At 41.0% G+C, this 128,056-nt stretch overlaps 6 protein-coding genes across 8 annotated transcripts; 5 read left to right on the top strand and 1 right to left on the bottom strand.

The window, feature by feature from the left end:
- Positions 1 to 10,040: 10,040 nt before the first annotated feature.
- On the top strand, positions 10,041 to 14,334 carry nkx2.3 (NK2 homeobox 3). The gene is made up of 2 exons (XM_037781449.1): positions 10,041 to 10,686; positions 12,893 to 14,334. Exons 1-2 carry the CDS (start codon positions 10,317 to 10,319, stop codon positions 13,543 to 13,545), a joined length of 1,023 nt encoding a protein of 340 aa, XP_037637377.1. The 5' UTR covers positions 10,041 to 10,316; the 3' UTR covers positions 13,546 to 14,334.
- A 4,481-nt stretch (positions 14,335 to 18,815) lies between these two features.
- On the top strand, positions 18,816 to 21,499 carry nkx3.3 (NK3 homeobox 3). The gene is made up of 2 exons (XM_037781320.1): positions 18,816 to 19,288; positions 20,489 to 21,499. Exons 1-2 carry the CDS (start codon positions 19,003 to 19,005, stop codon positions 21,019 to 21,021), a joined length of 819 nt encoding a protein of 272 aa, XP_037637248.1. The 5' UTR covers positions 18,816 to 19,002; the 3' UTR covers positions 21,022 to 21,499.
- A 20,029-nt stretch (positions 21,500 to 41,528) lies between these two features.
- slc25a28 (solute carrier family 25 member 28) lies at positions 41,529 to 50,797 on the bottom strand. Its single transcript, XM_037782488.1, has 4 exons — positions 50,240 to 50,797; positions 45,646 to 45,874; positions 44,063 to 44,119; positions 41,529 to 43,608 (listed from the first exon to the last, which is right to left on the bottom strand). The coding sequence occupies exons 1-4, from the start codon at positions 50,588 to 50,590 to the stop codon at positions 43,040 to 43,042; spliced, it is 1,206 nt and encodes a 401-aa protein (XP_037638416.1). The 5' UTR covers positions 50,591 to 50,797; the 3' UTR covers positions 41,529 to 43,039.
- A 6,714-nt stretch (positions 50,798 to 57,511) lies between these two features.
- On the top strand, positions 57,512 to 68,173 carry pyroxd2 (pyridine nucleotide-disulphide oxidoreductase domain 2). Of its 2 annotated transcripts, XM_037783412.1 has the most exons (16): positions 57,515 to 57,876; positions 58,227 to 58,246; positions 58,425 to 58,518; positions 59,339 to 59,412; positions 59,530 to 59,685; positions 59,923 to 60,076; positions 60,186 to 60,247; positions 60,333 to 60,430; positions 61,217 to 61,358; positions 61,457 to 61,591; positions 61,670 to 61,742; positions 64,451 to 64,604; positions 66,549 to 66,700; positions 66,791 to 66,897; positions 67,255 to 67,375; positions 67,656 to 68,173. In XM_037783412.1, exons 1-16 carry the CDS (start codon positions 57,747 to 57,749, stop codon positions 67,727 to 67,729), a joined length of 1,746 nt encoding a protein of 581 aa, XP_037639340.1. In that variant the 5' UTR covers positions 57,515 to 57,746; the 3' UTR covers positions 67,730 to 68,173. The 2 variants fall into 2 exon arrangements, 1 of the variants encoding a protein (XP_037639340.1); XR_005208673.1 differs by lacking the exon at positions 66,791 to 66,897 and having other exon boundaries at positions 57,512 to 57,876; positions 66,549 to 66,716.
- A 1,822-nt stretch (positions 68,174 to 69,995) lies between these two features.
- On the top strand, positions 69,996 to 79,584 carry zgc:123010 (uncharacterized protein LOC641500 homolog). Of its 2 annotated transcripts, none has more exons than XM_037782955.1 (16): positions 69,996 to 70,224; positions 72,891 to 72,970; positions 73,059 to 73,139; positions 73,271 to 73,327; positions 73,408 to 73,569; positions 73,747 to 73,860; positions 74,435 to 74,480; positions 74,690 to 74,780; positions 74,879 to 75,020; positions 75,134 to 75,238; positions 75,434 to 75,527; positions 75,675 to 75,708; positions 75,896 to 75,973; positions 76,157 to 76,259; positions 76,352 to 76,473; positions 77,347 to 79,584. In XM_037782955.1, exons 1-16 carry the CDS (start codon positions 70,167 to 70,169, stop codon positions 77,480 to 77,482), a joined length of 1,503 nt encoding a protein of 500 aa, XP_037638883.1. In that variant the 5' UTR covers positions 69,996 to 70,166; the 3' UTR covers positions 77,483 to 79,584. The 2 variants fall into 2 exon arrangements, with proteins under 2 accessions (XP_037638883.1, XP_037638882.1); XM_037782954.1 differs by having other exon boundaries at positions 74,687 to 74,780.
- Positions 79,585 to 83,902: 4,318 nt separating this feature from the next.
- On the top strand, positions 83,903 to 115,685 carry loxl4 (lysyl oxidase-like 4). The gene is made up of 15 exons (XM_037783306.1): positions 83,903 to 83,971; positions 85,086 to 85,427; positions 87,168 to 87,463; positions 87,549 to 87,763; positions 97,286 to 97,324; positions 98,677 to 98,890; positions 98,983 to 99,160; positions 104,618 to 104,772; positions 104,852 to 105,019; positions 105,439 to 105,604; positions 106,556 to 106,799; positions 107,831 to 107,946; positions 108,274 to 108,410; positions 111,729 to 111,840; positions 112,955 to 115,685. The coding sequence occupies exons 2-15, from the start codon at positions 85,106 to 85,108 to the stop codon at positions 113,023 to 113,025; spliced, it is 2,433 nt and encodes an 810-aa protein (XP_037639234.1). The 5' UTR covers positions 83,903 to 83,971; positions 85,086 to 85,105; the 3' UTR covers positions 113,026 to 115,685.
- Positions 115,686 to 128,056: the final 12,371 nt, after the last annotated feature.

The following is a 128,056-nucleotide window of genomic DNA, read 5'->3' as shown; positions in this document are numbered from 1 at the left end:
TGTCTTCCATTTTATAGGTAAAATAACAGATTAAAATGACTCAGACAATATCTGCCAGACAGTGCCAGCTCTGTCTCAGAGGCTGTATGTCCCATTATAAACGTCAATTTTTTGAACCCCAACTGAACAGACAGCTGTTACGCTCGGGCTCGACACTGTTTGAGTAAGTGCATGTAAGGGATGTCTAAATGAGTATGTGCAAGCATCTTCATCTGTCCTGTCCTGAGGGCCTCGGCTGAGCTGTGGTGTAAACACGCCGGCTCCTCTGTGCTCTCCCCGCAGCTGTCTGCAGGAGCTGAAGTGGTTGATAAATGAGGGCCACTCCAGCCTGCTCTCTCCTACCGGGATCGGGACGCTGTTGGAAAGCTTTTTGGCTACACTGGAGGCAGGAGTTGGCCTGTTTTGAGGCCTCAGTGCTGGCTTTTAATGTTTCTGTCTGGTAAAGAAGGGGCCACTGCATTGTTTGACCTAGTTTGTGTAGTTAAACTCAGTCATGGTGGAACACATTCAGACAGTACCATCTTCTAATAAGGGTTATAATAATAAAATATGCATTGATGCATTGTTAAAGATTGAAATACTGAACTGAATATAAAAGTAGTTCAAATTAGCTCCACTCCCACCAGCTACAACATTAAAATGCTGCTTACATGTCAATGCATCAGTAATAATAACTCTCTAATGTGATATACATAGTCATATCACACTCTGGAAGGGCCATTCTGTATAAAAAATACTTTTACTGTTGATACTTAGTCCGTGCTTGCGCTTACACTGTCGATGAATAGGCTGTTGCATGGTCCAACCAAGCTAGTGTACTTAATAGGGATGCACCAATACCCAGCCCTAGTAAATGAAGCTGCCCAAATGCTGGGCCAAATGACTCCTTGTAATGTGAAGCAGGTCACTCATAGTGACGAATGCGCTGAGAACTATCAACCAACTCTGCAGTTCCCCTCAGCTTTGCGAGTGTTTTGGCATCTTTCAGCTCATTGTTTTGGTTTTATATGGCCCGCAACTTTACTGTCTGGGTTCAGTCTCACCGCTATCATTACCTCTTCTGCACCAAACAGTAGACAGTTACAGCAGCGAGTAGTCGGTGAACACAGTGGAGCATATAGTAGCTAAAGAGGCTGATAATGTTTTCTCTGTAGTTGGTGGAGACCGGCAGAACAAAGAAAGTGAGTAAATATTGGATTAGCAGTTGTCAGCTGAGCAGAAAATACAACAGCCAATGAGTGCTTATGTTGCTCCGTGTTTACTGGATGTGTTAATAGGCAAATGTTTGTACTGTTACGAGGTGATAATACACCAATCTTTACATCTTGTTCCCTTTTCTCCCAATTGAACAAAACATGAATACTGCTTAGTGTTGTCACAATACTGGAATTTCTAACTTTTCTAACAATACCTTGAATATTGATATTCAATACCATTTTCGATACCATGGGGGAAAACTGACAAAACATTGAGGGCATAACATTTTAGATCTTTATTAAAACGTAAGTACTAAATAGCGGTGTGTGTGTCAACTCACTGTCAGAGAGAAGAGAGAGCAGAAAGTGCAGCCAAAAAAATGCAGAAAATTAGTATTGAAACCGTTTGTGGAAAACATCAATGGTACTAAATCATTAATTAAAGGACCAGTGTGTAACAATTAGGGGGATCTATTGGCAGAAATGGAAGATACTATCAATATGTATGTTTTCTTTAGTGTATTATAACCTGATAATAAGAATCGTTGTGTTTTCGTTACCTTAGAACGAGCCGTTGTTATCTACATAGGGAGAGGGTCCTCTCCACAGAGTACGTCATGTTGCACCGCCATGTTTCTACAGTAGCCCAGAACAGACAAAAAACAAACCAAGTTAACTTGGGCCAGCTTGGGCCGGAGTCAATATCATTACTCGCTCCCTTCGCCGCTACTCTTTTTCTCTTGCTTCACCACTCACTTTCCACGTACACACACACACACACACACACACTCTACGCACTGGCTCTGCTCCAAATGACTCGCATCGGCTACCGTAGCTCTCCAACACGCTTGGCACACGGGAGAGGCTTCAGTTGGTTGCAGTCTCCTGACCTCAACGCTAGGTACCGCCAGATGCAACACACTGGACCTTTAAGGCTTTACAGCTCAGTAATACACTATTAATAAGGTCAACTTGTTTAGGTTGTTAATGTTAATAAACTGACCTTGATCCAGATGCTCTGAAGCTTTGTTATGGTGTGGTCTTCCTGATGAACTAAAGAGCTAAAAAGACAAAACAAGTGATGCTTTTCAAGGATATACACTGGCCAGATATATTTCTCAATGTGGTAACCCAAAAGTGGCTTATTTCTGATTATAAAATCATGAATAGATTATTTATAAACCATTAATAAAGCATCACTTAGTGTATACTTAACAAACGTGGTTCAAGTAATCCTATTACCGGTTATCACAGAACACAGAGTTACTATTTCCCCCTCCTGTTTTGTACCAGATGTTACTCACTTTCCCCATACCTGGTACCACCCCCATTCATCTACTCGCTTCACTTTGACAGTAGATGTTTTCATTCTTTCCGACCAGGTGAGGGTGTCTCGTATGTTAGCTATCACTGTCAGCCCTGCAATTATGGGATTTGAGCTCCCAGAACAAGGCTCGGGGGCCCAGGGCAGGGTTTGGTGTGTGCGTAGCGGGGAGGCCCTGGGACCACGGTCTGCACTGTGATGTGAAGTGTGATTCAGAGCACGGAGTGACAGCAGCAGTCTCTGGCAAGACAGTGCCCACAGGGGGAGTGTGTCACATCTAGATCAATGAATGTAGTCAGACAAACATTCACAGGCACCTTCTCTGCAATTCCTTGACATTGATATGTGGAACATTTATTTTGGCACCCGGCAACGTAATGCAAGTATGACCAAAAAAAAAAGACAAGGTTTCTTTTATCACTGTGTTTTCATTTTACACGCATTGTTGCTGTAGGACGCTGACACTAAAACACACAAAGGCACACATTCAGGCACAAGACAGTCACATTCCAGCTGCGGTATCACTGAAACACAAACAGGAGCGTGTGCACACACACACACTGCAGCGCATTCCTAGGGGGACGTTGCAGCGTTGCTCACATGTTGCGATGGCCTCTGTTTCTCTGGGTCAGAGAACCGTGGTGAGTGACCACCTTTTTAGCTTCCCGCCTTGTTTGTTTTCCGAAGACAGTGTCATCAATTCTCTAACAAGGGACTAGACACAGCAACAACAGAGAGCACAGGACCTCCCTGTTGCTCCCAGTGTAGGCCAATGACTGATGGAGCATGCATGCAATAACACACATCGGTGCTCTGTGCGTCTGACTACATTCCGACTAGTGTGCTTGTGTGTATGTCTGTGCAAGTTTGTGTGTACGTACACGGCCTTGTGTGCTCCATTTGATGTCATGACATGATTATTTTGTCCCTGGTGCATGCACATATTTTCACTTTGATCTCTATGTACATCTGACATACTGTACAGTATGTACCAGCGTGACAGAAGTGTACATTGGATTAGTTTATTCAAATGAGATTCTAATTTAGTTTTCCAGATAAACATTAATTCATTTGTAAAATGCTAATCCTCAGACATCCCATCGGTAATACATCTTTGCTATTTACTTTTTACAACTGCAACAACATGAATGTCACAGTCGCAACCACATTGTTTCCACAGCTTAAAAAAAACAAAAAAGTAAAGCTGTTTAATTTTTGTTTAGACTCACTGGGACAATACACCATCTGATGTGTTTTGTAATGGTGGGAATCACCAGAAGCCCCACGATACAATCTTATTGTGATTTTAAACATTTTGCGATATGCTGGGTATTGTGTAAAGAGATATTGCGATTTATTAATTATGCAGTTTAACATCTGTTTATCTAATAAGACACAGTTTTCACTCTGTTCATCTCAGCGTTTTCATTCACATATCTTGAGGTCAGAGGTCAAGAGACACTTTTGAAAATGGTCATGCCAGTTTTTCCTCGCCAAAATTTAGCGTAACGTTGGAGCGTTATTTAGCATTCTTCCTAACAAGCTAACATCACATGGTCATCAATTCCTTTGGTTTTCTAGTTCCATATGACACCAGTATCTTCACTCTAGCTTTAAGAATGAGCCCGCTACAACCTCTGAAAAACAGAATAGCGGCCGAACCCACCAGCGGGCCGCCAGATTGTTAAGAGGTCTAAAGGTTAAATAGTTTTTATAATAAAAGTTCTATACTTGACCACCATGTATCGATACAATATTGCCACACAAAATATCGTGATACTATGCTGTACCAATTTTTCTCCCCACCCCAAGAAATCCTGACAATGTCAATACATGTGCCACTCACAATAAAGTACCACAATAAAGTGATAGTTCATTATGGGAAATATGCATATTTGCTTTCTTGCCTGGAGTTGGATGAGAAGATTAATACCACTCTCCTAACCGGCTACTGGCATGTACTGTACAGGTAGCCTTATATTTACCATACAGACATGAGAGTAGCAAGCTTCTCATCTAACAATTGGCAAGAAAGCAGATTGATCAGCATGTTTCCCAAAATGTCAAACAATAATAATAATTAGGGCTGCAACTCACGATTATTTTCATTATCAATTAATCTGCTGATGATTTTCTGGATTAATAGATTGGTCTATAAAATGTCAGAAAATAGTGAAAAATGTCCATCCCAGTTTCTCAAAGTCCAAGATGATGTTTTAAATGTGTTGTTTTGTCAGTCCAAAACCCAAAGATATTCAGTTTAATAGGATATAAAACAGAGAAAAGCAGTAAGTCTCCAAATTTGAGAGGCTGAAAACAGCATTTTCATGAAAAATTACTTTAACGATAGTTGCCGATCATTTTTCTGTCAATTGACTAATCGTTGCAGCTCTAATAATAATAAACTTAATTCATGCAACACTTTTCATAAACAAAGTTCAAACAAACTGTTATATTTGACTTTGATTATTATTATTGATAATGTCTATAAAGGTCTGCCGATGTGCTCGTGACTCACTGCTTCTCACTGCTATGGCCTTTACCCTATAAGGCTGGGTGGGACCTCCAACACAAGGTCTACAGTGTGCTATTCTAATTGATTGATGTTGTCTTTTGGCCAACTCAGGCTCTCCAGACCTCAGCTTAATACAAATATGCATGCAAAGAAACAAAGACAGGAAGTGGAAGACTCACGTCTGAATTTTTACCCTGACTGCGTATTTTCTCTCTGCATTAAAGCCACAAAAATGATAATAGGTGACAAAAAAAACAAACGTATGATCTCTAACGATGTGATATTTTATTAATCCACATGGGGAGATCATCATGGAGGGATTTCATTCTCCCATTCAGAGACTGAAACTGCATTGCTTGGCGTTTTATACAGTAATTGTTTACAGAAATTGAACTGTATTCATATGGAGTTTTGCCAAAACAAACTTGTCATTTTGATACAGATACCACCATGGTTGCTGGAGAGAATCAGTAGCATTTTTTTTCAAGTATGTTTACCGCTTGAGGCCAGGATGCACGCATGCTTTTATATTTTACAACATTGTCTTTCCCAAGAGAGACATTACAGCCTGAGCTAATTAGAGAGAATCCCTCAAGTAGCTAGCTGAACTTGATTCAACCTTTTGATATTTTTGATATTTTTTCCAATGCCAAATAGGACAGAACATACAAGGAACTAGAGGGAAGGCCACACATCAGTTCAACCCGCCTCCCTGCGGCGTCGTTATCTACATGGCAGCACAGAGGATAAGCATATTTAGGTTGCATGTTTCCTCCCAAACTGCATTCCCAACACCGTAGATCACAGACATTACAGCCCTTACATCCCCCTGTTAGCGCTCGTATATACAAACACACACCTGCTGGGGCAAGGCCGTCTGGGAGAGAATTACAGCTGGCTAATTTATGAGACCCAAGGGAGGCCAAAGGGCAGGGGGACCCAAACTGGCCTGACCTCACTTCCTCCTTTCATGGTCTCCAAGTTAGACCCTTGTACACAGAACGGGGCTTTGGTTTCTCAAACACATCACGCTCTCACGCTCTAATTGGGGTATCTTTTCCCAAACCTGGTTAACACAATGAGCCCAGAGGGACTGTCGCAACATGCAAGTCAGCTATAGCACCTTATAGGCCCACCATTGTGGACTATTTGGCCCTTTCGGAGCCGAAGGTAAGTGGGTGAGAGCAGGGTTTCGCTAAAAAATCTGGCCCCAGGCTCGCCCTCTGGCCTCCTCATTTCCTCCAGTTAGAAGTTGCTTGTCATCCGTCACTCGCGTTCAGGCAGCGGCACAATAGCCCAGTCTGGGTCCTGGCTACCGACACCATCACGTGGGCCGCTGATAAGACTCACCTTCCGGGACCCAGGAGAGCTGAGCAATTTCACTGACACACAACAGTTTGGTCCTATGCCATTCTCTTACGGATGACCGTGAAATAAAAAGGAAAAAAAAGGAAAGTTCATTATGAGCTACTTGAGGCGAGCACACTCTGCAGTGTAGTTGTGCTTTCTTCTATATTTTCAAGGTCCTTTATGACTTCCATCTTGCAGCACGCTCTCCTAATGCAAAATGCTGGGGAAAAGCTCTCAACATGGAACAACAGATCGTGCAGACACACTTGAGCTACTCTATTCTCTTAATGCAACAATCTATTGCTGTTATTGGCTTACTGTAAGACAAATGGATAGTCCTACTTCAGTTCCTCATCACACATCCAGGCTGTACAACAGTAACACCTGTAAACAACCAGCTCCTTTTGTAGAAAGATGTTAAGTGCTCCTCTACAAAGCTTTGTTAAGTCATAATAACACACATACACTACAAGAGGCCTGTACATGCACAGTGTACCCACAGACGCTGGAGGTGTTGATGCTTTCTTTACGCAGAGTTTACAAAACCATCAGATACCAATCGCCTCTCGGCTTTACAGGAGCAGAGGGGCCACAAGGGGGGAAAGATAATTGCAGTCATTACCAAGTCGTCAAACTTTCATTTCTGTGTTTGGGGATCTGCTGTCTTTAGGGAACATTCAACCCCTACATCTCCAAGACCTGAATCCTCGCTGTGGGCCTGCAAACCACCACTGATATGACTGTACACCTGCCACTCTGCAGGGAAGACACTGCTTCAACAGGTTAGCCTGCCAGTGATATGGAGAAAAGGGAGGAGGAGGGGGGACAAGAAGAAACATGTTGAGCACTGCCTGGCAAGCCATCAACTTTAAAGAACTCACCAGAAAGTCAATTGTGAGGAATGATTGAAATTTTCCTGGTACAGGGAGGCGGGAAAGTAGATCTTTATTTAGTTATTGTTTGGTTTTGTGCCCAACAAACTGATGTTCAGCTGCTCCTTCAGCAGTCTATCCGTGCTGCCTGACTGACCTCTGCTGTGGGCCCTGACCTTGCCCAGCTTATCACGATGCTTCTGAGATGAAGATGATGTATTGGAGAGTCGCATTCAGCTCCTTGACACCCTCTGTGGGAGTCTGGGTTTTGTTACAGGCAGGAAACAGACTCTTCCGCTCCGTAAACACGCTTCTCTGCTTGGCCACTTTTTGGGGCTGCCGGTGGCACGCGAAGACAAACTAATGGTGGTCAGCTGAGGTCTCGCGAGGTGCGCGTGCGTGGGTGTTTAGGGTTGGGAAGCTAATTGCGCCATTAGCGCGTGAAGGCAGCGTCTGTGACCTGTGACGCTTTGGCTGCACCGACTACTCTCTTAATGCTCTCTTAAAAACATAATAGACACACTGCAGGGCTTTTTTCTCCTTTCTATTTAACCACCTTAGTCTTTTTAATTTGCACATAAACATCTCATTTTGTCGTCGTTCATGAATGCTGAACGGACATTGATTTCTTGTGTTTGGTCTGTTGTCTTTTTGAATCATTGCTCCCAATAAACAGGACTGGGTAAATATTTGGGAAACAAATTGAGCAGATTTACAGCCCTTTTGGAGTATTTAACGAGCCAATGCATTCCACTTAAAGTCCTCATAAATTCCCAGTAACGCGCAAAAAAAACCACTTTCGACATTGTGAAAATCGTCAGCCTTATGAGAAGTTCTTGAGGGAGATTATAATGTAGACTGTTTCAGCAGTTTCCCACAAATTTAACATCCAAAATCTCCTTTTTTTGTTTTTGCTGGAGCTCATTTGGAATAGCTAAAGCCTTGTGTACACTAACGCCTATTTTCTCCGCAGACCTATAATTCCTCGCCCTGCTTCGCCACTTAAAGGGAGCATTTTAAAAGACATAGATCTCCAGGAGAGAGAAAGAAGCTGGCCTAATCTAAACAGCGCCTTGTTGATGGTGAGCGGATGAGATTATGTCGGCATGCTCTCCTTTTCTTTCCACACGGTTTAGCAGCAATGGGCCTTCAGAGCCTGCATGGCGCCTGCACTTGGCCAGAGATAGGCGACCAGGAGGCGACCAGAGGTGTCCAGAGGTGTCCAGTTACAGACTGGCTGCCCTTTGGCACACAGGTACAATTCAAGAGAAATTTAACATTGATTTTTTTTATTCATAATTGTTTTAAATAAAACAAAACTTGTTGGGAATACTGTGAGTCTGCCAACATGAATCTGTGACTCAAAAAAAGGAAAAAGTCCAGAGTGCTCGGAAGTTCAAATCAGTGTGATGAAGGTGCTCTTTGGTACACAAAGGTTAAAAAAAAGGGGGAGTCCAAGGCACTCTTCTGGCAAAAAATATATATAAACCCTTTATTCAATTGGCTATTTCATGATGAAATGCTAAAAACAATTGTGCCTTGGATTTCATCATGAAATAGCCAATTGAATAAAGGGTTTTTATATATTTTGCCAGAAGAGTGCTTTGGACTCCCCCCTTTTATGAATATGATACTCTTGTTACTGGAGTCACACGCCCAATGTAAAGAACATGTTCTGCTTAAACTAAACTTTTTAAAGCAGGTGGCATCATTATTTTTATTTAGAAAAAAAAACATTTTGAAACTTATTGAATTCAAACTATTCTGAAGCGACATTCAAGCTCGCCTTTACTTGTATCAATTGCATGAAACGAATGATAACTATTGGTCAAACTGTCTTGGAACATTTAACCCATGGGTCTTTTTTTTTCCAGAAATACTGACCTAATAAAGTCAAGGGATCGTGGCCAAATGTTGGTAAAAAAAGAATCCTACAACTTTCTAAAATTAAAGCAGACATAAATAAAGCACTACATTTATATTCTGTTCATATCTCCTTGGGGTTGCCAATTCTATCTCATTTCCCACAGTTGCGGCACATTATCTTATCCGTGGACTGCCGAGACAGGAAACGCAGATATGCCTAATCTTAAAAGCACCGTAGTGATGATGGGAAGAGCTGTGATGTTCGTGGGACTATTCAGCAGAGACGAGAGGATAAATAAATGTTACTCAATTACCTCTGTTTACATTACATCTATTTTTATATTTTATACTTCTAGTGTAACACTTCTGTTTATGTGTATTTATTACATCTACTTTACCTGTTTTATTTGCTTTATATAACTGTGTGTGTGTTTTACCTGTTATATGTTTTATCTGCCTCGTTTAGTCTTGTCAAGTATTTGTTTTAAAGCACTGACCAGAAATGGCAACTGTGAATCTCGTTGTATTTAATACAATGACAATAAAGCTTTATATTCCATTCTATTCTATTCTCAAGTTTGCCGGATAAACTCAACCAATTAGGCTACTTACCAAAAGGATTTTCTTTTTTTTTTATGATACAAAATGAAAAGTGCTGCCTTTTCAATTTTATTGTTTTCTGTTGGGAAAACAAAAAGTAATAAAAACTTCCTTACCTTAATCACCTTTAACAGTCTGAGAGGAGTTCACAGTGTTAATATTATTTCATAAATTAGCCATTATGTCTTCCTGACACACACAGAGAGAGAGTGACTGTATCAGTCCCTCCCCTGCTGCAGGACGTCACTGAAAGGGAGAGGACAGCATCTTGGCTGACCCAGCTCTCTTTCTCTCGATAGATAACTGAATCCAGCCAACCAAACAGGATCGACCTCTCTCCTTCTCTCTCACAGCCCTCCAGCCATAGACACACACACAGCCACAGGAGAGAGGGATGTCACAGCTGAAAGAAAACCAGTCCTCCTCCATCGTCTGCATGAAGAACAAGCAGTGCGCGCCCATTCTTCACGCGTACGCACGGGTTATTTACTGCTTTTACGCGCAGTCCGGAGACAAATTGGTCCAATTTTGGGCTTGCTGACTATTTGTTATCTTGTCATTTCTCTCTCTCTGTCTCTCTGTTGGTGGTAATAATGCTCCCCAGCCCGCTCATGACTTCTTCCACCACGCCTTTCTCCGTGAAGGATATTCTGAAGTTGGAGTTGCAGCAACAATCTCAGCAGCAGCAGCTCCAGTTCATCTCCTGCTTCGGTCTCTCACAGCCGGGAGCTTTTCAGAACAAACCCTCCTGCATGTTGGCCGGGAGGGACAGTCCGAGTCCCATCAGCTCCGGGCTGTCGGAGAGCGACGAGAGGATGTCGTACCTCAACAACACACTGACGGTGCAAGACCGGCTGACGGTGCAGGACCGGCTGGTGGAGTCCGGTCAGCCCGGGGAGATGTTCTGCAACCCGGCGCACAACCTCTCTGCAGCAGACCTCCGGCTGGAGGAACCAGACAGCAGTGAGTTCACCTTCTAATGATACATATCTGCAAAACTGAGTGGTGAAGATGATGATAGATGTCGTTGTTATTAGTAATTCTATAAATAGGCTAATATCATGGACAAGATATTCATTTTGTAACAGTTTGGTACTGTCAAACTCTGTATCCACTTCTAAAAAACTTTAGGATAGCATTCCTATAAGTAGAAGGATATAAATATATGTATGTACACATCCGTTTCTGAACGCATGTGTACATTTATACGATCAGGCTTTGGCTTTCAGGGGCTCCCAAACTCTGCTGATTATTTTCTAGATTAATAGTTTGGTCTATAAAATGTCAGAAAATAGTGAAAAATGTCCATCCCAGTTTCTCAAAGTCTCAAAGTGTCTTGTTTTATACAGTCCAAAACCCAAAGATATTCAGTTTAATAGGATATAAAACAGGGAAAAAGCAGTAAGTCTCCAAATTTGAGAGGCTGAAAACAGCATTTTCTGAGATTTTTTTCATGAAAAATTACTTTAACGATGAATCAATTATCAAAATAGTTGGCGATCAATTTTCTGTCAAGTGACTAATCGTTGCAGCTCTAATAATAATAATAATAAACTTAATTCATGCAACACTTTTCTTAAACAAAGTTTAAAAAAACCCAGTTATATTTGACTTTGATTATTATTATTGATAATGTCTGGAATGCACTTCCTATAGAGATACGATCATCTAACTCTGTATCCACTTTTAAAAAACGTTTGAAAACACATTTTTTTAGGATAGCATTCCTATAAGTAGAAGACTGGGTATAAATATATGTATGTATACATCCGTTTCTGGACGCATGTGTACATTTATACACATTTATGTATATATACTGTATATTTGTTTTATCAACTTGTCCTACCATTTTACCACTTCTATTATTATTATTGATATGTTCTGTGATGTTCTGTTTTAGCAGTTACCATATTTGTTTTACTCTATCTGCTTTTATTGTCTGATGTTCTGTTTTAACAGTTACCATATCTTTTACTTTATTTATCTGCTTTTATTGTCTTGTGAAGCACTTTGTAACCTCTGTTTTGAGAAGTGCTATATAAATACATGTATTATTATTATTATTATTATTATTATTATTATTACAGAGGAGTCAATCAGAATCAGAGCTTAATTAAATTTAAATATTTAACTATCTTGCAAAAAAAAACATGTGTCCTATATCGAATTTTCTAAACTGACTTTAATAGATATTGTTGGAGAAATAATTACTGCGAGCTGACAAGCTATCATTTGTTGTTTCATGTATAAATGACTATGAAATGATCACCAAATGAGGAAAAGGTCATCAATGCTGCGCTGGAGTGAGTTTTGGGCTACTAATAATATAAAATCAAATTTAAATTGAAAGTCTATATCGAGCCTGTATCTAAAAATTGCTTATTGCTTTTTTTTGTAATTACAGTATAGGCCTATATGGCATGTGCCACACCTTGCACGATGGACGCGCATTGTTCCTATTCATTAGTCGCTGTGCATAAAGCCTGCAGGCATTTACGTGTTGTTTACATCTGAAGTGATTAGTATTTTTAATAAATAAATCCATATAACAATCCATAGAAAAACATTTCTTAGACGTTGCTTAATTAATGTGCATTTAATAAATGGGCAGAAATCTTATAATAAAAATGTATTTACCTTCAACTTTAATTTCCAAGATATAAACATTGATTATTTATTTTTTTTTAAGTTCATGGACGAATTGACGAATACTTCTCAATCTTTCATTAAGTCCTCTTTGAAACCACGTTTGGATTTATTTCCTATAAATACTTGTAAAAATGTTGGTAAAGCAATTTCCAATCCAGTACAATTTTTATTTTATTTATTCATTTTACTAGGCTATATTTTAATTAATATTTAAATTAATAATAATAATATAATAATAAATTCGACTTATATAGCGCTTTTCAGGGACTCAAACACGCTTAAAATGTCAATATTGTGGGAAATTAATGCAAATTATATGTAATACAATTATATAATCTACACAAAAATTGCTATGAGAAAAACTGTTTTGCTTCAACATTCTCATAAAGTTAAGATTTTGAAACGAATTAATTCATGTGGAAATCAAAGAGGGTGAGATTCAGAAAATCATAGAGTTGGATAAATATGTTTTTAAATCCTGCATAATTAACTTGGATGTAAACGTGTCTTCTCCACGCAGAGAGCTGCGGTGCGTTGCGGGCTGATTGTGAGGATCATCCGGACTCGGAGAAGCCCGCCAAGCAGCAGAGGACCAGGAGGAAACCGCGCGTGCTCTTCTCCCAGACTCAGGTGTTCGAGCTCGAGCGTCGCTTCAAGCAGCAGCGGTACCTGTCCGCTCCGGAGAGAGAGCACCTGGCCAGCTCGCTGAAGCTCACCTCCACTCAGGTCAAGATCTGGTTCCAGAACAGGAGGTACAAATGCAAGAGGCAGCGGCAGGACAAGAGTCTGGAGCTGGCAGGTCACCACCACCACCACCACCATGCACCTGCACCGCCCAGGAGGGTGGCCGTGCCGGTGTTGGTCCGAGACGGCAGGCCTTGTCTGACTGGATCCCAGAACTATAACCCGTCCTACACAGTCGGAGGAGCTCCAAACCCGTACAGCTACAACAGCTACCCGGCCTACAGCTATAACAACTCGGTGTACACCAACACTTACTCCTGTACTTACTCTAGTCTACCTGCTCTGCCGCCCAGCAACACCGCTGCTAATGCTTTTATCAACATGAATTTGGGAAATCTCGGCGCACAGACGCAAAGCCATCAGGCGAGCCACCAAGGACCAGTGGTCACACCGTGCCAGGGAGCTCTGCAGGGCATCCGGGCCTGGTAGCTGGGCTCTTTACGCACGACCACAGACACTTCTTCTTCTTGGATGGACTCGAGCATGTGAACCTGATCTACTAATGCAAGGAAAGCACAATTTAAAACTCTGTGAGTGTGGGCCAGTTGGCTGTAACTCAAGGCAGGCCAGTGAGGAAATCCGAGCCCATTGACTGATAAAAACCATATTCAGTATATGCGCATTTTTCTCTGAGCCAAAATGTTTAGAAAACGTATTAAACCTGCTGAATGTCGCCGCTGAGCAAAAGACTGTGCGTAATGTGGCCTATTGTGGTTCAAAATGGATGTAATGTGCGACAAAAATAAAAGGGAAACTGTAGGACATTTCATACAAAACACATATGAAATGTGTTATATTATTAGCCCATAATGAATTCATTATAGGCCCATTCAATTAGATCCCTAAAATGTATTGCAAGAAAATAACTATTGCTAGATAATGCAATCTTATTAAGTATTATGTTTTTTTTCCCCTCTTCTTTTTTAACAGCTGTGTGATTTGAGTAAATGAGATTGAACGACGTGACCTGTTAAAACGGCCTGTTTTTACGCTCAAGTTACAACGACGAAAAGTATCACTGATGATGAAATTAAATGATGCAAACTTAATGACACACGTGACTATTGTTTTGTGCTTTGTGTGTGTGTGTGTTTGCGTGTAACTACGGAACCTAAACAAATACAGTATCCATTTATGTAGAAATGTACGCTTCTATGCCAAATATGACGTTTCTGATCTCGTTTGGAAGCACGTTGTTATTTGCATTTCAACATTCATGGATGAATCTGGATGGGAAACTCAAATAAATAAATTATTCTGTAAGCATCGTTTCTCATCGTCTCAGATAGTTTCTCAAGTACTTTTTTCCTGTGAGAAAGCTTGTGGTAGACTTTAGTCTGAGACAAGAACCAGAAACAGAGAGAATTCAGGGGCGAGCTAATGTCCGGTCAGGATTCAGAGATGGACATTAACCAGACAGCCAGCAGCATCACAGGGACACACACACAGCAAAGACCCACACAGCCTCCCATCATAAATATGGTTGGATAGTTTTCTCTTCGTTGATGCACTGAAACACTGAAAGATATAATTACCAAATAAAATAAAAAAGACTTTATATGCTACTATACTCCTTATAAAAAACAATAATAATAATAATAATAATAATAATAATAAAAGTGGATTTAAGGCTATAGCTTATCAGTAATTGTATAACAATTCTTATATTATAATCATATAATAGTTACCCACATTTTCACTCTCACACACACGCAAACGCGCGCACACACACACACACACACACACACACACACACACACATCACTTTTTACCCTGTTGCTGAACTGATAACGCACTCATAGGTGTTGGGAAACAAATGCATTAACTCACTTTGGACCCAAAAAGTAAAGTAAAGACTGAACTTCCATCCTCAAATTCTGAAGTTTGTTGACTCAACACCAAGAGACTGTCTGAATGTCTAGTGACAAGAAGCCATTATTATTTTCATTTAGAGAAGAGAAGAGAAGGGAAGAGAAAGTCATTAGTCTATAACAGACTTCAAACTCCTGACACTGCTTGCCTCTGCATTTTGCTCAATGGATGAATATTGTACAGCACATGCATGCTCTCTTCATCTTCACTAAAGTGCACACGCACGCACACACACACACACACACACACACACAGAGAGTTAATTGGAGACGGACTTAAGCAAACACCTTCACCTCCTAGGCATGGCCGAATACGCAGACGCTATTAATGGAGATGAATGGCAACGTAAACAGAGTGTTTGTCTCCTCTCTGATAGTCTCTCTGGCCACTTCCCCCGGCTACTGCACTGCCGGTAGGACACATACCTGGTGTCAGCTCTTAAGTGCTGCACAGTCACTCGTGTAAATAGAGCTGGCGACAGGACGGCGATGCCTGAGGACGCGGCCTCGCCACGGCTGCTCTGACAGGCTGCTCTGCGAAGATCGCTATCAGCTATTCAGCCTCCAAAGATAGCAGCGAGGATCATCGCCGCGCGAGCTATAGGCGTGGAGTTTCCCAAAACAAAGTCTCCAATGGCAACCAACATCTCGAGGAGCTCACAAAGGAACCAGGGCCCAGATATAGAGAGGGACACGTGGAGTAAAGCTGGAGTAAAAGCTCTCCCATCTCCCCGGCAATATTTGCACTATCTGTTTATATCATGTTTATAGCTTTTTTTTTTGTATATTGTACATTGGTAGAATTTTAATTTTTTTATTCTTATTTTATTCTAACGTTTTTATCTATTCTTTTCTTATTATACTGTTTAACTTGCACCAACAAAACCAAAGCAAATTCTTAGTGTATACCTCTTACACCTGGCAATAAACATGATTCTGATTCTGATTCTGATTAGGTGGACCTCCAAGTGTCCTCCGCCAACAGCATCAGATGGACAAGGACACGTTTTTCCAATCAGGACGATATAACCAAATTATACACTGTGTTTTATGACATTAGAATTCAAAATGCCCTTTTCAATTATAGGTGTCTGGTAAAAATATTTAAATAAACTTGGAGTGGTCTAAAGACAGAGGATGTTGTACAGATAAACACCTCTGATGCAAACCTTTGGTTTTGCACTGTATCAATTAAATTGACTTGTAGTCAGTTGATATGTCGCATGCTGTGAGATTTAGTGGATGGATCAACATGCAGAGTTTCGATAAGTGATTTTCTTTTTGGTAAGTGACAATTATGAAAGCGGGATTCAAACTCGAGGCTAAGACTCAGACCTGGTACACGAGCTCTACCAGGTGAACTCTACCAGGTGAGCTCTACCAGGTGAACTCTACCAGGTGAACTCTACCAGGTGAGCTCTACCAGGTGAACTCTACCAGGTGAGCTCTACCAGGTGAGCTCTACCAGGTGAGCTCTACCAGGTGAACTCTACCAGGTGAACTCTACCAGGTGAGCTCTACCAGGTGAGCTCTACCAGGTGAGCTCTACCAGGTGAACTCTACCAGGTGAACTCTACCAGGTGAGCTCTACCAGGTGAGCTCTACCAGGTGAACTCTACCAGCTACCAGGTGAGCTCTACCAGGTGAGCGCAGTTTCCAGTTGGTGAAGACGAGACGTGAGGTTGGAGGAGAGGATTTGGACGCTGGCATGTTGCTTATAACTATGAGTGAAGAAATGGCTATTTATAATCAACTTACATTTTGTAGGTGGGGTGATGATATCTTGTGGTTTGAATCATATATTAATTATCATTTGACTACTACACAGTCTGGTTTGAACACATGAAGTAAGTGTGCCAGAACTTCTCATCCGGACATGTTGTGACACCCTGGAGCCTATTGGCGCTCTGTGGCAAACAGAGAGATGTCTCTGTTTAGTCAGAGGAAGAAAACAAAACAACACGGAGGAGGCAGATCACTGCATCTGTCATCACGTCTCCTCGATGAAGGCAAGGCCTGCTGATTGTGTAATGCGTGCGTGGGGGGGAGAAAGAGAGGGGAGGGGGAGAGAGAGAGAGAGAGAGAGAGAGAGAGAGAGAGAGAGGAGGGGGGTTTGCGTATTTGCCACCTTTTCTCTTTGTAAATGGATGCACCGTGACCACACGGCGGCGCAACTTGCCTGTTTGAGCGACGAGTCTGGAAGTCCTCTCTTACAAAATAAATACTTTATATCTATATAATATTTATGGTCAATCTCAGTTATTCAGTGACATTTCAGTCTGTAGGGTGGATTTATGGAATGGGTTAGGTGATGGGTTGAAGGGGAGCACAAATATAAATCAATTTAAAAAGCTATACAAGAAAGATATTTTTGGGAGGTATATGGTTGAAGAAGAGTTGTGTTAAAGGTTGGTTATATACTTTTTAACTCCGGATGTATTTGTGGGTTGTAAATAAACTTGGGATGCTGTTCATATATTCAACTTAGGATGTAAATAAATCTGGGATAGTTTTTATATTATATTATATTATCATTCTATGATATATGAGTTAATAGAGGAGGAGTGAGAAAGGGGTAGGGTAATATAAGTTTTTCTTCTACCTACTCCTTTTCGGACACTATAACTCTTGTTTTGTTTGTTATTATTTTGTATCTGTTTTTATTTATTATATGTTCGAAATAAAGTCTTTCATTCATTCATTCATTTCTGTCATGGGTTTTGTTAACAAACATTATAGGCATCAAGGTCTCCAAAAAATCAGGGTACTATATTTAAAACATCACAAATGTAATATTAAAAATATCTACAATTATAAAATAGAACAATTGCTAAAATACAAATAATAATGGATTGAGGCAAATAGACATTTTAAATTAGAGTGGTCCTGTCAGAGAACTTTAACATTAAGTGGAATCTATAAAGTCAAAGTTGTATAATAATACTTCATATGTAAAGGTGGGCCTCAGTATTGTGGAAGGATGTAAAACCACGGTCCCTGCACTGAGCTGCGTTTTACGCACGCTTGGCGAACTTTACGCATCAGATTTTCTTGCTACACTTTATGTATCCTCCTGGGAACCGAGTTAAAAAAAAGTGTCTTCCAATTACTTTTTTTGTGATTTCCTTCCTATTTAGGGTTAAAAGAAAATCTTAACAATTTAGGCTTATTAAACTTTAATTTGATTATCCACAGGACTATTTCAGTGTGAAAAGAATAAAAAAAAAATGAACAGATTATGGCTGTAGAGTGATATTAAACCAAGAATACATTCAACTTGATTAAAAAAAACAAACACATGCCATATCACTGCAAGCATATCCTCTTTACAATACACCAGGGGTTGGTAGAGTAGGTCAAGAGAGTAAGAGGATATGCATGTGGACAAAATGTCCACTACAGAGGACACATGTCAATGGGCTGGGTCTCAGGAGGATATAATTAATAGTTGGTAAACACACACTAATAGTTGGTAAATCCACTCTGAGTCACTCGTGTCCATAATATTCACGGTGACTGAAATGACCAACAGGGTCCAATTCTCCTCGTCCCCACTTAAACAGGCTCTGACAAATTTAGCCATATGGAGCTATTATTATAAGGAGCCTTTTTTTAATACCTTGCGTTTTTAACGCAATAAGCTAATAAAAATCACACCTCACCAAAGTGAAATACACTGTCTGCAAAATGAGAGTTGCTCGTCCTCAGTAGAGCTTAGAGAGCAGCATGGAGCTGGGCGGTGCGGACCAGGAGGAGGGACCAGGCAGAGAGAGCAGCCTATCCAAGGTTACCTGGAGCTGCTGCTGACAATATGGTAAAAGACCTGACAGCTCCTGATGCAGGCTGTTCATTAGCACACCGGACTTAGATCACCACAATTAAATCAGAGCAATTAAAGAGCGTGGAGAAAAAGCTCGAACCAGTAAGGACTTTATCTTTCCAGAGGCTGATCTCTTGATGACTCCAAATAAATCGCACGCGAGCGTGAGGAAATATCCGTGCTCTTATTTCAATCATGACATTAAGTTTTTCGTCCTTCTCCATCAAAGACATCCTCACCGGACGTGATGCCCGGGGGAAGCCTGGCACAGAGGAGAACTGCGCACCAAAGCGCAACATCTGCACACCAAAGCGCAACATCTGCACCGGCCAGAGAGACACTTATCTGTCTCATCGAGACGCGGACGAGACACGCATCCACCAGGAGACACTTCCTGCTGATCTCAGTCTGTCTGCTGGGAACCTCCGACCTGATGCCTTCAACGAGGAGTCCACAGGAGAGGAGACTGAGCTCAGAGAAGGTGAGCGGGTTTTTACACTGCAACAAATATGACAATAAATTAACAATCTCTCTCGTGTCCTGCAGTTAGGTTAGACAGAAAAATACAATCTTGCTTTGGAAACAGGATGAATTTGCAAAACCTCAATGTCATGTTCGTCTCATTTTTTTTTTTTTAGATAAAATATAGATTTGATTCACAAAAGATACATTGCATGATGGGATATTTTCATCAGTATTTACAGTGATTGTATTTCTTATTTTTTCCCAATTTAAAAAAAATAAAAAAAATTCTTTGAATAAATCCAAAGATCTCTAGAGATCCCTATGTCAATAGGTTTAAGGTTAAGTAATACCACATATTGTATGTTATGAAAATGCAATTTAATAGCTCAATCATCATTTAGTTTTCAGAGTTTGTTGTCTGAGAAAGGCAGTCAGGCTGTGGGACAGTACTGGAAACCAAAAGCATGTAACCAAAATAGCATCTGAGGGTTTTGTGCGTAAAATGTTCGCCATCTAAAATCCTGATGTATTCCATTTTATCCCCTGACTTTCTGACAGTGTGAAAGCGATATTCTCCCAAATTCCTCACGAGTAGAGGTCAATTTTCGATAAGATTTAGGGGAACCAAATTATGGAGTAGCTTTTCACATCTATCAATAAACTGTTCATCTGTCAAATGTTTCCAAAGTCGCCTAAAGGGTAATCTAATTTAATTGCTGTCTTGTAACTGCTTTTCCCCATGTTGTCCATGTATCTGTTTTTATGTTTTTTTTTTATTTTTTCCCACTCACAATGTTGTTTGGTTATGATTTCCCAGAACTCTTTATAGATATTTAAATCAATATCCTCCTCACAAACACTAACCATACACTTCCACACAACACACACACACACTTGTCTTTTTTTTTATATATATTTACTGTATTGTTATTGTTGTTATTATATATATCTTGTCCTAATTGTTCGTTATCACTATTATATAGTCATATTATTTCTTTATATTAATGTTATCTCTAGGTGGAGGCTTCAGATAAGCCTAGTGTTTTTTTTGCCTCTTCCTGCACTGTATATTATTCATTTTTGTTATGTTGTATAGTCTTAAATTGTGCAAAACAAATAAACAAAATAAAAGAGAGAGGGAAACCCCATATTGTCCAACATCAGAGGCGCTTTACTTGAAGATAAAACCCACTTATTGTCATGGTTATTCCTATAGGTGCTGCAGACCAGCAGCCACACTGCGTGGAGCAGGATAACCGTCAGAAGGAGGATGCGGAGGCCGAGGAGGAGAGATGTCTCCACAGCGGAGAGACGGTCAGCTGTTCGTCCGATGAGCAGCAATGCAGGCCAGGCACGAAGAAGCGCTCCCGGGCGGCCTTCTCTCACGCTCAGATCTACGAGCTGGAGCGCCGCTTCAACACGCAGCGGTATCTGTCCGGTCCGGAGCGGGCCGACCTGGCAGAAGCTCTGAGACTCACAGAGACCCAGGTGAAGATCTGGTTTCAGAACCGGAGGTATAAAACCAAACGGCGCCAGATGGCTGCCGAGCTGGCGGCCTGCAGCTCGCCCAAGAAAGTAGCAGTGAAAGTTCTGGTGATGGACAATCAGAAGCAGTACCATCATCATCATCATCAGGCGAATGGAGTACACCTCCCAGTGACTGTGCCACTGTACCAGCAGGCCTACCAGTACCACCCATACCTGCACTACTACTGCCAGCAGCCCTGGAGCATGAGCAGCATGTCCTGAGGGATGCTCTGAACAGAACAGGACTTATATTGGCAGCTTTCTGTACAGTCAATGGATCAACCTCTCTTGTCAAACTGACTGAGATTGTACAGTTTTGTTTTTTTTTTTTTTTTTTTTGATTAGCTAAATTTAGAAATATTCTGCAAATTTTGTATAATCAAGGAAATTAAAATAATAACATTAAAACATTCAAAGTGTTAAGCTGCAGCAACGATTAGTGTGGGGCATATAAGAGGCATTGCACAGCTCTTTTAAGACTACCAGTTGATTAGATTATAAAGAAATCTTTCAAATTGAATACTGAGATTTGAGTGTGGTTATTATTTTGTAATGATTTACAAGAAAAATAATAATAATTAAAGGCTAAATACTGCTGACTTGTTCAAACCTTTTTCCTGAACTGCCAGGTCATTTTTTCATAATCTTATTTTTCTATTTCGTTTAATATACAATATTAAAAAAGGGAAAAACAGAAAAAGGGGTGAGTTGTGTTTTTACTCTGAGGTCTGACATTATCTGGGAAAGCAGAGAAAGATCTTTTTTATTTTTTTAACACCCTGATTTTATATTTCAGCATTCCCTTGCACTATTGATTTAAAAAAGGAATCAAATAGTGGTACATTAATGTTATAGTGTGCACGGTGGGTCATAAAGGTGTGTTCTGCTATACGCAGAAGACAACAATCCTTTCTCATGTTTCCTTTCTCACACTAAATGTTATCAAGAAGAAAAGTTGTTTCCTCCTTCTCCTTCTTCTGCATAACAAAAAAATAAGTTGGCAATTATTCTGCCTCTAATTTTGCTAAACATTTTTTTCATGCATTGCCTTTTTTTTTAATTAATGGTGGAATGAGTAGTATGCAGTACTACATTTTGAGATATAGGGAGAGGGTATTGCAGTTTTTTTCTAAGTCAAGGGCTGGCTCCAAATTAAATATCAACAATGCTGGGGAGGGTGTTGCATTTAAAAAAAAAAAAATTTTAAGAATTAATACCCCTCCACAGTAATTTTCATACAAACCCTGAATATCTCAATACAAAGAAAAAAAGAGTTTAAAAGTAGCATTTAGTGGGTAATCTAAATGATATCCTACAATTAATCGCACTAAATAAACATTTATGCTTTTAATTTGTTCAATTGCTGCACTTCATATCATTTACAAACTATTTATGTACCAGTGTAAATACATTAAATCAGGTAGTCACTCAATCTGAGGCCTATAGGACGATCTATATGTTGCTTTTTTTACCCCCCTCCTATATGACTGCCAGAAACAGTCTATAAGCGACCAGACGGAGCAGAAAGGAATCCTGAATTTATACAAACCCAACGAGAGAAGGTAGCTTATCTCAACGTGCGAGACTCTGACATTTTTAGTAGGTATTTATTTTCTTTATGGGACATCTTTGTTGATCATGAAACTCAGTATAACACCTGCAAGAACACATTCTTCATATGAGGTTTATGGACCTTTAGTAACCTTTTGAAGAGTGTGTCTGGGTGTCATCATGGAAATATAACTTACTGTAAAAAGTTGCATGCAAAGTTTACTAATTTTAGTATTACACAAAACTGCCAAATTTGACTGACTCAACCGGATGATGTTTAGACAGTGAATATTTGCTGGGGCTTTTTAAAAGATGTGTTTTATATGTAAATAGTCCTGCTGCCTAGGCCTAATCTATATGTGTGCTGCATGAGTCAGAGAGGGTCAATAGACCGTGAAGATGTTGCACCATCCAGACGGGCTGCACAAGACAGCACACATTCATCATACCTTACTGAAAAGACTATACACTCATCCCAAAGATATGTACACAATGGCCATACTCCATAGAAAAATACAAATTCCTAAATGAGGTGGCTAGTGCTTCGACTTTAACTGCTGGTTCTTGCTGCCAAAATTGTGTGGCATTAATGGAGCCTGCAGGCTGCTGAGAAGGGCACGCAGAACACACAGTCTGCTGATGAACTACAGATAAATAGATAAAAGAAGTTTTCTGCGTGGCCAGAAATTTACAAAAATATATTTGAGTTAAGTGATATTTCTTTGACACCACAAGGTAAACTGTGTGCTCATGTACAAAATGTTTGCCAGTATTTGCCTACAGCAAGGAAGTGTCACATCTATATAAGCCTAGCAAATATTATTATTACAACATTACAGAAAACAAAGAACTGTGATGCAAAATAGGTACTTCAACTTCCCTTTTCCCACCACAAGCTGCTTTGGTGAAGAGGATCACCCTGTGCCATACGCGTTGGGCTGGCACCAGCCCAAACCTCATTTATCTCTTCTATCAAAACACCACTTCAAGCTTTCCTAAGTGGTTGACACAACAGGTTTCTGGGAGGGAGGAAGAATACACCTAACACTCATTTGAATGTCCAACTGGAAATCACCGGGGCACCATTAAGTCTAATTATTTTCATTTACACACAGGGTGTGTTGGCTGTTGAAGACTCAGACAACTAAAGGAAAAGGTTGTGGTATTGCATTGTGGCTCTGAGGTATGCCACTTTCTATGCGCTCTGATTAGTCACATTGTGCTGGTGAATAGTAGCTTTAGTCATTGCTGTCTACCGTGACTAGATAAGTTTTCTTTTCTTTTCCTGCACCCAGGGAAGCTGATGTAAATTTCCATAGAGAACAAGTAAGGCACTGAAAAAAGTGAATGACACAAGGGCTAATGGACCTCTTCCCTTGAAGAATAATTCAGATTCATTACAAATTAGGTCTTATTTTCATGTGTTTTGGACATTATTTTGATCAGTTATGATAAAATTATATTCATCAAGTTAATTGCTGAAATCTATAGGAGCATGCTACAATAAAGCCAAATGGGGCAAGAAACACAAAAGGTCAGACAACATTTATAGCTTTATCTGCTTTACATTATTATTTGGTTAGGTTAAGGAAACGATCATGGTTTGGGTTCAAATAAGTACATCAATCCTGGAAGTAATCTCAAGGGTTGTGTCATGTCGTGAAGTGGGCGTGTCTTGTTGTAAAGTGAGTGTGTCGTTTATGGTACGTGTCCACAGCCTCCGTGCTTTCCACGCTCCCCATTCATTGTCTATGTAAGCAGCCGTGCAATGCATTCTGGTAGCGTGGCGTCGCGATTCGAGAGACTAGGCGTCACGACTCCCGCTCCTCATTTGCATAAAGTTGAGGGCTCTTCTACTTTATGTAAATCACGGGCGTCCAACGCGACTCGCCGCCTCTCGAAAACTCCCGAGGATCTTTAAAACTAAACGTTGTTGATCCAAAATAAAGACAGAAATATCAAATGTTTTCAGAAACACATTTCAGTGAACTATTTATGTTAAATAAGAGAAGAAAGTTTTCAAACAAGCCTCCATACTGGTTCCGGTTTGAAAGCTGGGAGCAGCAGCCAACGGCGGGAAAGCGTTCGTCCAATCAGGAGCCGAGTGCCTTGTTTCTAGGGACAGTACAACAAGCGTCCAATGTTGGGAAGCGTCGCGTCCCCTCGTGATAAAAAACGCTCCTGTGGACACGTACCATGAGTCTGTGAGACTACAGATAGATCCTTCTCAATCCACCAGTAAACAGATTTGAAGAAGTAGAAGTTGCGAAACGCAGAAAAAAACAAGACGGTTTGGCCATCTACAATAGAAAAATTGAGAGAAGTCTTCTGGAATTCCTTTCAATTGAGCACGTTTTCATTGTTTTTCATGTCAGCTAATATTGGCCATGTTACATGCTGTCCAGAGACGAAGACAATATAAATATACTGTATATCTGGGAAGACACCGACAGCGGAAACAGCTGATCAGTAATGTGAGTTAAATGTTCGTTACGTCAGAACTTATTTGGACGTTTCATACACCGTTTGTAGCTATACCTATGAAAAGTAATGCACTGTAATTCCTACATATCCCACAAAATCAATTTGTATGTAATCGTGTACCAGGAAGTATAAAGAGCGACAAACGCCGCGTGGGGAGGAGGTCGGGGTGGGTCAAAAAACACCTGACCTTCGGCCAGCAGACCGCTGTTCGTACCCCGTGTGAAACCAGAAGTCAGTGTTGATTCAATTGTCACATACCTTCCGTACTTAAGTCATGCCGCTTCCTGAGTTCTTTTGAAACTAAGAAGTTTTGTTGCCTAAACCTAACCAAGTTGTTTCCTGTGAAGACGGAAGTTTATTTTGAAAAGACTGAACATGTAACGAGCGGAAATTGACGCGTGCATCACGTGTTGCTGGAAATTCATAGGGAAACACACGAAAAATAACAAACAATTTTTCGCAAGATATCATACGAACCATTGTATGAGGTTGTATTGATGCCCATATGCACATCAACTCTTTTTCGACAAAGGTAAAAACATTTTTACGGAAGTTTAATGGTTTGCTTTTCTAACGCGATACTTCGAAATGTGCATAAAAATATGTGAATGGAAACACGGCTAGTGTCTGACAGCGTGTGTTTCTTTCTCCTCCAGACATCTTTGCTACATTCCCCGATCTCAGCAATAGTGTGTTGTTCCAGGCAAGTAGTCCACTGAGCCTTCAAGCATTACTGCATGTATAAATATGTAATGCTCAAGTATGTAAACACTTTGAGTCGTGCTTTATTAGTGTGCCTCCCCATGAATAGGCTCATAAAGCAGAGAGAGAGAGAGAGAATGAAAGGAGCCAGACGGTAGTGCAGAAGAACGTGTTCTTCTGCCTCTCCAGCGCCAGTTAACGCAGCTTAACAAAGCGTTAAAGGGCGGATTTAAATAGCGCTTATTAATGCCAATAGATCCGGTAATTTCCTGTTGTCTTTTTGTTGAAGATTTCTTAGCTGGGAGGAATGCGTTGAGAGGGTGGGGCCGAGTTGAAGTGAGCAACACAGGAATGACTGTCCTCACCTAATCCACGCTTGGCTTGCTTTTAAGATCCACATCTATTGATGGAGAATTCTCACAGGGCTCCTGAGCAGCAATTACACATGCGTTTCCGATGCGCCTATTGTAACAGGAATTATTTTCTCAAGGGCCTTGTTGATTTAAACAATATCATCTTCACATAACTGCTGCTGGCACTGACACTACGACGGGTAACATGAACAGATTTACAGCGAGACTGGGAGAGGCTTCCCTCTTATGATCGGAAACAATTATAACAACCGCTAAATATTTCGCTTTGTGAAAAAGACGGAGCAGTAGTGCGTGTTAATGCGTTGGCCCTCGGCAGACACAGGGGCAGGACTCAGGAAGGAGAGAGGTCATGGTTAATACCTCTGTTTAAAGACAGATCTGCTTCCCTTTGACCTGGTCTCACACACATACACACACACACACACACACACACACACTCATACACACACACCACATCTAATCCCACCCAGAGGACTCTTCAGGCTTGTTCCAGAAACTATTAGCAGATAGCATCAGTGCATGTAGGAATGTAAACATTTACAGTAAAGCTATAAGACATCAACTCCCCCTGGGGACGACACATCCATCACGCCAACCGCATCAGCACTCACTACCCCCCCCTGGTTTCAAAAGCAATTAGATATCACACACCTTTATGCACAATTTGAACCATTTCTATATGATCATTCAGCCCACATTGTTCGGTTTGAAGATGTTGCGCGATCTCGCTACAGTCTACAACGTTGCTGTGGATTTCTATAATATTTTCAGTTAGCAAAGCGAAATCATTTTTATGAAAACTGGTTTACATCTTTTAACAAATCGTATTGTGGCCCAGTGGTCATATATAGTATTGTGCCTGTAAAGAAATGCAGTGATCCCGGGTCTGTGTTTGTCAGAGCAGGAGCAAGGGTCATAGGGGGGATTAGAAAGAATAGAAAGATGAGCCCACCCAGAACTTAAAAAAAACAGGCTTATTTGAAGGAAGAAGTACAGGTCTAGTCCACATGGTGTGTGTGTGTGTGTGTGTGTTTATGTGTGTGCGTCCATTTGGGCTGAGAGTTTGAGTGGAGACAGATTAAGAAACAGCACAAAAGGTACAGCTCACGACGGAGTGGAAAGTAAGACAAAAAAGACACCATACTACCAAACATCCCTTTGCCAAACATCTCTTATCTGTATTTCTTCAACGTATCCTCATATTACAGTTCGTATTATATCTTACGAAAAGGCATTCCTCATTTTTCATGCGTTTTTCTACAAATGTCCAGCAACACGTGACACGTGTCAATATCCGCTCCAGTCTTTACAAAATAAATTTCCGTCTTCACAGGAAACAACTTGGTTAGGTTTAGGCAACAAAACTACTTAGTTTATTTTAGGAATAGATCGTGGTTTGGGTTCAGATAACTAGGGATTCACCAATAGTGATGACAATGGGGTCGATCTATTCAATTAAATTCTATGATTGTATACTATATACATTATAGACTGGAATTTTCATTCCTGTTAAAGTTTGTGTTGCTGCATTACACTTAAATTGTAATTCCTGTTAATAAAAGATGTTTTAAAATAACAATTTAGTGAATTTATATTTATTGATTTGTCACATATTCTTTTACAAAGTTAAGAAAGCAATGTTTAAGTCAAGCCTGATGTTGCCTTACACATAAAACAATAATTCCAGTCACTTGCACAGGGAGGCATACAGCTTATTGATTAAACACTGGTATCGGATTGGTACCCGGTACCGGCCGATACCCAAAGCCCAGGTGTCACTATCGGTATCGGGACTGAAAAAGTCGGATCGGTGCATCCCTAAAAATAATAAGTAAGGAAGTTACGTGACAAAAACTTCTTAGTTAGGTTTAGGAAAAGATTGTGGTTTGGGTTAAAATAACCCTGGAATTGGCGTAATTTACTGTAAGTGCGGAAGTTACGTAAAAAATAAATCAACATTGACTTCTGGTTTAACATGGGGTACGAACACCGGTCTCATGGGATCAAAAGTCCAGTGTATTTTTGACCCACCCATCCACCCCTTCCTCCTCCCTACGCGGCATTTGTCACTCTTTATACTTCCTGGTTCACGATTAGGTGGATTACATACGACTTGATTTCGTAGGATATTGCAGTGTATTACTTTACGTTGGTATAGCTGATATCTTCATTATATGTTTGTATGCACAGTATATATTTTTGCACTATTTTGAAAACTATTGCTATAACATACAGTATATGATGATTATTGAATTTAAACTCTGAAAAATATATGTCAATACTGTAAACATAAAAGGTTGTATGAAGTGTAATGTGTCTGTCTATGCATCTGTAGAAACAGCGTGTCTATCGGCGGTTGAGGGTGAGTATGTGTTGAGCTCCTCTGTCCATAGATGGACAGGAAGTCTTCCAAGCTGCCACATTTCCTTCCTCCGACTCCTCTCCGCTCTCATGTCTCCCACACACATGCTCAGACAGACACACACTCCTCCAGAGCCGGCCGGAGGAATCCAAATGTTTTAATTAGCGGTGATAAGCAGAGACAAGGAGAGCATTGAGCAGCTCTGACACACAGAGAGACGACTCCTATCAGCTGGGCTGATAAAGGAACTACTCAGGCCCACTTACGGCCTCTCAAGCTTCCCCCCTCCTCCTCCTCCTCCCCTCTCCGTAGTCTCCCTCCACACCTCCAACCAGAGGACCTCTCATCCCTGCTGTGAAACAGAGAGTATCCAAAGTCTCTTAAACCTTTCTGTGGCCAGCTAGTTGTCAATTAAAACTAAACTTCCTCTCACCTGCTTCCAGTTTAAATCAAACCTTCCTGTTTTGTTTTCTCTCTTCCATCTGTACAGTAGTTTTACTCATCTGTGCCATGTTTTTCAGCCCCATCATGTTCTACTCTTTAGACCACATCATTAACCGAACAACAAGAGGAATCATTTCACAAGGCTACAAGCAAAAAAAAATGATGTCCTAACCTTGAACCAATGCTCTATCTCCAGAAGTCTGGACAAACACACAGACAAGCAGCGAGTCCACCTGATACACACTGAAGGATACAATGTCAATTGGACAAATCCTCCCTGAAGCTGTTTGCCAGAGAAAATTTTTTTTTGGACATGTGTGTTGATAACAAATTTACAATCTTCACCTGGACTGTCGGCGACTTTGCAGAGCAAAAGATACAATGGATCAAATTAAATTAAAAAAATATCAACATTAATAAAAAAAAAGTGGCTTCATAGTAGGGCTGTCAAAGTTAAGGCGATAACACGTTAACGCAAATTTGTTTTAACTGCACTAATCTCTTTAATGCATTAATGCATTAATGCAATTTTTAAAACTAGAGTGAAGATACTGGCATCATATGAAACTAGAAAACCTAACAAATCCATTGGTACCAACCATGCCATACATTTTGGCGAGGAAAAAATGGCATGGTCATTTTCAAAGGGGTCCCTTGACCTCTGACCTCAAGATAGGTGAATGAAAATGGGTTCTATGGGTACCCACGAGTCTCCCCTTTACAGACATGCCCACTTTATGATAATCACATGCAGTTTGGGGCAAGTTAAGTCAGCACACTGACACACTGACAGCTGTTGATGCCTGTTGGGCTGCAGTTTTCCATGTTATGATTTGAGCATATTTCTTATGCTAAATGCAGTACCTGAGAGGGTTTCTGGACAATATTTGTCATTGTTGGTGTTGTTAATTGATTTCCAATAATAATTATATACATACATTTGCATAAAGCAAACATATTTGCCCACTCCTATGTTGATGAGAGTATTAAATACTTGTCAAATCTCCCTTTAAGGTACATTTTGAACGGATAAAAAACGTGCGATCATTAACTATGGAAAATCATGCAATTAATCTCAATTAAATATTTGAATTGATTGACAGCCCTACTTCATAGATCACTCCTAATAATACCTGTCACTCAAGTTATTTCAGACAAGTGTGTGATGAAAACTTTTGAATTGGTGTGAATGCTTTTCGGTGAATGAATGAATGAATGGCTTGCGGTTTTTCCCCGGACCAGTTTGTGCTGATTAGAGCTCGAAGGCATAGCAGTTAAGCTTATTTGACAGGAAGGGAAGACAGCTTTCTTTTCAAGATCAAGTTCAAAGGGCAGGAGGCCGGTTTCTTCCTCAGTGTCCCTGACTGCACCTGTGTTGCTCCGGCACACACACACACACACACACACACACACACACACACACACACACACGGAAGGAATCTAGTCCCCGCCACTGACAGACAACTTGGTCTCAGGCCATGTGTGTGTACAGCACTGCAAGTGTGTCTTTGTACTTGCACACGTGCTGGATGCGTACTAAGGGTGTGTGTGTGTGTGTGTTAAACTGTGGTTGCAGCTCTCTGAAGTGCCTGTAAGAAGATTTTATGACCTCCCTCACCTTTTAAAGGAATTTGTCACAACATTTGAGACTGAGGGAAGGGCAGAGGAGAGAAAGTGTCGGACACCTGCAGTCATCCGTAACAATGCTGCAGTTCATCAGACCCTGCCAAGGCTTCACTCCCAAAGGCCCAAGGGATGATAAGTGTGTGTGTGTTTTGTGTGCGTGCATGTGTGCCTTTTTCTTTGATCATGAAAGCAGCGAGGCGGCAGAGGATTGGGGATCCCTCCTTTTAGGCAACAAAGGCCGATGAAATATTCCCTCCTCATACACACAGTCCACTAAGCTTTTCTAACTATTTTTTTAGCTTCATCACACTTTGATATTTTCATATGAGCAGATAAAACCAGTTCCCCTGCCAGAGGAGCGTTACCCCCCCTCTCACCCCTTCTCCATATTCCGGCCCATTAGCAATGGCATTTTACTATAAACACTTGGATTTATCGAGGAGCTTTCTATTCAATGCAAGTCTTGCATGTTATTCTTTTATTGCACGAGAAGTGAGAAGGATCCTGTTTCAAACTCACACTCACGCCATATAGCACAACATCTCCATGATATCCTGCGTCTTCTGCAGGCTTCACATCACATATAAATGCTCATAATCAAAACAGATGTTTTCTGTTGCAGCTTTCTCCCACAGAGGAATTGCTATGTGTGTGTGTGCGTGCGTGAGAGAGTGTGTATGTATTAGCGATCATCTTGTATCCTTGATGCTGGTGGGAAGAATTTCTCCTCCCAACTTGTTCTCTTAAGTGATGACAGGAGCCGTATCTCCCCCGCATCCTAATTCTCCACAGTACAGCACTACGGGAGACATTCAAGCCACAACTGGCACACAGTGGGTTGATAATCTTTCTGTTATGTTGGTAGATTGCCCCTCATCCACAACTCACATTTTGCTACGTTTCATAATTCAGTATGACGCTGCCATCTTTGGAGACATGTCAGCGTGAACGCCAAATAAACACATCTTAAAATCTAACCGGGAACCATTTTTCACTAGTGTCTTAATTTGAAAACAGCATGGCCAGACCTTTTTGAGATAATCTAAAAAACGGGCATGAGTAGACAGTGAGGGGGAGATGGGATTACTGACTGGCCAAAGCGGGCAACTGCCCCAGGACCCAGTAGCACCAGATCATCGTAAATTCAGTGCGTAAATCTGCATTCAGCAAAGTGTAGATTTTACTGGCAGAGCTAATGTCAGGTCGCTAACATATAACCGGTTTACAGTGAAGAAATATATAGTCGACATATCTGACCTGACACTTCAAACTTTTTTTTCAATCATATTTCACAAAAACAACACAATATACCTCAAATTACAAAACATTATGCACAAAGCCAGACTAAATGACTAAATAGCCCTGGTTAGGGTTAGGTTAGCATAATCAGATATTTCAGACTCATTCTAAACTGCATGAATTCTAATAACTCTGGAATGCATCGGTTTCTATGTATGCATACATAAATAAAACAAATAACGCCAACATTTACATAATAAGGACTGAGTTAAGTTTAATATAATACCTCGGCCCTCTGAAAGTGTTATTTGTAGCAGTCTGAGAAACTTCTTGTTCACATGATAGATTGCTTTTGTTGAAAGGCCCTACAGATGTTTCCTAGCTACCAATTTACACGTAATTAAAGTAACTAAAGTAACTAAAGGGGCGAAAAAACATTCACTCCCGGTAGCAAGGCAAATTTGCATCTACATATTCACGAGTTCAACTTTGGTGAACTTTCAGTTTGATTATCGCTTCGGCAGGAAGATGCACGTTGCGTCGAAACGTTAGTCTTCTAATAAAGTTGATTTCCTTAAATCTGTGTGCTCCAGTGTGTTTTGGACCTGATCTCTGAAGTTTCGCCTGTCAGCTGTGCAATTAGTTTGTGGTAACATGATTTTGCTAATTTGTTCAGTAACAGCCACTACTAAAATTGCCCTATAGGACGGCTCCTGCATTTTAATCTTTATCCTGAGCCCCTTTCTTGTTTGAGTGTCAAAATTCTGTTTCAATATTCCAGTTGATATTATGTGTACAGAGTGCAAATTATAACCAAACTAAGGGGGTGTCAGGGGCCCACAGCCCATTTTTACCCAGAGGCCCCCTAGTGGATTAGTCCGGCCCTGAGTGAGTGGGAAAAGCCAACATTTCTCAGAAATAAATATCAGATTGCATAAATCCAATTAGCACTTTGCTTGTGGTCAATAATGGAAAAGAAACATGATGAAAATCAGAGATAATATCTCAGTTCATAGTTATCTTGTCTGCAGGTTGCTGCACAGGATCAAGTTTTACAGAACGCCATTAAGAGACAAAATCTAAACAAATTACACCAGCCATAAATGTGTATCATGTTCTTTTATCTGCTAAATTTATGCAACCAAAAAGCTTGTTTGCTCTACTCTCACTGGAGCCTTTCTGCTTCAGTTTCTCCTTTTCTCTTGGCTTCTCTCCTCTCCTCCTCCTCTCAAACCTGCTGTATCTGCCCAGAGTGGGAGAGACTGCAGCAGCCAAAGGGATTACAACAACAGCTCCTTTATCCAGCAGCACCCCCGAGGAGCGTGAGATCACAACCTGTATGTGTCTGTGTGTATCCCAGTGAGTTAGACCAAGAGCCTGTAATCACACCTCATCCATTAGCTGCTGGCAAGGATGGAATAAAGTGGACATTATGGCATAATCCTGTATCACTCTGTAATTCATGCTGAGTGGTCCAGTCATGATTTGGCTTAATATATGGAGAGAGATCTGACAAGAGACGCAACAAAAGGGCCATAAATATGGAGAGTGTAGAGGAAGGCGAGCGACCGAAGGAGAGTTGTTGTCGAGGACCCGAGTCCTTCAGGCGTTCACATTCCTAAGTACCCTTGGAGTGTGTGTTTGTGACCGTGTGTGTGTGTGAAATACACCCGTCCACAGGTGCTTGCTGTAAGGGGCTTTGACCGGAGGCTTGAGTTTCCAAAACATGGGCTTACACCAATACACAAGGGAGTGTATATGCATGTGTTTCTGCCAGCCCTTCATCAACTTGTAAGAGTCTTTTCCACCAGAAAAGATGTATGCAATGTGTGTGTGTGTGCGTGTGTGTGTGTGTGGGTGTGTGTGTGTGTGTGTGTCTGTTTGTTTCTGTCCAAATAAAGTCAGACAAGATGGCCTTGAAATAGCGATAATATTCAATTGAGAAGAGAAAGTGTTCCAGGTTTTGCTTAGAGGGCCACTGATCTGCACACTTGCATGCATAATACACACACACCCACTGGGTAAACACCTCAGGGTCACAATGACTGAGCGTAAAGTTTGGCACTTTGACAGCAATAACTCTATGTCCTCCGTCATGTCAATTTAATTAAAAGTGTCTATTGTTGTGTTTAAAGGGTGTAATTGTTGTAGCAATCATGATTTATCATCATAATGGTAGAGCTCTATTAGCAGACAAGCGGGTTGAAGTGGTTTAAATGAATCATCAAACAAGTATTTACTGTAGGCTACGTATATACAGTAGCTCTACACAGGCAAATCTTTCTCTGTTAAAGGACATTACAGAGAAGTGAGAGAAAGAGGAGAAGGAGGCATACGTTTTCTAGATGTAACTAATTAACAGTTACTCAGGAAATCAAATAAAACTGCTTGGTTAAATACATCTGGCCAAGTTTCCTGCCTCCAACAACTTCACATAAGAAAAAAGGAAATATTTGCAGGAAAATATGGGAGGAACTAAACCCAGAAAATATCTCCAATGCAGACAGCTGAGTGTTCAACAGATGATGGACACAACAGTAAAATGTAAAGTAACAATGACAATGTATATGAGACAGGATTGGCTTGTTTAATAGGAAACCTTTTTTAGACATGGAAAAACGTAAAACAACAACAACCTGGTATTGTCTTGAAACCTTCTGTCTCTTTCTTTTTTATTTTTCATTATTATCCTTTGTGTATATTTGTTTTTGTGATAGTTCTGCTATCTACACGGCTGGCTCCAAATCCCAATTTCGTCTAGGGCACTAAAAGGGCTAGAGCCGGCCCTCGCTATCTATGTATGTCTCTGTATTTATATTTAATAATTTGTCTATGCACTACAAGCCTTGTGAATAAAAACAGTATCAAAACAAAATACATGTTGACCTGGAATAGCCTGGAAAAGCACACGTGTTACTTATGACATAAACTGAGGGCTCAGTTCCAATTAAGTATCCCTGTCACATTACATCATGACACTGGAATTAGCACACTTAAATGGAGAGCAGCCATTATTACTAATAAAAATAATTATCAAATACACCCTGCTATGACTTGCTAAAACATCTATGAGACTCAGAACTAACAAAAGCAGAAAAACAATATTGGATGTTGCCATCTGCAGAAACTATAACACAAAAACTGTATCATCTGCTCACAGTGTAGCACTTTTGAATGTGTTACAGAAAGGAGTGACGGCCACACACATACACACAACAGACTGTCAGAGTTGTGCCTTGATGCCACTTATTTTACGAAGGGAAAGGGAATAGGCATGTTTTAACAGATTGTGCTGAGAGTGTCTCCTACCTGACTTTTCATCCCCCCATGCAACAACTAGGGGAAACACTACAACATTGGTTAAATGGCAAGGACCCTGGACAAAAGACTGAATGAACACCTGAAGCAGAGAATTTCAGCTGTCTGTGAACATCCAACCAAAATCGCACCGTCACATCTGCACCTCACCTCACACCTGGCAACAGGTCAAAGTCATCGAATGAGCGAGGAAGAGCAAGGCAACCACAAGACCATTCTTGAACACACACAGGGGTAATGATCTCCCCACATATACACATATAATGACTCCATTTGTTGATGAAAACAGTGAGATGATGTTGAAAACTCCAGAAAAAAAGCTAGTAAGTGGACCTTTGGACCCCCAAAGTAAAGACCGAACGCCCATCCTCAAATTCTGAATTTTGTTGACTTCAAACTCCTGACACTGCTTGCCTCTGCATTTTGCTCAGACTAATAATGGATGATATTGTACAGCACATGCATGCTCTCTTTATCTTCACTAAAGTGCACACACAAACACACACACACACACACACACACCATTGGTGAAGGCAGAAAATACCATTTAGGCAGGCCTGTGAAATGATCATCCTGCAATCCAAAAATACAACAAAAGATACATGAATAATTCTTTTAGTTAGCAATATTACTACCACATCATAAGCACATACCTGACATAGTAGGCTCTAACATGCACTTGGCAGTAACTGTGACAAGCAGCTCAAAACCAAAGCAAAACTAACCAGGCCTGAACAAACTTTTAAAAAAACCACACCATCAAGCAGTTTAACATCTCACAAGTACACCTTGTACCAGCAGGTTAATTCAATGCCAACACATAGAGACAAACAATAACAATCTCAAGACTTAAGTGCATCTTCAGTGACCTCATCATATTCATTATTAATGACCACAATTATATTATTATATATAAGTAGCTTTTATCCTACCTTGGGTGGCTTCTGGGGGAGACGCTGCACATCTTATCATCACAAGGTGCAGGAGATGAATGTGGAGATGATTTAATAATCCAATTAATCAATCAGCTCGAGGTCCTCAAGACAGGAAAGTCTAATAGTTAGCATTGTAGAAAACAGTCTCTCCACACTGCAAGATGTCATTATACGTTTTCCATTGATACTGATACTATGGATTTATATGCAGGGAAAATACCTTGGTGGCAAAGTAGTCTACATCCACAATGGAAGAACAGTGACATTTCCACATTTTATTTAGTGCTTCAGCTGCTCAGTGACAACATCCAGCTGTTCCTTCTCCTGCTGTTTTAGCTAGCTTCATTTAAGCCAGGTAGCCAAATCCTCGCTTGTTTCCTGTATTATCTTCCTCCTCCATGCTACGGATACTTGCTTTGACATGTTAATTATATAACTTAGTAGCTGCCAAGTTTTTATTTCACTGCAAAGTCGTATTATTTCTGAAGCTGGACTCCTCAAAGCACTGAAAGGACAACAAGGAGCTACCTGCTTACACCGCATACTAACATTTCCATACTACCTGCCAAAGGTCAAAGGTTAACAGCGCCCACACTGATATTGCAGACTTTTTATTGGCTAGCGACATCTCCAGTAAACCAATCATATTCACGATAAAAAAAAAATACAAACAGAAATAGTGGTGGAATGTAACTAAGTACATTTACTCTAGTCCAGGGGTCAGCAACCTTTACTATCAAAAGAGTCATTTCAGGCAAAGAAAAAAAAAATCTGTCTGGAGCTGCAAAACATTTGAGCATTGTGATGAAGGTAACACAGTTTATAGTCTAAGTATATAGTATATAAGTCTTATGCAGTGAGGGCCAAAGTGCAAATGTACTACCGAGTATTAGGGCCACATTGAGGGGAAAAAAATCTGAGATTTACAGAATAAAGTCATAATATTATGAGAATAAAGCCATAACTTTACGAGAAAAAAAGAAAATTACATGTAAAATTACTACTTTATAATATTATGACTTAATTTTCATAATATTACGACTTTATTCTTGAAATCTCAGATTTTTTTTTTTTTCTCAATGTGGCCCTAATACTCCGTCGTACCGTCGTACCATAGACCTACAACAATGATAAATAAAAATGAAAATGTAAACAAAAAACAGTTATTCATTTCCATTTTTTTAAATCCACAAGAGGAGCTAAAGAGCTGCATGTGGATTTTGAGGTAGGCTACTTGTACTGTACTTGAGTATTTTCCATTTTATACTACTTTATTTCTACTTCTACTCCTCTAATCTACATTTATATGATAAACTTACAGTAGTTACTTTGCAGATTCAGATTATTAATACAACATACAAATCAACTGATAAATTATGATGTAATGTTATGGATTAAGGTACCCATCAGTAGATGTAATTAAAATTAGCTCCACCTTTACATCAAAGTGATGTACACATTATGCATCAATAACTATATTGCAGTAACATAATGATTCTGAAATGGGACGTGCTGCATACGTATACCTTTGGTTGGCTTTTAATTAGGCTATATTTTGATGTAATATTTATGTACTTAAAGTGGCAGTAGGCAGTATACTTTTGGCATCATTGGGCAAAAATTCCTTAATAACCTTTCAGCATATTGTAATTCAAGTGTTCTGAAAATTAGACCTCTGCACCTCCTCATGGCTCTGTTTTCAGGCTTTAGAAAATCTAGCCATTGACAGGAGACTTTGAGCAATCACAGGTCATTTCAGAGAGAGAGAGCGTTCCTATCGTCTGTGCTCCGGTCATGTGACAGAACTTCCTTCAACAGATTTCACAGCCTCGTCACAAACTTCACACAAACAAGCAAACTTACAGCTAAACCGTGCACTACAGGATGATTCTGAAAACATTTGAGGCGAGAAATAGGCATTAACGTAACAGAATATTGATTAATATTTGATCAGTGCTGCCTAGTTTGACCGTTTGGTCGGAGTTCGCGAGTGATTGACAGCTGCTCTCATAGACGGCAGATGGACAGCAGACCTCAGATCAGCTCTTACTGCTTGTTTTCTTCCGGTCTGTGAAATCTTGCAGATGCCGTTAGGAGCACCGGAGGACACAGAGGCACATGATTTTTTTCAGGTTACCTGTTTCATGTACTACTATCAGGATATAGCGACCGTTTTTATAAAAATAACTTTATTTGATCATATTTGCTCCAATCTCGCCTACTTCAGCTTTAAGTAAGATGATGATTGCAGGACTTTACTTGTAAAAGAGTATTTTTACACTGTGGTATTATACCTTTTACTTAAGTAAAAGATGTGAGTACTTCTTGACTCACTGCATAGGGGGAAAAATCCTTATTTGATTGGGTAGGCCTGTTGTCAATCTGGCTAGGCTTTGGCTGCATGCCTGACACACACACACACACACACACATGCACACACACATAGAGAGACACTCTTACACAAACAAGGAGAAAGAAAGGGGCAAATGACCAGACTAAATAGTTTACTCCTCTCAGACTGCTTAGATTTGGAGCGGACAGGCTTAGTCTCAGTCTCCCCACACAGACAGACAGACAGACAGAGAAATAAAAAGCAGATGAAACTCACCTTTGAAAGACGTCCAGTTTCCACTGGTTGTCCCTTTGTATCTGCAGCACAGCATTTCTACACACGTCATTTCAACCTGTACCTTTCCTACCCATGTAAAGCCTGTCAGTCAGTCTCTGATGAGTTTCATTACTGGAGACACAGTAGGCAAGCTACAGTAGCATCAGTAGAGGAAAGAGAGAGAGAGACACACACACACACACACACACAAATGCAGCATTCTAACAGCATATGACTATGACAGGCCACACATACTGTACATGCATAGATAATGGGAGAGAGAGCGACAGAGACGGTTCATTAACACTCCCTGTTTGAACAGGTGTCTGCCTGACAAGCCTGGGTGTGAGTGTATGTGTATAGAGGCTGAGGTGGTGGAGCCGTCACTCCTCACCATGATTTGTAAAAGCGTTAAACTTGCTGCTCTGTCCCCGTCTTAACAAGGTTCATCTCCAAAAAACCAAGGCTACTGGTGGTCTGGCACTTCCAAATTTCTGTTTCTATTATTGGGCTGCTAACTTGCGATGTCTTGCGTTTTGGTCTTACTTTTACAATCAGCCCGACTGTCCTTACTGGGTAGCAATGGAACTCCACTCGGACGATAACCTGTCTGTTCTTGCATTGCTTGGATCCTCGCTTCCGCTCCCCTCAATGAAATCTATCGGGAACCCGGTAGTTAAACATTCTTTGAGAATATGGGCTCAATTCAGGAAATACTTTGACTTGGACAGCTTCTCTACTCTAAGCCCCATCGCGTCAAATCATCTTTTCAAACCATCTATTCAGGACCCTGTTTTCCAAGAATGGCACAGGAAAGGTATTGTGCGTTTCAAAGATTTATTTGTAGATAATACTTTGGCATCATTCGAGCAGCTAAGCAAAAAATTCAGTCTTCCTAAGTCCAACTTTTTTAGATATCTACAAGCAAGGCGCTTTGTGCTCTCTCAGTTGTCCGGCTCCTCTGCATCGACAGACACGACAATTGTCAATACGATCCTTTCTTTAAATCCATCACACAAAAGACTTATCTCCACTCTCTATGGCATGATATCAGACTTGAAGCGTGCCCCCATGGACAAGCTCAGAGCAGCATGGGAGGAGGACTTAGGCCTCTCTCTATCACCGGATACATGGAATTCCATACTGAAGCAGGTTAATTCATCCTCTCTATGTGCTCGTCACTGCTTACTTCAGTTTAAAGTGGTGCATAGGGCTCATATCTCAAAAGCCAAACTGTCTCGCATGTATCCTGAGATTAGTCCCAACTGTGACAAGTGCAAAAGCAGTGAAGCCTCCCTTATTCACATGTACTGGTCATGCCCTAGTCTTACAAACTATTGGACGGAGATCTTTCAAACTTTATCTCAGGTGTTAAACGTCAAATTAGAACCAAACCCTCTGGTTGCTCTGTTCGGGGTCACCGGAAGTGAGACGCAATTAACTGCAGAAAAACGACGTACCTTATCCTTTGTTTCCCTTCTGGCTCGGCGAGCAATCCTGCTCAGGTGGAAGGGCGCTGCCCTTCCCACTCACACACAATGGTTGGCGGACATCATGTCTTGCTTAAAGCTTGAGAAAATCAGATACTCGCTTCAATATTCACATGGGAAATTCCTGAAAGCATGGGGCCCTGTTTTAGATACATTCCAGACACTGTAAATACTTGATTACCAAGTGCAGCTTGATTACATCACACGGTATTCAATCATTCATCGCAAGTCATTGGCGTGACAGTTAGCTTCCCATATGGCGTGCTGGCAGTGACTGGGGAGGGATTGTTTTATTGTTTGTATAAATCCTTTGTTTTGACTTGTTTATTTGTTGGCATTGGTGCCAGCTGCTAATAATGTATACTAATACCTGTCATTCTTTTTTGGTTACCGAATAGCGCTGTACCTTTGCTATATACTGCAAAAAAACCCAATAAAAAGATCTTGATTTAAAAAAAAACTTGCTGCTCTGGAACTGGTGTGTCCACTGATTCTGATTAAAGGATTTTGGTGTGTACTCTTTCATATTTCTCCCTGATAGAGCGATGATGTGAACATATCCTATAGGAAGACCTTAAGGGCAGGCACACGTCTGCTTTTTTATTGGAAGACTAATTTTCCATACATAAAACAATCAGTTAATCAGTCCTGTTATGTCATTTTGTACACAAATGAAAATGATAATAATAAAAAACAGGTCTAATGAAGAAAATACATACATACACACATCATTTTTTCTCCCACATTCTAAATTAAAATATGGCGTTGTGGACTCAACGCAGTGACAGATGATGGATGGAAATTCAGAAAATGCATCATATTCCTGTCTACATGGATACTTGGTCATCTGTCAACCTTTCTTTCAGCATGGATCGGGAATTTATGTTCATGACAGTTATGAGTACTTACAGTTTTTGTAAAGAAAATGTATTTAACTCAAACTCTGCTTCTCTAATCATTCACACTTAATGTCTAAAAGCTCCTCTTTCCACTGGAGAAAGAGGTTCTCTTGCACTTTTGACTATGGACACGATAACTAGTCCTGCAGGTTGCAGATGTCATGGCAGGATAGGATAGGTCTTTATTTGTTCGAATTGTCTACCTTTTTAGGCACTAATGTAGTTTATCAATATCCAATCTACCTTTCAGTCCATTTTTTTGCTTTCAAAGTGGTTATCAAAGTTTCCTTTATCACGCAACATTTGCTGAATTCCAAAGCTTCACTCTCCTGGCTGTTTGTACGCAGGCTATGTGTGTCCACAAGTTCAAGTTGTGTTTTCAGTCTTCAGGGTCAAAGTTGAAATCTGCACCTGTGTTCAAGACTAAACAACTGTACCTGCCTTAAACTAAAATAAATACCTGAAAACAAACTCCCCATGTGTTTCTGGTAGTACAGATATGGCTTAGGGCATTGCCTGTGCTTTTCATCCGTCCCGCTCTTTACTTTCTATTCATCGCGGAAAAAAAGACTTAATATCTTTTATACACACCCAGATTATGAAAATAAGGAGTTGTCATTTTGGCAATGGCAAACAGTCCAAATCATCTTCACATAGCAAAGTATTCAGAAACATTTAAAGAGAAGAGGAAGAGGGCTCCCATCATTTATGAGCAGCGAGTAGAGCCCCGCTGCTCCGACTTTATTCAATGAGTGCAATTCAGTGTCGGAAACAATCAGACATCAATCAATAAGAATGATAGCTTCCATTTATGTGTACTCAATGGGGGTACAGATACATATCTTGTGGGATACTGAACTCCTTTTGGGCACAGTACAATGTACACAGCCTTTGTTGTCAAGCACAGATATCGAAACTCAGTAGTTCACAAGCTGATAACAGACTGATAGCTACAGTTAATGCACAGAAATGGCCGTCTTAATGCTGCCCTGGTCTGCTCTGCCAAACACGTACACAAGGCATTAATGGTGAGTATTTGGATGATCCAAGAGTTGATTTTAACACATAAATGGGGTGAAAAAAAATAATGGGAAAGTTTAAAGTTATGTATGTGCTGGAAATAAAATACCATTTAAGGAATCAAAAATATTAAAAATAAATTAAATGCACTCTTCAGATACCCCAGAGCTACTGAATATTTGTCATTTCTGTCCAATTATATCATAGGGAGCAATCTTGACATTTGAAAAAAGGGAAAAAAATATGAAAAATGATTCCTAAGAAAAAAGGGAACCCCAAATTCAGTCTATGGTCTTTTTGTGAAATCATAAAATAAATACTTTTAGAAAACATCTCAAATGACACAATTCAGATCAAGATCCACACAGATGGTGAGAACTCTCAACTTTGAGTTGCCATGTTGGCAAGGTTCCATTACTTTTCTGCAAAAAGGTATCTGGGAACTGATTCATAACAGGAAATGTGTGTAACATCAAAATGTTGTCAGCTAGGATCCGTTTGCTTTTGAGTCTAAACCTGAAATACTTTTAAATTGGATCAAATGAAAGATGTTTTTGATAAAAAGACTGAATGCCTGTGTGTAGCCCAAACTAGAAAGTGAACCTGTCTTGTCTAGGATCACTGTGGAAATAGTCTGTTATGATGTTAAAAAAAAAATAGTTTATTAATTATTATTGCAGAGAGGGGTTTGGATCATGAGTCAGTTATAATTTTCATTTGCAAACTCAAGGCTTGGATGGGTGAAAACAAAAAATCTGGTCCTAGGACAGCAAAGCTCATGAAACTACAAGAGAGTTAACACAGTAACACTACTGCCCTCTGCTGACTACCTTTCCAACTCAAAACTTGTGCGTTCTTGACATTTATCCTCAGCTTGGACAAACGTAGTGGTCACTAGAATGGCTTAAAAAAAAAACAACTCATGATTAACTAGATCTATAATGCCGTGTAAATGTTTTCTTCTAGAGGAGAGAAACAACATAACTCAAACCATAACCTAGTCTTGAAATAGCTTAGCAGAAATATAACAACTCAAACCGTCTTTGAAGAGGTCTTTCTTATCTGCTATGTCTGAAATGAAGGGACAGCTGAGGTGGATTTTAGTCAGATTCTATGTGCGTATTGACTTCATCGTCTCCTCTCGGGGAGGACAGAACAACATTAGAGGAGATTAAACCAAGGAGGTGTCTAGATCTCAGCCTCCATGTGCTGCGATCTCCTCTTGTCGTGCTGGTGCTTGGTGAGTCCGTACTTGAAGAACTCGTAGACCGACCAGCTGATGGCGGTGGAGGGCATCTGGTAGATGATCCTCGCCTGGACTCCCCTGAAGAAGCCCTGCAGGCCGCCCAGCCTGTAAACCGTCCGGAAGGCGTGGGCCAGGCCTGTGATTTGTCTGTGGGCTCCTTGTCCCTGGCCGGGGCCTTGACCAGAAGGAAGGGAGCTGAGGGTGAGGGACTCCTGGGTGTTGAGCAGGGTCTTGCAGACATCCAGGGGCGTGGTGGCTGCGGCCGCGATGGCTCCGGCCAAAGCTCCGGACAACATGTGGGACGAGGGGTTGTACTGTCTGTGGGGGTTGAGCACCTCCTGGAGGTACTCGTAGGTCATGAAATGGAGCGCCTGGAAGGGCACGTTCATGGTGAGCTGGGTGGTGTAGCTGCGGTAAAACGCAGCTGGGCCCTCTTTCTGCCACACGGCGCGTACACAGTCCATCACGCCGCGGTAAGGCGAATTATACATCTGCATGCGCTGCTTCACAACTAGGGACACATGGGTTGATGGAGGAAACAGGCCAAATGTGTCCAGGGTTGGCAGTGCGAAGATGGCAAAGATAGAAAAAGAAAAGGAGAAATTAGTGACTACTGTAAATCTATAAGCACATGGAGTTTCAATAAACACACAGAGAGATGTAGTGTATCACTTTAAAAGCGTCTGCTCAGACAGCTGCACCCCATCCAACAGCTGCACACGAGGACTCTGACCAGTGTCCTTCTACTAACATGTTTGGGCAGGTGGACCAGAGGCAGCTGTGAAAGTCAATATGTGAGGCTGCATGGTTAAGGCCAACGTGTGAAGATGGTTGGCCCAGGCGTGGCACCTGTACGTTTTCTAAACTAAAATGTCTGTGTGGCAAACTTTTGTTTTGAGAGAGAGAAAACGTCTTAAGACTCGTCCTAATTCTGTGGTGAAAGACAAATGAAATGGTGCCCTTACCTTCGGCTGGGTTCATGATTGCATCGTGAAGCAGCGTGGCCACACACCCAGCTGTTCCTGAAACAAATACACCTCGGAAATTACTACACATTGAGATAGTCGTGAAGAATACCGAAGGAAAATAGAGGAGACTGGAATAGAAATGAGAAGGAAAAATAATTTTCACTTGCAACGAGGGCTGTCAAAGTTAACGCGATAACGCTAATTTGTTTTAACATCACTCATTTCTTTAATGCATTAAGGCAACTTGCAATTTTTAGGTTGTAGCGGCTCAGTTTTAAAACTAGAGTGAAGACACTGGTATCCTATGAAACTAGAAAACCTAAGGAATCCGTTGGTACCAACCATGTCATACATAAATAACGCTCCAAACTTGCAATAAATTTAGGTGAGGAAATGCTGGTGTGGCCATTTTCAAAGGGGTCCCTTGACCTCTGACCTCAAGATATGTGAATGAAAATGGGTTCTAGTCTCCCCTTTACAGACATGCCCACTTTACGATAATCACATGCCGTTTTGGGAAAGTTATAGTCAAGTCAGCTGTTGTTGTCTGTTGGGTTGCCATGCTATGATTTGAGCATATTTACTATGCTAAATGCAGTACCTGTGAGGGTTTCTGTACAATATTTGTCATTGTTTTGTGTTGTTAATTGATTTCCAATAATAATTATAATAAAGCAAGCATATTTGCCCACTCCCGTGTTGAGAAGAGTATTAAATACTTGACAAATCTCCCTTTAAATGTGCGATTAATTAGCAACTGATCATGATTAACTATGGACAATTATGTGATTCAATATTTGAATCGATTGACAGCCCTACTTGCAATAGAAAGAACCCTTTTGATCATGTCTCAGCCTTCACTGCCTTACTTAAAAGCTGCAGATGTCAAGCTCAAAACAATATATCATAATAGCAGAAATGGTGCATATTCAGCAAATTGCACAGGTAGTAAACTATAGGGATCAATCCGGACTAAATTCAGGTGGCCAAACCTGAGCAAAGAGAGACACCTAGTGGACGAGGCTGCTCATTGCTCTTTTGAGGGATTTAAACCAAAAACTTTCAGACAGGACCGACAGAGGACAGAGAGCAGATGACATGGGAGAAAGAGGACTTACCCAGCCTCCCACTAAACTGGAAAAGAAGGGAGAGAGAGAGAGAGTAGGGAGAACAAGGAATAAGGAAATGGTTGACATTCACACCAAGGCTTTAAAAATTGAATCTTTGGTTGAATCTCTTTCTATTTTGTAAGCAAGGTGACTTTTCTGAACTTGACCCACATAGGACAGAATGTTTAACTTTCCTAAAAGCCAGCTGACAGCTGATCAGGGCGCTTCCTTACAGTTTAGAACTACAGCTTTGAAAAGGCTCTTTCCAATTTGATGGCCTGTCAGTTTTTTTTTTACAACTGGCCAGGCCATGTCTGCGCTATACACGGATGAGGCTGAGTCAGCAGCTTCATAGAGATCACACTGATGGTGCTTGGCATTAGGGTTCTCAAAGTTAAGATGGCCATACATGATCTGTACATCTACGGTACATAGCACTGTTAATGTGTGCATGTGTTTGTTTTATGGTACCATTAGCCAAATGACTGTTAGCCCCTGGGTGAATGACATCACTTAGAGTCTTTTTGAGTTTCTCATAGCTGGCAAAATAGAGGGCATGGGCAGGTCCCGCCCCAACTGCTGTTGCATTCAGCCCTCTCATTGGCCGCCAGACTCCCTCCGTGGCCACAATTCGGCGAAGAGCGTCCATCACGTTCCTGTAGCGGGCTGCAGGGTCGGGCTGGAGGCTCTGCATGCGCGTCTGGAAAAGAGGAAAAGGTGGAATGTAGCAAAGTCAACAGTGTGCCCTCTTCCCACCAACCAGGGCTAGGCATTAAACCTGCAGTAGGCAGAATATTTTTGGCATCATTGAGCAAAAATTCCATAATAACCTTTCAGCATATTGTAATTCAAGTGCTCTGAGAGAAAACTAGACTTCTGCACCTCCTCATGGCTCTGTTTCTAGCCCGTAACGGGAGACTTTGGCCAATCACAGGTCATTTCAGAGAGCATTCCTATTGGCTGTTAATTCGATGGAGGCAGCTGTCAATCACTCACAAACTCCGATCAAACGGTCAAACTAGGCAGCGCTGATCAAATATGAATCAATATTCTGTTACTGTAATGCCTATTTCTCGCATAAAATGTTTTCAGAAACATCTTGTAGTGTACTGTTTAGCTGTAAAATGAGAAAGTTTGCTCCAGCTGGTGGGCAGTGCTTGGTATTTCCTCAACTGATCTCATCATGGCTGCCGGGTCACAAACTTTCTCATTTTACAGCTAAACAGTACAACAGTACAACATTTGAGGCGAAAAATAGGCATTACAGTAACAGAATATTGATTCATATTTGATCAGCGCTGCCTAGTTTGATCGTTTGATTGGAGTTTGCGAGTGATTGACAGCTGCTCAGAGACGGCAGGCTCCAGCTCGGCTCTGATTGGTTGTTTCCTCCCGTCTGTGAAATCTTGCAGATGCCATTAGGAGCAACAGAGGTCACCGGAGGACACAGAGGCACAGGATGTTTTTCAGATTACCTGTCTCATGCACTACTGTCTGGATATAGTAACTGTTTTATAAAATAATCATACAAAAATAATAATTGCTCCATTCCTACCCACTGCCACTTTAAGTTTAGTAATATGTTCACTGAATTTGATATACAAATATAATGTACTTCATCATGTAAGTCTCACTATGTGTCTGCCTAATATAGCAAAGAACATCACTGCAATGAAAAGAGTCCTGAATAGACTGCAGTGTGAATAAGGGGTCAAATAAGGGAAATTCGACATTGTGTGAGGTGCACATACATAATTGAATAGAAGGAAGCGTGGAGTTACAAGCTCCAAGGTCACAAGGGGACATAAGCTGACTTCCTGTAAGCCTCTTTTCCCACTGACCCTGAAGCACAGCGTCCTCTATTCCTCTTAAAATACACACACACACTGAGATAAATGGTTAGATTATAGAAACATTACCTAAAGGACGAGTGCAAGGGATCAGTGTTTCAGTCACCTGTTATTTGGTATTTAGAGACGGTTGCCTTGGGGGGTCACACTGGGTGAGTGTGTCTGTCTCTGAGGAACTGGCAACGACATAATCTCTGAATACCAAACTTCCAGCTGAATGGACAAACTTCCACCCCACTGCGTATGTGCATGTAGAGCTCTGGCAAAGCATAAACATGGCCTCATGTCACTCTATACTACAGCTGTGGAATGCAGGGCCCAAAGAGAGCTAGCAGACAGTGGTACGACTAAATGCATATGCACATCTCTTTGCAAACAAGACTGTGATTTGAATACTTGCTTCCTCGTTCATTTATACATAGACGTCTTGCATGTAACAGCTATGGGTCCGGTGTGTTTATGGTATGTCTGCACCACATTTAGAAAGCAAACATACATAACACAATGAAAACACTAAATTAGGGCTGATGCAATTGTAATCGACCTCCAAATCATAATTTGAATGCTTTGTTTTTTTTATTATATATTTTTAAGTATGTAATAAGAATTTATAAATCCCAAAATAGCCCAAGATATAAGGAATAATCCCACATTAATCATTATTCATATTCAACATTGATTATTATTAGTTATTCTCAGATGGATATTGCTGTTTGTTGTGTGTAGAGGTGCAGGTACAGTAGAAGTAGCTTTTTGAAGCCCAATAAATGGTATTCGGGATAGCCCTTCACTACGTCAACCACTCTTTGAAGCCAACGCTTAAGACTTCTTGGTTTCTTTCAATGACAAATTCAAAACAATTCAAATTCCAGTCGTGTGCAATGTGCTGTGTGTACACTCTGGCAGACCTAAAAATGCAACACGCTTTTTTAAATCCACAACCAATTACTGGGATTTAGGATACTTTAAGGGCATGATGACAGCCTATTGTAAGCTATAATTACAAAACACTCTCTTAAGTGAAAGGCTTATCGTACAGGAGGAACAGGCTTTCTTTGGTGCAGGTGGAAACCTCTAAATAGGAAACCTTTAAATTAAAAAAAGAATAAGTTAGATACTGTACATCTCAAATATTTTTTCTGCATGTGCAATAGACTTAATTTTGCTGAGTCGCAAAAATTGCCCTAAAGTCTCAGGACTTGCTTGGAAAAGATGCCGAGATGCAATAGCGGTGTAGCGGACACTGTGTACATAACAAGGTTCTGTATACATTGGTCTTCTCCAGGTTCAGGGTGGCAACAGAGTCAGACTACAGGTGGAAGAGACATGGATGTACAGCTTTATCAGTCTGACATGGACAGCTGACTATACTAAGCTCATCGCCACTTGTCCCATCTCTCTAACCCTGCTGTGCCATGTGTTAGACAATGATCACTGCTGCATGGCCCCATCTAGCTGACCTCTTGGAGCAATAGGTCATGCCTCTATATCTATGTTTTAAGTTAAATAAACATGCATGTCAGAGGAGATAAGAACTGTCCCAGTGAGGTTGCACGACTCACAATTGATCAAAAGAACCTTTTGCAAACGATTAGTTACAATATGTGAAGCAGCAGACCTGCTGCCAAACTATAAAACTACCAAAACTGTGTGTTAGGGAAGTAGCAGCAGATGCTCAAATTTTGGACTGGGAAAACCAAATGGCCTCAAAACTGCTGTGTAAAGGGAAAAGGAACTCACAAAATAAGGAATATGGAGGATGTTTTTGAGAAGAGATGGAGTCTAAGAAGGAAAAATATAGTTACATGGGTTAACACGCATGCACATATACATATGCTTGGAGGTGACCTGACGTTAAGGAGGATGCATGTGTGTGCGCCCATGTAAATGATACTATATATTTGCGCCCCCCCTTTTACTTTTTATTAGCTTATTTGTTGATTTAATTTATTATTACTCACATATTTTTGTATTATTTTTTTTTTTTTGTTGTGTTTTTTTTTTTTTTTTTTTAACTCTATTCTTTCTTTTTATCATTATTATTATTATTTCTTTTCTTAATTTTATTTAAATTTTGAATGTTGAAGTTGTTTTCTCTAGTGTACTTAATGAGTTTGTCTATAAGCTCATCTACTTAAAAAAAATGGTTTTAATTATGATTGTTAATTACGAACTATAAATTGCATATATGAAAACAACCTTGAAAAAAGGGAAAAAATAAATTATATTTATTAGTTGTGTAATTCATTTCTGTGTGTGTCTTGTAATAATAGTGGCAGATAAGGACCAGAAACATTCAACCATCTCCTTGTTTGTGTAAACAGAAAGTAAAGATATGGCTTTGGTCTCCCACAACTGTTGTTGCAGCTGGAATTACTAATAAGTTGTTCATCACTCCTTAGCTCATACAATAACTTACACATAACACACATTAATCACTGCTGCATGGCCCCCATATAGCTGACCTCCTGGAGCATGTCCAGCTATGTTTTAAGTTAAATAAACATACATGACAGAGGAGATAAGAACCGTCCCAGTGAGGGTGCATGACTCACATGTGATCAAAAAGACCTTTGATTAGTTACAATATGTGTAGCAAACTATAAAACTACCAAACTGTGTGTGTTAGGGAAGTAGCAGCAGAAGTGTGGACTGGAAGGGCCAAATGGCCTCAAAACTGCAGTGTAATTCATGTCTGTGTGTCTTGTAATAGTAGTGATAGATAAGGACTAGAAACAACAACATGTTTGTGTAAACAGAAAGCAAAGCTATGGTTTTGGTCTCCCACAACTGTTGTTGCAGCTGGAATTACTAATAAGTTGTTCTTCACTCCTTAGCTCATATAATAACTTACACATTAATTAACTGCGTACTAGTATATACTAGTTTTGACAGCACATTGAGGTTACTAGTCTGACATGAAGTGGTCCAAACGGGCTCCTGTACTTGACCCTGCTAAAGGTTGTCATAACTATTAGCCTGCAGCTAACGTTAGTGGCGCTGAATGTCTACTAGCATGCTAACAGGTTAGCTAGTTGGATGTGCAGCGCTAACTGAGCCGCCTGACCTTGTCCTCTCAGCCGACAGCACTGCAGCGTGTTCAGGTTACCAAGCAAGCTAATACGCTATGCTAACAAACACTGCCAGAATAACACACACAGCAGAGCATACTGAAAGCACTGATACGTTCATAGTGAGCCTGTGAGCTGTGCTACCTTGACACAGTCGATGGGGAACATGAGGCAGTGCTCCATGATCCCGGCCACGGCTCCAGCCAACATGTGGGTGCTGGTGGAGGCTCCCTGTGGCAAGCCCTCATAGTCCGGCTCACACTCCTCTGTCTGTGCAGCATCTGGTGCATCTTTGCGGATAAAATCAACAGTCTGCAGCTCCGTTTCTCCTCCGATCCGAGGTGTCAGGCTGCCCACGATACTTTCAGAAACTCCCCAGAACCTGCCCCCCAGCCATCGAACTTCTGCCCCGGCAGATGCACCAGCAACCCCGGGATCACTGCCTGCAGTCTCCGCTGTCATCCGACGCCTCCTCACGAATCCATCTGCTTCCATGAGAAACCAGGTGAAAAAGTCTTTTAGGGCAACGCAGACACGCAGGCGTCTTGTAGGGTGATTTCAGTGCTGGAGTTTCACATTCCCGTTATGCCTACTGCACCATGTCCTCCATACCCGCCTCGATGCTTCCCAGCCAAGGCCGAGCAAAGGGAGGCCGAGGCGGACTAATACACACCGAGCTCCACAGACAGGCCGCGGTGCGGAAGTGAGCTCTGATTGGCTGCTGTAGCCAAGTCCTCCTCACGCTATTGGTTGATAGACATGCCACTCATAGTCGAAGACTTCAAACCCTGTCATGTGGCAGAGTGCATCTGTGGGAGCTATCATACCTACAGGTCATTCTACAAGATGTTTCTTTACATACATTCAGTTTAACTTACTCTTAAGAAATGTGAGTGACCACAGAAAACGGCTTGATATGATTATTTATTTTTTTATTCATCTATTTATAAGATAAGATATTCCTTTATTAGTGGTGCAGCAGGGGAATGTGCAGTGTACAGCAGCAAAGGGGATAGTGCAAAAAACAAGATGCATCAGCTAACACAGTAAAAAAAAAGAGCTAAACAAAGTGTAACAAAATATGAACCATTTAAATAGAAGGAAGTATAAAAATAGGAGCAGTATATACAGTATTGACAATAAACAGACTATTAACAAAATTGCACAAGTGGAAAATTATATTGCACAGTGAGAATGAATGATGTGTTCTTAACCAACTTGACAGTTCACAGCCTCTTCATGTTATTTAGATAGATAGATAGATAGATAGATAGATAGATAGATAGATAGTAACTTTATTGATCCCAGGGAAATTCAAGTTTCCAGCATCACAGTTCCATAGTGCAAAACATGTTAGTAAAAAGGCAGTAAAAAAGTTAGTAGTGCAAAGTACAAAAAAATATACCAGATATAAAAATACAAGGAGATGAAGAAAACTGTTAAAACTGAATATAGTGCAGGGTAACAGCTGTGATACACGACTATTAAAAAAGTGAATATAGTGCAGAAGAGACTGTTAAAAATGAATATAGTGCAGGGTAACTCCAGTAGCTTAATAGATAGATAGATAGATAGATAGATAGATAGATAGATAGATAGATAAATAGATAGTAACTTCATTGATCCTGAGGGAAATTCAAGATTTCAGCATCACAGTTCCATAGTGCAAAACATGTTAGTAAAAAGACAGTAAAAAAGTTAGTAGTACAAAGTACAAAAAAATATACCAGATATAAAAATACAAGTAGATGAAGAAAACTGTTAAAGCTGAATATAGTGCAGGGTAACAGCTGTGATACACAACTATTAAAAAACATAGCATCTGTGAAAGCTATCATACCTACAGGTCACTGCAGGTCATTCTACAAGATATTTCTTTATATACATACAGTTTAACTTACTCTAAAGAAATGTGAGTGACCACAAAAAACAGCTTGATATGATCATTTATTTATTTATGTGTTCTTAACCAACTTGACAAGTCACAGCCTCTTGATGTTATTTACATGTTCACACTCTGTAATTCTTTTATTCTCTATCAGTGATACACAAAGTATTTTAACTGGTTAGCTTTTTGCTTATTTTAGTACTACAAATACTTTTACAGATATATAGTAATCATTTGTTCAGCATATAGATACAGATATTCTGGCCTAGGAAGATTACAAACCATGAACTACACAAAACGACAGGGTGCTTGGACATGGAAACAATATTAATAAGAAGAAGATGGAGATGGCTTGGATATGTATTAAGGAAATTTGATGACATGACAAAAGTGGCATTGTGTTGGACACAAGAGGGAAAACACAAAAGAGGGAGGCCCAAAACAACCTGGAGGCGGACCATCGAAGGAGAGATGAGGACGAGAGGATACAGCTGGAACAGCATTGAGAAGAAAGCAAGCAACAGAGATGAGTGGAGATCCTTAGTCCTTGCCCTATGTGCCACCAGGCGCAACAAGGACTAAGTAAGTAAGTAAGTAATCATTTGTTCAGCGTAAGGAAAATAACTATTCCAGTTTTTGAGCTTCTACCGCAAAGTATTTTATTATCTGTATATGTTTTTATTAAAAGATACAATTTCTGAATTATAAGAAACATAATGTATGAGTATGCCACATCAAGTGGAAAAAAAAAATATATATGTAAATATGTTAATAAACAAACAGCATGTCACGTTTGCACTTTAAAATGTCAGTATCACAATAAAATATTATAATCTGTTTTGGATTAGTGTAGGGCTGCATACTAACAATCATTTCATTATTGATTTACCTGTCAGTGTGTTTTTGATGAAGGGTTTAGTCAATAGTATCTAAGAAAAATATTTTAAAATGCCCATCACAAATGCACTAGCATTTTTGGGGGGGGGGTTTTGAATCTTTTTTCCAAATTTCTTGGCAGTTAATTTTCTGTCAATGAAATAATAGATTAACATACAAATTGTTTCAACTCTAGATCAGTTCACAATATATTAAACAGACTACGATTTCTCCACCCTACGCTGACTTTTTATTCAGGAAACATGACACTGTCAATTCTTCAAAGTCTGTGTCTTTCTATATCTGCTACATTTGTAATGTATTTATGTATTTTATTGTATTGTATCGTATTGTGTTGTATTGTGCTGTACGGTGTTGCTTGCTGAAGCACTGTATTGGTAATATTTCTAATTTGTAATAACCTGCCCAGGGACTACAGTCAAAAAATTAGCTCTTTAGCTAATTCTGGCACATTGAGGTAGAAACTGAAAAGTTGATTAACGTGCACTTTCCCTGGTAAATGCATAAATAAAATTCCCCCCTGAGCCAAATGACACCTTGACTATAAAAGCAGAGTTGAGGTGTCTTGGCACAACTTCACCTACTTCCAAGGTGCCTGGAGAAGGGTAAAAGGCTGAAGAGGTCAGCAACACTTGTAGTATATAGAACAACTTTATTGTAAGACCTACTTGTTTTGGCTTGTGGCCTTTATCAGGGTCAGATGACCCCGACTTCCTTCAGACTTCCCCCTGACTAACAATGTACCTACTAATCATGGGACACAATAGATGTTCTCAGTGTAGGAGGGCACTCACACATGTTTTTTTCTGCACTGTAACACCTTTTATGATCTAATATGAGCTTATATTTAATAATTAGGAATGCTGAAACATGTCAGGCCCAACATCTTCACCAGTGAACCTCTCTGTCTGGAGGAAAAGGAGCACTTTTTTTTCAGAAAATGAGGTAATTGTGTTTTGGTGCGGCACTGTTATAACATAATTGAATTTTCTCCTTTATTGCCTGGGAGAGCCTTCAAGGGCTGTAGTGTTGAATTTCTGCCGACAAAGGGGAATGAAGTGTTAATTTCTGCTTACAAGAACAAAATCTCCTGCTTCTGATCTGGTTATGGTTGATTGGCTGTTGTCCGCAGACGTTCTTTAAAGGAAAACCAAGCAGACAGCATATCAGGGTAATTTCTCTTCCCTGAAACTAATGCTACTCTAATACACCAAGGGAGAGGCATGTTAGGTCTAGCGGGAAACTCGAGATCACCTTAACACCTCATTTCATTCCCTCCGCCAAGAGAGTGCACAATCTATACGAGCCTCAGGAATTATTTTACACTGTCTAAGCAAAACATAGTCAAAAATCCACATTATATAGACAAGATGAGACGATAACTTGATTCTGATCTGCTGTGTTTGGTTGTTTTTTGTACCAATTAAAATCCTTCCTTCCTTATACCCCAATCTCCGTCTCTGTCTACTCCCTGGACTGCTGCTCAGGTCCACAGATGATCTATGGCCTCTTATCTTATTAATGCATGCTAAGTGAACCACTAGGCCAATATGACATCTTCAAAAGCAGCACTAAGAAACCGTTCTTTGTTAAGAGCTCATCTTAAAACTCTTAAGGTGGGCCCTTACTGTGAGACGACTAGAGCCCAACCCCCAACAGCTGAGAGAGGACGTCTTGAACTGCACTTTGTGATTATTATGTATATTTCTTTCATATATTTTGTGTGAAAACTTCCCACTTGCACATGTCTTGCTGATCAAAACGACGAGTTGATTCTCAGTAATATTGTCATACTCTTTACAACTTCTAAACATTCTTTCATCATTTGAGCCATAACATGCAAAATGTTTAGGGCTGTCAAAGTGAACGCAATAATAACGCGTTAACGCAAATTTGTTTTAACGTCACTAATTTCTTTAACGCAACCTGCGATTTTTTGGTTGTAGTAGGCTCAATTTTAAAGCTAGAGTGAAGATAATGACATCATATAAAACTATAAAACCTAAGGAATCCATTGGTACACACCATGTTATACTAGCTTGCGCTACATTTTGGCTAGGAAAACCTGTCATGGCCATTTTCAAAGGGGTCCCTTGACCTCTGACCTCAAGATATGTGAATGAAAATGGGTTCTATGGGTACCCACGAGTCTCCCCTTTACAGACATGCCCACTTTATGATAATCACATGCAGTTTGGGGCAAGTCATAGTCAAGTCAGCACACTCACACACTGACAGCTGTTGTTGCCTGTTGGGCTGCAGTTTGCCATGTTATGATTTGAGCATATTTTTTATGCTAGATGCAGTACCTGTGAGGGTTTCTGGACAATATTTGTCATTGTTTTGTGTTATTAGTTGATTTCCAATAATATATATACATATATTTGCCCACTCCCATGTTGATAAGAGTATTTAATACTTGACAAATCTCCCTTTAAGGTACATTCTGAACAGATAAAAAAAATGTGTAATTAATTTTTTCAGCCCGAAAAAATGATCCATTCAATTATAAAAATCTTTCAGACACACATGTATAATGCATACATATCTATGACATGGTATTACGTACTGTGATGAGGAACCATTTTTTTTTGTTTTTTGCTTTACTTATTTTTGACATGGATGTCATTTTGTGGCATATTTTTCTGTTCACTGTATATGACTTCACATGAAAGATCAAAGGTTAATTTTCTGTACATGTAACACATTGCTACATAAATACATTTACTGTATACATACAAATGGGCATATCCTTTTTCTAGGCCTACTGACTTTCAGAAAACTTTTAAACCTGCTGTTGAAATGGGAATCTAAAAAGTAGCATGGAGACAGAATTGACATTCTTGTACAGTAAGCAGTCAGTGTCAATGAAAAAAATAGAACAAAACAGAGATTTGTATATAAGAAACACATTTCCAGGGTTGACTGCCATGGTGAACAAACATCTCAACATTTTGACCAGACAAAACAATTTTTCATTTTGGTGGCATTGGCCAATTTACTGACACAATAACTAGGTGTTGAAGCATGACACACACACACACACACACACACACACACACACAATGTGTAATGTCATTACTGAAAGTTAATGATTAAACTTTGAAGTTATGAGCTGTTTGTGGAAAACCATGACAAGGGACTCTGGAGCTGGATTAAATGGAACAACTATGCCACCAAGTGGACAGCTGGATAATGACAGGCTGATAGACAGATAGATAGATAGATAGATAGATGTTCAAGGTTCTTTGTCACATGTCAATTCAATTTAAGTATTTGGTCTCAGTTTCTTTCAACAATGCTCATAAAATATATATACATATATAAAAGGGGAAATCTCACAAGTAAAAGTAAAAGCAAAATGATAATCTAAGGCATAAAATAGTGCAGTTAAAATAAGAATAAAATAATATAAACATCAGTAAATATAGAATAGCAATGTAAATGTAAATTTGTCATTTAGTTGACGACAGTATTTCAGATGGGGAAAACTAAATGTAAACAGGATGTAGTATGTACTGTATATGCATGATGAGAAGTAACATGTGTATACAAAGATGTAAACAGGAATGTAGTAGTAATAATGAGAAGTTCTAAAAATATATAGATACAGTTATAGATAGGAATGTAGTATGTATAGAAAAGTAGTAAATATGTATATATCTATACACACAGAGGTGTAACAGTTTGTAAAACAGTATGTAATGCATATAAAGGTAAAGTGACAAGTGATATGTGATGAGCTCAGGAGCTCAAGAGTTCAGCGATGGATAGATGGATGGATGGATGGATAGATACAGTAGATGGATAGATGGATGGATGGATGGATGGATAGATACAGTAGATGGATAGATAGATGGATGGATGGATGGATAGATACAGTAGATGGATAGATAGATACAGTAGATGGATAGATGGATGGATGGATGGATGGATAGATACAATAGATGGATAGATAGATGGATGGATGGATAGATACAGTAGATGGATAGATAGATGGATGGATGGATGGATAGATACAGTAGATGGATAGATGGATGGATGGATGGATGGATAGATACAATAGATGGATAGATAGATGGATGGATGGATAGATACAGTAGATGGATAGATAGATACAGTAGATGGATAGATGGATGGATGGATGGATGGATAGATACAGTAGATGGATAGATAGATGGATGGATGGATAGATACAGTAGATGGATAGATACAGTAGATGGATAGATGGATGGATGGATGGATGGATTAAACTAACTAATAAACTATTATTGTTAGTTTAACCTGCTTTTCTTCCATAAAATACAACAAGAAAACATCTTGAACTTAACTTGTGCATTGATACTTTTAAATAATTATTTTACTGGCTCTATTTTTAATTAAAAAATATATATATTGTTTTTTTTCTGTGTTTTTTTTTTGTATGTACTGACAAGTAGCACAACAACAACATAATGATAATAAGGTAATCCAACAAATGGGACAATATAACTCTTGGCTGTGGACCTCCTGTTTCTGAAAAACGAAGAAATTGGAAAGTGTCCCTCAAACCCAGGAGGAAGGAGTTGAGGATAAACGGAAACTGGGAAAGTCCTGAAAAGGGGAGGTCAGTGGGTGGGTACGTGTAGATGGTGTGAATGTGTAATTCTTTCTGCCGTGTCTCAGGAGTTAAAGTCTCATCCTAAAACATCCTATATGACTTCCAAAAACTGCGATACAGCTTTAACAGGCTGCACGCGCTCCCGTTAACGGTAATCAGTCTTTGGACGATTATCTCGGTTTTGGCACGAGGCCCAGATGTCAGGAGAGAAGGGGCGGGATTGAGATACTAGGATCTAGTTCATGATCTAGACTCAAACTCCTGCTATGGCTGCAGCGGTGTGGACTGGTCCAGGACGGAGGACTGTGACTGCTGTGGGGACAGTGACCAGATCCAGATCCACATCCAGTCACATCGCTGTGAAACCCCAGTATGACGCACTGGTCATCGGAGGAGGTGAGATCTGTGGACTGATGTGGGGGGTAAAGTGCAGAAAACATGCTGCAGTATAACAGTGACAGCCTGCTGCGCCTCAGCTACACTGATACGACGAGTCAGCTAAAGTTTGCCAAAGTGATTATTAACTAAAACTCTTTTACCCGTCTGAGAGAGAGAAGAGGAGGTCTGACTCTGTCTCATTTTAGTGTTTAACAAGTTAACTTGACTGTAAAAAATGCTGCAAAAAAGTGCCAAATAACAATTTGATTGAAACTTAAACTGTTGATGAAGCTGAATTTGATGTTGTTTTTATGAGGAACTGACATTCATTAGAAAACTGTCTGACATTATGTTATATTTCATTGCAGGACACAATGGACTGGTGGCAGTGAGTTCATGCATTTGTTTCCCAACACCTATGAGCATGTTATCAGTTCAGCAACAGGGTAAAAAGTGATGATTGTGTGTGTGTGTGTGTGTGTGTGTGTGTGTGTGTGTGTGTGTGTGTGTGTGTGTGTGTGTGTGTGTGTGTGTGTGTGTGTGTGTGTGTGTGTGTGTGTGTGCAGGCTGCCTATCTTCAGAAGGGAGGATTGAGGACAGCGGTGCTGGAGCGTAGACATGTTCTGGGAGGAGCAGCTGTTTCAGAGGAAATCTTTCCTGGTAGGGTGGCTTCTGGCTGGGATATAATCCTGGATCAACCAGTTATCATGAGTAACACTGCAAACACAACACACACACACACAATCTGCATGCCCAGACACCACCAGAAGTGAAGAAATATAGGTTTTCTGTAATTTGGGTAAACCGACCCTTTGATTGTAGAGGAGGTTTAATAAAGGGTTGAATGAATGTTGAATTATCAGCGGGGGTTACACACTGTTTTACATTTTTTAACTTTTACAAGTTTATAATTTAATACACTGTGTAAGTGTTGAATCAAGTCATGCGTGATCAAATTTTATTGGTTTTGAAGATATGCATTGGAAATTATTGACTAAAACAACAGAAAACAAATCACATAATACAAAATAAAACATTAATTGAAAATAATAATAATAATGATGATGATGATGATAATGATAATAATAATAATAATAATAATAATAATAACAATAATAAATAATAATAATCCCCACCAAAAAAAAAGAAAAATTAACTATCATGTAATTAAGTCTTGCTTAAAAGATATGCATTGGAAATTATTAACAAAAAAAACTTATTACAAAATAACAAAACAAAACATTAATTGAAAAAAAATAATATATTAAAATAAAAAAATAATAATTTCATTAAATAAATTAAATAATAATATAAAATTATAGACTACCACTACTGCTACTACCACTAATAGTAATATTAATAATAATAATAATAATAAATACCCCCACTAAAAAAAAATTAACTACCATGTATCAAGCCAAGCTTAAAAGAAATGCACTTCATTTTGTCCTTGTTAGAGTAACACTACTCTTGTGTGCAGGTTTCCACTTCTCCAGGTGTTCCTATCTGCTCAGTTTATTGAGACCCCACATATACGCAGACTTGGAGCTCAAGGTAAACACCGTGAAGTTGTCAAATACAGTATATTATTTCGGCTAATTTTGAGAAGGCTTAAAGTGGTCGGTCTTGTTTACTGATCTTCCTTTTCTTGTGAATCTACTGTATCTTCAGAAACATGGGCTGAAGGTGTATATGAGGGACCCCCATGCTTTCACCCCCATGTTGGAGGATGGCGTGGGCGGTGCCCCACCGAGGTCTCTCACCCTAAGCTCTGATATGGCCATGAATCAGATGGAGATCGGCAAGTTCTCACAGAAGGACGCTAAGGTGATTTAATTATTATGATAGCCAAATGGTAGTGATAGTAAATGGTTGACTGTATGGTGTTTCTGCAGTTTTCTTAGTGCAGATGTATTTAATCTCTTGTCACAGTATGAACTGATAAAAGTTCTTCACTATCTCTCTTGACCTATTTTTTCCTCCATCAGTATAAAGTCTTTTTTTCTAATACAATCCCACATCCGACTCACCCTCATCTCCACCCATTCTTTGACATGTACCCAGGCCTATCCAGAGTTTGGTGCATACCTTGAGAAGCTAGCCGGAGCTATCCACCCTCTTCTGGATGCTCCTCCTGTAGACATTCCAGGTGTTACCACTGGATCACTGAGGAAGCGGCTGGCTGCAGCTAAAACACTGAGGCCTATTGTTAAATGTGGTGCGTTGGGAAATGAACATTTATATTTTCGATGCCAGAATAAGAAATTATTCACCATGTACTCATTTTGTTTTGCAGTAACTGAGTCATGATGTTTTTGAATTGAAAGGTCTGAAGCTGGGCAGAAACATTCCAGACTTTTACGAGATTGTAACTGCACCAATAACAAAGGTGTGTTAAAACTTACGCTATGTTTGTCATTAATTGCTGTTTTCTATCGACTGCATCGTGGCTAACATCGTGTTTTGTATCGTAGATCCTCAATCGGTGGTTTGAGTCGGAGCCGCTGAGAGCAACATTGGCGACTGATGCTGTGATAGGAGCCATGACCAGTCCAAGTAATCCTGGCAGTGGGTGAGACACATTTTACGTTACCCTGTGGCACACATAGGCCCAATCCCAATGTCCAGACTCACAGACTTTGAGGCATGTTCCCACAAAGTCACACTTTCCTAAGTCTGCATTTCTGCAGCCTGAGGGGATTACCAACAATTCATAGCATTGTGACCAGGGTTGGAAATTAAGTTTTTTGTCCACCTGCCACTGTGGCTGGTGGATTCCAAAATCTACCAGCCACTCAATAGACTACCACTGTTTTTGTGGAAATCTAGCAGCCACTTGCATATTTTACCAGCATTTGGCTGGTGCTAATTTTCAACCCTGGTTGTGACGTTAAACACATGGGTACCATGGTTGCCAGGTAAACAAAGAGGATGGCACATGGGTGTCCAGCCTGGCATATTAAATTTATACAGAATCATTAACATTAAGGATTTAAAATGGTACATAAAAAACACATGAAATCAGTGTAATGCAAGCGTTAGACTATATTACACACCTGGTTTATTCATCAACCATTTCTTTTAATTTACCTTAATGAAGTTTGACAGAAACACCTCTCTTCTCCTAAGGCTAGCTAGGCAGTAAAAAACGTCAAATAAAAACCCACAATTGTCATCGTCAAGGTAACGTGATATGTCGCCGCAAAGTGCTGTCCCATTCATATTTATACCATTTCAAGCCTTTGCAGCCTCTGACACTTATCCATTTACAAGGTGACATCAGTCAAGTCAGACATTGGGATTGGGCCATAACTACAGGTTTAACTACATTGTATTAAACAGCGACCTTGCCTTGAAGGTATGTGCTCTTGCACCACGTGATGGGAGAGCTGGAGAAGGAGAAGGGATCGTGGGGTTATGTGGAGGGAGGCATGGGAGGCGTGTCTCAGGCTATTGCTAGCTCCGCTCGATCCTACGGTGTAGACATTTTCACTGAGAAGGTAATACGGTTTTGATTACTGATTTTGACGCAGTGTATTTTGTGGAAACTATGTCCTAGCATCTGTATTTTGGTCTTTACAATGTGTATCCTTGGCAGGATGTGGGACAGGTCCTGGTTGGTTCAGATGGTGCTGCCAAGGGAGTGGTGCTAAAGGATGGCACAGAGATCCACAGCAAAGTTGTTTTATCAAATGCTACCCCATATGTTACCTTCAAGAAGCTCACGCCACAGGTAATAAAGAGAAACAATGTTGGCCTAATCATGGCACCAGACAATATGATAAATTCTGGTTTCCTGTTTTCATTGTAGGCCGCCCTTTCTCCAGAGTTCATCAAAGCTGTAGATCAGATAGACTACACCTCACCTGTGACCAAGATCAACGGTAAACCTGTTCTGTTTCCGTCATGCTAATTGAGCTTGTGCAAACATTTCATTAGCTGGCAGCAAATAAAGGAAGATATTATTATAAATTGTATCCAAAGATTCTGACTGTAAAAAAGTTACCACTCCTGAGATACAGTAGAGACATTCCTCTATAAAGCTGCCTACTGTCACACAATTTAAAAGAAGTTGCCACTTATGCTACTAGCTACAAGGCTCACTGTCTTATCTCTGTGCAAGCATTGTTTCTGTATGTTTACGATATTTAGATGAAACCGTGCATTCTTTAGTTATACTTAAGACTATAGAGTGCTACAGGAATGAGTCCTAAAACCCGGAAATAAGTTAGCATTTTAGCACTTCCGGTTCCCTCGTCAGGAACTCAGTGAGTTTTTTTAATCATAAAAGTGGTGTTCATTTGTGAAGATTATCTTGCTGAACAAAATGTTTAAGTATCATAAATGTGTGTTTGCCACAGAGCTTATTTTCTGCAATAATCCCAAACCAAATGGAAACATCCCATTGACTTTTTGTCGAGGGAACCCAGGGTGATGCTAACTTCTTTGTTGGCCTACAAAAATCCCTAGAGCACTCTATTGGTCTGTTCTTGTTTGAGTTGAACCACTACTTACACACTTTGAAAGCCGTAAAGAAGTGGGAATAAGGTACAAACAGATGTAGTGTATCAAGAGATATCAGCTCTTAGTCGTCCACTATTGAGTACTGTATATTACAGTGTAAGATTAGTTCCCTGGCTAAGCTCTTGGTACTCTACACACAAGTTTCAAAGTTTGGGGTATTAGAAAACAGTGTAAAGCACACACAACTAAGAAGATGTTTAGAGTTCTTCAGCTCCTGTTTGGTGCCATTTGTAGCTCCTGCTTGTTAACCACAGTAGAGCTGTTGGGCTTTATTACTCAGGAAGTCCTTACTCCCAACTGATCCTTTACAGTGCATTGCTTCTTAGATTTATGCTACGTTCACATTGCAGGGCTTAATGCTCAGTTACGATCTTTCTGTCTAGACTGTTCACATTCAGGTTTAAAGTGACCCATATCTGACATCAGTGTGAACTGATCTCTGCCCTGAAACACCTCACATGCAACCAATAACGTCACACACACGGGGAACTGCTGTCCGATGGAGCAATGTTCCAAAAATACACACTGGAGTTGTTGGAGTCCAGTGACTGCCAGACTCCGTTAACATATTGCTCAATTTAACAGATCTGGGTTCCCTGTTATACAGATCATACTCCTAAATCACAACGTATGACTTTGTATGACTCCTAAAGAAAGACGTTTCATTTCGGCTGATATTTAACTTTAACAGATATTCTGTGAAATAAGTTAAATAAACTAAAGTAAGATGTGTAACGTTACTGTTTGACATCCCGAAACACCGGCAGTCAGCACGTCCAGGCAATTTTAATAACATATGATTTCATTAAATCAGAGTTCTGCTTTGTGAAACATGACAAATTTATTATTATTATTTATTATTTAAGAGCAAAAAGTCTGTTTGATAAGGTAATTTACATTTTAAATGATGGACGAGGCAAATAAAGTATAAAGAACAAAACCTCCATTGACATATTGTTAAATTTAATGGAGCGAGGTTAACCGGTAAAAATCTACTCCTTCTAAAAGATAGTTTATGATTTCTTACGACTCATAAACAGACACTAATTCATTCGGCGAACATGTTTTAACTCGTTTAGCTCCATGTAAAGTGAAACGTGATGTTTCCCAGATAAAGCTTGTCTGCTTTAACGGCAGTTTACACATTTTTGTAACTGCTGGATTTATTTAATCAGAGTTCTACTGTGGGAAACATGACGCCGAATTTAGGAGAAGAACTCAGTATGGTAGAAAAAGTATTTTTTGTCAGGTAACAAACTGACTGACTGATGCACTGTCACTGTGGAGAGAGATTATTTTTTTCTTCTGTAGTTTCAACGGACCGCTCCAACCCTGTATGTTGAGTGATCTACACCTGCGCAGTGAAGTATAACGTGGAAGAACACACATGAATTCAGATATGACCGTTATCACGGCGGTCGCATGGCCAGTTATCGGATATGTAACGGATTTAGGACCAGGTATGAAAGTGGCCCAGATCTGATTGGAAAAAAATCTGATTTATGTGTCCACACTACTGTGAGATAATCAGATCTGTGTCACATGAGAGCAAAAAAAATAATTTGGGCCACATCTGCTGGCAGTATGAACAGTCTTAGCTTTATGATGAAGAAATTTAGCAGTGTTATATTCCTTGCACTGAGAGTTGCCCTGATTGTAATTCAAATATTTAGCAAGCTGAAGTAGTAATCTCAAAGATTTTCATTTAAATAAATGTCTGTTATTTCACTATCTATCACCGAATGAGGTAACAGAATGGTGACTGAGCCTATGGCCCACTGATGATTGCTTTTGCAGTATTACGAACTGGGTGTCTGTGGCGACATGGAAAAATCACAAGCGGGGCACACTGTCTGGATCCCTGGGAAGTGAGAGCCAAAAATACAGCTGCAATTACGGTTTCTTGCCATAGGTGCCGCCAAAGAGAATGAAACGGAGATCTTCGAGATTATAACTTTAAGCACACTCTTTAAAAAAATTGTAATGTACATTAAAATGGCACATAATCTTCAAGCAAACACTCATCCCATGTCTTCTTCTGTTGTGAACTGTTTGTCTTTTTTTACAGTGGCAGTGAACAAGCTACCTAACTTCCTGGCATCTCCCACACCAGATGATAAACCTGGACCCCACCATCAGTGCTCCATTCATCTCAACTGTGAAAGCGTGGAGCTCCTGGAGACTGCATACAAAGAGGCCGTGAATGGACGTTGCTCAACAAGGTACAAATATCTTCACACTCCAAGTGAACATTTTAACACATAACACTTTTTTAGCAACCAAACCATCCCGCTGGTTAGCTGACCATACCTCCAAGATAGATAAATACAATAGGTAAACATCACAGGCATGGTCTGCACCATAAAATGTCTTTATAGCGTATGGTGTCTTAATCCCTTAACACTCTGAGGTTGTGCCGGGCTCAACCATGTCATGCTAGCTTGTCGGGAAGAACGCAAAATAAAGCTACAAAACTAGGCTAAATTTTGGTAAGGAAAAACTGGCATGGCCATTTTCAAGGGGTTTCTTGACCTCTGACCTCAAGATATGTGAATGAAAATGGGGTCTATGGGTACCCACGAATCTCCAGTTTACAGACATACCTATACCTACTGTTTATGATAATCACATGCAGTATTGGGCAAAAAACATGCAGTTGTTTACATGCAGTACAAATGTGTTATTTTCGCCTTTTCTAAAAGGGTGTATTTGAATATTTCTGCATACTGGGGTCCCTAAACAGTTGGAATTGCATAAATTGGGCATCACTGTAAAGCTGCGACTCTTGTGGATCCAATGAGCCCAATTGTACTCATTGTGATGATGTTAGTCCTCATAGCTGCCATTTCATTGTAGTAAGATCATTTTTTATTACCTGTGGTGACCTCTTGGGTAATCACCGCCTCATGAAACTTTACAACCACAAACTACAGACCTAGAGCATTCAGAGGATGGATGGCTTTCCTAGGTAGCTTGACAATAAGGGGGTTTCTGAGCCGTTTCCAGAACAGAAGTGCTCGGCATCCAATCGCTGAAAAATGCAATTCTTGCAGAAAATGTCAAACGTTTTTGATACCAAATCACAGCATGACCTTTTCTATGGTGTTCCTCAAGGTCTTGGTGTCTTAATGTAGTATTTTGGAGGGATTATTGATCATTTTTATCAATTTCCGAGTGGTAAAAATATGTTAAATTTAGCACCAAATCACTGTGACAAACGGTATCAACCCAAATATTGCTGCAACAACTTATGAGGCATAATAGAGCATGGGGATGGCAATCACAAATGTATATCATAATGTTCTAAGCCCTTATACACTTTCACAATTTATTTTAAAGGGACTATTTGTAACTTTCAGAAATGCTTGTTAACAGCGACACCTGTGGCCGTGAAATCAACGAAAGTCAGCGTCGAGCTCGCACTTGCTCGCTCTAAATATACCTGGACGAGCATCGCTCAAAACAGTTAGGCGACACACATCGGCTAAAATCACTATATCATTCTATATTTCAGCTGATTGGCAGTAATGTTAGCTGACCAGACGAAGGTCTCTCCATGAACATGATTTAGATCTGATCCTATAGTGTTGATTTTTCCTGCCTCAGCCTGCGGGGTCTGCAGCGTGTCTCCCTGCTCTCTCTGCCCGCAGCCGGAGAGAGCAGAGGAGACACCGGCACCCGGTCGGTAACGAGATGACAACGTAACTCTGTGCAGAGCCCCGTCACTTCACAAGACACGGGAAACCTCTGTTGGTCTGGAGGAGCTGCAGCAGTTATTTCTGCCCAAACGTCCACTGTGCATTCACTAGATATTCTCAGAACTAAACTAACTTCTGCAGTGTGGAGTGAGCGCGCGTTCACGTCTAGAGGTGGAGCGAGCTGAGCGAGAACGCGCGCGCTGTCTGAGTGAAGACAGGCAGGCAGAGGAGACTACGTGCCTTGTAGTCCATTTTCTCCACACATTGATGTCAACATGACAACAACAGCCTGGGTTAGGATGTTTACATATCCTTATCTCACTAGGCTTCTATCCTCTCAACATGAGGTCTAGCTCCCACAATTTATCTTTAAAAAGAATGTAAATCCTTACATACACTTTTATCCCGAATTTTCTTGAACAACTCACCCGTCATCTTGTTTCATCATGCCCCTCTGATCCTGTGTAGACCCATGCTGGAGATGACCATCCCCTCTGTGTTGGATCCTACTCTGGCTCCCCCTGGCTGCCACGTGGTGTCACTGTTCACCCAATTCACCCCCTACCACATAGAGGGCAGGGAGTGGACTGACCAGGACAGGGAGGCCTTCGCAGACACTGGTTGGAAAAACACAAAGTTAATACACTCTTTAAATATATACTGATTAACCTGTTTCAGTGATAAAGCCTGTGTTTGTCTTTCCTCCTCAGCATTTGACTGGGTGGAGCAATACGCCCCTGGGTTTAAAAAGTCGGTGGTGGGCAGGGACGTCCTGACTCCACCTGACCTGGAGAGGATCTTTGGGCTCACCGGAGGGGTACATACACTGTAGACATTAAAGAGCCGAGCAGCAATTTGAATGTTGCTCCACAGCTGATTTGCTTGACAAAATGAACTGTCCACTGGATGAGGAAGTAATTTGAGTCCTCTGCAGTGTTGTGTCATTCACTATCCGCTCAGGGACAGACCTGTTGTATAAGCAGTTAATGGTTACAGACAGTTTTACCACAACCAATGAATCGGAGTCAAAGTTCACACCAGCAGTGACACAAACTCACTGTTTATGGTGTACAAATTTATGAGGCAGTAATTAAACAAATGGCAGTCTACTTTTATCATATCTTATATCAAGAAACAAAAAAGAAAAGTAAACATTTTGGTCTCGTCTTTACAGAATATCTTCCATGGATCAATGTCGCTGGACCAGCTCTACCTAGCACGACCTTTGCCCTCTCTCTCAGACTACCGTTCACCAATTAAAGGGCTGTACCTGTGTGGCAGTGGCTCTCATCCAGGTTCGCTTTCAATGCTGAACCCTCAGCTTAATATTGAATTGCAAATGTGACTGTTTGTTGTGTATATTGTAGTATAAGAACAATAATTAATATGTTGTCTGGTGTCAGAAGAGCACAGTTAATGAACCTTTGGACCTTCTGATGAACTCTTATCCTCGCTGCTGATGATAAAGAAATGAAGTCACTTGACGATGTCAGATGGCTGAGTCAACTGCTTCTCATTTCCCCACACTGAAGGAAACTGACTCATCCTTGTCCACTTTCTAAATGTTTTTTTTAGGTGGTGGTGTGATGGGTTCACCTGGCTGGAATGCAGCGCTCACCGTCATGGCTGACCTGAAACGTCACATCTGACGGCATCAGTGTGCGGTCCGCTCATCATTGTTCAACCTCTCTTTTGTCTGATTTATGTGAATTTGACTGATCTGAGAAATAAATTTCAACACTCTCCACCATATTATGGTACGGTAAGGGTCTCTGAAAAGAAAAAAGGTTGATTTAATAATAGCACTGACATGGGGTGAAAGAGACAAGGAGAGACTTTATACACTCCTGATATTAAACACTAGTGCAATACTTCCGCACTAAGTCCTGTTGCGACATTACTTTTGAATTCATCTAATCCGAGCCAGCAGAAAATCACTGATGCCAACACAACATTAATGTTGAAGATTAATTCATTTTTAGAATAACTGACACTTGTCTTAATGAAATTAATTGTTAATGTAATGATGGAAATGAAGCCCAATGGGACTTTTTACAACTTTGTATGAATAAATTCTAATGAATTCAAGCAAATGTGTTTCATTTTCTTATATGCATAATGATTATTGCTGTGTTTTATGTAGGATATCAAGGTGGAAATCTAATAGGTCTTTTGTCACTGCAGATATTTTGACTTGTCATGATAGGATAGCGCCGGTGTTACTAATAATGGCTCTGTTCTGTTCAACTGTCCCGGTAAGTATCAGGACCCTGAAACTGAAGCAGCTAAATGGAATCTAGCCATCATTAATTTGATTATTTATACCTGTGCTTTTCCTACTATGACATGTCAAAATGTCTTCTGTGAAAAATGTATCCACAGCGAACTGTTCAGTGTTTTTGCATAAATGTGTAATATAATGGTGCAAGGGCAACCAAACTGGTTTCTCATCTGGACTCTGGAAGACCCTAAAAATGAGCTTGAAGCTTAATTGATGACCTTGTTTATAGTTTATATGTTTATTGTAGTTTGACACAAGGTCCAGACACTAGATTTCTTCCAGAGCCTTTTAACACAAGATCTGACTAGAAAGAAATCTATTACGTTAACAATAAGTTAGGATTGTTTGTCAAACCGTAGCCTACAGTATGTACAAATTCTAGTAAGTGTAGCCTACTCAAGCCAACTATTTTGATAATAGATTAATCGGTTTGAGTATTTTTTTTTTTTAAAGAAAACAAAGTAAAACTTCTCTAATTCCAGCTCCTTAAATGTGAATATTTTCTGGTTTCTTTACTCCTCTGTGACAGTAAACTGAATATATTTGAGTTGTGGACAAAACAAGACATTTCAGGACGTCATCTTGGGCTTTGTGAAACACTGATCGACATTTTCTGACATTTTATAGACCGACCAAACTGGTTTCTCCTCTGGACTCTTGAAGACCCTAAAAGAGACGATATTTCATTGTTCTGTACATAGTTCTTAATGCCTTTATTTGGAATACTTGGTGCATTACTGACATCTTTCGGGAAGCATTTCACTGAACATATTTGTTTTTTCTTATGGTAAAAAAAGGAAGAAAAAAGGGCGACTATTGAATTTCCTTTTTGGTCAAGCAAAATTGGCAATCTATTTAAGCAGGAAAGAAAACTGGATAGAGGGCCGATGTGTGACTGTTCATTAGTTTTCAAGAGTCTAGTTAGAGCACGGGTATTGCTGGGATATAAATATTATGTCAAAATGGAGGATTTGGATCCTCAGGACCCTTGCCTCATATTTCCATGAACTGTATTCCTATAATCAACAATTCCACAATTATTTGACTTGAAATAATTCCAAAGTCAAAATGTACATAATATGGGAACTTTAAAGGACTTAGAACTCACTTTTGCAGATGTGTTGATTTAATTTAAGTATTGTTTGTTTATTTTTTTTTTATTATAGTCTGTGATTGTCTTTGTTGCAAATATTGTGAATGTAGAAGAATTTCTGTCTGAATAAATGATTTTTTAAAAACTTTAAAAATTATGATAAGCTCTGAACCGTTCAATAATCTAGACATCTGCTCATCTGATTCGACGACCCACTTTGTACATTTTTTTTTTTTTACTTTTTCTGTTTTTAATGCAGAAAAAAACTACAGAGTTTTAGTCTTTTCATCACTTCATGTGTACTTTATATTTTTGTAGATAAATGTTACTGTGTGTGTGACACACTATGTATTTCATTTAATTACTTTGATACATTTATCAAAGTAATCATCTGAGTCTGTGATTGTCTTTGTTGCAAATAATTGTGAATGTATAACACTTTTTGTCTGAATAATTGATTGTTTAAAACCTTTAAAAGCCATGATAAGCTGTGAAGCGTTGAATAATGGATGGTGGTGTACTGCGCCTTTAAGACGCCGCTGCTCAGGGTGGACCGTGCGTCGGCGTTTGACGCTCAGGAAGTGGACTAAACCACCAAAAGATTCCCGCAGATTCGATACCGATTGTCCCCCAATGTTTCAAACGTGTTCACACTGACCTTAAACATCTGTTTAAACCCTTTATGGTGGGCTATTTGAGAGGATAATGCTGGATGGTTGCACTCATGAAATTCACCAGAGATATATGCAGGCTGTTGGGACTCGGGAGCGGTAAGAAAAACGTCCCACTTTTACAAAACTTTCTGAACTCGACCGCAAGTCTAGTAATTGATCCAATGAAGCGATAATGAAGCGTGTGTGTGACAGTGAACCCGTGGATATGATCTGAGCTGGTTGATTAAGTATATGTGGTCGTAGATGTCTTTTGTCGTGAAGTTCAAACTGAGTTCTTGGTCAAACAATGAGAGTTCCTCTCTCTGTGCCAGCTACACCCTGGCTTGCACCACTTCCAAGTTTGCGCAGTCGCATCTAAAACACACTTTTAAACACTTTTTACATCCACTACGCCACTAATAACACAACATACAAGTCTGATCACGCTTTACATAGCAGTAGATGTGCGTAAAAGGACATAAATAATCCAGATTAGATGTCCATTCCCACTGCGCATGCTGGTATGATAACAATGCCTCCAATAGGTGGCAAAAGCCCTGTAAACCCAGAAGATACATCCATTGAGTTGTATGAGCGTCACGTTATGTGTCTTTAAATATAGTCATGATGTGACCACACTTTGTTCCTCTTTATGTGAGTTTAGTTTCCTAGAAGTGCAGGCTGTAGAGCAGGTTAGTTTACTGACATAATCTATGAAGCGTGTAATCTAAATCTGTGTCCTCAAATGTCACATCAGAGAGCAGACTGATTGTTTTGGTGGTTCTTCTTTTAGTCAGTTTACAAAATCACTGACACCTGATTTAGTAGTGATTATTTTAATGATGAGGTTCTCTCTCTCTCTCTCTCTCTCTCTCTCTCTCTGCGTGTGTGTGTGTGTGTGTTTGGGTGAAAAGAAACTGAAGCTGATTTCCAGTAAAGCTGTGTATTGGCAAGAATATGGCGATACGATACGTGTCATGATACAGAGGTTACGATTCAATATATTGCGATACTGTAAGCAAGGTGATATATTTTTTTTATGCCATCACAACAGTTGGGATCTATATTTATAACAATCCCTGTAACACCCAACATCATAGCACTACTTTGAGAAGGCATATACACTGAGAGGGCCCATATATAGTATCTAGTAAGTATTGACTGAGTTCATTTTTGCATGTAAACTATTAATTATTAGTGTTTTTGAGAATCGATACAGTATCACGAAACATAACATGATACGATACTGTATCAATATTTTCCTACACCCACCTAACTTCCAGGTTTTTAAAGCTCCGCTCCATGATGATACACTGTTATTTTACATTCCTGTTGAAAGAGCTCACCTTTCAGCTCAACTCTAATTTAAGCAGTCTCCTTGAAGGGGGGAGAGACAGAGACTCTTTTGTTGCTTTTGTCCACTGATCTTGGATAATTTATTTGTTAGGAGGACATTTCTTTATAGTTAAGGTTTAACAAAAAAAAAAAAAAGCCTGATTCAGCTGATGGGATGGAGTTGCACTTTAGCAGTGGTTGCTTCTTTGACATTTGAGTAGTGGGCCAGACACGGACAGCTGAAATTCCTTCCACTTTCTATGTATGTTTGGAGACACTGATGGTGGAATGGTAGACTCTTTACTGAAGCTAATGAGACTTGGTTCGACAGATGCGAAAAAAATGTGCTGCCTGGAATGTGCATGGATGGATGGCCTTTTTTTTTTTGCCTTCATCAGCACTGTCTAAATGTTGACAGAGCCCCAATACCCTAAAAACATACATATATAAAGATAGAATGAGGAAGTCCAGTGGCTGCTTGTCCTCTTTTGCTTGTCCCACAAGAAATGTAGTATGCTGAAAGAGCGAAACTGTGCTGAGCAGTAGGAGGGTTGCAATCACTTCCATCAATGCCATAACATGAGTCACAGACCAAGTATGAATTTGTCACTAGTGAACAAATGGAAATCTGACACCACATTGAATCCTGCATGGTCTAGTGTTTTGCTTCCCCTTTGTCTTTTCATTTGTCTGCTGCTATTAGGCCTAAATCAGCTCCAGGGTTTTGGTTTGATCTGATCTATGACCCCCAACACACACACACATCCCACATTCAGGGCGGTGGTTGTTTTTAATGTAATTTCTTTTTCTGAGAAAAGATACGGTGTTCTCAAACAGCAGTGCCCGAGGCAGCTGTGTGCTGCATGTTGAGCCTGTGGAAAAGTTTGAGCAAACATCTCTCTCTCTCCTTAAGACCAAAAAAAGAAACAACTTGAATCAACAACTCTACGCATTTTTGTCTCATGTTGAGCTTTCCTAGCTCTTTTTTTTTATAAGAAAGCATTACATCATCTTTCCTGTCCCCACCCAATGTCATTTTAGAGTTTTGCATTTTGTTATCAAAGGTCGCAGGCTTGAATGAGGAATGAGGAAGGAGGAACAAGTTTATTTGCCATCCAGAAGACAAATTCCTGTGGTTGTCAGGTTAGGACACATACAATGATCATGCTGCTTGTGGTGCAGATGTTTACAACATCTTGTACAGAGCAACATTATTGCAAATCCCTGTGATTATTAGGGCATGTGTAGCTGATGGCTACCTTCCTGATAGAACATAATGTGCATAGTTAATGACTTGATGTGCGGACTGAACGTTTCAACATTTCAAGAACAATAGACATTTTTTTGATTAGAGCCGTTTCAACTGACAACACATCTGGTTCCCAAACATTGACAAAAATGAAAACGATATAATCAGGTTCTAAAGTGCCGTGTGTATTTCCCAACAGGCCCCCCTGTCCAGCAGCAGGAGGAGCAGATGGACTGCGGTGCCGCAAGTGACCCAAGAGATGATGCCATTTTGTCACAGGTAAACAAATGGTGTCAGACTGACAGGGCATTGTCAGGACTGCGAGGGTGAACCTACAATGTTCAACTGTGTGTGTGTGTGTGTTTAGGATGCATTAAATGGAGAAGAGGATCTGAGTGAAGAGGAGAAGGCCAGACGGAGGGCAGAGCGACGCAAAGCCAAGAGGAAGGTTGGCGAACAAATCCCTACGCCCCTTAAAGATCCTACTTGTTGCACCTTTAATAAGTAAAGCTCATTATGCTATGAATGATGGGTAAAGTCGTGCATTTTCTGACGTGTCGAGTACTGCATCTGTTTCAGCAACGTCGAAAACGTAAGAAGCAGGAGCAGGTTAAGCAAAATGAGAGTACTGAACGGGTAATAATCACATTATTCCTTCTAGGAATACACTCTACATTTGCCTTTACTGTGAATAACTAGATATTTATACACGTTAGGATGATGAAGATGAAGATGGAGGTGCAGAGTCTGAACTGGATGAGAGCGAGTCAGAAGCGGAAGTCGGTGCTGAGGAGGAGAAAAATGAGGCAAAGTATGACGCCATTCCAGTCATGGCTCCTTCAGGACAACAGAAGACCCAGGACAGACCCGCTGAAGAGGTCGGGGAACTGTTCTACAGTATTATGCATGCATGAATCCTCTGTTGCTATCACTTTTATTATAGTTATAAGCCATCGGTGCTCAAGAGTATATGTGTTTGATATGGAAGCCTGCATGTTTGTAGGCCTGGACGGCACATGACTAAACACCAACGTCTGACTCTCTGCGTCCCACAGGAGCCAGAGTGGGATGTGAGCAGTGCCTTCTTTGCTAATGCTGCTAGCCATATCAAACCCAAAGGATCGAGTCGCAAGTCCAAAGAAAACAAGGAGAACGAGGCCAGGAGAGAGGTGAATGAATGCTAACAGATAATGTGAGATGAGAAGACAAGAGCTCCTGTCACAACTGTGCACTATTTTTTTCTTGTGGCAGCAGTTTGTTTCTCTGGCAGTGCCAAAGTCTGATGTGTAGAAAAGTGGACTCTGGACCACGAAAACCTTTACAACAGTTGTTATTATGTGTATGCGTGTGTCTATATTGCAGCTGTAGGATGAAGCTTAGATCCTGGTCATTTGTGTCTTCAATTTTTAGTCGTTATAGTACAGATTACTCTATATTAATGACAAAACAAAGTAGATGCATAAAGCTAAAACACTCTTCTAAAAACTGTTTTTACTGTTTCTGCTGTTTAAAAAAATATATACCTACATATGTATTCTTTTGTCATCAGTTTAAAGTATTTTATGCATCATTTGTGCACCTGATTTGAAAAGGCAAATCCGAGCACTTCCTGTTGAGTGAAAAAGGCAAATCCGAGCACTTCCTGTTGCGTGTTCAGAACTTGATGATCAAGTTAATTTTCACAGTTGTAAACATGAACTGATAAAAACAATATAATAATATAAAATAATATTTTTCTTACAGACAAATGGAACTGACACTATGACCAAGAAAAGCGCGTCACTGACTGGTAAGGAATGGTTTTTGCATAGCATGGCACACAACCAGCCTTTTAATAGGTTATTCATTGACAAAGATCCAAAGCTTTAGAGGAAATTATTGATTTACACATTTCCTTTTGTGCAAGCATGTAAACACTGGCAGCACTGCGGTCAGTCGAGCCCTCGGGCTGCCGACTCACCAGAGAATTATTTACAAGCATTTTTTTCTTTCTAGCAGAAAAAGGCATAAAGCTGGTGCAGGAGGGGCAGTACGCACAAGCTGTCAGTATGTTTACAGAAGCCATCAAATGTGATCCAAAGGATTACAGGTACATCATCTGTGATTATGACTAGTTTATTACAAAGGGAGGACATACATTTTTATACACATGTATTCCTTTTTGCATTAATAAATTGCGTCCTGTAGGTTCTTTGGGAATCGTTCCTACTGCTATTACTGCTTGGAGCAGCACCCTCAGGCCCTGGCAGATGCTGAACGCTCCATTCAGCTGGCCCCGGACTGGCCCAAAGGACACTTCCGCAAGGGCAGTGCTCTCATGGGCATGAAGGTGCGTATATGGCATGTAATCAAGGAAATATCTGCTGAATAGCTTCACACTTACAGTGTGATTAGATCAGCCTTTTACTAACTCATTTTTGTGGTTCTTTGCGTGCGTTGCAGCGATACAGTGAGGCAGAGAGGGCCATGGAGCAGGTGCTGAAACTCGACAAAGACTGTGAGGAGGCAGTCAATGACCTCTTTAACTGCAAAGTGCTCCAGTTAATGGTAAATACACCCAAAAACCAAGTGGCAAAGGTGTTTCCTGTAAGCTCGGTAACTGCAAATGAAAATGAACTGAGCTTCCACTCATTTTTTTACAAGCAACATTTTGTTATTAAACTGGTCATCTTGATTTAAAATTGAATTCATTTGAATGCGTTTTCACGACTGGTTATTATTTTTTTTCTATTCTTTCCTCAGGAGCTTGGTATTGATGAAGTGCAAAGTGTCCTACTGCTGGAGAAATTTTCAACTGTGCAGGCTGTTCTGGCATCTTGTTCTGATGCTTCCAGGGGTAAGATCACATGTACATATTTTATAAAAAAAAGGGCCTGCATTTTCTCTTTGTAACACTGGAGAGCAGTAATGTAAGCAGTAATAGGCTATATGCTAGAGTCCTACAGCCTTTTTTTCTGTTAATGAAGCTCTTTTTGTTTTGCAGCTGGGTGCCAAGATCCATCAGTTGTGCAACCAGGGTAGGTGACTATTTGTTTGTCCAATCAAAGCCACGGGTCAGAAGGGGAAATAGATTTCTTTGACTCATTTGTCTTTTATAGGTTGTCGCAACTTCAGTGTTCTTTGGAGAAGTTTGAACGAGTTCATTTTTCTGAGCTGTGATTTTATTGCTTTCAGTCACATTCTTTCTCTTTCTCTTTCCCTCAGAAGCCCTTGCCCGTCTCTGTGGGTGGGAAATGTGACCACTGAGCTAACTGAGAAACACCTATGGGACCTTTTTAAAATGTATGACCCTAGTCCAGTACGATATTTGACACTAACCTAAATCACGACTTGAAATCAGTCTATATAAACGTTCTAATCTTAATTCAATAATTGGAAACTAATGAACTGCAAACACTTGTTTATCCAATGTTTAACCAAGGTGGTTATTGACTTGTCCGTTAAGTTGTTTGTTTTGCATTGTAGGTACGGTGAGATTGAGAGTATCCGCGTTCTGCACGAGAGATTCTGTGCCTTTGTCAACTTCAAGAATGCAAACATGGCAGCTCGTGCCATGGAGAAACTGAACGTGAGTACTTATCTGGCCTGATCAATCTTGTGTCTGTGTTGTTAAAGAACATTGTAACGGACTTAGAGTGGCGTGTGTGCTTCCTCTCGCAGGGTTATTGTATTGAGAACACACGTTTAGTGGTGCGCTATCCTGACCGTCGCACTCAGAGGGTCCTCCCAATTCCACTCAAGACCTGTCTCCCTGTCACACAGCAGGCAGGAGCAGCTGTTGGGTAAGAAGCTCTTGCTTTTATATTTGTAGGGATAGTTCAGTTTTTTTGAAGTGGGGTTGTATGAGGTAGTTGAGAGGTGACGGTTGGCACGCCCCCAGTTTGGAGAAGCAGACAGGAATATCAGAACTGGAGCAAAGCAATGTACTGCTGTGGACGGGGGGCATTAGCAAAACATATTTTAGCCACCTAAAAAAAAAATAGTGTACACTATATTTAGAATATTTTTGCCGGTTCACCTTCCCGCCAGACTGCCCTTTCCAACGGGGAACTGTGGCCGTTGTATCCATCTGTGCTCTTGCCAAAGCCACCAGACTCCGTTGAAAAAAACTGTAATTTTACATGGCAGAACACGGGGGTTGCTGGTCTACCACTGCCTCGATCGGATAGCTTGTTCATGCTATTGTGTGACTTTGGGGAATCCGAACTAACCAAAGTCATACAAAAACACAAACAAACTAACCAATTGAGGCAGTGGTAGACCAGCAACTCCCGTGTTTTGCAAGGTAAAATTACTGTTTTTTTTTCAATGGAGACTGGTGGCTTTTGCGAGAGCATAGATAACTGCTTCAGTTTCCCGTCGGAAATGGACTGTATAGCTGTCTCACGGCAAGGTAAACCGGGGAAAATATTCTAAATATAGCGTACACTCAAACTGACATTAAAATACGTTTTGCTGCCCGGCCCTGTCCACAGCGGTACATTGCTTTGGTTCCATGCGGTAACTCCTGTCTGCTTCTCCAAACTGGGGGCATCTACTGTAGGTAATACACTGACTATGTATAAGTACCTCATACAACCCCACTTCAAAACACCCGAACTATCCCGTTAGTCTGTCTTTTGTCCCTTTTTTATATCATCTCCCTCTCTTTCAAGACCTCGACGACGCGGCCCAGTGAACGAAGACGAGTGTTACTTCTGGAGAACCACCGGCTGCCATTTCGGGGACAAGTGTCGCTACAAACACATTCCTGATCAGAAAGGCAAGGACAGGAAGCCATGGCAGCCTTGAACTCCGTTTACTCTCTGCCTCAGTAGTGTGCAGGGAACTGGGATGCACAGACTGAGCCAAAGGAGCCGGTACTTACTGGACCAGGTTCTCTGGGCTGAAAATATTCACTGTAGCAGAATGGACCAGAATAGTCAAAGGATCCGAGTCAGCACTCAGGCTCTGAGGCAGGGGTAGTCACACATGTGCCACAAAGGACTGGGAGCATGAAGGTTGTCATTTCAACTAAAGACTCAATGATATTGCTCAATAGTACATTAACCAGAGGGGAGCAACAACATCACCTGGTGTAGTCTTTGTTTTGAATGAAAACCTTCACATTTGCAGCCCTTCATGTCACATGGTGATCTATTCCAGCTCTAACGGATACAACCTAACCTCACAGGCATACAACATAAGGAGGAAGTGAAACTGCCTTGGTACACTATGGGGGGGAAAAGTAATGGCTCTGTCATGTACCTCAGTAATGAAAGGCTTGGTATGGATTTTTCTGGCCAAGGTTGTTCAGTGATGATCCTGTCGACCTTCCTTTAGAAATTCCATCACAAATCAGTGTTCCTCCCTATTTTTAAAGTACATTAACTCGGCCAATACTTTAAGTTGCAGTTTGTGAACCTGACTTTTAACAGTTTAAGGTTTATCCACGGTCCACAACTGCTCACATCAGTCTGCGGTTCAGTCTGGGGCTGCATTTCCCACTCGTTGTTCATGTTCCAATATCAACACATTGTTCCCGCCAGACCAAAGACTCACCAACAGATGTACCTGGCATTTCAGTACCTCCCCTATGCAGATGAGGTCCTCTAGTCAACAAGCTACAGTGGCCCACAGAGATGCCTTTATACTGTGTCATGAAGCCTCAGTTAAGATGATCATACATAAGAACCACCAATTTGTCTGGAGGGATTTCAAATTGTACGCATTAACGCACAGATTAGGTGTATATTTCACTCTCTTTATTGGCTGCCCTTTTGTTGAAAGATGGAATTCACACACTGCAAGTTATGGAGGACTCGTTGTCCTTCGTGACCATACTTGTACGGCATGGAAGAAGTAATAGAAACACCCAACCTGCTTTATGTCTATGCAAAAGAAAAGTGCCGACTCTGTGTCAGACATGCAAACACCTACTTTAATGTCTGTGACATGGCAATGTCATTGATGAACAAGTACATACTACAGGACAGTGCCTTACAAAAGAGTCATGTTCAGTCATGTGCCCACACGTGTAACATGTGTAACATGATTCACTCAGTGTTTTTGACCTAAGGTCCTCCATTTCAGTATTTCAGTGAACCAAAGAATGCTTCATCTGATGGCTCTGCACTGAAAACAGCCTCATTCTTGAATGAGTTTCAACACTAGACAATGCATTAAAACCCATTAGCATGTGTCTGTATCATCCACTAGATTACGATTACAGCTACAGCACCTGGTTCAAGTCCACACTACGTTCACTAGTAAACTATGCACGGCATAGAGAGAGTATTTATTTCCCTATTTATACCAAAGTGTTTTTTTCTGTTTCTCTTTTTTACAATGTAACTTGGGAGCTGAATGCAGCTTTTCATTTATTGGCCTTTTCTAAAAGTCCCTCTTCTGTTTCTTTCCTGCTTTAAGAGACAAGCATTAGTAAGAACCATTCGGTGCAAACACGGTCACACGCTGCACTTCTGCTTTTCTCGTATTTACTTTCCGTCTTGTGGCTAACACTTGTGAAAAAGGAATTGGACACCAAACCTTTTAAGACTGCACTTGTTAATTTAACAAACTCGCTCTCTTTTGTGACTAGTGCTGTTAACTATGGTTAATTTTGCCGACTAATAAAATGCATTGGATGTTATCATAGCATATTTTGATTTCATCTTATGGACATTTCAAATTTGGACAAACGATTTCCCTGGGTTTAATTTGAGTTATTTGGTATGTTTTTAGTCTTTTTACCTTGTTTGAAACTATTTCAGGAAAATGCATTTTTAATTATGATGTACACGTTGATAACCAGAGCACTGCAATCCTGTTAATCTTCCAAATACTTTGTATTATCGTTACTGCACTGCAAAAAAAGAGTCTTTTATATTTAATAAATGTATTTGAACCACCTACTTCTGAGTCTCTACATGAGTAATGGCACAAATTGGGGGAGAAACATCTGAGTTATGCTACCTATATGTCATAAACATGAATTTTCTGGCAGTGGTGTGCGGTTTTCCTGCCGTCCACAAGGCGGCAGTGTTGTACATGAAAGGTTTGCACTGGAATATGTCACTGACTTAACCAGCCTATGCATTGCATACACATTCATCTTTTTTTGATCTCCAGGAACCGAGACGTTGCTTTAAGTCATTCCTGATACTCAAAACCCTGAAGAAGTAAATCAAAGCAGGCCTGGCTGGTGTGGGGGGAATATGGTAACCCTGTCATCACTAGTGGGAGACACTTGTGTGGCCAGCATGAAAGATGCATTAGGGAATCCGTAACCACTCAGACCAGTGGGAGACCAGTGGGAGATGGAGACATGATTAACACTACTGAGAACGTGTGGGAAAAGCAACCAATATCCCACATAAGACATGTTGAATAGAGAGTAACTAAAACCTAATGCCACCTGCCAATGCATGTGTAGTCCATGCAAGTGTGAGAGAGCACGCGGCTGCAACATTAAAGGGACACTCCACTGATTTTCACATGGAAGTTTACTCAAAATGAGTAATAATATCTTCCAAAGTTTAAAATAAACCAATAGAGAAAGCCTGCATTACAAACTAGAGGTGTTGGGTTAAAGAAGTGGGCATTTTGCAAAGGAGGCAGGGGCGGTGTAATGAAAGATGCTATGGAGTTGCATTATGTGCGTGAGTGTTTTTTAGAGTTTGATCCAGACTAGGGACTAAAATCTGGATATCTTGGCCACTGCTGCTATGATTTTGACCTTTCTTTTAGGGCTGAATGATTTTGAAAAAATATCGAATTGAGATTATTTTGACTGATATTGCAATTGCAATATGATTTGCGATATCAGAGGGAATGAAAATTTGACACAATTATTCTCATTTTCATTGAAAAACATATTAACATGATTATAGTGTGATTATTGTGGGGATCTCTACCAAACAAAAATGTTTTCTGAAGTCTGTAGAATATGGTGTGTAAGCCAGGACATATTTAATTTCAAATGGTATTTTGACACACATTTTGCCTTTAGCAAATATTGTGCCTCCTGCAATTTGAAAATGGCAGTAGGCCATAATGCAATTTAGATTAAAATTTGATTAATTGTGCATCCTTACTTTCTCTTTTGTTATTCCCCTGACTATGTGAACGTGCAATAATAAATTGGTGGAGTACTCCTTTAAAATTAAGTGCATATCCTTTAAAAAAGGGGAAAAAACGACTATCTGCTAAAGATTTCCAACCATTATATATGAAATTTAAGTGGGAGTAAAGGTATAAATTAATAATAAATTAATATAAATTTTAACCTAATTTAATAAATTTAAGCCCATAGCCACACTTTAGAGCGCCTTGAGGTTATGGCAAAGATGCCCTATGATGCAAGATCAGCTGGGTGCCCATAGTGGGGCCCGTGGGCAAAAGTTGGCTCGCAATAAGGTTTGATTTGGCCCGCCAGATGTTAGCATTTTATTTTTTTTTTTTAATTAAAAGACCTGCAGGATCACCGGCGATCTCGACCCACTTCACTGTGTTTCTGAGGAGGCTCAGTTTTAGAGCTAGAGTAAAGATACTAGTATCATATGAGACTACCTAAGGAACCCATTGGTACCATCCATGTCATGTTAGCCAGTCGTGAAGGAGGCTATATAACGCTCCAAACTTAACTAAATTTTATCGAGGAAAACTGGCATGGCCATTTTTACAGGGGTCCCTTGACCTCTGACATCAAGATCCATCCATCCATCCATCCATTATCTGTAACTGCTTATCCTATTCAGGGTCGCGGGGGGGCTGGAACCGATCCCAGCTGACACTGGGCGAAGGCGGGGTGCGCGCAAGATATGTGAATAAAAATGGGTTCTATGGGTACCCACGAGTCTCCTGTTTACAAACATGCCTGCTTGATGATAATCACATGCAGTTTTGGGCAAAAAAAAAAAATGCAGTGTTTTGAATGCAGTATAAATGTGGTTTTTTTGCCTACACTAAAAATGGTGTGTTTGAATATTTCTGTATACTGGGGTCCCTAAACAGTTTTGGAATTGCATAATTTGGGTATGACTGTAAATGAATTCAGCGGGTGGGTTTTAAGGAGTTAACTATGTAAAAAATAAAAGAATATTCAATCAGGGGAACTTGGGATCCTAGTACCATTTTGCATCGTAACAGTACAATACAACAGGTGTTTGCTTTTGGCCCCGTGGCCTACCGTTAAGCTTCAGTTTTGGCCCTTCAAGGGAAAAAGTTTGTGCACCCCTGTTCTGGATCAACCTCTATGTATAGCTCTCTGCACTCTCAGCCCTCTCTAACCTGTACAGCATATCCTCTATCTCTACAGTATGTGCCCACATGCTCCAAGTAAAAGCATTATGAAAGCCTGGAGAGACGGCAGTGGGGGTGAGCATGAGGAGGTGCTGTCGTTTGAAAAGGCACTTGTTTATTGTTGGAGAGCATGTATTTATTTCATGCCTCCACAGATTGTGGGTTAAGGGCAGAGCCGGCTCGGTCGGCGTAATTAGAGAGGTGGAGAGAGAGAGAGAGAGAGAGAGAGAGAGAGAGAGAGAGAGAGAGAGAGAAAGAGAGAGCGAGAGCGTTCTGCCACAGAGAGCTGCTCTCAGATACTTGTAGCCCTATGAGCCCTCCGAGAGCCCTGTAATGCACTCTCACTAACACACACACACACACACACACACACTGAGCTGTTAAGTATTGGCACAGAGGCAGGGACACCTGTCTGGTCTAGTTTAATTAGTCTGATACGCAACAGTGCGAGTTCTAATGGAAGAATGTCACACACAGCAATGATAGTTATATTTTTAACCTTCGCACTTCCTTTCTCTTTTACGTCTCTCTTTCCTCTCCCTGTCGGCCTTGGAGATCCCTCTGATTTGGCCCCGCTAATAGGGGGTCTGCTCTTCCTGTTAGGGTTTACCAGTCAGGGAGGGACCACCATCCTACCACCCAGTCACACCATCACTCGCACACGCAAATATCTCAATTACTTCTTCAAAGTTTGTGCACACAAACACGCGTATATGTAACGTATGATTTCTTTTTTGCACCCTGTTAGAGCTCTGTATACGAGGAAGTGTTTTTACGGTCTTTGGTTGATGTTTTCGGCTCCTACCTCCCCCTGTCATGATTGTAATTCTTCACGTCTATGAATAAACCTCGCTGCCTCAAAAAGGTGCCCGCTGAGGTTTACTCGAAAACTGGAATACAGTTTATCAACACAACACCCTGACGCCACAACATTTCCATGTAGCTAAATTTGTCCCAAATCCTCCCGAAATGACTCAAAAAATAAATAAACAAGTTTCAAACACGCAGAAAGGCCTTAGTAGTAAACCTAAATCGGATCAGGACCGAGCACTGAAGTGACCCCGGCAAGAAAGCCATAAACTTTTTCCTAATTTTTTTTTTATCTGGACCTACACCGATGACTCAAATCTTTATGCTTTCTATACCATGATGATAGGTTAGACTGGTAGTAACACTCCTGGGCAGGCAGGGGTGGTATGGCATATTCTCATCAGTCACGTGCACCATGGCTACGGTGAGGCTGGGCCTATTTTAGAGTCGGTGGTTTGCGGCCATCTCAACAAGGAAATATCTACCCTGTGGTGTAGGGAGCTTCTTTAAGACACTTGGAGCTTGATGTTTGAAACTATTCTGGAACCAGAGTCCTTCCTGTTGGTCACATTTACACACGTTCACCCTAAAGGTTTTGTAACGCTCTGCATGGGCAGTTGTGTAAAGCATCTTCAGCCTATCAGAGAAGAGAGGTGTAAAGAGGCCAGAAAAGAACACTTGATTTGGTTATGAAAATTAGTTTTATAATGTTCAATCAATTTCTGCTAAGGTGCTGAACATCTTGTGGATGCTGGAGACTAATTTCTGAAACATTCACTGTCACATTCATTCATCCGTGAGGAACGACTGCTACAAATGTCAGCAAAGAAACAGAATAAGTTAAAATGACAAATCCTCCATCAGTGGAGGGAACCCACTACTTTGATATTTTTTAGATTTCATAGAAAACGTGTCGGAGCATTATGCAGACAATGAGGTTGCAATTTAATAAACCAGCTTTACATTTTAGCACTTGAAATATGTCAACGCTTCTACAGTATATGGGAGAAAGATACCTAGAGGGAAAGGGAGCACAAGAGGGAGGGAGGGAGGGAGGGAGGGATATAGGGAGAAGGAGGGCAAAAGGGAGGATTGACTAAGGAGAGCATTTAGTAGACACACTCCTTCACTCAGTCACTCTCCCCTAGCCAGTGACGTCCACCACTGCAAACATCTGCTGCCTGCCAGGTGAGTGAACTTTCACCTTACCTTCTCCTTTTACATTTTTCTCGGTAAAGAATGTTATTTTATTTTCACTTGATTTATCTGTTATTTTAATTTATTGTTTAATTTTATTTGAATTTTATTGTGAAATATGCATCTAGAGTGTAACAGGTGTTTTTAAGGGTTGAGATGCTTTTCCCCTCTCTTTATTCTTGACTTTAACTACATTAATTTTAACAATATTTTAGCTATAATACTGCAAAAGTTCAAACATTTAGTAGAGATATTTGTTGTTAAAATCTTGCATTGAATTAAGCAGTAACAAGCGATATACAGTATAAGAAGTTATACCATATAAGCTGCTTTTTTTTAACCACTATGATTTACTGAGGCCAGTCTGCAAAGTCTGTTTGTTTTTTTGTTGTTGGTTTGTTCTTTATAATTTTATCGTCACAATAGACAAACAGATTTTGTGTATTTTGTGCTCACTGTGTGCATGCAGCGGTGATTTAATGTTTCTGTCACCACCACTGCCTTGTTGTTTGGCTGTGACACTTGTTAACCTCCAGCAGCCTCGTGTTTCTGTCTGGTTTAGTGAGCCCTGGGGAGGGTGTTTATTCACGTGAATTGCAATACAAAAGTGCGTTGGTTGGTTGTATCTCTAATTATACGCCTGTGTTTGACATGAAAAGTAGTAGCCTATTCATTTTATGTGTTTTGGCATGCAGTGCCATCACAAAATTGATGCTGCAACAGTGAAGTTAAATCAAATGTGCAGTGGGACTACAAAACAAGTTTGACCTCTCTGGCTGAGAGCAGATACACTGGCTGTATTCTGCTATTGAGTACCTGAACTATTGTGTCCAGAGGATGTCACCGTTGGTCTGTTTAATAACCAGGCCTGGCAGGGTCCCTACCGGCTGTTGGACTTGAAGGGAATTACTCTTTAATGCACCATAGTTCAAGTTTCAGGATATATCTAAAAGTGGTGATGTGTTAAATTAGCCTGCAGCTTTAAACTGACAAGACAATGAAATGACTCAACTGGTCAATTTAACACAAATGAATAAAACATCTTGGTCTAATTAAGCAGAAGTAGAATGAATGATGTATTCAGTATTTCATGTCTTACCTGCAGACCCCCTCCTCGCAGTCACGATGACCCGCGCCCTCTGCTCGAGCTCCCTCCTCCTCCTCGCGCTGCTGCTGTCCCTCTCCTGTCCCGCTCGCGCTGAGCCTCGACGGACCACGTCCTCGCAGCGCAGCAGGGCGCCTCGCGCACCCGCCTCCAAGGTGCGTCTGGCTGGCAACTATGCGCGAGAGCCGCACGAAGGGCGCGTGGAGGTGCTGCACAACAACACGTGGGGGACCGTCTGCGATGACGAGGTGGACATCAAGATGGCCAACGTGGTGTGCAGAGAGCTGGGCTTCCAGAGTGGGGTGACCTGGGCCCACAGCGCCAAGTATGGAGAGGGAGCAGGTGAGAGCACTTCCTGTACACAAATACAATTAGTAGTGACACATTTTAATGAGGGAAGGTCAAATGTCACCATGTTCTAGTAGGCCAAAGTCAAACAGACTGGATGTGAGTGGTAAAACGAGCTATGATAGGCCTTTGATATGGTCATATAGCAGGGAAACCACAGGTGTAATGGTTAATGATCATAATAAGGGCTGCAGTCCATTTAGCTTTCAGAGCCCCGGACACTGTGCATGCTGGGTAGGGTAGCACATCCCAGATTTCAAAACAAAATCCCATTTTTATGCTTAGGGCTAAGCGCAACCTCCTTTACCAGGACTGTGCATGCTGGCTCAGTAAAATACTTACTAATACACTTAGGCTACGTTCCAAATTGCATACTTTTTCTGTCTACTTTTCGCACATATACCGCAGCTGCCCTTACAAAGTATGTCCTGTTGCATACAGTATGCATACAGTACGATTGGGACATACTACTTCATCGTAACATTTCGCCTTGACCCTCTTGATCATATATCCACTGCACAGAGGATTGTGGGTCAGAATAGCCAGAAAATCATGCTGGCTTGCATACCAAAGAACGTATATTGCCAAGAAGTGAAAAAGTCAATTGTTCGTTCCATTGCAACATCAGCGACCAGCAGCAAGGCTACGCTTCCGCCATTTTGGACGGAAAGCGACTACCGGACGCCAGTAAAATGTTCGCCTAAAAAGTGGCGTACAAAAGTAAAACAAAATTATTTCTATTCTATTTTCGAATTTTACCGAAATGGCCTTTTGAACAATAAAATATTATATGTGTATAATAAGTGTTTTCAGTCCAAAATGGCGGCAGCAGCTGTTGTCAAAAAAACACCAGAGTTTAGTCTCTTTGCTTCTCTTTGTGCAATATGTGACTGGATGCAGTAGGACATCCTGGTATTTTTGGCATACTGCATTTGACATACTATGTCTCGGGACATACTAAATCTTTTTCTGGCTTACTAAATAGTATGGTAGTATAGGTATTGGAACTCACAGTTAATCGCAAGAGTCATCGTAAATGGTATTAATTACACTTGTGCTTTTCCTGCCATGACAAGTCAAAAGGTCTGCTCTGAAAAAAGCCCATTAGATTATCACAGTTATTTATTAGATTTAAGATGTCTCAGCCTCAAAAGGTAGGCGGCCATATTGGACCAGATTATCGCAACCTGTCTCCTGCAAAATGTCCATGTTACAGTGTCCCACCCCCGCAACGCACTTAAATGCATGGCTTCATGAAAAGACCACCAATTAAGACATCCAAAATAACTAACATCATAAAGTGACAAAGATAACTTGTTGTGGCATTGGAGTCTACATCTCGTTAAGGTCGCCTGGCAGGCTGGTAGAGCAAATATATGGGCCAAAAAGGGGCATTTGTTTTAGAATAATGACAGCATTCGCTTGCCAGAGTTGTGCAACACTTGCTGTGGTTTATGGACATTCTTTACTGCTGCTTTTAAATCCAAATTAAAGAGAAGGTTGAGTGGATTCAAGGAGCAGGATCTACAGCGCCCTGCCTTGTAAAATACTGTGTATCTACCACTAAGCACGCCGCTAAGGTGCAGCCCTAAATCAGCGTGCCAGTAAAAGTCAAGTGTTAGGTGTTTAGGAACTGATTCGGGCCCTTGTGTAGATGCAATGCCCAGTCTGTCAATTGAACAATCAATGAAACTCACAATGAGTGAAGTAATGAATTGTTTATCCTTCCACAAGGCCCGATATGGATGGATAATGTACGCTGTGATGGCTCGGAGCAGTCCTTGAAGGACTGCAAACACAACGGTTGGGGGGTGAATGACTGTAAGCACTCTGAAGACTTGGGGGTGGTGTGCACCGCTGATCGCAGGCCGGATCAGGCGGCGGTCAGGGGCCCCAGCACCGCCGCCAGGCCCAATGGCAGTCCCGCGCCTCAGTGGCAGGGCCTCGTGACCACCCGCAGGCATCCAGGATATGGCCATTATGGAAACGGGCATCAATATGAGATCCCCAGGTTCCAAAGACACCACGAGGTACGGCAGTTTACCTCTGACACATTTCTCTGTCATTCTCAAAAAACGCATGTAACAGTAGATGTGATGTGCATCTGCCCCAAAGGGTCACAGTAAGGTGAAAATCGAGGAAGTTCGCCTTCGTCCCATCCTCATGTCTACCAAGAAGAAGAGCCTGATCGCAGAGGGTGTGGTGGAAGTGAAGCACGCTGGGAGATGGAGGCAGGTTTGTGACCTGGGTTGGAGTGTCAACAGCAGCCGAGTTGTGTGCGGGATGCTTGGCTTTCCAGAGGCTACTCAGCACAACGCCAAAACATACAAGTGAGTATGAATCTTTCCTGCTAGCGGCACTGAGAGCAACACATTTCACCTTCATGAACTCAAGTTATTAGATTACATCACTCTGGGCTGTTGACTGTGGTTCAGAAGGGCAACATGCTTTGCCATTCAGCCCGTTGTTAAGTGAATAAAAACTCATCCAAACAACAGTGGCATCCCATTTAGAGCCACTTTGAGTAAAGGCCTTTTGTTGGGCTTATCTTCCTCCCCCAGCCACTTCTGCCCCGTGTCCCCCTTTACTCCCCCCTCATCCCTCCCCCAGCCTCAGGATGATGATAAAGGCATCCCTGTCCTCTCTCTGCTGCCCTTTCTCTACACCTCTCTCTAGGCAAATCACCTCTGCTCACCTCATTGCCTCTCTCTCTCACTCTCTCTCTGATGCTATCTTCAGCTTGCGGCTCTCAGACAAACAGCCCCACTTTAACTTTTAGATTCCCATGCTGAGGTGTAATATCACTGCTGATTGTGCTTTAACTGTCTCATCGATACCATGTGTGGGACAGAGGTGGCTATTGGAGAGCGGGATGAGGGTCTTTGTGAAGCGACTCGTCTTATTGGCAGGGCAGCCTTTGCAGGCTTGAGTCAGCCATGCATCTCTTCACTTTTACATCCCACTTCAACAGCGCGTGTGACATGCTGCCAGTGCATGCGTACGAGGGCTGGGTGTCGTTTGAAATTGTTTTGATAGTGTTGTCAGTATAATACTTTAGATTTGGTACCAAAACCTATACAATACTTTCAATACATTCGGGGAACTTCTATTTTCGGGGAACATAGAAATGTGTTCAATGTGTTCAACAAAATGAGCCAAATTACTCAAAGTCATCAGTGTTTCATTTGGCCTTAAGATAAAGTAACCAAAGGGGAACTTTCCTAAATAAAGCATACTTCAAAATACGGAAAAATATGATTAAAATAAGGAAGGATAATTAAAGTTGTAAGACGAAAACACGGACAACTCCCAGAGCCGACAACTCCCAGACCAGACAACTCCGTGGTAGCGACCTGTCAATCATAAGGTAGCCCGCCCTAAAGCATACCCTACTTTATGGTCTATTTGACTCTAAATGGGACCATAATTTACTAAATGAACATCATGCTGTATTAAAGAAGACTTGGAACTAGCGATTGAGACCATAAACTCATGTTTACAATGTTTACTGAGGTAATAAATCAAGAGAGAAGTAGGCTCATTTTCTCATAGACTTCTATACAATCTGACTTGTTTTTGCAACCAGAGGAGTCGTCCTCTGCTGGCTGTTAGAAAGAATGCAAGTTTAAGACACTTCAGCATTGGCTTCACTTCTCAGACCCCGAAGTTGCCCACTGATTTTAACATAGGGGTCTATGGGGATTGAGCTAGCCTCAAGTGGCCATTTAAGGAACTGCAGTTTTTGGCACTTCTGCGTGGCACCAGAGGTTGCTGCTCGGTTCCTAATATTTAACCGACAGATATGAAAGTGGTATCAATCTTCTCTAACTCTTGACAAGAAAGTGAATTTCCCAAAAAGTCAAACCATTACTTTTTTTTAAACTGTTCGTTACCTAGCCCCGTCATGTACATGTACATACTCTTATGGAAACAGTGTTCCAATGAGACATGTACTTACTTTAAATTGTATTTAAGTGTCTCCTTTTGCCCCTTTGACTCTGATCTCTATTTCCTCTCCTCCTGCTGAAAAAAAAACATCGACAGTGGATTTTAGGAAGGTTCTGCTCTTCAACCACAGGAGGACCACACATTAGCAGAGAATTACTCCAGTGCTATTATTATCTAGTAAGAATGAATAGTGTCTGACCATTTTGCTGTCCTCAGAGGAATGGGGACCCAGTTGGATCTGGTTCCTGGAGAGCTGCCGGCTCTTGGTGATTCACAGTTTAGCTATTCCTTCCCTCTCTTGGCTGGGGTTATTCTGACTCAACTGGCGACAGACCGCAACATCTGCTCTGTACTGTAGGTGCTAGATTCCTCTTTCTACTGAAAGGCTGTAACTGTTGAGGGGGTAACTCATTTGTTTTATAGACTTTTCTAACTTTTTATTGACTTTACAAATGTCCCTTTTGGAGTACACTCACTCACTCACTCACTCACTCACTGAAAGTATTTCTGCATTGCCCTTGAATTCAGCTACGTCCGCTGAACTCTGTTATTGGGAACACAGTGACGCTATAACTGGATTGTATTGTTGTAGGACGAGGGCATCACCAGGCATCGTATCTTCAGTAATAAAAGGTCCTCAGAATGAGCTGTGGTCCAACAGCCTGGCCTGACGCTGTACAGGATCATTTATTAGAGCACACAGCTTCCCCGCATTGCAGGTGTGATGCTTTTCATGCCTCGCTTAGATTTTCCATCGCAGCACAGATTCGCCACTTAATGCAAAGAATGGGAAATGAGAAGTACAAGTAATAGTTGTATGAGGAATAAGGTGGGAAGATTTGTATGGCTGTAACATAAGAGATTTGGCCGCTCACCAAGAAGAGAGATATGACAGAGGAGGACATGGCCGCTGTAGCTTGAAGGGCTTGGACTGAAGCCTGCAGGGAATCTGCTCAGTGGCTGATTCAGGATGTTGTTTTTTAATCTCACTCTAAGGTCAAAGAAAAGAAACTTAAACAATAGCACTCCATGGGCTCTTTTAGTCTTTTGACCTAAGCCACAACAAAGTGAAACATATCTGCTTCTAAATGTACGGTGAAACGTTTGGGCGGGCGTATGCCATTATGTTGATTTTTGTTATTGTGCGTGTAAATTATAAGGCTCTGGCATGGAAGCGGTCGTGACTCGATACATCTTGGTCTGCCTGTCCTGGGTATGACCTGGTGTTTTGCACTATACTGGTCTGAACCACGATGATGTGTTTGTTTCCAAATCTGTACCTGTTTTCTATGTCCACAGATGCATATCTGTTCTCTCTCTGACTTCAAACTGGTTCGAGGTGTACTCTTGCCCTAATGTCTTAGCTGCAAGTTATAAGTTATTTTATACCCTTTTCCACCAAAATTAGCGCATATATGCAGGTTTTTTAAACACGGGAAAACGCGTTAAAATAGGTGATAGACTCCTTTTCCATTGCCAGTAGACAAGTCTGCCTTTTATATTTTTTTCTGGTGTGTCACGTTCGACGTCTCGAATGCGTCAGAAAACAGGGTAAGTAAACAGTGAAAATGTTGCAGTGGTTACTTCTTTTTTTATATCTGTTACTTATTCAGTCTCTCTTTCAAACTCAAACCAGAGTTGGTGATTGTTGGAACAGTGGAAAGACTAACAAAGACGGTTTTGTTTCTGTCGAGTTTGAATGAAGTGTGTTTCGATGATCAGTTTTTGTCAATGGAGTCTGGTCGCTTTGAGTATTAATTGTATATTTTGTACGTTAATAAATTACAATAATTGTCCAAATCCCTGTTGATTTTTGATATTTTATAGTCACTTCAACGCGCGTTACATAGTATCGCGTTGGAAAATTAGCGTGTCCACCTGGGTGTCATGTTTCCATCACTGCTGCTCCAAGTCTCACAGCATTTCGTGAAATAGTCACGAAATTGAATCTATTTGATTTGTGTACGTAGACACACGTCCCTTTTTTTTTCGTGACGCTCTACAAGACTTTAAACAACATGTGACGCACGTGTCAATTTCCGCTCCAGTCTTTTCAAAATAAAACTACTTAGTTAGGTTTATGAAAAGATCAACTTGGTTAGGCTTAGGTAACAATGTACTTAGTTAGGTTTAGGCAACAAAACTACTTAATGTAGTTGGGTTTAGGAAAAGATAGTGGTTTGGGTTAAAATAACATCGAAAGTGGCGTAACATAAGGACGGAAGTTCCGTGACAAAAACTACTTAGTTAGCTTTAGAAAAAGATCGTGGTTTGGGTTCAAATAACTCTGGAAGTGCTGTAACTTAAGTACGGAAGTTACGTTGCAAATAAATCAACTTTGACTTCTGGTTTCACACGGGACACGAACAGCGGTCTCCTGGGCAAAAGCCCTATGTTTTTTGACTCACCCAAACACTCCGACCACCTCCCTACGTGGCGTTCGCCGCTCTTTATACTTCCCGTTCCACAATTAGTTGGCATACATAAATTTTGTTTCCAGTCTGTGCGACTGGGCTGGCTGATCGGAGCTGGAGCCGATAAATTCCTCTTGACTACTGCAGAGTAATTTGTCCTGGGAATGAATGCCAATTGAAACCTTAAAGAGAAAAGCCAGATGTTAGTGGGTGTTCGTGGGTTTTTTGTCAAGTGAGAAAGGGGCTTTATGATAGTGATAACTCAACTTATCTTATAGTATTTGGTTTTCAGGATGAAACCATATCTTTGTTATTGTTCTGGGGATGTTTATATACAACAAAAAGAATACTTGGAATTCTGGTAGTTCTGTTTCAGCCTTTACTTATGGGTAATTGTAAGGATTGCCCTCTGCCTGAAATTGCCACTGTAATTATAATTACTGTACAAAATGTGAGCAGAGTCGAGGAGAAACAATTGGGTGCGAGACAATACGATGTTCAGTTTTCATGTAACATCTTCCGCTGAAACAGTTGCCAGAAAAGCTTGGGGTTGCATTGCATGGTTTCACCAAATTTAGCGAGCGACACTCCCCCACTGTTTCTCCAACTTGCTCCAAGTCTCTCAGTCCATTCTTAGAAATCGCGGACCATGCCATGTCTCTCGGCTCCCTGTGTCTCTTGGATGAGACTCTGAAGATGCTGTAATTACAGGTTGGTCAGGACCAAGGCTCTTCGGGGTTTCTGCTGAGAGTGAAAAAAACACCCCCAATTATAGCTGTGAGAGAGAGAGAGAGCGAGAGAGTAAGACATACAGTAGTTGGCGAAGGAGGAGGAAGAGAGTAACAAGAGGAAGAGGAGACGGAGAGAAAGTACAGGAGCAGACGAGCCAGATTTTCGCTTGCTCGTGTGAAATATGTCCAATTACAGCTGCAGTTTGCAGCGCAGCCCGCTGTGTCAGCAGCTGTCTGTCTTCCCCTGTCACCGTAGTGATTTGGGGACTTAACCGGCATTTTATTTTTAATTATGTTTCAGCTGAAATGTTCTTATGATGAGGGTATCATTTTCAGGCTTTTGTGTGACATTTTGAGTGACCGAGTTTTGGCTTTCACTGTCTGACTTCTGTGTGATCTTCCTCAATGACCTCCTCTCTAATTTATTTTACCATCTTTTAATTTCTGTATGCATGCTGGTGGCTATTTTTGTGACCTGGAAAAGACTTCAAAACTGAGTTGAAACATAGTGATTTTTATCAGCTCATTTTGGTCTGTATGGAAATATTTAGCAACAATCGGACATGCAAGATCCTTCTCACAGATACTTAACGTTTTTTCTAAAATATTTAATATTTTCATTAAAACTAGTTTCATCTTGGCCTTCTTTTTCATTTTTTTTTAGCTGAGCGTTAGGTCCACTGTTAAGATATTTTCAAGCGTCTTAATGTGCTGAGTAAACCTTTAAACTAAGGTTTAATGGTTAAATATTTTAACCTTCTTAGTACTCCTAGTATAGCCAGAGGTGCCGTATTATAACTTGAGGCCCGGGGGCTACAGATGTTTTAGAGGTTCTTCCCTCCCTTCACAATATGCCAATATGTCAATGGACAGCAACAAATAGTAAATTGAGTGACCTCCTAATCAGTAAGCAGAATATGAAGCTCATCAATAAGGGTATAAAAAGGGTCAACGTTTTTGCCAATTTCACAGCAATAAATAGCAAAATTTAAAGCAAAAAAGGAGCAGCTTTTACTCTGATAAAATGTTCCCAAGCACCTTTTCTGCTGCAGTTCCACTAAATCATTTAAAAAAATCAAAGGTTTGTATTTGTAATGCAAACGGCATTATTAATTTAAATCTGATTTGCACCCTGAGTTTTACATTATTAGTTTTTAAGACAGATGTTCAAGCATTTAAAATAAAAAGAAAGATTTTGTTTTTAACATTAAAACCAAAAGACCTAGAAATGAAGCCAGTGAGCAGTGTGAGGGTGATGAAACCCAAGAAGTGGTGTAATGCTTGTGTTTTAACAGGCGGGTGGGACTCCCTATCATTAGCCTCTGTTCTCTTGGCTCCAAAACAAGTGCTTGAAACACCGTTTGCATTCTTAAGAAAGGCTGATGAATGCTATGGAGGTGGTAAACAAACTAATACTTCATTGCACCAGCACACAGCATGTAGAGAAACACTGTCATACTACCGATTACAATTACATGTATTTATATAGAATTAGTTCATAACTAAGAGAAGATCTCATTGTTAATTATGTAATTTTATATAGTAAAAAAGTGACTTTTTTTTAGCATTTTTAAGAGATCAACATGAATTCAAAGAGTGCTGTAACTCAGTCAAATGAAAGACCTGATGGTATCATTTATAGCCTGTGTGTAGTAGTAGTGCTGTTGGTGAGGGAAACTGGTTAGCTGATCGGTCTGTGGTGAGGTCACAAACAAGTCACAGACATGTTTGCCTCATGGGAAAATGTGTGTGTGTGTGCGTGCTCCTCACTGTCTATAACCGATGGCATGTTACTGCAGAGCCACATGGCAGACACATTTAAGATGTTTTACAAGTGTAATTCAAGACACTGTAAAGAATAAGTGTTAAATTCTATACAATGTGTCGCAATTTACAGCAGGTCTTGTGACCTCACACATACGGCTTTATTTAGAGCTCTGCACGTGATTTAAAATAAGGGGAATTGTCTGCCTCAAGTCAAATGTTTGATATAGCTTTGAATGGTAACGAGCAATGCAATTTAAGATGCTGAGATTTCATTTACAGATGTTCATTATTTAAGCTCCTCAGAGTTGTATTTGTGCTTCAAATGGGCTTGAAAAAAGTCCTTGTTGAAAAATAGCATCTGTAATCTGCAAAACACCCCTGTTTACTAAATGATTGCTGAAATGAAAGTACGCACATTTTTTAAGTATTTCTCCTGACCAAATGCTAATATTTTTAATGAGAGGTCTCTTCTGGCCCATTGACTACTGACAGCATCAGGAAACAGGTTGTTATGTGATTTTGGAAAGTGTTCAGTCAGCAGTCCATGACTTCACACAACCATCTACATAACATCATGTCAGAGACAATGCTGCTCTTGATTCCAACATCCTCAGTTTGTTTTTAAGGGTTATTTTTTGCTTTACCTTTACGGGAATGTCTAGAGTTCATGTCAGCAATTCAAATATTTATCTACCTGTTTCATACAAATATCCTTAGACGTGTTTGTTTCTTTAAAGGGGAATGCCACTAAAACCAGCATTGGCGTATTTTTTGGCATAAGTTTTTTTTACTGTGACCCACAAAGAAAATTAAAACCATTTAAGCCTCCCACACTTGTGATGCCATGCTGATATACACTTCTACAGAGATTAAATTTGAAAAGATGTGCGTGCTTCACTGCACAAGGTATTTTAATAGAAAGCACGCCTCCCCAGCTCATTTTGATAAATGCCTGTTGTACAGTAAGTGTTTAGAGCTTAGTAAACAGACAAAACCCCCAATCTCACTTTGCTTCAGAGCTGCCATTGGGGTGTGAGTGTGGATGGGTGAATGACCTTCTGTGATCAGCATTTTGGATAAATGTGCTTCATAAATGCATTTACAATGTATATAACAATGTTAGTCTCTAAATTACCTAAAGCATTATGAACTAGGGCTGTACCGAATAGTTTGAAGCTTTCAAGCTTCATTCATAACGTTGACATTCGAATTCTAAATCAATATTCGAATGCTACGCAGCTTCTTTTTTTGCAGGTCTATTCATTCTGTTAAAACCGAGTATTGCAGATAAAGATCAGACGACACTAATATTGTTATTAATGTATACTATTTGTAGATTTAAGATTCCAGTGGTGTCTGCGTAGGATTGTTTCTGACTCGTGTGATCCAAACATTTCCAATAACTCGAGAGCGTTGTAAAGTCCAAATTTATCGAAAAAAGACAGATCATAGTAATCATTTCCTAATTATCTAACAAAATATTGTGCTTCAATCCATATTTGTTGCCGATTAGCCTTTCAAAAACAACATTTTCACTGCAGTCAAAAAACTGTTTGCCCTAGCTTGACGCACACAAATGGAGGTACGCACCTGTGTAAGGGGCGGTCTAGCAGCAATCTAAACCATAAATTACATTTATATAACCAGACTAACTCACATCATAAAATATAATATGACGAAAGACCTTCAAAACTTCACTCGAAAAACCTTAATAGAAGCTTTGAATGTAAAAAGAAGACATTCAATATAGCCCATACTATGAACTTTATTTTTTTGCCCATAGCACCACCAGAATATCTGTGATGTACCAATATTGGCCAATAAACGGCCCTTTAAAATATCAGTCAGGCTGTAGCGTGTGGTGTTTCTGGTGTAATTGATATGAATGTCTGTGATGGTGCATGCACTTTGCAGCGGTTTTGAGGAAGTCCTGGCATGGTTTCTGTGTGGCATGTCTGCTACGCGTGTCTGCCAAGAGAACAGAAGGCTTTCCTCTCCACCGCTCTCCCGAGACAGCCAGCGCACTCGGTGCATAAATCTCTATTTGGTTCTGGCATTTTCTCGGACGCGCAACGCACTGCCAGAGTTCTTTGTTTGCATATCGTGCTTGGTCAAACCCTGTTTTCCCAGAAATGTTGTACATCACTGATGTTGAATGCCATGACTTTTTGGACTGCGTGTGGCTTCAGAGGTTAACGACATAGTTCAAAATATCCTATGTGTGCTTTTTTTTTACCCTTTTATAGTTCTTACATCCTGTAGTTATGTACAACGCTCTGTTATATTGCAACAAAGAATGGCAAGTCAAATTCATTTCATGCAAAGGTGGGTAATTTAGATCAAACTTACCCAGCAGCACATTCCTGTTGAACACTTATCTGTGGTAACAGGAAGTGTTGTTGCTGTATAACTCAAGAACATATGATATACTGGCTACGCACTCTTAACATAAACATAGTAAATAGCAAGCAGCCCACATTCCAGATGCAAATATGTGCTGAAAAGCACAAAGCAACAAAGAGAGACAGGAAGTGAAGTTGCATAAAGAGAACAAGAACATTGCATTCTTCCTTGAACTATACCGGTCGTCTGCATCAACATATCTAATTTTACACTCACCACAAAGCCGCACACATAGCTTTTATATACAGAGGATATATACGGAGCTGTATGATTCATCGTTTTGATAAGGTCAGTGTCTGAGCTGAAACTATTTTTAGTCATCACCCAGTACCCCAGTTAAGACTAGTAATAAGCAAGTGGGTGTGTATGTGTTTGTGCCGCTGTTCGCTGTGGCAGAAATCCCTCTTGTGTGGCCAGGTTACACATAAAACAAACAGCAGGTGCTACAGTATATCCTACAGTCACTGCCTCTTTGCATGAGAAATTGGTGACCCAGGTCACCTCACAGGGTGATACATGTGTGTGCTGGTAGCCTCAGCAAATATACAGACCTGATAAAACTAACATCTGTTCTTTGGTTCTTTTACAGGAAAATATGGGATACCAAGGTCGCAGATCCTACTACAAGGTAATAAAAAGAGCCAAGCTATATTTGACCTTCCTCATTTCATAACTCTGAAAGATAGAGGCAGACCTAACAGGTTGAACTTCAGTTAAGACCCTGAAATCCTATTTTATCAGCTTCCTACTATGAGGGATGGGGTGCTACATGAACACAACATTTTGTGCACCAGTCAGCTACATCTGAATTCAAATTTTAGTTTGTCGCCAGCAAGATCAATCGGATCAGACCTAACCCACACAGTCCTGATAAAGCAGATTAGTTTAGTAGTTTTTGAGTTTTAAACCCTTAATAAACAATGATTAAGTATGTTTTTTTTCTGAACTTTAACTTTGATTAGGGCTGCAACTAATGATTTTCATTGTCGATTAATCTGTTGATTATTTTCTCAATTATTCAATTAGTTGTTTGGTCTATAAAATGTCAGAAAATGGTGAAAAGTGTTGATCAGTGTTTCCCAAAGCCCAAGATGACGTCCTCAAATGTCTTGTTTTCTTCACAACTCAGAGATTTTCAGTTTACTGTCATAGAGGAGTAAAGAAACCAGAAGATATTCACATTTAAACCTGCAGTAGGCAGAATGTTTCTGGCATCATTGGGCAAAAAATCCATAATAACCTTTCAGCATATTGTAATTCAAGTGTTCTGAGAGAAAACTAGACTTCTGCACCTCATCATGGCTCTGTTTTCAGGCTTTCAAAAATCTAGCCCGTGACGGGAGACTTTGGCCAATCACAGGTCAGAGAGTGTTCCTACTGTATTGGCTGTTCATTTACCGGAGGCAGCTGTCAATCACTCGTAAACTCTGATCAAACGGTCAAACTAGGCAGCGCTGATCAAATACATTACAGTAACAGAATATTGATTAATATTTGATCAGCGCTGCCTAGTTTAACCGTCTGATCGGAGTTCATGAGTGATTGACAGCTGCTCAGAGACGGCAGGCTCTTGCTCGGCTCTGATTGGTTGTTTACCTCCGGTCTGTGAAATCTTGCAGATGCTGTTAGGAGCACCGGAGGACACAGAGGCACATGATTTTTTTCAGATTACCTGTCTCTACTGTCAGGATATAGTGACCGTTTTATAAAAATAACTTATTTTTTATCATATTTCCTCCAATTCTACCCACAGCAGCTTTAAGAAGCTGGAATCACAGTATTTTAACTACTCAAACCAATTAATCGATTATCAAAATAGTTGGCGATTAATTTAATAGTTGACAGCTAATCGATTAATTAACTGCAGCTCTGCTTTGATTGTTGCAAATTAAGTCATGAATATCACATGCTACTGAGCAATACTAAAGATTAAAACCAAGTTGTCAGGGGCTTTAAGAATATATGATCTCTTCTTTCTAGATTGAGCATGATGACGAAGAAGAAGGGATTCTGGGTAGAAAAAGTTCACTGTCTGGGCACTGAGAATGGCCTGTCAGAGTGCCACGCTCAGCTGTCCATCCCCCGTAGTCCCACACCTTGTAAGAACGGGAGACACGCAGTGGTCAAGTGTGTGCCTGGACCTCAGTTCGCTCGCATGTCCTCAGGAAGACCCCAGGCCCCCCATCCAATTGTGGTAAGATTAATACAGTTAACGACTACACTGGCACTCAGTCATACAGTATGTTTATGAACCGCAAGTTATATTCCCTGTGCTGCCCTCTACAGCCTGTGCGTCTGAAGGCCGGCCCCAGGCTGGGCGAGGGTCGCGTGGAGGTGCTCCGAGACGGAAAATGGGGGACCATCGTGGACCACATGTGGGAAAGACCTGCAGCCAGTGTGGTGTGCAGAGAGCTGGGCTTTGGTTCGGCGAAGGATGCCCTGCAAGGAGCCTTTATGGGTCAAGGTGAGACGGAGAACTGATGTTGCTCAAAGCAAAGACTTTTTCAACTTAGACTGGAAAACTCCACATTTAATCTAGTTGTTTTGAGTTTGCAATTTGGATGTTTGAATGTGTTTATCACACGTCATGGCATTCCAGTCTTTTGCTTATTGTAGACGCCGCGCCCGTCTGCCCTGTCTGATCAGATAATGCATGGGCATGTGTGTCTGTCTGTCTGTTACAAATGTTGATTGCAGTATCTCCAGCTGTGATTAAATGAGTCCTGTGCCAGGGCTACCAGCTGCCCAAACGCACACACACACAAACTCACACACAAAATGTAATACTATAATCCATGGCGGTTTACGTTGGCATTCAGTAACTGAAGCCACAGACATAATCTTGCTGGCTTCAAGCAAGCTTTTCACTCACTCACTTACTGCTGTGGTCTTTTCCCTTCGATTTCAATTTTACGGCTTCGGCGATGCAGACTCAGTCGCTATCCAGCTGCGGCAGTGGCGTCCCCACCCTTACGAGATGTGAGAACGGCTTCCCCATGCCTCAGGCCAGGGTGTAGTCTCTAATCATGCTGATTGAGATGAAATGTGGGATCACAGTCTGCTGGTTTAGCTGTTCAGTTGATCACACGTAGGGTATTTTTGTACGTGTTGGATTAGCCCCTTTTACCTTTTAACCTCTTAAATTGGGTTTTCTGTAGATGATGTCATTTAAGCTACCTTTCGTTTTTGATGAGTCTAACAGGACTAAAATCTGGTTTAGTTAGCTCCTCTAAGGATACTTATATTGCACCAGGCTTCACACCCTCATCGTCTGGTTTCAATCACTGCTTTTAGTCGTTGTGCCAGGTTCATCATGGTTCCAGCAGTCTGAGGCAGAGGTGTTTAATTGTCAGGAGGGGCCAAAAAGCGTTCAATTTTCTACCTAAAATAGGTTTCCCCCGATCTAACCACGAAGCTCCATTTGTGTATGTGCAAGTGCTAGAGCGTATGTCTTGCGTGGTTGTGCGTATGTAATAAAATCAGTCTCCGAATTATAACATTAAGACGTGGCTCTGGTTTGACAAATGGCAGGTTTGCCCTCTACTTTTACCTCATGTTACTCCTCTCTCGCTCCTGGTAATGCAGGTTTCCTACACCATGTTTCCTGAGTTGGTGATTAAGTCACTCAAACCCTATTTTCACCCTGTTTTTGTGGCGGTGTAACTACGGAGCAGGCAGCACTTTGACCGTTTGGTATTTTCTTGACCTTGAAATATTGGCCATGTCCTTCTGTGTGGTATTTTGGTGCCCAGTGCAGAGCGAACGGCACACAGGTGGGAAGAGAGGTGCAAAATGGTGGGCAAAGCAAGTTGTTAGTGCTTTGTGGAAAATATGTTGAACCAGTAGATGCATTGAAATCGGCATCAAAAAATAAAGTTGAATGTGGATAAAGCAGGAACATTCGCCAATCGGTCTACAATAGAGTGCTGCAGGAATGAGTCCTAAAACCTGGAAATGACTTAGCATTTTAGCACTTCCGGTTCCCTCGTCTGGAAGTCAATGGATTTTTTGAAAGGGTTTTTAGTTAGATGCCTGAAATAAGGTCTGTGGTTAACACAAGCTGAAGAGATTTTAAAGTTTTGTTCTACAATATAAAATACATCAATAACCCCATCAAATACCCCACTCGTGAATTTTGAAGCTTGAACGTGTATTAAAAAAGGCACTTGCTAACAAGTGACTAAATGAGACGACTAAACGTCATCACACCGAACACTAGTCCGCCTTTAGCTTAGTGGTTGTGACGTTGAATTCATGTGACCATGGTGTAGTTCGTTTATAGCCTAACGTTAGCTTTTTACTGCTGGCGATTGCATTTATGCTTCAAAAATCATAAAGTGGTGTTCGTTTGTGGAGATTATCTTGCTGAACAAAACATGTAAGTATCATGAACGTGTGTTTGCCACAGAGCTTATTTTCTGCAATAATCCAAAACCCAGTGGAAAAATCCCATTGTCTTTTTGTCGAGCGAACCAGGGGGATGCTAACTTCCTGGTTGGCCTACAAAAATACATCATCCCTGCAGCACTCTATTATCTATAAATTAAAATGAGTATTGAATATTGCTTTATACTGTATGAAAAGCTTCTCTTTCAGTTCATTAAATCCCTGCAGCCATCTGAAGGCATCAAGACAGACCGGTTGATGAATCTGCAACAACTTGACAAGGGCTGTGTGAGAGCGCATTGCCATTATGCACAGCATCCTCCGTGTTTACCTCGATTAAATTACATGCAAATGACACCAGGCTGCTACAGAATAACCACACACGTCTACACACATCAAACCGGTCGTCTATAACTCGGTATAATTACCGTAGCTCTTTGATCCTGCGCGTCACAGCCTCCTTTACAACTTTCAAACATTTTACAACATGTAAATACAGTCGAATTATGACTGAAATAGCCTCGGATTGATGCAATCGTACAAACTGCTTCGCCAAACAATTATTTATTATTTGGTGCTATCATCATTTCACTAATTAACCGTTAAAAACATTTATTTAGGTGCTGTTCATTCACAACGTGCCGCTCTGCACCATCCAGCTAACAATAGGATTTCCTGGAGAAGCGTTTTTCCATTTGTTGACCTATTAATATGACTGGCTGAGATTGTATTTAATAATCACCGCACCCTCTGATCTATATTCACACTCACCAGCCCGCTTGCCCCGTGCACATACATGAACCCAAACAGCAGGTGTGCTTGGACACGGCCACACAGACTTTGCGCCTACCGCTTTGTGTTTGTTGTTGTGCTTTTAATTGATTAAAATGGCCCTTTAACACACTGCCCATACATATAGGTACATACTCTCTTTTCTCTCAGACACCCACCCACACACACACACACAGCACAGTACTCTCCCTTTTTGTCTGTCTCCATCTTACACTTACATATACACTGCCATTGCAGGATGATTGGACTTCAACGTCCTCTCACAGCTTCCTTTCTATAACATGCAGCCTGTTTTACTGTGACATATAATTTTCCATGTGCCCACATAAACACAGGGCTATATGTCGTTGGAAAAGGCCTAAATTAGACTCTTTGATAGAACAAACCCTCACTGAGAAAGACTTCCTGAAAGAGTGAATTGTTTAAAATGTAGTTTTGTGCAAATGTTTAAATTGTGCATACAGTTCATTCCCCTTTAAAATAATCTCAAAAAGCATCAACATTTTGAGATGGCTGATAATACATTCTTCACATCACACTACATTACACTCAAATACACTTGCTTTCTGTCACCACGTGAGGAAAAAAAAGCTCTCTACTATCAAATCTTTGAGTCAGCGGGGCAGCAAGACCCCACAGGAGAGCGTTGGATTATTTATGATGATCAAATGTGATAAAGTTTGTGGTCGACTGTGCTGTTTGGCTGCAGAAAGAGGTAGACAGTCTGCCAGTCAGAGATTCTGGCTTCGAATGTGGTCTCACTTATCAGAACACTTGCTTGCAGATAACTTACTTGCGATATACAGGTGGTATGCAGGCACACACACACACAGAGTATCCCTCTCTGGGATAAGTGAAGTTATCACCTTGCTAACCAGCTTTGAAATCCTGTTGACAGAGGAAAAGGAAAACATTATTTGGATGCCGGTTGGCTTCTACCATCTAAAATCCCACAGGCAGGCGGATCTATTTACAAACTTACACGATTTTAGCGCTTGGCTAAGAAACAGATCGGATTGATGACAGAAAGTTTTTGTTAGAGGCTCAGAAAGAGGCGTTCCATGGAAAGAAAAAACTACACACACTACATTAATGTGCCTAAAACGGAGTATAATTTCAGAGAGGAAAAGAACAGGGTTTCCCTTGTTGCAACCACTAACCAACTATTTATGCTATTCTCAACAAGAATGCTGCCCTGTTTCCATCCCCTATAAAGTCAATTTTCTAATCTGTCCAAATGATCGGTGACATCTGCCAGTTCTAATTATATGGTAATCAAGCTCAATCTGTTCCTTGTAAATACTAAATTTAAGCCACCACATTTATATTATGCCTGAACGTAGCTGTATCGTCTGTCAATCTTTGGCATTTTACGGTGAAGTTTGATCATTCGCGAAATTGATGTCAAGGAGAATGAAAGTGGAGAAAATATTTTAAGCTCCCATCTGCCAACTCTCTAACTCCCATCATCATTACATTTATCATCACCATCAGGGAGTTAAATTACAGGGACAATGTTTCCATTTCCTTTTTTGACCAACATTGTTTTTTTTACTGTGTAATTTTGCCCCTGAAGTATACATATAGAGTGCTATACGTTCATGAGGGAGTAAAACACCCTGACTGCCTCCTGTGTGTGTGTGTGTGTGTGTGTGTGTGTGTGTGTGTGTGTGTGTGTGTGTGTGTGTGTGAGTGTGTGTGTGCGTGCGTGCGTGCGTGTGTGTGGCCGGTTTCTTGGAAATTATTTTGGGTTTTTGCGGATTTCCCAAACTAAGGTGATTTAAATACAGTAAGCCACTGTTCAGTTTGAGGATCCCTCAACTGGGCCCCAACGTGTTTGTCTTGATAACTTAAACTGTGGGAGTTTGGATAGTTTGTGGCCTTTACCATGCAGATAGAGGCGGAAGTGGTTTAGATGTGTCTTTCTCATACGTATGAACCCACGCATTGGTGACCAGTATGGGAGCAGGCCTACAATCTACCAAAACCAACACAGAGACACATTGGGTTAGGCTGCAATCTGGTCGCTACCATTTAAGTCATCTTCCTTCTCGCCCTTCTTTCTTGGTTTCTCCTCTCATTCCCCCGGTTTTTGTGGTTTCGGTTGTGTTTATTTCAATGCTGCCTCATTTTCCAAGTTTGCAGTTTTTGCCTTTTGTTTTAAGAAAACACAGAAGCCATAGTTTTCTCTGCGTTTTCATGTGCTGCCGTCATTATGGCAGCAGCTGTTTGCTTTCACAAAACTTAATCTTAAGATTTGTTTCCACTATCTTCTATGTTGTTTAGAGATTATCTGGTTTTAAATGAATACCAGTGAAAGTCTTTTATTTGGCTGCCACAGATTTGGCCTTGTTTGCTCACCCAGGGTGGTGGACTACACACAATGTTGTTGTTGTTGTGTGCCCAAAGCAACAGAATGGTGGTAATGAGGTGTGACAGATCCCTAAAGTAGATGTTGGTGGTGCTGCTGCTTGCATTTTGTCACGACAGATAGGAACTTTTCATTGTTGGTTTGAGGCTAAAATAGAGAAAGCACATTCATGCGAAAGGAATACGGAGAGCCTTGCATGTGTGTGTGTGCTCCTTTGCGTGATAAAGTCAGCTCACGCCTTTGTGTCTACGTTGGGTGGCCCCAAACAGAAATACTCCCTTCGTTTATGACCATTCCCTTCTGACTATTTCCCTGCTTTATTTTTTGTCAGCATAGTCTTCAAATCTATCTCATTTCCTCCTCCGTCTTCAGGTACAGGACCAATCCATATGAACAGTGTCCAGTGTATGGGTTCAGAGCGCTCCATCCTTGACTGCTACTACCAGGAAGTCCAACCGTGGACATTCAAACACAGCCAGGACGCCTCAGTACGCTGTAACGTCCCTAAGACCGGAACAGAGAACCTGGTATGAAAACAACTTTATCACAAGACACACAGCTTTCACTGATAAAGCATCACCCGTTTAATCCCTGACGGATTTTCAGGTGCGACTTGTTGGTGGTAGAGTCCCATCAGAAGGCCGTGTGGAGGTGTTGATGGATGTTGGGGGACGTAAGCGTTGGGGCTCTGTCTGCAGTGAGAACTGGGGCATCAACGAGGCCATGGTGTTGTGCAGACAGCTCGGCCTGGGCTTCGCTGCCAGTGCTCATCAGGTAACAACCGCCCTGACCCTCGCTACATCCATAACTGACAAGGTGGCAGCAAGCATGTCATTTGGATCAGTGCCACCCCTTAATCTGGGTAAAAAGTTTTGTCGAAGTCTGATCATCAGTATCTAAAAAGATGGGCCTGATGTCCTGAATGGACAAACACTCCCATCTCTGAACTAATTTGGGTAATTTTGAAAATGTCAGACTAAATTGTTCAGAGGTATCATTCCTCCAAAATTTGTCAGAATCCCATCAGCAGTGTCTGACTTATTGATGAAAGAACAAACAAACACATGGAGGCCAATCCATAGTCACAGCCCCTGTATTCACTGTGGTGGGACAATGAGCTATGATACTGCTCATTGATAGAAAACCTGACAAGCTCTCTGTGACCCCACCCCCCCACTCCCTTCCTCTGACAGGAGACCTGGTACTGGCCTGGTAGTGACCCAAATGCAGCCGATGTGATTCTCAGTGGATCTCACTGTGTGGGCACAGAGCTTTCGATTCAACAGTGTCGCCGCAACAACCATGTCCACTGTCCTCGAGGAGGTGGAACTAAGGCCGCCGGGGTCACCTGTTCAGACAGTAAGTCGAGCCATCATCCTGCAGCTCCCCGTCTTCTCCTCTGGTTCCAAATCTGGTTGACTCTTAACTAGGACTGTCAAAGTTAAAGTAAGTAGGGGATAATATACAGCGAACCGGTCATTGTTGTGAAAGAAACCCCGACGCCGAGCTGAGGGGTCTCTCATCGCCCTGAAGGGGATTCTTTCACAACAATGACCCGCTAGCTGTACATTATCCCGCTTATTACACGGCTACTTACTTAAGAAATCAATAATTTTACACAAAACGGTCTGCCAGAGTCTCCTATAGCAACGGTCTGTTATACATAGCAATGGTCTACTATAAAGAAATAACAGATCATAGAACACCGTGAAGTGAACCTGAATGAAGATACTGACATCATATGAAAATAGAAAACCAAAGGAGTCCATTGCTACCAACCATGTCATACTAGCTTTTAGTGAAAGATTCAAAGGACCCTTGATTCCTGACATGTGTGATATGTGAATGAAAATGGGCTCTATTGGTACCCATTATTCTCCCCTTTACAGACATGCCCACTTTATGATAATCACATGTAGTTTGGAGCAAGTCATAGTCAAGTCAGCACACTGACACACTGACAGCTGTTGTTGCCTGTTGGGCTTCAGTTTTCCGTGTTATGATGAGCATATTTTTTTATGCTAAATGCAGTACCTGTGAGGGTTTCTGGACAATATTTGTCATTGTTTTGTGTTGTTAATTGATTTCCAATAATAATAAAAAATATATACATACATTTGCATAAAGCAAGCATATTTGTCCACTCCCATGTTGATAAGAGTTTTCAATACTTGAGAAATCTCCCTTTAAGATACATTTTGAACGGTTCAAAAAATGTGCGATTAATCGCAATTAACTATTGACAATCATGTGATTAATCAATTGACAGCCGTGATCCTAACATAACCTCTCACGCCTGACCTGCTTCAGCGGCACCTGACCTCGTTCTGGACTCCCAGCTGGTCCAGGAGACGGCCTACCTGGAGGACCGACCCCTCCACCTGCTGAGCTGTGCCAACGAGGAGAACTGTCTGTCCTCGTCTGCTGCCAGGATGAACTGGCCTTACGGACACCGACGCCTGCTCCGCTTCTCCTCCCGCATCATGAACATGGGTCGGTCCGATTTCAGACCCAAAGCGACGAGAGAGAGCTGGACGTGGCACCAGTGTCACAGGTAGAGTTTACGGAGGTGTTACATTGCTTAGGGCTGTTGCAATGGAAAGACCTGTTTAAATACTTACTATATGTGGGATGTTGTGGTTGCCCTTGTGGTTGTTCTAAGTGTCTTCTGGGAAAACTGTGGTTTAGAGTGTCCTGGCTAGAGGTGAGCTGTGGTTTTTAGAGGCTGTCAAAAATATTCTGATAAACACCTGCTCCTCGTACAAAATTGCTTTTACGTACATTAATGACACAGCTCCCTCCGTGTTGAGTAATTTGAGTTATATTTAATTTAATTGCATTCAATTGCTACCAGGAAAGAAAACACGCTGAAGTGGGATCTCTGTGCACATGTGGTTTGACGAGGGGGCTGCAGGTAGCATGCAATACGGGCATTAATACACAAGAGCCTTTGTCCGTCAGTTGTAAATAGATGAAACATTGTCCTCGGGTCTACTCTTAACAAATTCCACTCTACCTCTCAGTTTGCTCCACTCAGTAAGTTAGTTTCTTGTCAGATGACGAGAGCACTTTCAGGCCTGTCGTCATGAAAGAAGAAGGAGCCATTTGAAGCCCACAGTATTGGCTGTGTGACATGTGTCCCAGTAAGTTACGGGTGGCCTGAACCGGTGTTGTCATCTCTCCAGATTCATTAGCCGCCCCGCAGCACGTGTCTGCGGAAATGACGGCTGAACCAATCCAGTTACCACAGGTCGGGTGTAATACAAAGGACAGGGTAGCCCACGCACGGTCAGGTCCGTTTCAGCTTGTTACGACAACACATCAGAAATATGGACGCTTGTTTCAAAGCCGTCCATTCACTCCGAACGAGTAAACAGCTCAACCAAGCCGGCGCTAAAACAAGCTTCTGTGAGAGGTGTTACGGTGACACCCACGCTCATGTTCAAGCAGTGAGGTCACTGGGCTACAAGCCATAGGGAACCAGTGTTCAGTTAGAGACACACACACACACACACACACACACACACACACACACACACACACACATACACACTCTCACCTGGACTTTCCCTCCTGTCGTCCCAGGCACTACCACAGTATCGAGGTGTTCACACATTACGACCTGCTGACTCTGAATGGCACGAGGGTTGCAGAGGGACACAAGGCCAGTTTCTGTCTGGAGGACACGTATTGCCCCGACGGTAATGTTCACCACTATTCATGAGCCCCAGTAAAATACTCTTTCCCATTAGTGACAGGAAATTAATATCCATATTTCAGCTACAGCCATTTAGACTTTTACTTTGTAGTTAATGTGTTAGATCACTGCTGTTGTTGTTTGTTCACTCTCCATTTACTTGTTATATCATGGATGAAATAACTCATACGAAAAAGCAGAGTTCATATGTAGTCTGATACAATTCAGGAAGCGAAAGGCTCTTAGAAATAACAGGGAGTGCCAAGCATTAAATGAGCTTTGATGTTGTGATTGATAATGTCATTGGCGTGTGTGTGTGTATGTGTGTTAGGACTCCAGAAGCGGTTCTCCTGCTATAACATGGGTGATCAGGGTATCTCCGTGGGCTGTTGGGATACATATCGCCACGATATCGACTGTCAGTGGATCGACATGACAGATGTACGGCCAGGAGACTACATCTTCCAGGTCAGAAGTAATTTCATATTTCTCCCTTATCCACATTTACAGTTTGGGCCCATTACAAAGTATTAAAGGAATAGGCTGTTGGGAATATCAACATTTTCCTCAGACATATAAAATTACGAAGAAAAACAATGTACGACTAAAATTACAATATATTCACTTATTATGTACGAAAAAATTAACTTCCACGGCCTCCGCCATTTCTGACAACGTCAACAAACACGTCACAACTCGGAGCTTTCAGAAACTTTCCACTCACAAGGTTCATATGGACTCTTCTTATGAAGACGGTAAACACGACCCCATTTGAAGGCACCAATAGTTCAACACATAACCCCACGTAAAACCACGTCTTTGTGACGTCTTTACACTTATGTTTTTGTACGGATTAAACAAACAAGACATAATATGCTAATTAGTGAACTAAATGCTATGTTCACACTACGAGCGACATAAGCAACAAGACGGACAATTGTGGCCAACTACATTGTTGCAGAGTCGCCGTTGAAGTGTTGCTCAAGCACTAGTTGACGAAGTAATGCCGTTAAATAGCATTAGGAACTGGCTAATAGCATTTTTTTTAACGGAACGGGGTGAAACAAAAACATATGATTGGTTGATGCTTCGCTGCATCATTGGAGTGCTGAAAAAAGTGGTTGTGTCTAGAAGGTTATAGGCAAATTGTGAAATCTCGCGAGATGGTTAAGGTTAAGAATAGACCTTGAATGGTTAAGGTAAGGATAGGTCGTCGGCCAATGAGTCTAGGGAGAGTGTTTGCGAGTTTTTGCAACTTGCGATTACCTCCTAGACACGACCGAAAAAGTTGAGACCAGCTCAACTTTGTCACACAGCGACAAGTGTCGGGCATCAGTTTGTAGCTTCACGTCACCGGCTTCCTTTGAAAATGACTTGTAGCCTGTTAATATGTTGCTTGTAGTGTGAACATATAGCATTAGAGGTGCTCGTAGGTGGATTTTGTGTCCTTTAGACAGAGCTAGGCTAACTGTTTCCCCCTGTTTCCAGTCTTTCTGCTAAGCTACTCTAAGCTAACTGGCTGCTGGCTGTATCTTTATACTGTATTTAGCGTACAGGTATGAGAGTGGTATCAATCTTCTCATTTAACTCTCGATAAATCAAATATACGATTGATATGTAACATATTTCCCAAATGTTTAACTATCCCTTAAAGGCCAAAGATGTAATTAATGAGAAAGAGGTTCACAGGATCTTAAGGCGGACTTCCTTAAGATTGGTTGGGGTTTCCGTCTATTTCAGTTAAACCTCTCGACCTCCCTCATCATAGTCATCACCTCAACCATTCCTCCGTCTGTCATTACTTTGACCCAGGTCAATCACTCGAGTCATTGTGGCTACTACACTTAAACACATCAAGGACTCCATCTCCCATTATCGTCCATTCCCAGTTCAGACTACTGATCCCACCATGTACGCAGCGCTCCTCAGATCTCATGCTGCCAATTACCTCCCAGCTGTGGCAGACTGGTTACAGCGTAACTCGCTGTCTGATAATTACCGCCGTCACCCAGTTTGTCTGAGAGGTCACTCTCAATCTTTGTAATTACACTCCTCTGCTCTCTATTGAAGATGGATTTTATTTAATTCACTAGACTCGACATACATACATAGAAATGCATGTGCTGAATGGATGTATTTTAAGCATGTCGAGCGGGGTTGTAATTATAAAGTCGTACATCGCTGCAGCACAATGTGGAGGCGGAAAGAAGGATTGAATGATAGAGGACAGAAATGGAGTTGAGATAAATGGGAGGAAGAAACTGGAAGAACTACTGAAGGTGAAAAGGTCAGGGTCATTTGAGGAAAAAAGGCACAAAGGGCACATAACCAAATTTAACTGAGAAGAACAAGAGAGAAAAAAAAGAGAAAAAACACAAAGTGAGCCAAGCAGGGAGTTAGTTATTTTCACCACCAAGGCTGCACAGTTGGAACAAATATCTTTTACAGCAGCTCCTCCTCTCTACTGTGTTCTTTCATTTATCTAGTAAAGTGTAGTTGATGCCTGCCTTTACAGAAAGATGCAGCAGGCCTACCCTTGAACCACCCACTGCTAATGAAACACACCAATTAAACCAAATTAACCATTGCCTCCCTTTAGTCAAACAGCAGCTAGTCCACCCCCCACCCCCCGACCCCCTTCCATTAGGAACGGCTAATTTGCCACCAAGGAATTCCTCCTGCCCTGTTTTTATTTTTATTGCCACTTTCTCACTGAGCAACACATTCTGCCCTCTCCAGAAAGCCTCGTACACTCAGGTCCAAACACTGTAATTTACCTTGAAAAATTATGAGACAGCTTTTGTGCATTCACTAAGTTTTTTAAAGTTTTCAGCCTTTTTTTAGTGTAGTTTGCCTCCCTGTAGCTGTTTGTAACATGTACTTAAAGTGGGTGTAGCAGTTTACAGAGCAGCTATTAGAGTAAATGGCTTCTCAGTATTATCACCAGACCAGATTAAGAGAATGGTTGTATCAGCAGTTATGGAGCTGCTGTGCAAATGACAGACTATTAGTACGGTGTATGGCAGCACGCACAGTATTTCAGACATATAAACATGCTTATGCATAACTACTCTTATTGCAACACACTTCAATTTCAGGCTAATTCAGTCCTTATTATTGCATACCTATGTTGGTGTGAGGAGCAACCGCATTCCACCAAATTCGCCTGTTAAGTTGCATAACATCTTATGCAGCTCGTCGTCATGTTTTTTGTGGGCAGAAGTGTCTTTGTTACACGTTTTACAAGTGTTTTACGACGAGCTTTCCTTAAAGATCTACCAGTGTGTTTCGTGCTTTGCATAACACATGGTAAAAGCAAGTGTTTTACCGCCACACGTTATTCAGTCCATATGCTCTGCTGTACGCTACCAAGTGAACATCATTCAAGACCATGAGAAAGTAGTGTATTTATCTTTCCAAATAGGAATAGTGTATGGAAAAGTCATCCCGCTTTTTATAGATGAGAAAGGGATTGACTATAAAAACAATACCAGCCACGAGTGCTGTTTAATAACAGGCCCTCTAACAATTTTACATCCAACTGCTCTTTATTTCAAATGGCTTTCTCAGTGTGTAGCGAGAGGAGGCTTATATCCCTTGTTGGACCATGTGCCCGGCCAGCTGGATATACATTATTAGATGAAATTGAGGACAACAATGTGATAAACTCTCCATGTTTTACTAATAAATGTTTGTCTCAATGATGAAGTATGCAGCTGTGAGTCATAACATTAAATCAGTGCTCATTGTTAACAGATGTTGTGTATGTATTGTGTTGTTTTGCAGGTGGAAATCAACCCCTCAATGGACATGGCTGAGTCTGACTTTATGAACAACGTCATGAGATGCCGGTGCAAATATGATGGCCACAGAGCTTATATGTATGGATGTCATGCAGGTGAGGACGGAAAAGCCTTTTCCTCTTTCTCACTTCATCTCAAAAGCAGGGTCTGTGATCTTGAGGAGAAACTAGTATGAGTACACTAGATTTAAAAAAATTATCCAACTGAAAAACCCAGCCTCTTTTCCAATGAAAGTAGCACTAGCTCAAAAAGTCACTAAATCTAGCGAGAAAGTCTCCAAGTCTGCAACGGTTAAGGCTAGAAAGGATCCGTCTTGTGTAAATAAGGGGGCACATTGTCGTTGTAATCGGAGCGACTTGGGGAAAACAACTCGGAAGGGATCGGATGCCCTTTGCAGGGAAGAGAAGACTAATGTGTTAATGTTGTAAATAGACGAAATCATGAAGGTTCACTAGAAAATCCTTTAGCTCACTTCAACGGGAGGTGGAGAGCTCGGCGCCCGGCAGCAGCAGCGGCTCCTCCTCCCGGCCAGGAGCTGCGCTGTGCCTCGCTACTCCACCAGTACTTACACCACGCTGCTGGAGATAATAAAAAAAGAACCATAACCGTGAACTTGATTCATGACTTCATTACATTACTTGACCCTTAATCTAGAAGAAATTACACACTGCATTCAAATTAGCGTGTAAAAATATCACACAGAATTGCAAATGCAACCTTCCTACAAGTGTAGAGATACAGGATGCATGCAGAACGTAAATACATGAACACGAACTCTCGTGAACACATACAAACTCTCGCGAGAGTTTTACACAAGACGGATCCTTTCTAGCCATAACCATCTGCAACCCTGACAGCCCGTCCCTTCAGGCCTCCCTCCAAAGCCCCCAAAATGATCATTATGAACATGAACAGCGAACATGGCTATTGTTAGTACTCACAGTTGTCAAGCTTGCAGCTTGTGGAAGACTCTGGTGACCCGCAATGAGTGCACGGACACAGTGCACACAGGTAGGTTCGGCCCGAATGAAATGATTGGACGGGTTTATTACAGTTTTTTTTGTCAGAGCATTTGATTTATTGATTGCTGTCCGGATGTAAAGAGAATTTCAACTAATATGACAAAAAACTTTCCAGAATCTTTGCCAACCCTGCCTTTAACTTCTCGGTTCCTCTGTCACTGAGTTATGTTATTTTTGTCCCTTAAAGGTGATGCATACAGTGCAGAGATTGAGGACCTGTTTGAGCACCAGAGGCAAATCACCAACAACTTTGTGTAGCCCATCCTGGGGCCCAGCGCGAAGGCCTTCCAGTGGGGCCCAGAGACTACTCAGGGTGGGCTGAGGTCGATGGCCCCCGGCCCTTGGGACCTCAGGACCCACAATAACAGACAACACACAAAAAATGGCGCCTGTTCATCTCCTTGGCAGATGTGGATAAAATATTCATAAGCGCATCATATCACAGCAGCGACCATTACAGAGACTCCATTGACAACAAGAGGGGAACAGGTGCCGGACGGCTCAACATGTTTTTTTACTCTAGTTCAGTAAGAATTCAAACTATACAGATGTTTGTGAATGTGGACGACTAGTAACTTAAGTTAGTTATTCAAAACGTATACGCATGAAAGACCTTAATGTCGCTATAACTAATCTGTCACAAAGGCAACGGGGGAAGAGATGCTGTTGGGAAACCTCATTCCCAATCTAGGGAATATGAAAATTTGAGATTTTTTTTTTTTTTTTTATAATTTCTGTTTCAAAAGGCTGATTTAATGCACGTGTAGCAAAAGTACTATAATTTGCTCTGTTGGCATTATTTTACCCAAATTCTTTACATATTGAATTTTGTAACTTCAATATCGGTGCTCTTTAGCAATACTGTATGTCGTTATATTACGTTTCAGGTGAACAGTGTTGTACAATGCATTTTGGGTAGTTTTCTTTCACAGTTAATTAGGCATTTTATCATTGCTTTGGTTTTAACAAAATCATTGTTTTATAAAAGTGTAGTCATTTTGCTTCTCATCTAGATTAGGTAAGAAGAAGTCAAATGATTTTTATGGAACAAAGCACTTTATCTTTTAAACATCAGTATTCTAGTTTTGCCCCCATACTTTTTTTTTTTTTTTTTTTAATTAGCCACCAAATTGACTTCTTAGGGTCTTTATCTAAAAAACACTTATTTTTTCAGAAAGTGAAATATAAGGTTTATGTTTTGTTCTCATATACAATGTATTATTTATGCTGTAACTTTATTTATTCATGGATTTCACTCATACACAGCATGCTCAGTAAAGAGTTTGTTAGTTAGCGTTCAATTAACAATACTTAATATATTTTTTTGTTTTTCTGACGTAATTAACCAGAGAGGAAAAAAGGATTTCATATGGGACACGGTATTATAATGTTCCCATGATGCAGATGAATAATTGTTGATTTATTTTATTTTAGTTATTAAAACAACTGTAACTGTACGGCTTTTCTCTCCCAGCCTCTCTGACGGGAGGGAAAACCGGCCTGACGAAACCACAGTATTGTGGCAGGCTGGGTTTTGAGAGCATATAAAAAAAACCTTTTAATTACGTCTGTTTGGGTTAGACATAAGGTTACGGTTAAGGTTAGAGGCTATAGCATGTGCTTTATAAAGAAACACTATGGAATAGTTACTTAAGGGATCCCAGACAGAGCGAGAATCTGAAGGATTTCACAAACTACAAGAAAGATTCAGAGTATCTGAGAGATTTAGTGAGGGAGACGGTGATTGAAAGAAAGACTGAGAAGGTAAAACAGAAAGAGAGAGACGAGGATGAAGTTTGGAGAAAGACTTATGCAGACAGACACTTTTTTTAACTACCAGAGCTGCTTTTTTGTAGGCAGTCATACAGAGACCACAAGCTGGCATTTTCAGCTCCCCAACGAGAACAACATGTTTGTCTGGGAGAAAAAATAAACTCCTCAATTCACGCTTCAGCACAGTAAACAGTGGCCTTACTTTGACTAAAGCTGGGCCTGCTACAATATACTGTATACTCTCTATGCTTTCTCTGCTAACGTTTTAGCTCCACTCCAAACAATGATGCAGCTCAATTTTCTTTACGACTTGGAACTCGTGTTAATCATGTTGTTTTACCCCGTTAATGTGTTTGATGTGTTGGCTTAATGTCTTAGTGGTTTAAACCTGTTAAAGATGGTTTTCTAATGGCCAGTTTCCAGGACACACTGTGGAAAGGACAAGTCACAGAGCCATAAAGACAGACTAAATTACTTTAGCACATTGTCTTCCTCCTCACTGGGCTTTCATGAGTCTGACTCAGGCTTAAAAAGAATTAGTAGCTTTTCAGAATAACCTTTTATAATCATGCACACCTGGCCAAACACAGCCAGCCCTATTACTAAAAACTGTTGGAGATGTTAGCAGATAGACCTGAAAGTCTAAAACCGATGTGCTTTTCTATTGTTTTGTGCTTGTGTACAGTTGCTATCGACATACTATGGTCTGTTCTGTGTGTTATTTAAAATTATATGCCATTCCATATCTTAAGTTGGTTCATATTCACCACTCTCATCATATTACTGTATTGTGCTCATGCTATAGGCGTAGCACGGGGACACTGTTTTCCATGGCCAGTTAGTATGCTTTTATTTTGTCTTTAAAGCTGAGAGTGTGAGCTACATGGTGCTTATCTACAATCCTATTCTTAGAAAGCTGTGCTCTCAGGGACTTTAACCTCATCTAAAGAGAAAAAAAATAATGTTTCATGTGATGTGATCTAGGTTGCTGTGATGCATACACTCTTACAAAAAGTAATCTGTGCCCACGTGTTTGTGGAGAAACGTTAGGATGACACTGGCTGAGTCGGAGGCAAATTTCAGTTAAAGACACAATCCATTCATTCATCATTACTGTGAATCAATAAAACTTCATCACATACTAAGCTGTCCTCTGCTTCCTGCCTCCTTCTAATACATGACGCTGCAGAATATTTGTTGATGAGAAAGCGGCTCGAATTTTATGTTTTCTCCGCATCAAGAAGACAGCACATAATATATTATTTTCCTTCAACCTGCTCTGATACATGTGAGTTATTTTGTGGGTTAAGATCTGATCTGTCCAAACTGGTTACTCATACTGGAATACTGGAACTTTCTTTTACAAGGTTTCCCCGAAAATGACTACGCTGCCCAAAGACAACCCTTTCAAGCTGTTAGATTTTCTGTGACTTAATCCTTTGCAAACACTGCCCCTCATGGGAACCGAGAAATCACCTAACTTACTCAGTAAGATAAATACACAAAAGTGTCCAGGAATTAACGACTAAATTCAAGCATATCAAAGTGGGTGGAGTGATCAGCTATGTCTGGAAAGGAAATTTACTCTTAACAAAAAAAAGTCTGATTTGATCACGGCTGACAAGTCCACCCAGAACGAAAACAGCGGCGCTGTGAAGTGGTCACTCGCTGGGATGAAACAGCTGCTGGGCAAACAGGAAGGGAATACTTGAAAGCAGAGCACCTGGGTTCACAGAGTGCACTCGCACACATTCAGCATCCTTTCATGCACTTTCAGCATTCCTATAAACACACATGCAAGTGCGCACGTACTGTAAGCAAGTACAGTGGACAGATTATCTTGTGTCGGCTTTTAAATCTTTTAGTCTGTTGAACTTTTTAACCGTAAAATATTCAGGTTAGAGATAAATCTAACTGCTCTTTGTGCAGTTTCACTTGTTCTGTAGACATATGTCACTACTTTGGAAAGATACTAGATACCAGTGTCTCAGACTTACTTTAAGAGAATGTGATTTTGTATGTCAGGACTTGATTACATCTCCGGCGCAGCGTCGACATGTGTGGACCGTCCAAAGTGAAACCCAAGCAAACCAAATAATTTGATCAAGATGAATCAGAATAGGAGAACTCCATCCATAAACGCTCGGTCACGCAGTTTTCATTTTATCCTTACAGGCCCACTTCCTGTTTGCTGCACGTGTTTTTATTCGGGAGGCCCCCTTTGCCACCCCGCCCTGACCCGATGGGGACCACAGGCGGCTCCACAATGGAGACTGTGTGCGCTCTCTGAATGACAGACCTGTCCATACAAGCTACAAGGAACCCCCCACACACACCACCACGCCTTCACACACACATACAAACAACTGGAGGGCATAACAGGTTTTGCCGTCATCTCTTTTGGAAGCAGTGTTCCATAAGGCGCACAGACGTGGCGAGGGATTTTTGTGATCAAACTTCAGATTATTGAGCAGGAATGCCTTCGCTGAAAGACTTAGATAATAAGTCTGGTTTTGTGCTGCCATCGTGATGACGTGCTTTTTTTATCACGTTAGGGGTGATGAGCTGCTGCAGCTGATGTGAATGCTCATCAGTGTTTCCTTCCACTTATAATTGATTCTTATTTTGCATGTGTACAGTATGTAAGTGTGTTGTCATGTGCTGATGGATCATAAGCAGACCACCTGACGTACGGGCCCTCACTCATCACCTGGGATTGTTAATATTTACCGATAAGTAGATGCTTTCCTGAATAATGAATGCATTTGCATAATTGTCCCATCCTGTTGAGTGAAAAACACATTATGAGACGCATTCAATTTCCATGTCAGGCCCATTGAGAGAGAAAATGAATAGCTAGTGAGATATAATGACTTACAGAAGCAAAGAGAACGCTTGCAAATTAGTACAATGCCTTTCCTTGGGTGCTTGTGAAATTTTATCTACTTCTCTCTGTGCTTACTGTACACTGAGCGTTGAAGTGAATGTGTCTTTGTGTGTGTGCATGTGCTTGTGCACGCACTCACACCCCTCCACCCCCACCACCCCAAATCCTCTCCTCTCCACTATGAGATTTATTGCAAAACAGCCCTGTGAGAGAGTACACATGGCCTGCCCAGTCTCCGTACTGCACCCTGACAATTACTGCTATATATACCGCTCCAAATGAGAGCCATGAACTGGCGTGATTATAGGGTGGAGCAGAGGCAAAGAGGGAGAGGGGGGGAAACAGAAAAAAGTGAGGCGAGTTGAGTGAGAGAAGGGGAGAGAGAGAGAGAGAGTGAGAGGGAGAGGAGGGCGACAGGCAATACAAGTGGAAGTGACTGAAGTCTGCTGTAAATTGCATTGTGCACTTTTCATAAATCACAGTGTATACGACACACTACCGGTTTAGTCTGCATAGCTTCCTTTTTAAAACGGTGAAGTGGGAGGGATGAGATTAAAGTGATGAGAAGCATGCGGGGAATGAGCAGCATCTTCTCGACTTTGAGGATGATGACCTCTGTCTGCACACTTAACTTCTCCTCAATAAATTACACAGGAGAGCTTCAGATGCCAGAAGACGAGTTACAGTAACATTTGGTAAAGAAGTGCTGCCCTCTTCTGGAAGTGAGGGAAACCAAATAAATGGAATATGAATTAGAACTTGAAATTGAAAAAAGGAGACTCACTAAAACAGTTGAGATTTAAATAACTGTGCAGATCATTTTTTGTCCACGGTGCAAACCGAGAAAAGAGAGCGAATAGAGAAAGATTTCTGGAAGCCTGACAAGAAAATAGACGTGAAAGAAGAGAATAATGTTTGACACAAACATCCTGGTAGGTGAAGAAGCTTCCACAGGCTATAAACAGTCAGTGTCCATACCTCTTCTCCATCACTTTCTTTCCCGGTGGCTGTCCAAAGCTGAGCTGCTTGTCACTTCAGCTGAGCGACAGCTTGCTGTCAGTCACGGGGCTGCCCTGACTGTGCAGTGACCTCCGCTCCGGCTGTCAGTGACATCAGGCTGCCTAAAAAGCCGCATCTAGAGTTAGATTGATAACACAGGAACTGATGTCACAGCGAAAATCCCCACATATGATGTATCGAAGTGCTGGATATAATAGATGCAGGTTGTTGCAGAGCTCAGGCCCCGGTGATGAGCCATTTACTAAATAGATCAGTCTACCTAATGGGGTCATGAGGCTGTGGGAAAAGTGGTGAACTGGGAAGTATTGAGTAGAGAATTGGCTGTTCTTTCAATCCCCCCCCTCCATGAGCAGAAACCATCCCTGCGGGGGGGGGGAAGCAGCAGCATCACATTACCCATGGACCAGTTTTCATCGTAGAGAAACGCACGCTCTGCCTCACTCCAGCGGCTCGCATAATTGGAAGCATCTTGGCATGAAGATAGAGTCAAGGTGGCATATCAATGGGCGCGTACTCCAAGGGCATGCAGATAAGAAAAGGCTGCTTCTCTTAACAGGTCGTGTCCATGATAGGGTCACTGGCCCTCCCTAAAAAGACAGCAGGCGCTGGGTGTTGACTCACATACAAATAGCTATAGCTGATCACTGGTGTGGAGCCTTGTTGTACAACTCACTCCCAGTGGCAATCATCCCTAACGCCAACAAGAAACTGTTTTGTTACCAAGCCTTGTCTCATTATATATGCACGTACAGTATAGCCGCAGAGGATTCCTGCAGCTCAGGATAAAGAAACCAAGTGATGAAATTTTTACTTCATGCAACATGGCTGAAAATTAATTCTCATGAACAGTAATTTGCTCTGAAAATATTACACCAATGAGAGCATGTGCACATGCAGTAGGACATTGGTATGTCCAGTTTCACCAGAGTTGGGCAACATTTTTTAAATCAATATCACAATATCAAAGGGGGACTCCAGTGATTTAGAGTTGGATTCTTTCAAATTTGGGGACTTGGTGATGTAGATATTTAAAAACTAGAATTACCACCTCGTGGTTGTATGTCTCCGCCAACCAGTCAAGTTACAGTTTACATCCATGTCTATCCAATATGTCATCACTTCATCATTTTATCCTGAAATTGTCATAATTAGCATATGAATTCTTGAGTTATGGCCAAAAAATGTGTTTTGTGAGGTCACAGTGACCTTTGACCACCAAAATCTAATCGGTTGATCCTTGAGTCCAAGTGGGCATTTGTGCCAGATTTGATGAAATTCCTTCCCAGTGTGGAACGAAAGTAATAAAATTCAAATTCTAAAGGGAAAAAAAGAAAAAAGAATGGGTTGGACGTACGATTGGAAAACCCGCAAACATAATGACTCCGACCGTGGCTATCGCGGAGGCATAAAAATGATAAAAATCGATGCAGCGGAGGCAAAGGTATCCTTACTATTGGTTACAAAAACACTGGATCCTACATATCCCACAATGCCACTCGACCCTCTCTGTCAGGTAAATGCCCACACCTTTCAAACTCCACGTCACCTGTTTGTACATTTGTAAAACTGGATTACTGTTAAACCTTCCAAGCCCAAGCCGAGGCAGCCATGATGACCTCACTATGACATCATCAGGGTTATTTTCTCAGACTCGACAAAAGGCCTGTTTCCACTGCAAGAACTTTCCCAGGAGACCTGCATTTACCAGTGTCTAAATAGAGTTCCTGGGAGATTGTTCTACCCCTCAAAACATTTGTGCTTGGGACGTAGTACTCTCCAGAATTTCGGGGAAGTTTCTGGAACGTTTCTGGAACGTTTCTGGAAGTGCGCTAGCATTTAATGCAGCATTTCAACTGTCATTTTTTTTAAAACCCTGTTTGGTTAGTAGTTCATTGTGCTGTGACCAACAGTAATCTGAAAAGAGGAGATTTTATGATTGATGAACCAACGACGAGGTCCAGGCTTTGTTGGGCATTTTTGCTGAGTACGACATCCAGAGGAAAGACAGCAACCACCCAACGAGAATGTTTACTTAAACACTGCCAAAGAGGACATTACGTAGTACTCCCCACTACTGGTAAACTAGAGTATTTTTTATTATGATATGGCAAATATATAGAAAATCTTATAAAAATGTTCAAACTGGTGTTTCATGACATTTTGCATTACGTCACATAAAATTGATCATACATAAAACTAAAAGATCATTGACCGATTTTGTTAGTTATTAATGACAATTTCTTTTGTAAAAGGTGAAAAAATATTATATGGTAATTTTGACCAGCTCCAAGTCAAACATAAATTCAGTCCCGTGTAGTGCTCATGTCCTCATATGGCCGTAATAAAAACGGTCCGATCCTCTGTCCCCCGCCTACTTGTTCTGTCTGAGCTAAGCATCCTCCATCGCCCCAGCGCTCCCCATCCTGCAACAGTATCCACTCCGCTCTCCGCCTCTCTAGAAGCGGGACTTCGCCTCTGCACAAATAAAACTGTGTGCCAAGCCGCATTAACTCTGCATCCTTATCGCCCTTCTGACTTGAGACATTTTATGAGAGGGAGCCTTCAGCCACCTCGGACTCCAGCAACAAGAAGAGGCATGCTTTATGCACTGCTGCACACCACTGTTTACTATACACCATTATCATTTAACTGCATGTACACTACGAAAGGTCACATCTCATTATAGGATATATTTATAATGTAGCTTTAAAGCTGTTCCTGAGGTAAAATTGAGCAATATTGTGGTGAAGTTACACATAAACACAGCTATATGTACACACCTAGCTAAAGCAGAAGACCTGCTGTGGCCTCTGCTGCCGGCCTAAACCAGCTCTCTGGCCTCTTAAAGTCTCTGCCCACACAAACACTGACCGCACTGGCTCGCCGTTTATACTTACTGAGAAGAAAATGACTCAATAGCGTGCCGGGAATGTGAGCATACTTCCACAAATATCTTATAAGAAGTGTCAAATAATGTGAAAAAGTATCTAATTTTAAATGGGTATGTTGTATATTGGTCAACATGCTCCACCAGGACAAATTCATTTCATGCTCCTACAACTTAAATGTTTGCTCTGATAATTTTTGCTTTTCAGTATGCATTCACTGTTGCCCGGATCAACTTGTATTAATTTCAGCAACATCGCTCCGACTACAGCATTAGTATATGCAAAACCTCATAATCATGCCGTGGCTTTGGCCCCTTGTGGTTTCTACGGCAGTGACTTAATTCTGCTCCACTAATCATAATAATTATAGATATTACAGTATCCTTGGTAATTACTGTAGAGCACTGGCTCCTATCTTTTAATGGGTGCTTAAACAAACAGATTTCAGATAAGTTTGGGAAGAAAACTAATCTATGGCCTGTGAGGGGAGATCAATCAGGTGAAGGGGTTGGGGTTGGGAGGGTGTCATATGGGTGGGGTTCGGTAATTAATAAAGAATGCAGTAAGAGATGGAACCTGGCTCTTCCTTTTTCTTTTCTTTTTTCAATTTGCGTCCCTCTCATCCCCACATCCCTCCTTCTCCCAGTGCCTTTGCCACATTATTTATCTCCGCTGTCACACCGTTGTTGTGATTATGGATGTCATGCAGCCGTAAAGCGCTCCACGATCAATAGGCCTGAAATTAAACCAAAAAATGAATTTCCGCAGTGTCGGCCACATGCACTCCTGAGCAGGAATTACCTCGCAGGAGAATGGCTGATTATCCCACTGAAGAGACAGCGACAGAAACACAGGAGGAGGGATGGTGCTTGACTGCGGCTGGCAGTGATGGCATTCAGTGCGAGGACACTTTTACTGCTTTTTTTTTTTTTTTTTATATATACAGCTACAGACCACAGAACACATGGAATATATGTTGAAACTGTGTTTATTTTAGCCCTCAAACACCAATTTAAACTCAATAAAACATCAGAATTCTGCAGCTGACCTCATATGACCATGGTAGGATTCAATATCCCATATCACAGCTTTAAGAGGTTGAAAGATTTTATGTAGTATTTAGTACTGAATGTCTGTAATATAACGAGTCCGGGTTGTTCATGATGACACAGGCCATCTAAGAGATGATGTAGTCATTTCTTCCAGGCTGAGATCGATACACTATTAGGCATGATGAGATGAAAAAGTGCTCATTAATCCTATCATCAGGTCATTTGGAGAAGTCTGCAGACTGGGAGACTTTGGTCAAACTTTAAGATCTCCAGTAAGGAAAAAGACAATCATAAAATAAAAACATTAGATGAAAGAGAAAGCAGATGAGAACCATAGAAGTAAGAGTGTTGTAGAAAAGAGAGTTAGAAAGGTGCAGTAAAGATGTGCATCCTGTGAAGTTATGTCATGGTCAGTTTTATACGCCAAGTCGCTCGACAGTTTTGGAAAGCGACAAGCACAACATGAAACCTGCAGCTCTCTTTGTTTTTTTTGGTACTGTCACTGTGCCCACTTTCCCGTTACTATCTGTCTTGTCCACACCAGCACTTGCTATTTATCCTCTGCAACTGACATGGAGCCAGGGAGAGAGAAGACAGGGATGTCAGGGGGAGAAGTGTTTTCATGCTTTTAAAATACCTCGTGTAGCTCTCTTAAACCAGCCTGCCCTCCAGCATCTCCGCCTCTGCACATTCCTCCACCGGAGACGGACGCATCCCTTTGTTTCTCACTCGTTTCCCCTGTCCCTCATTTAGAATCGATTTGCTATTAATGCCGGGGCATCACAGAGGGAGGGTGACAGGGGTCGAGGTGGCTGCAGCTGCTTGACAGGCTTCTTCATCTCCGAGCAGGAAGTTTGGTTTACATCAGCCACGGGGCGGGGACTGTCATCAGGAGACCTCAGGGCTAATGGGCTGGATTTATGCGGTGCTCTCCTCCTCTCAGTGTGGACCAAGTTGGAGGAAGTCACTGATCTGAGGTCTTTTCAGTGTTTTCTTCCACGGTTAAGGTTCGCAGACAGCTCATGCAAGATCTACTGTGTTCTAAAGAGACATTTTAAAATCGTTCCTATGATAAGATGTGAAATCCTATGACTTTAATGCAAAACATCAAGTCAAGTCACCTAGAGTCATTTCTTTTCCTTTCCCCCTAACTTGACACGTCGAGACAAATCCCATCCATCACTCCTCCGAGGAGCCCGGTGCTGGGCAATAACCACAGTTTGGTTTTCAAATCAATTTGACAAATCCTCTGACAATTGTTAAACAGTCTTAGAGCAAATAATGGCCTGACACTCTGCATTAGCAGAAAAGATGACGACTCGAGACTGACATCTAACCATGTGGCTCCTGGGCTCACAAAGAAACATCAAGTTCTGTCACTTATGACGCTGTGGTAAGATGTCAATAAAGGTTAGCAGTTTGAACACACAAAGGACGGCGATACCTGGAAGCAAGAGTGTATTATAGCTCAATGCTTCATCTGAAAGTGATGAAAACATAGTGTGACTTGTGCCCTAGTTTCACAGTTAGACTCAAAGGAAACATAAGGGAGAAGCTAATTCCAGTAATTTATTTTTTTCTGTCTAGATTAATTTAATTAACTGAAATGTGACAATGTGCATGAGAATCAACAGTATTTGTCCTTTATATTGCATGAGGACTTCCTGCTGTATCATTCTCTTACTATTGCTTTCCATTCCTCCTCACTCCGTCTCTCTCCCATCCTCGTGAGCATCGCAGTGACTGAACTCATTCTCAACTATTTATTTGCTTTATTTCCTGAGATCAGCTATAAAGAACAAACACTATTAAGCCAGCCAATCAATAAGGGAACATCAGCGCTCTTATCAACCCCCCACCCCCCCTCCTCCTTTCTCTCTCTCTCCGCAAAATAGATTTATATCTTCTGCCCGAGCAACATAAATCACATATTCATACATTAAATTAAAAAATGTGATTGATAGCAACGCAGAGAGTGTGTACAAAACCTTGTGATGTAAAAAAAACAAATATTAGTTGGGGACTGCAGAGGGTGAAGAGAAAACAAACAGTTTTTCAAGTGTAATTCTTCACAGTCTTGTGAGGACGTCCACTTTCAGGGGATGAGTTGTTGGTTTAGGGAAAAAAAGGAAAACATCTGACACTTGGTAAAGCTACAGGAGCAGATCATGTAAATAATCATCAGCATCTTAACTTCGGTGTTACTGAACGGCTTTCACAATAGAACGCTCTGAGGGAAGCTGGTCCGAGAGACATTTATCTCGACTCTAACAGCTTCCAGCCTCTATCTTCTGCATGTCACTCTGCAGGGCGAACTGCATGTAGAGAAACAGGTTCATTCACAAAGTGACACTTAATGGGATATATACAGATTGTGTCATGCATTACAGGGCCCAGTGGTTATGGGAGCATTCCAGAGGAGAGAGGCAGAGATATATGGCGGCATCCATCAGAGGCTCGGCCAGAGAGGAAAAAGGTGCAGGAACAGAGAGCGGACGAGAGCTGGGGGTTGGGGGGCTGCCAAGGACATTTAAGAGAGCTGTCAGGGGAGGCTGATCTATGAAGGACCCTGTTGGCTAAACCTATATCCCAGCATGTGAGGGTGTGTGTGTGTGTGTGTGCTACAGAAAGTGCACAAGTGCAGTAACACATGCGCCCACGCCCCGGAGGGTGAGTATAGTAGAGTAGTCTCGGTGCACAGGTTCAAAGATCTGATTTGGAGATCATCCAGACAGAAAATCAAATGTTTCTAAATGTGTATTCTGAGCATGAAATGAAACAGAGTGTAAAAAAAACTGCACAAGGGTACAAACAACAAGAGATTAACCGTTCGACTGCAAAAAAATGTTTTCTAAAAAAAAAAAAGTATATGTAATAAAAAGTTGCAGTTTAGTTTTAAGTTATCATAATTGTGTCATGCAGCGATGGCAAGTAGGCATGACACAGTATTAGATATAGAATACATCACATACATTTTCAAATGCCACAAAAAGTCCATCACTAAGGTTATCAATTACATCATTTGCATTACTGGATTTTCAGATATCCATGTCTACAACAATACTCCTAAATTACTAATAAATCATAATTGTGTGACCATAAAAAACAAATTAAAAAGTCCATCTTGGCTGCTTTTGAGACAAAGCAGACTTAGAGATTTAATACAATAGAAAATGGGATTCACTTTCCTCTTCTCCCACAGCAAACAGCTCACACAATCTATTTTCCTCCACAATATTTTTCAATCTGCCAGCCTCAAATAGCTACTGTAGAGAGAGGAATACCACTTCTTAAAAGTGCTCACTATGAGGATCTTTGGGGACATTTAAAGGGGCGCTCCCACCAATTTCACACACACATACAGCGCTCTAAAATGAATGAGAGACAGATTTTGTCCCTTCTGCCAAAGAGCCTTAAATAAGATACCGATATAGATGTGTGTTTCGTCAACCAAGTGAACTCCTCTTTATAAATCGCAAAAAAATAATTAATTTGTGCTATTTGAGAGTATAAAAGTGTATATCTTAAAAGAACTAAAACTGAAAAACTGTGGGGAATTAAAGCTTCACATATAATATCAAATCTGGATCCAGCAGCTCCATGAAGCGGACTGTTCCTCAGCTCTATCCGAGGTGTCTGTACTGTACTGTAGGTAGCCAGCAGGCCTGTTAGCCAGAGGAGTGAATGCCAGCCAACCCCGCCGGAGGGGACGCGGCATTGGGACCATTACTAAAGCTTAATGATATGAGAAGTGTTCTCCTATCCACGGCGGAGGGGATTCATCATGTTGCTGTAGCACTATACATCTTTCAACGGCCCTTAAAGAGGAAAGGGGACATTTCTCCATGCTGTAGTAAAAAACCCCTCCCTTCCCCATTCTTCCCCTGAGCTTTCTACATTCCTCATCTTCACTTAAAGACTCTCTATTTTAAGATCGTCTAAAGAGGGAGGGGGTGGCACGACCTTGGCGGCGGGTGAGGGTGAAATAAGGTGGTGAGAAGCACCGGATGAGTGTGTGCAGAGAGCCACAAACCACAACATGTTGTCTGGGATTTGTCCCAGTGCGCCCCGAGGGAAGGAATACAATTCACTCTCCGCCTCAAAGTCACACTATACACTGTCACTGGCTTCAGCTGAGTGCTGATAGATGTCTCTTTGTCCCCTCATAAATAAAAACACCCTGGTCTCTGCTGGGGGAGACTGTAGATCAGGGTGTAAATAGCTGAAGGTATCATGCGCTGCTGTACGTCAAGCCCCGAGGATTTTCTCTTTCTCTAAAGCCTTCACATTTTGCGAGCGTGTCACAGAACTCTGCAACCTGTAAATCAAGGTGATAAACTGCAACACAATCACAAACGAGCAAAAGCAGTGCTCGCTTTGGGTCTTTAACTTAATTTTATAGCCCGGGGCCCAACATGCAGTAATCACAGCATGGAGACGCTTAACATTTGCGTCTGTAGTATTTGCATTGTTTGAGTCACAGCCACCTCACCTGCCTGTGGATTTACACCAGTAGATCACAGACAATAACAGTAAAGACAGAAGTGCACTGGTTTATGACTTCAGCACTTTCAGTTTGAAGTCTTCCAGCACCAGTGAGTTTAAATTATGGTGGGAGACGTCCTTGGGATGTGAACATCTCATTTCACCAGGCTGTGCGTAGCCACACACACACACACGTACACACACACACTCACAACTCATTTCATTGGGGGTCTCTGGGAGGCTGGACTCAGTGAAGCATGACATAAGAATTATACATCTGGCAGCAGTAAACCTGCACTCTCTCACTCTCTCTCTCTCTCTCTCTCTCTCTCTCTCTCTCTCTCTCTCTCTCTCTCTCTCTCTCTCACACACACACACTTGTGACTGCTATGAGACAGAACACTAACTTTTTGGTCGTAACTCTAAAGAAGTATTTGTCATTATTTTTGGAGGATCTTTTCTATTGGTGCTTGTAGCTCTGCTCTATGCAAATGCGATGCTGTTTTATTCCTTTAACCTTTTCCTCAAAGAGCGCTGAAACAGCTCTCTGGTTCTTCTTAGATAACGTAAAAGAGTTGCATTTGTAAGTGTGCCTTTAATTACATTAATTACTTTGTCAGTCAGGTTATTGATACATCGAAATAAAAACCTTAAAGGGACAATACGTTGTTTTTGCGTGTATAAATAAGTACCGTTACATGCAAAATTGAAGATTTTACTTTTTGACGATGAAAAAAAAGCATTTTGGGTTTATGAATTGATTGTTATTGAATATATTATTCTGTTTAATGCTTTGTTTTGGGGCTGTCTAGAGTGAGGATATCATATGAAACCAGGAAACATAAGGAATCCAATGGTACCAACCATGTCATACTAGCTTGTCAGGAAGGAGGCTAAATAACGCTCCAAACTTGCCCTATATTTTGGTGAGAAAAAACTGTCACAGCCATTTTCAAAAGGGTCCCTTGACCTCTGACCTCATGATATGTGAATGAAAATGGGTTCTATGGGTACCCACGAGTCTCCCCTTTACAGACATGCCCTCTTAATGATAATCACATGCAGTTTGGGGCAAGTCATAGTCCAGTCAGCACACTGACACACTGACAGCCTGTTGGGCTGCAGTTTGCCATGTTATGATTTGAGCATATTTTTATGCTAAATGCAGTACCTGTGAGGGTTTC

This window comes from Sebastes umbrosus, chromosome 10 (genome assembly GCF_015220745.1).
Source record: "Sebastes umbrosus isolate fSebUmb1 chromosome 10, fSebUmb1.pri, whole genome shotgun sequence".
Classification (NCBI taxonomy): Eukaryota; Metazoa; Chordata; class Actinopteri; order Perciformes; family Sebastidae; genus Sebastes; species Sebastes umbrosus.
The sequence above is the reverse complement of the archived record's forward strand: the minus strand, read 5'-3'. Positions and strand labels throughout refer to the sequence as shown.

Coding starts and splice junctions, on each gene's coding strand:
- slc25a28 (XM_037782488.1), bottom strand. CDS start 50,590: ATGGAAGCAGATGGATTCGTGAGGAGGCGTCGGATGACAGCGGAGACT. Junction 44,120..45,645: donor TAACAGTCATTTGGCTAATG/GTACCATAAAAC, acceptor TATTTGTTTCAG/GAACAGCTGGGTGTGTGGCC. Junction 43,609..44,062: donor AATCATGAACCCAGCCGAAG/GTAAGGGCACCA, acceptor ATGTGTCCCTAG/TTGTGAAGCAGCGCATGCAG.
- nkx2.3 (XM_037781449.1), top strand. CDS start 10,317: ATGCTCCCCAGCCCGCTCATGACTTCTTCCACCACGCCTTTCTCCGTG. Junction 10,687..12,892: donor GCTGGAGGAACCAGACAGCA/GTGAGTTCACCT, acceptor TTCTCCACGCAG/AGAGCTGCGGTGCGTTGCGG.
- nkx3.3 (XM_037781320.1), top strand. CDS start 19,003: ATGACATTAAGTTTTTCGTCCTTCTCCATCAAAGACATCCTCACCGGA. Junction 19,289..20,488: donor GGAGACTGAGCTCAGAGAAG/GTGAGCGGGTTT, acceptor TTATTCCTATAG/GTGCTGCAGACCAGCAGCCA.
- pyroxd2 (XM_037783412.1), top strand. CDS start 57,747: ATGGCTGCAGCGGTGTGGACTGGTCCAGGACGGAGGACTGTGACTGCT. Junction 60,077..60,185: donor GAGGCCTATTGTTAAATGTG/GTGCGTTGGGAA, acceptor TTGAATTGAAAG/GTCTGAAGCTGGGCAGAAAC. Junction 60,248..60,332: donor TAACTGCACCAATAACAAAG/GTGTGTTAAAAC, acceptor TTTGTATCGTAG/ATCCTCAATCGGTGGTTTGA.
- zgc:123010 (XM_037782954.1), top strand. CDS start 70,167: ATGGTTGCACTCATGAAATTCACCAGAGATATATGCAGGCTGTTGGGA. Junction 72,971..73,058: donor ATGATGCCATTTTGTCACAG/GTAAACAAATGG, acceptor GTGTGTGTTTAG/GATGCATTAAATGGAGAAGA. Junction 73,328..73,407: donor AAAATGAGAGTACTGAACGG/GTAATAATCACA, acceptor TATACACGTTAG/GATGATGAAGATGAAGATGG.
- loxl4 (XM_037783306.1), top strand. CDS start 85,106: ATGACCCGCGCCCTCTGCTCGAGCTCCCTCCTCCTCCTCGCGCTGCTG. Junction 87,464..87,548: donor GGTTCCAAAGACACCACGAG/GTACGGCAGTTT, acceptor TCTGCCCCAAAG/GGTCACAGTAAGGTGAAAAT. Junction 105,020..105,438: donor TCGCTGCCAGTGCTCATCAG/GTAACAACCGCC, acceptor TTCCTCTGACAG/GAGACCTGGTACTGGCCTGG.